At 37.2% G+C, this 102,319-nt stretch overlaps 5 protein-coding genes across 12 annotated transcripts in view; 3 read left to right on the forward strand and 2 right to left on the reverse strand.

The window, feature by feature from the left end:
* Positions 1–1,763: 1,763 nt before the first annotated feature.
* On the forward strand, positions 1,764–13,839 carry vstm2l (V-set and transmembrane domain containing 2 like). 2 transcript variants are annotated; one of them, XM_047813165.1, is made up of 4 exons: positions 1,764–2,141; positions 10,345–10,545; positions 11,150–11,194; positions 12,924–13,839. In XM_047813165.1, the coding sequence occupies exons 1-4, from the start codon at positions 2,121–2,123 to the stop codon at positions 13,503–13,505; spliced, it is 849 nt and encodes a 282-aa protein (XP_047669121.1). In that variant the 5' UTR covers positions 1,764–2,120; the 3' UTR covers positions 13,506–13,839. The 2 variants fall into 2 exon arrangements, with proteins under 2 accessions (XP_047669121.1, XP_027002211.2); XM_027146410.2 differs by having other exon boundaries at positions 10,345–10,514.
* A 5,949-nt stretch (positions 13,840–19,788) lies between these two features.
* tgm2b (transglutaminase 2b) lies at positions 19,789–33,104 on the reverse strand. 2 transcript variants are annotated; one of them, XM_027147108.2, is made up of 13 exons: positions 32,950–33,104; positions 28,927–29,106; positions 26,961–27,179; positions 26,616–26,734; positions 25,533–25,661; positions 25,240–25,420; positions 24,932–25,067; positions 24,102–24,205; positions 23,534–23,773; positions 22,903–23,178; positions 22,643–22,803; positions 21,556–21,692; positions 19,789–20,694 (listed from the first exon to the last, which is right to left on the reverse strand). In XM_027147108.2, the coding sequence occupies exons 1-13, from the start codon at positions 32,951–32,953 to the stop codon at positions 20,544–20,546; spliced, it is 2,037 nt and encodes a 678-aa protein (XP_027002909.2). In that variant the 5' UTR covers positions 32,954–33,104; the 3' UTR covers positions 19,789–20,543. The 2 variants fall into 2 exon arrangements, with proteins under 2 accessions (XP_027002909.2, XP_027002910.2); XM_027147109.2 differs by lacking the exons at positions 28,927–29,106; positions 32,950–33,104 and having other exon boundaries at positions 26,961–27,189.
* Positions 33,105–38,325: 5,221 nt separating this feature from the next.
* Positions 38,326–65,274, reverse strand: quo (quattro). 2 transcript variants are annotated; one of them, XM_027147067.2, is made up of 23 exons: positions 65,045–65,274; positions 55,116–55,313; positions 52,713–54,627; positions 51,112–51,288; positions 50,310–50,433; positions 48,746–48,839; positions 48,223–48,309; positions 47,824–47,940; positions 44,898–44,996; positions 44,645–44,793; positions 44,319–44,457; positions 44,094–44,216; positions 43,678–43,872; positions 42,543–43,549; positions 41,826–42,075; positions 41,587–41,676; positions 40,993–41,220; positions 40,339–40,509; positions 40,003–40,180; positions 39,719–39,835; positions 39,254–39,511; positions 38,914–39,122; positions 38,326–38,811 (listed from the first exon to the last, which is right to left on the reverse strand). In XM_027147067.2, the coding sequence occupies exons 1-23, from the start codon at positions 65,063–65,065 to the stop codon at positions 38,770–38,772; spliced, it is 5,988 nt and encodes a 1,995-aa protein (XP_027002868.2). In that variant the 5' UTR covers positions 65,066–65,274; the 3' UTR covers positions 38,326–38,769. The 2 variants fall into 2 exon arrangements, with proteins under 2 accessions (XP_027002868.2, XP_027002867.2); XM_027147066.2 differs by having other exon boundaries at positions 40,993–41,223.
* Positions 65,275–69,063: 3,789 nt separating this feature from the next.
* LOC113642761 lies at positions 69,064–70,997 on the forward strand. Its single transcript, XM_027146397.2, has 3 exons — positions 69,064–69,205; positions 69,388–69,528; positions 69,615–70,997. Exons 1-3 carry the CDS (start codon positions 69,064–69,066, stop codon positions 70,532–70,534), a joined length of 1,203 nt encoding a protein of 400 aa, XP_027002198.2. The 3' UTR covers positions 70,535–70,997.
* Positions 70,998–89,623: 18,626 nt separating this feature from the next.
* Positions 89,624–102,319, forward strand: part of dlgap4b (discs, large (Drosophila) homolog-associated protein 4b) — a 90,656-nt gene continuing 77,960 nt past the window's right edge. For 2 of the 5 annotated variants that reach the window (XM_047813651.1, XM_027146705.2), the window contains exon 1: positions 89,625–90,012. The gene's annotated coding sequence lies outside the window, so the exon portion shown is untranslated. Of the gene's footprint in view, positions 90,013–102,319 lie in introns of all 5 variants that reach the window. The other 3 variants (XM_047813652.1, XM_047813653.1, XM_027146707.2) reach the window with 3 other exon arrangements.

Genomic DNA, 102,319 nt, shown 5'->3' on the forward strand with positions numbered 1-102,319 from the left:
GTGAGTGAGTGAGTGAGTGAGTGAGTGAGTGAGTGAGTGAGTGAGTGAGTGAGTGAGTGAGTGAGTGAGTGAGTGAGTGAGTGAGCGAGCGAGCGAGCAGTAGACTGGCTGCTGGAGTTGTGGAATGACCACAGACATTTTTTTTTAGCCCAAAAGATGATGAATGATGAGTGCTCTGGGCTTGAGGTCAGTGATATGTGTAAAGAAGGCTTGAGTCAAGTCAGAGTACATTTGAGGAACTAAAGAGTGAAACATGTTCTAAGGTCTTTATGTGGTTATGCAGAGTGTAAAACCTGTGACTCCAATAATAGGTCCTTGATGTTTTCATGTATTGGCCTTATGCTGTTGTGGCCCGAGTGCTTCCCAGAGTGTCTTATACCTGCCAAGGGACATAATTGGCTGTCTGGATTTCAATGGGCTTGTAGTCTTATTGATGAGTGCACTGTGTCCAATAATCTAAACACTAGGGAAGACCGTTACAGGAGAAATGCCATGTTAGGTCAGAGATTCCAGTGCTTTAGGGCTACAGGTGTATATGGCTGGCTATGTGCATTTGTCATGAAGAGACAATGAAATTATCCTCATGCACAAGTGTGAAACCCACATTTACTACTGTCACTCAGTTGCTTCACAGCACTAAGCATATAAATGCAGAATTTCACACTGAGGAAATCATAGCTAATGAGACTACTGATTTGCACCCCCTCCTCTCTCTTTTCAGGGAATAGCAGTTAGGATGTTGTTAAATTTCCATTTTAGGTAGCTACAGTAAATAAGGCAAAGGAATGATAAATGTTTCTGGATATCAGCTTTTATTTAGAAGCTTAAAGCTGTTAGGTACTGAAATTAGCACTGATGTGACATTTCTCTGAAACCACAGCTAACAATCTCAATATAGGGCTTTGTACTGTGACATACATTATGCAGACAGTATGTGCACATTTTGGTGGGTGCTCCTTGCTTTCACAAATTGTCAGCATCAGTACTTGACCAGACAATTTGCTTCCAACGTTCTTGCCCAGACAATTTGCTTCCAGCATTGCTTCAGTGCTTTAACAAACAAAATATTGTTTGACCTTTGGCACGTTGTTTATTTGACCTCTGCTATTGTTGTGGATGATGGTGATGGTGGTCCAGCAAAGGAGAAATTTCAGTAGGGTCCATATGTTTCATAATACTCATTGATATACTTTCATTTTTGGATAAATGTTGTGGGCCACTTGAAACAACTTTCCAGAATGTTTTCCTCCCTATTTCATCTCTCTCTCTCTCTCTCTATCTCTTATTAACAAACAACTGGTGAAACTGCTAGCCCAACGAAGACTCTTTCATCTTTCCACACAAATAATTATTTTAGTAAGCATTGTTTTTTAAATGGCATTTGCATTTCCAGCAGTTAGCAGACTCTGTACTTAGACAACCGAGGGATAGAGGCCTTGCTAAGGGGCCCCAGCAGTGGCAGCCTGGCTGACATGGGATTCGAACCCACAACCTTTCGACTGGTAATTCAGCACCTTAAACCCTAGGCTACCACATCCCAGCTGACTACTTAATTTGTTGCACCTCCACGGTAAAATGTTTCCAGTACACGTTCCATCATATTTTTATATTATTAAATGCCACTCCGTTCCGCATGTGACTTTTAAGTTTGTATCTCTTTGCGTCATACATATTTAACGAATTAATTAGCACCTCGTATCACTCCGCCTAACTGATTTACCAGCAAAGTCCTGCCCCCCACCCCACACACACACACACCTCCCTCCTCCTGTTGATGTTCCTGCGCCACACACTCTTGCCGCTCGGTGTATAGTTCGTGCGTGTTGGAGAGAGCTGGAACAAGCTGAGTTTCTCAGAAGAAAAAGGTGCGCGTTAATCTGTTCAGACTTTCCTCTCTCAGGAACTTTGGCCTGTCATTCTTTCTGAAGAGGATATAGTGCCTTTGGAAGGAGTGTAAATCTGACACTTGATTAAATCCACCACGGAAAGTGTTTTGTGTTTAGAACAAACACAACTCTGGATGAAAATCCAGCTCAAAGAAATGGGTCCGTTCGCAGCGCTGCTGTGGATTTCACATTACGCGGGACTTTTTCTCCAGATGAACGTGAGCGGGGACGTGGATGTGCATGTCTCTGGTAACGGTAAGCAATGTGTTCTGTTCAGTTTAAACACACAAAGAGCACGGTGTGGAGGGGTGAATTGCCTTCTATTAAATCATATGAATCGGACACATGACTTGCGATTTCAGCGCCATTCTCTCTCGTGTGCAGGAGAGTTGCTGATGCTGCTGCTAGACATAAATATATGACCATTTCAGTAGGGAAGGAAATACTTTACCCTTTGTTTTACTAATTCATTCTATACAAGTTGAATATTTGGTAATATTCCTACAGTTCACAATCTACTAGATCTGCTGCTTAAATGCTCTCTGTATTGGATGCATCCGAGGTACAAAAGAACAAAGAAAGAAGCCCAACCTATTCACTATCAGCCCTGATAACTGCTAATCATGCACATAGTCACATTGATAATGTTGCACAGTGGTTGGATACTAGACTGAAATACATAAAGATAACTAGAAAACCTTCACTTTGATTGGTTGATATTATAACTTATTTATTGGTGCAGGTGTTTCATGCCTTTCTTTTAAAGTGCAAAATGTTTGGTTCATATCCTATTTCAGATCAACCTAACATGTTCAGATATGTTCCTATTTCTACCATTCAGGCTTTAGAACTGTCTTGAATGAACTTAACTGCATCAGTTAAGTTAGGGCATTAGATTCACATTCTTTACTGGATCAGTCATGGTTTATCTAATGTAACATAAATATTAAATCAGCGCATTTTTCATTGAACCTTGATTAATACAGTAATAATAAAAGGAGAAAATTCGGTGGAAAAGACTCAAAAAAAATCCAGAAAGGTTTCTAGGGTTCAATCATGGTCTTTGTTACAGCATTTGTATGACTTAATATTATTGTTGTTGTTGTTGTTGTTGTTGTTGTATATAACTGGAGAGTACGGTTTGCAAAACGTGCTATGACTATGACCTGACATATCATTTGGCTGATATTTAATTTTCACAGATTTATTAGCATAGGAAATTAAACAGATAAAGCATTGAGAGTCTACTGATAAAGCATATATTTTGAGTCCAGTATTGTCTTTTGTACATAAATGTTTAAATGTTATAGTAAAAATGAAATTACATTATTATTGCTATGACTAAGAGAGCGTCATCATCTTTACTACAATAAGTTGAGAAGAAAAGTTCCACTGCGAGTCCCAGAGCTGCCAAAATGAGTCATCAATCTAAAGGAAAAGAGTTGAAAAAAATGCCATCTTCCACACCTCTGCAGCACACTTGACAGATATATAAATAGTTATTATATATATAGTTTTAATAATCATTCACTTAGAAATCTTAAGACAAATGCAGTTGAGTGCTGATTGCTTCATCATTCTTAAGTTTCGAGCAATATTGGACATACTAATATACATAAATATTTGGTCTATTAGCAAAATGTTAAGGTGTGATAATTTATAGGGTATGTGCAGTATGATAGCTTATATGTAATAATACCCCATCATATTAATAATATCTGACAACCTCAAGCAGAAAATGTCATAAACCTTAGCAGAAAACTCATTGAACATTTCTGCATTCAAATGTGTATCTATGTGTCCATCTGGACCCAAACTCAAGGAGGCAGTGTGATGCTCTGGGCCTTGGCATTCATGCAGATGTTACTTTGACACATTACACTTAACAAAACATTGTTGCAGACCAAGTTAATCCCTTTATGGCAATTTCCATAGCCTCTTTCAACAGGATAATTTGTCCTGCGACATTATAAAAATTGTTCAGGACTGATTTGAGGAACAAGACAAAGGTACTGAATTAGTTTACAAATTCCCAATCTTAATCTACAGTAATCAAGCCCAATCCATGGATGCCCCAAGCATTTGTTGCTATTATCTTTATGCCAGCACACCTTCAGAAGTCTTGTGGATGTTCTAACAGGTCAGAACTGTTTGGGTGGCACAATATTAGGCAGGTGGTTTTAATGTTATGACTGATCAGTGTATAATAAAGTAGTCATAATAAAAAATTAAAAGATAATATAACTAGGAAAGAATATTTGTTTTCTTCTTCACCCTTAAGGTGTTTTAATCTTTCCATCTCCTTTACTCTCTTATTCTTTGTCTCTTTCTCAGGCCAGAAATATCTGCTCTGATAAATTGCTTTAGCAGGCGTAGGTGATTTCCTCATTTAGAACAGTATATCTGTGAGGTCTAGCACAATTTGTTTTCCCTCATCTAACACATTTGATTCAACTATTAATAGTTAATTGGAAGTAGCTGCTTATAACTAGTGTCATTATTAGTGTTTAAAATATTCACACACCAAACCTAATAGCCTTCTGGCTGCTCCCTTCTATTGCACCCTTACATTTCCAAGCACAGACAGACATCTCCTGCTGTGCCTAACCTCTCAGAGTGCTTTCTGACCTTATTTCATCAGTATACAGTATAGATGTTACTCCAACTGTGATTGGTCATTCACCACTTTCTGATGCACCTTACCTTTTATCCTCCAAAAGTATATGACTCTGTCAAAGATATGCAAAGGGACTGTGAATTCTGTTTGTGTTTTTTGTTCCTCTTCTATAATTACAGACACATAAACACACAAACCACACAACTGCATGATTTAATGTCAGTAAAGTAGAGGCAGGTTATGATTTACTGTCAAAATGAGCAGAGATTCATGTCAAATGATCTGTGTACACCAGAGCTCTTGTCAGAATGTGTGACCCTTTGTCTTTGCTGTACATCTCTATTCCCCAGGAGCATCTAACAGGACATGTGTAGTGAATTTTAAAAAAATACTAACAAAAAAAAAAGAAGGTGTTATTCCTTTTACTTTATAAAATGTTTCTAGTGTTTATATTTTTCTTTGTAGACTTGTTACACTAGCATGTTGCTGTTTTATAATCCCACCTGTTTCACCCACAGTGGTTGTTTTTATTTATTTGAAAGGTATGACAACGATAATACAGTTATCATATAGATTATATTCTTGTCATTACATGCTTTATTTATGCTGATCAGACATAACATGAAACCACTGACAGGTAAAAGTGGGTAACATTGCTCATCTCGTTACAGTGGCACCTGACAAGGGGTGGGATATATTAGGCAGCATGTAAACAGTTTTCAAAGTTGATGTATTGGAAGCAGGAAGAATGGGCGAGCGTGAGATCTATTTCCAGGGCCCTATTGTGATGGCTAGACAACTGGGTTTTGGCTTGTGTAGTGTTCCTGATATGCAGGCATTATCACCCACCAAGTTGTCCAAGGAAGGACAACTGGGGAAACATTGACAGGGTCATGTGAACCCAAGGCTGACATGCATTTGTGGCATATAGGATAACCTGCAGGTCCAAACCCACAGAAGAGTTACTGTAGCACATATTGCTGAGAAAGTTCAAGCGGACTCTCATAGAAAGGTGTCGGGGCATACAGTGTAGCTTGCTGTGTACAGGGCTGTATAGCCACAGACAGGTCATTGTGCCCATTCTGACCCTTGATCACTGCTGAAAGCACTTACATTGTCCATGTGAGCATCAGAGCTGGACTATGGAGCAGTGGAAGTAGGTGGCTTAGTATGATGGGTAATGTTTTCTTTTATATCTTGTGGATGGCCAGGGGTGTGTGCCTCATTTACATAGGGAAGAAATGGCACCTGGATGCACTATGGGAAGGAGGCAAGACCAAGCTTTGGGTCCAGGCATTCATAAGGATGTTACTTTGACTTGTACCAACTTCCTAAACATTATTGCAGACCCAGTACAACCCTTTATGGCAAAATCATTCCTTAATGGCTGTGGCATGTTTCAGCAAGATAGTGTTCCCTGCCACACTGCAGGATTTCTTCAGCAATGGGTTGAGGAACATGACAGGAGTTCATTGTGTTGATTTGGCCTCTAAATTCCCCAGATCTCAATCACACAAACAAGTTTAATCCACCGAGGCTCCACTTCACAGCTTACAGGACTCAAAGGATCTACTGGTAATGTCTTGGTGCCAGACTCCACAACATACATTCAGTGGTCATGTTAATGACATACTGAGAATGCATATTGTATTAAAGAAATATGACAATACTGTAATGTTGTATTTTCAGGTAACATTTATGGATGATACAATAAATATTTTATACTTTATACTGTACTTATACAGTGGTTTATAAAACATGAATCTTAGTTTTTAATATCGAAACTAATATTTAATATTCTAATGTAGAGAACTCTAATATATTAAAATACATTATTGTTACTTGTTTTTTGTGTGTGTGTTTTTCTTCCACGTGTATACTGTCCATTGAAGTTAATTAACATGCTCTTCTCCTGGTGTTAGTGCTGATAATTTTTTAGAAGTTTAATATTAGTATGTGTGGAATTAAATAGTTGGAATGGTTAGTATGCCCGTGTGTTTACAGCGCATTAGGCAGTAGAGACAATTGCAATGCTGCGTCAGTGGCACTGCCTAATTACTGTAATGTCTGTAGGGTCGAGAAAGGCTGCGCATATTAAGAAGAAGGAGCCACAGGAGAGACGTTTTTTTGTCTTTCTTTCTCTTTGTTTCCCTAATTAGGATGTGCATCCATGACTGTAGCCTCTGTGTGCAGAGAAAGAGAGAAAGCTGGAAGATGTTGATTTGTTTTTACCGTATTGGGACTCATGATTGCTTTGCTATCTTGAAAGTAATTCTCACCCAAACGTAATCACTATAAATTAAAGTCGGCCAAATACATGGTGGAATAAAGAAAATAACAGGCAGCTGATATAATTCCACTAGGTTTATGGATCTGCATGTCCTTTATGAGGATGCCTTCTGGTGTGGCATACAGCCTTAACTAATTCACTGTGAGTCACTATGGTAATTTTACTTTCTGAGAATTATTATACACTTACATAGTGTTGCCCAGCCACCAACCGCCCTCCGCCACCACCCCACCCCACCACCACCACTCCACATCTCTCTCTCTCTCTCTCTCTCTCTCTCTCTCTCTCTCTCTCTCTCTCTCTCTCTCTTCTCTCTGGGCTTATAAGCAATTCACTCCTGAAGGAGGTGGGGATGCTTTGCCTGAGCTGAGGTCTTATTGCATTAGTCTCTCTGCAGCTTTCATTTCAACCTGATTTCACATCGTATGCATCCTTTGCTTATTTCCCAGAGTACATAATATCACACACACACACACACACACACACACACACACACACACACACACACACACACACACACACACTCACACAGAGACAACAAAGACAGGTACCTAAACAAATACGCATACACAAACACACAGAGACAGGTACCTAAACAAATACTAAGACTAAACAGTAAATAACAACATACACTCATAGTAATGTTAAAACATGAATTATGTTTTGTTTTGTTTTTTAACTACTGATCCAAATGTAATCTCATGGCTTTGAAATATATTTTACTGGCAAATGGCCTCATATTCAGATGTCATTTCTATTTTAAATTGTAAGTGAGTGGGTTTCAGTATTTCATTTTTAAGAAATGAAATTTTATACATTTTTAAGCCTTCCCTGTTTCACTATATATTTGTCTGTTTGATGCATCGAGAAAGCATTGCATTAATGTGCAATAATCATGCAGTCTATAATGTATTTTATTTGATGCTGTCATTTTGATGCATTTGTCTAAGGCACATCTCAGTGAAAGAGATTGATGAACTAATACAATACAAACTGAGAAAGTAATGAATAAATAGCTGGTATTTTTGTTTTGGCAAAAAAAAAAACAATTACACACAATACAGACAGTACCAACTATAGTGTACAATCATACTCTTAGGTAGCAGTAACCATACAATTTAGCATTTTAGGAGTGAATAAGATCAAGATCTTATTCTTAGTTGAGGTGGTATTCTATGGTTCTGTGACGGTATATGATTCCAAATATTTTTGTTTTGCTTATAAAATATGCAACTGTGAATAACATCTATGCAAAAATGTGTAGTTAAATTTCTATATTTTGTGCTCTTGTACACTTTTGTTTCCCTGTTTCATTCATCTGTCGTGCAGCTTATTGAAGCTGGCATTGCATGATACTCAGTGTTTGAAGAACTTGTCATTTTGTTTATGAGAATAAATCAGACTATGAACAGAGACATTGTCATGAATCATGCATGCACCTTTGGAGGAGTTCTGAGGAAAATTAATTCATGCTTGGGGAGGAGAAATGATACATCTCTGCATAAAATGGTTTTGGCTGGAATGAGAGATGACAGAATTTACACCTGACTCCCCCCTCATCCATAGAGAATAGTTCAGTCCTCCCAAGCAACTCCTTTGGGAAATGGTAGACTCCCTTTAGGCTATGAACACCAGCCATAATCTCTCTCTCTCTCTCTCTCTCTCTCTCTCTCTCTCTCTCTCTCTCTCTCTCTCTCTCTCTCTCTCTCTCTCTCTCTCTCTCTCTGTGTGTGTGTGTGTCTGTGTGTGTGTACTGTTTTGCTTCATTTATTGGGAGCCCATGCTGAAAGAAATGCATTTTTCCTGTTGTATTAAATTACAGGAACTTAATGTTCTTAAAGGTGTAGGTTTAAGTGTAGAAAGATTTGTGTGGACTGTTAATATAGTTATACTAGCTACAGAAATCTCACTTGAACCCAATTAAAACAGTACTTCCTTTTTTCCTGTTATTCCAAGAAAATGTTTTAATATCACCACAGTCCTCACCTCACCTCTTATTTGCCTAGTCTACACTTTGAACCAGCGAATGAAGTTTTTTCTGTATCTAGATATAGTATTTTAACATATTTTAATTGAATTTCAATGAAACTTCTAATTACAGCTTCCACATTTTACAAGCCATGAAAGATAATGATTGGAAGGTTTCATTTACCGCTCAATTAAAACATGCAAGATTTAAATTATTGAACAAATTTTTTAAAAATGGTGTATTATCATTTTTTTTGATTAGTGCCATCCAATATAGACTGCTGATGTCTAATGACCTATTTTCATTAGGAGAAAGCTAGATATTCTGAGGTATTCCTCCCACTTTAATGTGTCTTCAAATTTGCCTTCATTGTGCACATTGTGTTTGTCTTGACTAATAAGAATTACTCACATTGTCAACGTTCATTAATGGTACAAAATCTTGTTAAACACACACAACCTTGTACTAATAACTCATTTTGTCATCAGGTGTGTTTGTAGACTTATTTTTAATTCTGTTTGCAGTTCTCGTATTTACTTTACAGCTCAATTTTAAAGTGTTTTTCTATTGCAATTGGAATGGAGATAGCAATATGTCAGGGTCAATGTATCTGATCAGGAATTAGGTAAAGCAATTGTATCAATGCTGTTGTCTATTACAGTTAAGTTTTCTAAATTGACTTAGATATCACATTGAAAATGCATCTCAGCTCATTTTAAAGCAAATATTTGTGAAGGTAAATATTTCTGCCAAAGGCAATGGAGCATTTTTGGACACTATGAGAGCAAAAGCTGATGTAGCTATTACCAGTTTCCAGTGTCCTAAAATAAAACACAAGCAGGTGCAGCAGACTTTATCTCTCTGTACAATGGAAACATGGTGTTCATGGTACACTTGTGACTACAGTTATTACTGACTCACCTAAAATCAATAGTAGGAATAAAAGCTTTAAGGAGAATATAAGGGGGTGATGGATCCGTAGAATTTTCACATCTTTTGTTCTCAGACTCAACAAGTGTCATTGTACAGTCCATTAATAATCATGGCCTTCCGTTGGCTTCTAGAACAAGATGTAGCATGTGCACTTGAATCTAGGAATTTGACCCTGTGAGTGTTTGCTTTGACAGGCATGTTGGATCAGTTTCCAGGAATTAAGGTGAGTTTGATCAGCTTTGGTCCCTAGACTGTCCAACGTGTTGCACTATTGGCTTATATAGATGGGAAATGATACGAATAAAGAACTTCACATGTCAGAATGTTGCACATAAGCTCTGGCAATTACTAATAATATGATAATAATGAAAGAAAATATGTTCAGTAGGAAAGAATTGTTCAAAATTCCTGACTGAGCACTATTGATGGTTTTGCATAAGCTTGAGTGCCATGTTTTATGCTGGGGCAGAACTATGACCATAGCAGGGTTGCCTCTATAAATATACATAAATAAATGACAGCAATACAGTAGTGTGTAGTAGTAGTTTCAGTTAACGCTAATCTCAAGACAAAGGTATTTGATAGAATCAACAAGTCTCTCTCTCTCTCTCTCTCTCTCTCTCTCTCTCTCTCTCTCTCTCTCTCTCAGCTCTTTTCACAGAGGTTCCTCATGACATCATCAGTCAGACTGGTCAGGATGTGGAGATGGCATGCTCCTTCAGGGGTGCAGGCTCTTCTTCAGTCTCGTTGGAGATCCAGTGGTGGTATTTGCAGTACCATAGAGAATGGTCTGAGAAACCTTCCTGGACAAATAATCAGGCCAGGCATTTTCTGCAGAATCCACACTTGTGTACTTGTTTTAATATATTTGTATCATTTATCAAGCAGATATGACTTATGATATGATAAGATTTAAAAGTGATTTCTTTTGGAATTGAACAGTGAATTTCCGTATGTATACTGTTCAGTAAATCTATAATACTGTATGTTTATTTTCTATATTCAACATTTACCGATAATAAGAGATTGAAGATGTGTCTCGTACCTTATGATGCATAAAATCACTGAAGTCTTGACTGTACTGATACTTGGTAAAAGATTAATAATAGGTACAATGCTCCTTTACTTGCTCTGTGAGTGTACTCCTGACATAGAGAGTAATAACCCATGTAGCCTAGCAGGAGCCACTCCATTCCCCAATTACTGATTATTGCCCAGAATATGGGCTCATAGCATGTTGTCTGATTCCCCCTACATGTATGAACAGCAGTCGGCCGGTGTCCTGTTGAACTAAAACAATGTAATTAGTACAGTCACCAAAGAGGAAACAGCTTTAGAATACCCCCTCAGACACAAGTAGTTATCATACACTGTTTTTCTATCATGCTGCCTTTTGGTACACTAATAATCTTATTCCCTTTTATTTTTCATTAATTTATTTTTTCTCATTACAGGTTGTTCCCATTGAAGAACTGACGAAGGATGCTACTAAAATAAGTGTGAGTGATGAATGTGAATATCACCATTTCTGTCTGTTAAAAGAGTTGTTTGAGTAATCGTCTGACTTTAATATTATGTGGAAAAACAGTTTTATTTAAACACAATTTTTTTATGTGTTTGAAGGTTTTCTGCAAAACTCTAATAAAATGATAAAATTATAAATATATCCTTCACATAATTATGTTAGTGCACACACAGTTAATCCAACGCTGAGGAGTATAACAGCACTGAGCCCCTTAATGTAATGTCTACTAAAGTTTTAACAAGGCTTCAGACTCTTGTAAAGAGATCTCAGTCGACTCTTTAAATTGAAATAAGCTCATCGTTGCAAGCTCATTTTAATTGAGTATATGCATGTGAACTCTACCATTCAGACCACAGGTTGTCAGTTTGGGGATTGAGGATATTGGCAAACACTGTTGAGTTTTTTTTATTGTGTTCTATTTCGGTGCTGACTGATTTGTGTTCATGGTTATAATTCTTTTCTATCTGCTGCCAAATTTTAGCCTCCAGGCACAGAAGCCAGGTTTGGACAAAGATATCCTTGGACAAAGATATCCTTCTATTTACAGAATTTCTGATACACTGAATCATTATATGAGTAGCTGGACCACTTTCCATAAAACATTTCAAATGCATGAGTAATGTATTGCCGTATTTGACTTTGGGTTTCCTGGAAGATTTCCATCTATAGAGCCTCGATTTCATCTTTTGCAGCAGGTCAAATTTTAGCATTTTTTATTTGTCCAACTCATTCAAAACAATTAATTGTTGTGGAGGTTGTCTGTATGTATCACTATTGTAATTAAATTAAGTAAACCGGGTAAACAAGGGTGAGGCAGACACGTGACACGGAACATAAACACAAGCACATGGCCAAAAGTACGGGCTGAACCGTAACAGGAGGTTTATGAAATATAAAGGTTTTAAAATAAGATCAACAGTCTATAGGATGCCTGTATCCTAATTACATTACAAGACCAAAGTTTTATGGTCATCTGACCATAACACTCATATTTGGGCCCAGTCTTTTATATAATTTTTTTTTTTTTTTACTGTTTCTCTTAACTGGAACTAAGGTTCACAAAAAAAAAAAAGGTCCAGCATGACAAAGACCCTGTGCACAAACAAGTTTCTTGAAGGCAGGGTTTGCTATGATGGAGTGGAAGAACTCGAGTAGCATGCACTGAATATCTTTGGGATGAAATGGAACACTGACTGCACCCCAGGCCTCCTCACCTGGCATGAGTGCCTGACCTCACTAATGCTCTTGTGGCTGAATGAACACAAATACCCACAGCCACACTCCATCTAATGGAAAGCGTCCCAGAACATTAGAGGGTTCTGTGCTAAATGTGATATGGGATATTCCTTAAGCACATGTGCAGTGGGTGTGATCATCAGGTGTCCACAGATATTTGCCATATAGTGAAAACACCACATATACATTTGATAAAATATAATTTTGTGAGAGGAAAGGTAAATATACTCTTGAACTGTCAGAACGGAAAATGTAAGTAATATACAAATACTTTTTCCCAGTCCGGGTGTCAGTGACTATGCTTTATCTTAGCAGTGACAGCTGACTAAAGCTAACGTGGAAAAAATTCAAAGAATTTATCTGTTCCTTGCTTATGGGCTTTAAAACACCTTGTTTTGTCTTTACCTCAGGTTTTTAAAAAAAATATGTCCCTTTCAATGTTTTAATTCTTTTATATTTCTGAAAAGGTTGTGAAAGTGGCTGGCAGCAACATCTCTCACCGGCTTCGCCTGTCAAACGTCAAACCTTCAGACGAAGGCATGTATGAGTGTAGAGTGATTGACTTCAGCAACAACCATATTCAGCACCATAGAGTGCAAGCTTTCTTGCAGGTAAGGCCACCAGGCCCTGAATCACAACTTCATCAAGAGGAAAACCTGCATACTGAAGAGAATAATATTCACCATGGGAAACATCATTTGCACAAAGAGGGCAGTCAAGTCAGAGTGACAGACAAGCATGATAACAGAGACCTAGAGCTGCATCATGGAGACTATAAGGTTCAACCGAATGATCATCATGAAAGTCATCATGGGCTCCAGGAAAAAGAAGGAGGGAACAAGGACTTTCCTTCAGCTCTACATCACGGAGATCATAACGTAAGGGAGCATCAGCATCTCCATGATGGGAAAACCCATCTGGTGAATAAACACATACAGGCAAGCAAAATGAAAGAAACAAAAAGTCCCTCCTCAGATGTAAACAGTCATAATGAACATTCTACAGTGTTACATTCCAATGACTGTTTAAGCAATGACTGTGTGCTCTAGAGCATTACAGAGAAAAACAAGCATTCAACAAGAAAAAACATGAAATAAAGACTTCTAAGTGTTGCGAAAAGACAGAAAATAAAGGAAGAAGAGAATGAAGGGAAAGTCAGTGAAAGGATTGCATGTAAAAGCTTCATCATAAGAATGTTCATTTATTTCAAAGAAAAATGTTGCCATTTGCTTTGTACCAAAAGTGTTAATTTATCTACAATTACAGTAGTTGATCTACAAGAGAAACAATAACGATCACAATCTGAAAAAAATGCTGCAAATACAAACAATAAGAAGAACGCTTACTAAAATAAGAAGGATTAAAGTTGCTTTTTCAACTTCACATTTTTCACTGGTGGGTCTTATAAGAAGGAAACTATTATAGTATCTGTTGGTTAACTAGAATTTAGCCGAGTGATCTGGTAAAATATTTAAGAAGTGCTCATTAAAAATTGAAATCGGTTGCATTTGCAGTAGCCCAATAGAAATAACGCATGTAAAAACATACTAGCTAAAATGCAATAAGTCAAGTCAAGATGCTTTTATTGTCATTTCAACCATATACAGCTGGTACAGTATAGTACACAGTTAATTGAAACAACTTTCCTCCAGGGCCATGGTGTTACATAAAACACAAAACAATAGGAGGCAACACATAACTAAGTTCTTTCTTTTTGTTTCTTTGTTTAAAACACATTTTTATTATTTTGTTAATATGTGAAGCATCCACCGTACAATTCTTGGTGTATGTGCCGTTACTATGGAAACAACACCATATTAAAATAAGCAAATACAAAATATTTTTTTTGTATAGCACTTTTAACAATTTTCATTGTCTCAAAGCAGCTTTACAGAAGTATGCAAACAGAAGAGAAAGAAAAAAGAAATAAATATATATGAAGAGGAAGTAGAAGAAATAAATGTAAAAATAAATAAACGAATATATACAATTAAAGTTTAAAGATTAATTTAAAAATATTAACTTAAAATTTAAAATGCTATATATCTATACCTATTACTATATGGATATATACTATATAGATATATAAAATACTATATATCTGTTAAGCACATTAATACAACCCCATTTATGTTAGAGGTGGAGCTACTGTTCCAGTTATACATATAATTAACCTTCTATAATACTTTCTGACCAATCAGATTAGCCAGTTCAAGCATGCTGTGGTACCATTTTCTATCATTTCTCTGAAAGTGTCATTCACTTATGCATTAGAAATTAAATTAAATTGTTAGGAAGTTTTTCTAGTATAAGAGGAATAAATCACATAGGACATACAGGACATACTTATATTAATTCGTGTCCAGCCGCTAAACATGACCACAGCCACAGGATCAGTTTAGCTGCCTAATTTTTAATTGCTATCCAACTGGATAGTGTGATGACACCCCAATTACCGTGTATATGTGCATCTCCAAACAAGGCAGTGGCTAAATAGAAAAAAACTTTGTTATATTTGCACTGTTAACAATTTTATACAAAAATGTACACTAACCTTATCTAACTTTGGTGCTTTGTTTTATGGTGACTAGGTATCTTTGGAACCAAAACATTACCAAAACAAGTTGTTATTGCAACATTTGATTGGAGCAAATTATTTGATTTCTATTTAGTTGTTTTATTTTTATATACACGTGATTGGGCCTCATTTAATCAGTTCAAATCAATGAATGATGTATAGCCAGAAGTCAGTGAACATTAGTGTCTGTTTTTCTGCTTATTATTTGTTTTTGCCACATTTGAAGGTAAATGAATAAATCTCATAGTTTTGTTTAATACTCTTGGCACATGATCCAACAGAACCAGACATCAATATGTACTATAAATTACTACACAATATCGTAGATTATTTATATTGCCAAGGTTTTACTTCACAGTGCATTTCCTTTATAGATGCCTGCTTTTGTCATGTTGGCCTAGATGATTTGTACAAGGGCTAGATTCTGCTGGTAGCCTTTTTTTCTGTACCTCTTTGCTCTGCTTCCTGTTCAGAATGCTCTTGGTGAGTGTGTGTACAGGTATGTACTGTATGTACACGCTACATACAGTACAGTTTCAGATAATGACTGTTTTGCCTTGAAATTCAACCAAATTTCTAGACTAGTTTTTGTGTAAAGGTTGATCAAAAGTATCTGCAGCATTAGCAGTGTGTCACTGTTTATTGCTTTCATGTTACAGAAAAGAAAAACAATTCTTTGCAGTGTTGAATTTGTTCTGCCTTGATGTTTTGTATTATATGAACATACAAACTTAGCACATTTCAAAATACATTTATGTGTTGATGTAGAAGGACAAAAAACTATGTATAATATTAAACAAGTCATTTAAAAAAATCCATGCTGTAATGCTGTAATACCCTTGCAAAACTCTGTGTGTGTGTGTGTGTGTGTGTGTGTGTGTGTGTGTGTGTGTGTGTGTGTGTGTGTGTGTGTGTGTGTGTGTGTGTGTGCGTGCGTGCGTGCGTGCGTGCGTGCGTGCGTGCGTGCGCATGTCTTCAAAAGCTTGAGCTTCAGTGCCTCCTTCAGTTCATCTTGAAAAATGTTTTAGACTTTCATGAAGCAAATTCAGCTTGTGGGATTCAGTTAGTATTGTACTGTTATGTAACACCCCTTACTATATTTTAAGCAGATATATTCTCCATTAATTACAAAAAGGATTTTCCTAATTTGCATATGCTCTTTGGCTTGATTTAAGGGTCTTGTTCAAGGTCTGCAAAGTGAAAGCTTGTCAGTCCTGGTATTTAAACTCACAAAACTTACTGATTAAAAGTTTAAATAATTATCAAATATACACATTTTACAACATACTATTTTAAGCATATTTTTAGAGAAGTTTTTTTGCAGAATAGATGAATAGCTCTGCTGTGTTCGTGTTATCCAATACTGTTTGTCATTTCATTGTGTCCTTGTGTCTCTGCCATAGTGCTTATGTCATATACTGGAGGAGGATTTAAAGACCTTGAATACATGTGTTTCCCTTAAACATCCTGTAGAGGTCGCACGTGACCTTTTCCTGTTTCATTCAATTCCAAAGGCTATAAAAGTGTTCTTCATAATCAAATGCTGAGCATATTCAAATTTAATTCACAGAAATAATACATGAGAAAAGAGTAATGATTGCATGGTGGTGTATTGACCTGACAGAATATATAGTCACGGTGGCTCAGACATTGTGGATTTAGTCTTTAAACTAACAGTACATTTAAAATGATTACAACATCACTGCCTGTAGCTATTTAAGCACCTTAATTGTTCAGCAATCTTTGGTATATTAATTAGGATTTAGACAATACATAAAATTATTACAAAAATGTTGTAACCAAGATAACTGATTTGTTTAAAAGCCAAAGAAGTGATTATTTATCTATCCTTAGGGGGTTCTCTGCTTGCATGTGAGCATCTCCCTGCACACTAAAAGCTTGTACCTAGTCCCTAAATAAGACAGGATGTAAAAGGCAGTAGGGATGTTTTGTCTCTCACACCTACACATTCATATCAAGTTTAAAGTAGTCAGTTCATTCTCTGACATGTTTTTAGGAAGTTAGAGGAACACAGGGAGCACAGGCGAACTTGTGCAGACATGAGTAAATTCTCCCCATTTAAAATGTATTTGATCACCTGAATGTGTAAGAATTCTTAAGCAGTCACTTATGACTTAGAGCATTTAAATATGGAGTGATACTGAGTAAAAATTCCTCAAAATTCAGATTTGGAAATAAAACAAAGTAGACATTTAAGAAATTAGACATGAATTTGTGTTGAACTTCATAGGTTACATAATGGCTATGAAAATGTTATATGCATAAAAAATACTGATAGCCATGTCCACTGTATTTATTTATTTATTTATTTATTTATTTATTTATTTATTTGGTTAACAGGTGGCTGGTTATAAAGAAAGAACCTAACCTGTTTTTCCACAAAAGGTCCTTGGAAACATGACTTCTTTTCCCACTAACCCAAGAATCTGCAACTGGGTTGCAGCTGGACATCTAGCAGAACAATGATCCCAAGCAGTATGTTTAACGGTTGCCATGCATGTCCCCCTGTCCCCTTTCCTAAGCCCTAATTAAATCCTGAGCTTAAGACGAGTCTAAAGTCCCATGGAGCATCTGAGGTGTCAGATTTCTTTATCTGAATTCTCCTGTCATCAGGCATTTCATTAGGAAAATTACTATTATGTTGGAAAAGAAGGGAAGCACTTAATGCAGGGGATTAAATAATCTGACAAAAGCCATTTAACCATAAAACATTTTTACACAAGGGTGCCAATAATCCTACAACTGACAGTACATACTATTCATGAGGTAAACATAGCATGCTATATAAGTTCCAGAACTATACTGCCTCTGTTGTACCAATACCACTATACAGAGTATAATCAGATCTCAATTTGGCTATACTTTAGCTATTGTTTAATTTGAAATGAACCTTTGGATCCCTTGGTTTTCAGAAGAAGCAATTGAAATTCCAATCATCTTACAGTTTCCTCACCTCATGATATGACAGACAAAAGAGTTCAACAGGGTTAAAGCTAATAGGAGCTGAAAGAATGAAGACTTGACTAAACTTGCAAACTTGGTATTGCATTACTGAGGTTTAAATGCCTATTTTAGGGTTCCAACTTCACATCGTGTAGCTTATCCAAAAATCTCTTTGGACTGCAAGCCTCAATGCTATTGCTTTGCAATGGCTGAATGCAAAAGGAGGAGAATAATATTGAAATCTTAGAGAAATAATGGATGCATAGATTATCCTTTCATTTAACTAAATGTTACTAAAATGCTACTTTTTTCATGTGTTGATCCTTTCTTTCTCAAAGAGTTGTTTATGTTGCAACTAAAGTTCATCTAATAGAGTGGATAAAAATCTATAACTCAACAGTTTATTGGCTGAAGCACTTTTTTTTGTTAGACTTTTGCATTTCACTATCCCAGAATTTTGCACAGTATTGTCACCTCCAAATTAAATTAAAATGTACAATACACCTAGAATCTTTGCCAATACCCAAAAGGTGAAGACCTAACTGTTGGTCCATCCCAATTAAAGTCCAAATTATAAAAAAGTAATAATTATATAAAATAAAAAATAATTAAAAATAAATTGGAAAAAGCCAACTTTTCAAATGAATGTTAATATGAAATCCCTTTCAGTTCAATTGTAAAACTAATCCCTCTTGCTCTGTTGTCTGTTTTCTTGGACACAAAATCTACAACGAGACAACCATTGCATAGAATTTCTTCACAAAATGTCAGTTTTAAGACATTAGTATGGTATTAGATTTTAGGGACAATAAAAATGTTCAAGAGATAATGTTTTATTTTTAAAAATAAATGTTTTATTGTGTCATTATTACATTTACAATCATTTGAAAATAAGTAGATAATGATTCCATGATATGGTGTAGATAATAATTCCAGCATATGATGTGTAGATAATAATTCCACCATATAATGTGTAGATAATAATTACACCAAGAGACTACAGGCAAGGGTGAAGCAAGTATTGAGAAAAAGTATACTTAAACTAAAAATCTTAATTGATTATAAGTGGAAGTATGCAGCCAAAAAATGATTAAATTGAAATTAAACAATGTTAAAACAACAACTAGTGTTTAGATGATGACTGCTTTAAAACAACTAAACCATCATTGAATCTCTGCATGTTTGCAATATTTCTGTGAGGCAAAGGAGATTTCACACTGTATACAAGTTTTTCGTTACTTCAGAGTGCTGACACATTTGACAATCAATGCGTATATAGAGATGGATAAAGTTCTACACTACAGTCCAGTGGTTTATCCATCTCTAAATACGCATTGATTGTCAAAGCACTAACTATATTGTGAAGCATAAAAGGTCATCAACAACTGACATTGTTCTTGAGGTACGTTGTACACTGATGAACTGGAATTGGATGCTTGATGACAGTAAGAAACCTTTCAAAAGAGGTTCATTAATTCATTAAGCGTACGTTAAAGGTCTACATAAAAACGTATGGAGCAAAAAGTATGTTTTTTTTCCCCTCTTGGTAATGTAATTTGATAAGAGTAGTAACTTTTGAGAAATACTTGAATTAATGAAGAACATTTCATCCCTGTTGGCAAATACTTTTGACACAATCTGTTTTAGTTTAGTCTGAAAAACAGCTGATGAATGATAAATAGGGGACGTATGGTGGTGTCTTAATGGTGGAATGTTTGAAAAATAAATTTTAAAACAAGTTTTGTGTTCATGCTTAAGATGTAATTCAATAAACTGTGATTGAAAGCATATTTCTCAGTGATTTAAGTCTTTAATGGAGAAAAATACAAGCATTAAACTATACTATATAGTTGCAATTTAACTGAGATCGAAGCATCTTTATTCAAAAATATAGAATATTATCTTTTGTATAAACTGTCTGACTGTCACATTTTAGCACTTGGCTTTGTTATATAAACCTGCCCATTTTCACAGTCAGGAACAAAAAGAGAGCTTCAAAAGCAAAATGCTAGATTTAAAGCTGTAGACTAAGGCACCCAGTTATATGATAGCAACATGTTTATAGAATCATTGCAGAGCAGACATATAAAAATCTCCTATAAAAGATATATAGGCCATATAGTTACAGTACACTGACGTCACAATGAGACAGTGACTGAAACAGAGAATAAGCATTTAGTGTTCAACTGGCTTTATACTGCAAACTGTTTAGATTGTCCACTTGTTTAAGAACACATAAGAAACTAAAAGCCTTGGTTACATATTAACTATCTGTAGCAGTGATTTGCATAAAGTACAAATCATATAACAGTTTAAAAGACTGTCTCATGTAATTCAATACAAAACTAATTTATGATTTAAATGCTGGTTAAAATGGAAATGTTTCTTGGCTAGATACATCTAAGTATAATGTTTTTGGTGCAAATTCTTTTTCCAAACATAAAGCCCAGAAATGACACATTAGGATTGTAACCTTTTCAATCCTCAATGTGTGTCATTTTCATTTGGCTTTCACTGAAGCAAGCATTGGAGTGATCGAGAGACTTTATTTGCCGATAATAACATTCCTGAACCCTTTAACAGGACCAAGTTTGTCGCTGTTAAAATCCACCAGCAGTTTGCGCAAGCCATAATGGTTTGGAGTGAAGTAGAGTTTGACTTTAGCTTCTTGTCCAGGTTCAATATTGGTTGAAAGACTGAAAAACATATATAAAAAATGAGTTAGTTATCATGGCCATACCTGCAAAATAATATCTTATTTAGCTTTTATTTTCTCAAGCTAGAGGAAAGGAAGCCAGTAGATAATGGGTTGGAAAAAATGAATCTATATATATATGAAATTGATAGATATTAGTCATGGATTTTAATATGTGAGCAATATAGAACTGAAACAATAGTCTAGTGTTAATTTCCTTACATTATTATTATATTAATACATAATAAAAAATTTTATTCTTAGTTTCTTGATCCAATCAGTATATATTTATATTTCTAAACCTTACAGTATCCTTGCAGTATTTAGCTATTTTTTTTTTGTATTGTATTATGCACATCATTTTTTTTTATCACACTTCAGCTGCACTGTGTTTCAGTGCAAAGATTTGTCTTGTCTCTTTTTATTATCTGACGTTATCCATCTCCGAACAAGATTAGTAGATCGACTGTAAATCAAACATTTAAGAGATTACAGAATGCATTTTTGAAGGCCAGAGTTTTGTATTGGCAAACAAACCTTGCATGATTATGGTCTAAGAGATAAATTTGTAATGTTGGCTGTTTGGATCAGCAGCAGATTTAGTGGTAACACTGTGGCCAATTATTATAGCTTTATATCCAGCTTTATATTTAAAGTGTTTAAGTAAATTTGCATGTTTTTATATGCAGTGTAGTCTGAGTAATTATTTCTAGTCTGTTTATGGAAAAAATGCCAAGGTTAATAAATCATTGGATTATTGTGTTGCTTGTTTTAATACTTCAGACTGCAGCTCATGTGTGAAATGTTCCATCCACATATACAAAGTCATTAACATAGACAATGTCTGTTTAATGTAACACACCTCTCAGTGATAGTCTTGCCTCCAGTGAGGTTGGCTCCCTCAATACTGAAGCAGCATGCATTTAAAGGCTCTGGCAGTGTGTTCTGTACGGTGAGCTCTGCAGCCAGCTGACGATTCTCTTTGGGTTCTCCCAGGATCTAAGGCACAATGTCATACACATATTGAATAATAAATACGGTTCCTCTGAGTCATTGTACTTTACTATGGTGAATTCCTAAAGCTTATTATTGCCATTTAACCACAAGTTTAAAATAATAATGTGCTCTTTCTAATACATTTGCTATAGTAAGAGCTCATTTACATGGACATGGACCACTCAACATAATCCAACTCCAATAACAAACATTAAATCTTGTGTTGTTGAATATGCATGAATGCAAACTTTGTTGAGGCTTTTTGGAGAGGTTTATGAAACATTTATGGGAACGAATCTCTGGCATCAACTTTATGTAGAAGTCTGTAAGTTTTTCACCAGAGGAAAGTCTTCAGGACAATATACTTTCTGGTTTCTCTTTTTGCAAACAAAATACATTTTTAAAAATACTTAAAGATAAAGGAAAAGACAAAGAACTTAGTTATGGAACAACTGTTTACACCCCTATAACATAAGTGCTTACTGAAAATACCTTGTGTCACAAATGTTCCACAACATTAAATGTAACTATACATGGTTATAAGTATCATAAAATTCCTGTGGTGTTGTAACAAAAACAATAAAGTAGAACCTCACCACTTCACATGGTGTTAAGAAACATTGTCATTGATAATTTTTGTAACAACACACCAAGTGTTGTTTTAGTCCTTTTTTGTGGCTTCTATTTGTGTATGTTACATACTGTATAATCTTGCACTTCCTAAGGAGGTTTGTATTCTGATTTTTGCATTTTGGTAACTTTTAAGTAGTGTTTTATTTCTCTTATACCAAAGCGTTTTGCCAACAAATACAATTTATTACTGCATGACAAACATTGTATTTTATATTTAGATTTAATGTGGTAACATCATGTGTGTTACAACAGCTGTAAACAATTGTAACCAGCCTCTTGTTTTTCTTTCCTGAGAAGTTGTCATGGCAGCATGCCTGTACCTTTATCTTGATCTCTGGGTTATCAAGGACAATAGTGCGCATAGCCAGAATGCCTTCTTTGGTGCTGTAGTCAATCAGTAGAGCACCCAGGCGGATCAGGTTGTCCTGGGTAATGGCATTGCAGTATTTGTTGTAGTTCAGCCTCAGTGGGACCTTGCGCTCTAAAAAACACACAAACATGTACACACATATCAATTACATACAGTGCCAAACCACTACCACACCACACACGTATCATCTATCCACACAGACACACACACCTCCTCCGGGTTGTAACTCAACATTGAGCAGATCTTTAAAGCCACATTCCTCTCCTATAGCTCCATCATAAGACATGGCACGGGAAGCAAACACCAGACGACACTTCTTTAACGCAGATGTATGGTTGGAAACCAAGGCATAGACATCAAAGTCACAGCCCTTCCTCATCTCTGTGCTGACCTTGATGGTGACATGTAGGCCAGAATTGTCAGTCTGTTTCAGGAGTTTGTTTTGATGGTTGGCTTTTTTAAATGCCTCTCGTTCTTCAGCTGTGCCTGTGTCAGGAGAATATTAAAGCAGGTCAAATGACAGTAAAAATAACTCTAGAACCCTAAGGTTCACTTGGTTTGTCCCTCTGTGGAAACGCCTTTAAGTGTTCACAACAAAGTGTTTCTCTGTCAGAAAGTAACAGCTCAGCAAACTAAAAAGTTTCTAATTATCTACTGTATTTAAAAAACCCTTGACATATGTTTTCTTCTAACAGTATTGGAAATTTAATATTCTGCACTTTGTATCTTTCACACCCTAATAATACAAAGTTAAAACAATATCAGAGAAACTTCAGTAATTTAAGCTTTTTTTTTTTGGCTAACTGAATGCACATTGATCGATAAAGGTGATATACATTACCTTCTGGGTACTTGTAAAGGTGTGTAATGTCCTCTCGTTTGTCACTTCCAACACTCTTAGTGCTGATTTTCTGGCCAACCTCAGTAGAACTGATGATCTTTCTTGTGCTGCCGTCTTGGTATTTCAGGAAGGTCATCACATCTGCATTTACCTCCGTGAACACGAACGGAGCATCATACTTGCACATGATTTCTCCCTCTTTTATGGCTTTCAGTGGGACTGGCCCACAGCAGAATACCCCTAAAAGAGAAAGAAAGAAAGAAAGAAAGAGATTTTACTCAATTTTAACAAAGGAATACAATGTATAGTATCTTGTATTGATGATGGGATGGCTTTGTAAAGTCTTCTCCAGCACATGCCAAAGTAGATTTTCATTTGGGTTAAGGTTTGGATGGCCTCTGTGGTGGAAAAAAATCCATTAAAAAGAACATCATTCAGTATAATGTAAATAGATTGTCAGCTGACCTACTTGCGCATATAACGTCGGTGTGTGTGTGTGTGTGTGTGTGTGTGTGTGTGTGTGTGTGTGTGTGTGTGTGTGTGTGTGAACTGGAAATAGCGTCCATACCCTCGCTCTTCTCCTGGGGCGTGGGGTCACTAGCCTGCCAGCCATCAAAGCCTGCTTTCAGATCTGGACGAGCCATCCAGCTTTCCACCCAACAGTGGTAATTCCTGCAAGAAGAAACTCGGTTGTAGTCATTTAACGGAGACATTTTTCCAGACCAACTTATAATCCCAAAAAAATTACCTAATGTATGAAAACCTCTTATTATTGAGTGAACTAAACTGTTTTACAGTTACACTTTATTTACAGATTTACAGCTGAATGTTTTTCAAAAACATTTAAAATCCAAGAACAAATAGGTGAATCTCTTCATTAAATATACCTCCCTTTTCTGAAAATAGCTGCATAGTCACAGCTGCCCAAAAGTCAAGGCTTTCTCAATAGGTAGGCTTGTGCCTAAATATGAGGTGGGTGAGTAATTCAAAGGAAGAAGTTTATTCATATAAACAGGCTTAGTCATATAAAAAGAACTATTGACAAGCATACACATTTGCATTTATTTAGCCTGTAAATTGTCCTAAAGCCCAAACAAATAATGAATCATTGGCAATTTAAAATATATTTGAGAAAATGTTACTTTTACTGAGCACATGTTACACCCATACCCCAACAGTTACACTGGCTCCAGTTTCAAAGCAAATTAAGTCTAAACTTTAAGCTATTATGTGGCTATAGGGACACCAGCACTGTTAAGAACAAAACCAGCAACAATAATACAGTAAAAGAAAACCTCAAAAACATCAGGTTAACGCTGCATGTACAGTATGTAATTATTGCGATGCTGACATAAATTCTGTGGGGTTAAATATTAAAGAAGCAGAAATTATTATTACCAGATCATGTCTCTGCTGGTGTTCAACAGCTTGCCTTTTTCATCCACATAGCGCTCAATCACCAGGTTGCTGTTGGTGTCATGAGCTGAGAGGTAGTTAGTCACCACTCTGCAGGGGATACCCAATGCTCGAGACACTGAAGACAAATGGCCAAGACACTTGGCTTATTTATTCACGCAGACAAGTGAAATCCATGCTATTATTGACACATTTTTCATTATTTTCCCATAAAGCTATGCTGTAATGCACATTCCATTCTCAGGCTTGTCTAACCGCAAAAAATGTGGGGGTAACAGTCATTTTCTTACCAGTGCAGGCAACAGCAGCAAACACCCAGCACTGGCCATAGCGAACAGGCAGGCAAGAAGTGGAATTCCAAGTCTTAAGAATCTCCACGCTTCCTCTCCATGACATGGGACTGATTCCACCTTCAAATGTTTTTTTCCAGCAGCCTTCCAGGACCCCATTATCTCTGTCATTACTGTTCACCTGCAAGTGTTTATTCATGTGTGTGGCATATATGCATTGTATAATGACATCAAAAGTTATTCAAATGAGTATAGAACATAATGAGCAAAGTTTGTAGAAATGCAATACTCACCATAGCACTAAGCACTCGAGTGACATAAATAGGGTTTCTGCGGCCGGAACAATCTTTCCCAGGGTTTCTCTGGCATTTAGGGTTCACATCCAGAATTCTTAGACATGCATCCAGAACGCCTTCTTCAAACTAAGAATCAAAGCATAAACAATGCAGTATTATTACCCTACTTAGTAAGGTTTGTTACAGCAATAGCAATGTAAAAACAGTGCCAACATTTATCATCTGATCTGTTTGTGTAATTTTAGAAATCCCATGGGGTTTAAATCAAGCAAATATTTGTTTTTTTTTCTCCCCCACATTAACATTAATTGTATAATGCAAGCACTGACCCTATGTTAGGCCCTAGTAGTACACATCCAAAGAAATATAGAATTTGCACAGAGCTGGTGGCATGTGGTAGCAATACCATCCTAACATATCAGTGGTAGCCAACACCTTCCGGTTTGTCCTGTTTCTTCCTTTAATTTGTATGTATTATACGTAAATCTTCAAACAAATTCTAAAATAAAAAATATATATATGTTTGTGCTTTTGTATTACACTTTTCAGCAGTTCATTCATTACAAGCAGTAATTTAAAAATATTAGTAAAGTTACAGTAATAAACACACACACACACACACACACACACACACACACAAACACACACACACAAACACACACACACACACACACACACACACACACACACACACACACACACACACACACACACACACACACACACACACACTTCAAGTATTACTAATACTCTTATCAATGTTTGCTTCCCTAAAACATTTCTGTACCAACATGTGTTTTCTCTGCATTTTTTCAGCCTCTACATCATCTCACTTTTTAGGGTGTATGCCATCTACTTCAAAGAAGTGAGAGTTATGTTTGGCTTACATCCAACAGAAGGAGGTGATAGATAACTAGCTTGCATAAACTGTGTGTGTGTGTGTGTGTGTGTGTGTGTGTGTGTGTGTGTGTGTGTGTGTGTGTGTGTGTGTGTGTGTGTGTGTGTGTGTGTGTGTGTGTGTGTGTGTGTGTGTGTGTGTGAGATAGAGAGAGACAGAGAGACAGAGAGAGATTTCAGCACCTGGCCAAAGTACCAAGCTGAAGGGACAGGATATTTGGCATCACCCCTGTAGATGATCCCATCCTGAGCCAAAACATATTCTTCCAGATTCTCCTCACTTTCCATGTACACCATATCACCTGTTCAGTAAATAACCCAAACAAACCGACCATCAAAAGCCTGGTGGAAACATCAGCTAGTGTTAATAGACTCTGAACATCAATGTTAATATGTTATTATGTGTGCTTAGGGGTTTGTATGTGGTCTGTGTTTGGAGGATAAAAATAAATTGATGCAGCTATTGCTTGATGTTTATACAGAAGGCTAACAAATACTAGGCTTATGGTGTGCTAGATTTTCACTCACGTGGGCACCAGGGGTTGAATAGTAGTATCAATTCAAACTGAATCATGCCATCCAGAGTCACAGTGTAGGGGCCAATTGGTGCATCGGGGGCAGAACAGATGGACAAGGAGACAACCTCCCCAGGGGGACTGGTTACTGCAGCACTCCATTTTGCATCATCAATATTATCACTCAGACCAAAAACAGCCTTGGTACCATACTGCTCCACAGGATCAGGTCCTTTAGACATTCATATAAGGAAATGTATAAATATTGATATGAAGATCAACATCATGAACTCAAAAAACTTAAAAAAAAAAAAAAAAAAAGAAAAGAAAACAGCATATTTTGTAGCCATCAGAAGCATTTATAATTTTTTAAAGAATCTTTCACTAAAATAAGGGTAGATTTGAAAAAAATCCCAAAATTTCCCCATAATTCCAAAAACATATGCTAGAAACAGGAAATGTGTAACTGTCTAAATAAATGCATAGGAAAAAGATCCAGGGAGTATTTGGGAACTCAGGATGTGTGACCTTAGAAGAAAGTCTAATCAACACACAGTCAAGAAAAGTGGGAAACATTCCAGGAAATTGTTCCTTTTAACTGTTGAAGCAGAAGTGCATTTCTTCTTTTTTTGTATACTGTATGCACATGGGGAATTTTATGTAATGAGGCTGTTATAGCCTGTGAGGAATGAAGTATACAGTACATAGTTAATCATAAATTAGTGAAATACAGAATTTCAGGATAAGGAAAAAAGTTAAAGACGTAGTGATTAATTTTTTGTGGATACTCATTACACAAAAGACATAAGAAATCAAACATCAAATCAGGTGTGAGTAACAAAGCTAGAATTAGGCATAATAGTCAGTTCCACTGAATACATCCAAACTAACTGGTGGAAAAAGAGAACTATATTTTTGCATGGATCTAAATATGCCTTAACTGTACACATGGCTCTTTTCTGATAATGTGGTTATCACTGAGCATTTGTTTTCCATTTGTTTCCTGTCTTGCAACCGTTAAGTGTTTCCATTTCTTAACGGAGTTCACTGGAAGTTTCTGCCTGATTGTTGTAATGTTTCAGCCTTTCTGTATTCTTAAGTGTTCTACCAATTTACCATCCTTTTTTCCCCAAAGCAAAATCAGGCTATTATAATAAATTTATAACGATCACTCTTGGTCATTCGACTTTACAGAAACCATGTTTTACATGTATTTGGGGGTTTTTTTTACATTAGTAAAATGAAGGTATCTTTAATTATTATTTTAGACCACAGCTCTTGGAAAGATGAAAGGCTGGAATTCAGCATAGTTCATTGAGTTCCCTGTTACTGGAGATGCTAATTCATTGTGTAGTTGAACACAGAGCTGGATTTGGTAAACTCTGGTTACTATATTCAACACAAAGTAAAATGCTGTAAAAATAGGTTACATCAGGGCTATCATCATATCCACAATGAGCCAAAGTGGCAGCAGGTTTTCATTCCATCCCTGCAGGAGGCACACCTGATTTCACTTTTGTAGTTGTTTGAAGACTGAGACCAAATGAGTAAAGTTGGATCAAAGTGGGGTTCTGCTTGATTAGAATTAAACTTTCTAAGCACACTACATGGGTTAAATGTCTTTGTAAAAATCTCTTTGTAAAGGAATTAATGCATTATATATTACAGTTTATATCAGACTATAGTACAGTAGTAATTAAGTTGCACATAGATACAAACATGTGTTTTTCTTTCTACTTTCTATCTCCTGAACAACATTGAACTTATTTATCTGAAATGGAGCCTGTGCCAAAGGTAATGTCTGAACATTAGTTTTATACACTGCCCTTATTTAGTCTCTGTTTTGTATTTGATTTAAACAAGGTAACATGTCATAACTGTGTTTGGAGCAAACATTACATCTCCTTGCAGTAGTGTTAACAAACCACCCACATGACAAAATCCCACTCACTGGTCTAGCAGCATTTAGATAATATTACCCGTCTCTGCTATGATGTGGAGCTGATGGACTCCAGGTTCGTAGGAGCCAGAACGAAGGTTGAGGTTGATGGTGAATGGCTGTCCTCTCCTCACTACCAGTCGATCTGTGCCATTCAGTTCTGTGCGATGACTTGTGTTATTGAAGTCACATGCAAGGTCCCAAGTGCCAATATCAAGAGCTGAGGAGTTGGAGATGTACAAGGAAAAATTTATGACAAGTGAGGTGAAAAAAACAAGTCTGGGGGCCAGAAATATGAACTTACTAAACCACTGCACTATATCAAAAAATCATTGAGAATGTGTGCTGAAGCCACAGTATATGCAGAACACACATTATGCTCAACAAATATAAATGGCAGATTGTCAGACTGTTGTTCTGATAGTGTGCATGTCATTTGTAACACTTCAGTTTCTTCACCTGTGGTTGAATCCTATCTCACATGGTTTAACAGCATATGGAACGACAATGGAGATTGAGTGCAAAGAGAAATGATAATAGAAAGAGTACTGGGTGGTGTACTGTATTATTTATTTATTTTCCTCTCTCGAGGGAATACGGAAGTGAAAAGACAATTGACTTTCCTTTTCCTGTTTTCTAATTTCCATTCTTTGTTCCAATGACTCTAGTGAAAATATATTCACATAAATTCAGACATAAAAATGATGTCTGCAGTTGTTCTTTAATTGAATATATTTGCTCTTTATTCGAAAAAAAAATATCTAATAAAAAAATACAAAATATTTGTCTAAAGATTCATCAAATAATAGAAAACATCTGCTCCTTTCAAGCTCATTATTTGTGTTCTAAAGGAAGCAGTATGCACACAGACATTCCAAGAATAGTTAAACTCATTAATGTCTTGTGTACACATTGTCTTCCAGCTTTAGGCTATGAAGTAGTAAAACTGCCTTACTAGAATTCACATCTGGATGTCTTTAAGCCAATCAAGGATGAACGTAGGAAGACATAGTGTTGCTTGATGTATGCATATGAAAAGTTATATTCTTTTAATATTGTTAAACATTGTTAAATTGGTTGTAATAGAAATTTGTGTGTGTGTGTGTGTGTGTGTGTGTGTGTGTGTGTGTGTGTGTGTGTGTGTGTGTGTGTGTGTGTGTGTGTGTGTGTGTGTGTGAATATCAGCAGTAGTCAATCTTAATCTTGGTTTTCAGGAATAGACAGAGTCCAAACAGTAAGAGTCAATGCAAACAAACGTGAGGTGTGTGTGTGTGTGTGTGTGTGTGTGTGTGTGTGTGTGTGTGTGTGTGTGTGTGTGTGTGTGTGTGTGTGTGTGTGAATATCAGCAGTAGTCACTCATTATCTTGGTTTGCAGGAATAGACAGAGTGCAAACAGTAAGTCAATATAAACAAATGTGAGGTGAAGCAGGTGTATTATTGTCACCTAGCCAAAGGCAAGACTTTTCTTTGTGCAGACATTCATGCACACAAACACAAACACAAACACACACACACACACACACACACACACACACACACACACACACACACACACACAATCACTTAAGTGTTTCAGTGAGGATTGATACTTAATGGGATATTTGGATAATGATTTGTTTAATTCCTAGGATATAAACATAAGTCCTAGAAAAAGAACATCACATTTAAGGGCCATGATTTTCTGTTTTTGAAAAAGTTCTTAAAAACAGCACTGTTGTTTTCCATTTGGGTTTAGCTTGGTGCTAATTGCTGAGTATCAATACAGAAAGGGTCTCTGTATGGCCATACAATTTACTCCCACTGCCCACGTCATAAAAATGTCAAGCTTTTTTTATAGCATTGGCAACAACATAATCTCTAATTATGACACATTACAAAAGCAGTCAGCTGCAGAGCTTAATTTAGTCATGTGGTGGATTAGATTTAATATCAATTATCATACTGAAGCACTTTGCTGTGCAGTTTTTTTTTGTTTTTTTTTTGTTTTTTTTTTCACTGTAGCAGCACATCACTGACAAAAATCCTCTCAACTTTTATTATCTGCTGTTTAAAATTCCATGTTTAATTTAAGGTGAAATGCTCAACCCTCCCAAAATGCTTTTTTGCTCTCATCTGGTTTTCTCCAGTGATCAGTTTTTCATTGAAAAAATTTTCATTCGTCTTTTATATGAAAAAATTGTTCAATCACCCCCTTACTTCACTTCACAAACATCACTTGAAAGCACTTTCTCCTAGGTTACATGAATCTACACTAGAGATATATGGAATAAAAACACTGTCAATAATAATCGTATGTAATTCAAAGAATTTGTGTGTAAATTTTAATTTTGCGGAGTTGGATCCCAAAACCTACGGCCACGACAGTTTACAGATACGAGATTTTGTGTGTTTGTTCAAATACAACTCCAAAATGTACGACTATGACAGTTTACACACACAACGCTTGTTTTCACAACACCTCTTTTTCACACACGAAAACGGTCTGCGAAACAACTGTCAAAAATACGTCATCACTTTCTCAGGCATTACTATCCGAGGGAAGATGAATCGATTCCACGAAGTGCGCATGCGCCCCGCCCTCTTTTAAACCACTGGCGAAATGGCGGATCAGCAGCCAAGCGCTCACTCATCGTCAGTGTTGTATAAAGTATTAGAAAGCAATACTTGAGTAAAATTACAAGTATCATGCTAGAAAAAGACTTTGGTAGAAGTGAAAGTCACCTTTTAGAATACTACTCAAGTAAAAGTCTTAAAGTCTCTGATATTTACTGTACTTAAGTATCAAAAGTCATTTTCTGATATTCAATGTACTTAAGTATTTGAAGTAAAAGTAATATTTCAGTGATTTTCGGTAGGTATAAGATCAGGGACGGTTCTAGGGTTTCATCTTTAGGGGTTTTAGCCCTCAGTGAGAATTTAAAACAAAAAGAGTTTTATATTATATGACTACATAGTAAGCCAAAAGTTATGGTATTATTAAATGCCAAAAGTGGACACCAAAATTGTATGCATGATGTAAGGATGCCAGTCTTGAATTAAATCAGTTCATGTGTGTGTGTATTCTCTAGTGTGTCCAATGAATGCAGTCATTACTAAACAAATATTCACAAAGACCAAATCAATAAATGTTATTTTTATTTAGTATTGTATGGATTGTTTGCATTAATATTTTGTTTGTGCTACAACTCTGGTAATAGGAATAGCGAAATTTCACTGCTTTTGGTTGCTGTATTTGCAGCTTTCCGATTAACGTTATACATTAACGCCTCCAGCTCTGACTGCGCGTGCACGCTATGACAGTTTACATAACACCTATTTTTCACACACGAAAACTTTTTTTTTCCACACACGAAAACTTTTTTTTTTCCACACACGAAAACTTTTTTTTTCCACACACGAAAACTTTTTTTTTCCCACACACAAAAACGGTCTGCGAAACAACTGTCAACGTACGATTATTATTGACAGTGTTTTTATTCCATAGTGATGTTATTATTAGTGATATTAGTGATATTATTATTATTATTATTTATTATTTAGATTATCATATGTTTATTGCTAGAATGCAAGTCACAAATTTATTTCTGGTGTCAGCTTTTGGAAACTATTTTATATTTGGATCATTTTTAACAGCTTAATTTTGACAGACAGCCTATTACTTCCATCAAACTGTACCGTTTGGATAAGGCATGGTGTGCTCTACTCAGAGCATTATTTGCATGTTTCTATTAAAAGCATCATGCTCTCTGGGGAACTATCTGAAATGCCTTTGTAGCACAGACTAAGACTTGGGAGCCCAAATGTAGTGCAGGACCTGGATGTGAATCTCCCCAATACGCCCGACAGATAATTACCTGGTTAATTTGTGTCTTTAAGCAGGAAAAGCAGCTCTTTATCGACTAGCTTTAAAAATAAAGCTCATGAAATATGTTTTTATTTTAAGAAATGACTAATAAAATGGATTTAATTAATTGCAAACCAGCAAAGTCTAATTAGTTGCTTGTTGTGGTATAGTCTGTAAAAATTATTTTAAATCTTACTTCGGAAAAGTTTGTAAACTCACCCATGTTTGCGTGTCTCTGGTGTGAATGTGCGGCTGAACGCTGCGGTTCTCTGTCAGTGCTGCACTGTGCGCCGCTTTATGCGCGATTTACTGGGCGGCACCTTATTCCCTGCGTGCCCCCCACCCCGACACACACACACACACACACACACACACACACACACACACACACACACACACACACACACACACACACAGAGTAATTATGGTGACGTGTGTGTGTGTGTGTGTGTGTGTGTGTGTGTGTGTGTGTGTGTGTGTGTGTGTGTGTGTGTGTGTGTTGGGAAATGTGTGTGTGTGTTGGGAAATTCTTAGCCGCCAGCCGTATATTTAGGACAATGCGTCCCATAATAAAAAAAAATACTGAACAAATAGTTATGCCATTGATTAGAACTTTGTAATACTCATTATATTATATTATATTATATTATATTATATTATATTATATTATATTATATTATATTATATGTACTACATACATTCAAAGAGTAGAACCTTCATTACCTTCACAGCTTTAGTCCCCATGACATTCCCATACTTATTTGTGAAGTAATTCTGGGCCATTTGTCTGATAAAAATCCTTCCAGGAAATTGAAGTTTAGTTGTTAGATGTTTGTGGTATTTGATCCAGTTATTACAGATGAGTTTCTGTGTTCCACAGAACTCCTGAATGCCACATTAAAATAAATTGAAGCAATTAAATAAATGGAAACATGGTGTTCTATAAACCACTCACAGATTTGTTTAGCAGTGTGTGCATAGTGTTTAACAAGGGCCATCCTGATGGAACTGTGTTTGCATTGTCATGATTAGATAAAACCTTGTGCTCTGATGGCACACTTTGTCTTTCTACAACTGAAACAGCAAAAAGTGTGGCATGGTGGATAAGTGATTATGTTTACCTTGTGCCTCCATTGGGTTTTTATATAATATAATATAATATAATATAATATAATATAATATAATATAATATAATATAATAGCTTTGACTTGTTACAGTAGTTCATTATTGCTGATTGTATAATATTTATAGCATATTTAATTTTGAAACTCCATTAGTTAGAGTTAGAAAGATCTATTAGTTACCCATAACCCCACAACCACCCCCACTCCAAGTCCTGGCCCTTTCATCTGCCCCCCCTTTTTAGCATTGCTCAATGTCTGACATGTCAGGCATGTTGGTTCTGGCTTGGTTATCTTGCTCATTGACATTTAACCTCCTCTTCCATGGAAGGCAAATAGTTGCATTTGTTGGATTCCTTAGTCCTAAGTTTTAACCGTAAGTTATGCTTTTGAGAATAAAACCTGATGAAAGAACAGAGCAGTATATGTATGTATATATATATATATATATATATATATATATATATATATATATATATATATATATATATATATATATATATATATATATATATATATATATATATACTGCTCTGTTCTTTCATCAGGTTTTATGCATAAGTTACGGTTAAAACTTAGGACTAAGGAATCCAACAAATGCAACAAATGTATATATATATATATATATATATATATATATATATATATATATATATATATATATATATATATATATATATATATACACACTCACACCCTCACTCACTCACTCATTTTCTACCGCTTTATCCGAACTACCTCGGGTCATGAGGAGCCTGTGCCTATCTCAGGCGTCATCGGGCATCAAGGCAGGATACACGCTGGACGGAGTGCCAACCCATCACAGGGCGCACACACACACTATCATTCACTCACAGACTATGGACAATTTTCCAGAGATGCCAATCAACCTACCATGCATGTCTTTGGACCGGGGGAGGAAACCGGAGTACCCGGAGGAAACCCCCGAGGCACGGGGAGAACATGCAAACTCCGCACACACAAGGCAGAGGCGGGAATCGAACCCCGACCCTGGAGGTGTGAGGCGAACGTGCTACCCACTAAGCCACCGTGGCCCCCTACTCACACCCTGTTCCAAATTATTATGCACATTCACAAAGTGTCACAAAGATTAAATATTTTGTTTTTCAGTTTAACTCATGGATGGCATTGTGTCTCAGGGCTCTTTTGATCACTGAAAACAATCTCACACACCTGTGATAATTAGATTGCCAGGTGAGCCCAATTGAAGGAAAAATTACTAAAAGATTGTGTTCCACATTATTAAGCAGAGCACCATCTCCATGCAATATGGTGAAGAAAAAGGATCTCTCTGCTGCCAAAAAGAGTGGTGATCATTGAACTATTAATAAACCTGTACTTTAATCTACCTCTGCTGATCTTTGGTATGTTTCTGTTCAGCCTCTCACAGTTAAGTGTGACAACTGGTGGAAAATGAGGGCATAAACCAAGCACCAGTCACAATGCTTACCTCAACCACAATGGAGCAGATTATTAAGAATCTAATGAAAACCAGCCTCCAGCAGCAGGCAAGCCCAAAACCGAGCTAGTGGCCATGAGGGCCAAAACCCCTTATGAAGAAGAATAAAGCAAGGTCCGTGACATCGCCCGGTATTTCGCAACTGGGGCCCCACCCTCGAGCCAGGCCCGGTGATGGGACTCGTATGCAAGCGCCTGGTGGCCGGGTCGTACCCCATGGGGCCCGGCCGGGCTCAGCCCGAAGGAGCGACATGGGGCCGATCTTCTGTGGGCCCACCACATGCAGGAGGAACCGTAAGTGGCTGGTGCAATGTGGATTGGGTGGCAGTCAAAGGCGGGGGCCTTGGCGACCCAATCCCCGGACACGGAATCTGGCTCTAGGGGCATGGAATGCCACCTCGCTGGGGGAAAGGAGCCTGAACTTGTGCGGGAGGTTGAGAGATACCAACTAGAGATAGTTGGGCTCGCCTCCACGCACAGCTTGGGCTCTGGAACCCAACTCCTCGAGAGAGGCTGGACTCTCTACTACTATGGAGTTGCCCGCGGTGAGAGGCGGCAGGCTAGTGTGGGCTTGCTCATAGCCCCCCAGCTCAGCAGCCACATGTTAGAGTTCACCCCGGTGAACGAGAGGGTTGTTTCCCTGCGCCTTCGGGTCGGGGATAGGTCTCTCACTGTTATTTGTGCTTACGGGCCAAATGGCAGTGTAGAGTATCCGACCTTCCTGGCATCTCTCCGTCATTCTACTGGGGGACTTCAACGCTCACGTGGGCAGTGACAGAGACAACTGGAAAGGCGTGATTGGGAGGAACGGCCCTCCCGACCTGAACCCGAGTGGTGTTCTGTTATTGGACTTCTGCACTAGTCACAGTTTGTCCATAACAAACACCATGTTCAAACATAAGGGTGTCCATCAGTACACATGGCACCAGGACACCCTAGGTCGGAGGTCGACGATCGACTTTGTGGTCGTTTCATCTGACCTCCGGCCGTATGTCTTGGTCACTCGGGTAAAGAGAGGGGGGGAGCTGTCAACTGATCACCACCTGGTGGTGAGTTGGATCTGATGGCAGGGGAGGAAGTTGGACAGACTTGGCAAACCCAAACGTACTGTGAGGGCAGAGCTTCAACCAGGTCCGGAGGGAGGTTGGAGACATTGAGTCCGAGTGGACCATGTTCTCCACCTCCATTGTCGACGCGGCCGCTAGGAGCTGTGGTCGTAAGGTCTCTGGTGCCTGTCGTGGCGGCAATCCCCGAACCCGATGGTGGACCCCGGATGTAAGGGATGCCGTCAAGCTGAAGAAGGAGTCCTATCGAGCCTGGTTGGCTCCCGGAGGCAGCCAGTTTGGGGACCACGGGATTTCGTCTCTGCTTTTTACAGATGATGTTATCCTGTTGGCTTCCTCAAATCAGGACCTTTGGCATGCTCTGGGACAGTTTGCAGCAGTGTGTGAAGCGGCGGGGATGAGACTCAGCACCTCCATGTCCGCAGGGTAGCTGGGCACTCCCTTAGAGATAGGGTGAGGAGCTCAGTCACTTGGGAAGAGCTCAGAGTAGAGCCGCTGCTCCTCCATATCGAGAGAAGTCAGATGAGGTGGCTCGGGCATCTGTTCCGGATGCCTCCTGGACGCCTCCCTGGGTCCATGTCCTTGCCCCTTACATTTCAGGAGAAGCCCAGTTGGCCTCCCCTTCCTTGAGGCCAATGACTACAAGGTCCTAAAGCAGCCCAGGTAGTTTGGACATGTGCAGAGGAGACTGAGTGGTTATATTGCTAGAAGGATGGAGCTGCGAGGTAAGAGGTCAAGAGGAAGGCCAAAGAGGAGATATGTGGATGTTTTAAATGAGGATATGAAGGTAATTTGTGTGAGAGTAGAGGATACAGAGGATAGAGTTAGGTCAAAACAGATTATTCACCGTGGAGACCAATAACGGGAAAAGCCGAAAGTAGAAGAAGAATAAGAATTAGTTTGACTTAAAGGCACACTGCAAAATCTGAAATCGAAGGCAGTGCTGTATGAATTGCCAAATCACATTTCTCCCTTACACACTGAGTAATCAGTATCAGAACCCAACAAGCCCTAACCTGAGTGTAATCATCACACTACTGAAGCCATGTCATACATCAAAATGATCAGCAAGGAATTGCATTACGAGGGATGACAATACTCTTCAATCAATGTGCAGAATTGCTAACATAGATCATTTCTGTACATGTCTTTACTTAGATGGGGTATTGAATGAGGTAGTCTAGATCCTTTGTTAAGATTGGTTGGTATGGTCTTATGGCAGAACTGGTACTTCATAAAATCTGTTTTATATTATATTACTAATATGCTAGATACTAAATTGATAACATTATAAAGTTACAATTTTTTCAAATTAGGCGCTATTTATTTTGATGCTTTTTAATGCTTTGACATTTGTTTTTGGAACTTTCATGCCAATACAATCCCTTTGATTTAAATTACATTGGACAAAATTCTATTTACATTTACAGCATGTGTTAGACATCCTTATCCAGAGCGACATACAGTGATTTTACTATTAAGACATCATTTACCAATGTCTTATGTTAATTATTGAAACATTCTATACTTTTTATTTCTGAAACAATTATTAACATAAACCTTATAATGTGAACTCAGTGTAGTAGTTACATATTCTAATTTTGTGAGGCAGGGATTACTGATCGTATCTGCCAGAAAAATAGGTACAAGTGCATACTTAAACACATACAGTAAGGCCCTTTCTATACCAGAACGTTTGCTTTTCACTGTTTGTCTCTAAACATGTTAGAATGTAATTGCTTGGTTGGTGAACATGTTACATACAAACAGGAAGTCAGTTTGGGTTTGCTTGCATATTTTCACTAACATATGTGTGTGTGCACCTTTATCTGTTGTAATGATGTGAATAATGGAAACAAAATTTAGACTTTCTTACAGTTTCAGTAAAGTGTGTTCCTTTACCTATTGCAGTCACATATTTTTATGCAGGTAGCGAGTAATAACTTTTAATTTTGGTTTACATTCAGACATATACAGTACCTGTGCCAGTTACATCTACTGGAAAATATCAGTACTTCTTGCTACATTTTACAATACTGCATATACATATTTAATGGGAAACAGGAAATCTTCAGTCAGCATATACTGAAAAGGAAAAACAGTGCATACAGGAACCACAATAATTCTAACATTGGAAAACAATTTGGAATACAAATACAGTACAAAGCAGAAAGCAGAAACTAATAATAATAAAATAAAATAATAATAAATATTTTGTTGTACTTTGCAATCACACAGTAGAAAGATATGGTATCTGAGAACATACTTTTGTAATATTGAAAAAACAAGCACCAGTATGTACTTTTACAAAGTTTATAAGTTGATTTGGTAGTTCCACACGGTCAATAATGCTCCATGGTTGAAATAATATTATTCACACTTCAGTTGATTTTCCCATGTGATTACTCCCTTGAGCCTGCAATGTGAAGAAAAATACTGCATCATTTTCTATGTTCAATAAAAAAATAGAAAGTCTGTGCATAGTAAATAAACTCTGTCTACAATTAAATTTTTTCACCTTTGGTGGTTGGTCACTATTTTGAGTTTGAGGTTTAGAAAATGTGTCTTTGTGTTGCTGGTTGCCCTCCATTTTGTCGGGTTTCCCCAAGCCAGTGTCAGACAACTCTAGGGAGTGTACCTCATGTTCTCTTCCAATCACTGACCGAAAACTGTAGCCAGAACTGCTGAAGCCACTTATACTTTCCACTGAAGATTCTGAACTGTCAACTGGAACAAGACGAATATAAATAGCACTGAACTACCTGATAACTTCATTAGTTACAGTATACAGGCATTCTGACACAAGTGTCATGATAGAAGGTAGCCAGCAAGCATATTTTAGTTCATTAATGCCTTACCCAGCTGATTTTGCCTGACATTTTCTTGGTTTAAGTCATGTTCTCCTGGATTAGAGAATCTTCCATGGTCAGACACAGAAACAATTTTTGTACTAAGGCCAACGTGGTAACCAACAGGTGAGACAGATCCTCTACCGGATGAAGAGGATGAAGACGAGTGGCTACAAGATGACACACAGCTAGCTGAACCAGAAGAATTTGGTCTCTGGACAGGGAATCCTCGTTCAGTGTCGGACAACCCAGAGAAAACCTTATAGTCTGAAAACATTAAATAAATTCAGAAAAATTTTAGATATTAATTACACTATATTATATTACTTTGATCTACTTAAATATTTCTATAATTATTCCATAGTTTTCTTTAGTTAGATGTGTTAGCATATTGTGTATTGTAAGGAATCCTTCAATTTGTCATATATTATGTTAATATCATAGTTAATAAATAAACAATATGTTTTTCTTCACCTCGTCCTGTTAAAGCACAGTTAATGGCACGGTCACAGATGGCAGCTTCACTGGGCTTAATGTCCATAAAAGGCTTGCATCCAATTCCCATGAAGACCCTCTCTTGCATACGAATCTCTATGTGAAGTATCCAATAAAAAAGGCAATTAATTAGCTAAACAGTAAAAGCCCTATTATTATTATTATTGCTCTAACTGGTTATATCCTAATTCAAACAAAATGCTGCTAATTAAGGAAATACAAGGACATTATTAGCCAAACTTAGAAAAGTCCTGTCAACTGACTCCTGTTGTGTATAGCCTGATCCCACAAAATCCTCTCCAGGTCTATGGTCCAGTCTTTCTTCACTTCGTAACTTCTAGACTGTAGTGTGTATGTGTCCTGTGATTTCCTCCTCCGAAACCATATTTCAAAGCACAGCCCACTATCACCACAGTTATGTGTCATCCCAATGTCAGAGGTCTGTACAGGGAGTGGATACAGAAGAACAAAAAATAGAGAAAATTAGTTGTGTATTTGTATTGGACAGATTTTTGGTTTTGGCTTCAGGGTGTGACAACAGTTGAGTGATAAAACCAAACTTCAATATTGGAATGCACTACTGTATATAGGGTGATTACCTTAAAGGACTGTTTGTAGATATATATGTCATTCCCAACATCTGTCTTCTTGGTCTTGCTAAAAAGAATAAGATCTTGGAAAAGGAAAATATGTCTGTAATATTTCTTCTTTCTAAAGGACACCAAAAACTCATCTTGGCGAATCAGCTGCCCTTGTTCCTTCAAATTCACCTGCACAGTAAGTACAGAACTCAATCAATTATTTTTTAGTAGTGATAAAGTCCATAAAGTAGCAAAAGGTCCATCACAGTATAGCAAACAGAACACAACTGCATATACCAGATGTATTAATAATATACAAAGTGGGTGAAAGAGGGTGTGCTTTCAGAAGACTTATTTATTCAGTCCACAACATTCTTACTCACAAGGAATCAGAAATGATATGCTGTGCTACAACATGACTATTACTTACTATATTAGAAATCTATCAACTGGGTACTTATCAATCCCAAAATATAATTATTTTCAAATTCCAAATGTTGAATGTCCATGTTAAGTAAATATTAATCTCAAGATTTTGTTATTTTCATGTTGCCACCTTATAAATGAAAAGAGGAACTTTCTTTAAAAAGTATATATTTGTAATGCATTGGCAACTTTTAATCCTTTTGATCGCCTAAAGATGTACTATACTTTCTGCTCCATCATACTCACGTCGCATTCCTGGATGTCATCCATCGCAAGGAGGTTGTTGCCATGACGAAGCTGGAACTGGATGACCTCTAATGCAGCCTGCAACTCGGCTCGCTCAGGAGCTTTGTGTGATGTTGTGTCACACTCCTGTAGCATGTCCTGTAGAAGCAGACTGTATTTACTGATGCGCTGCACTGGCTTCAGCAGGTATGATGACAGGTCCATTTTGTCTCCCAGCAGCTGCTGTTTCTGCTGCAGAATTAAAAAATAAATGGATGTAGCACAGTGGATGTACAAGGAGCTTTCAGAAATAAAAAAAGGCTTTCTTCTCACATTATGTTGATTACCCTTTCTTAGATTATCAAGCACATCAAGATGCTTACGATCACATTTTATGCTATTCCAAATTTATTAAAGACTTGATCCAAATCCACATACTAATGGTGACAAGTTAAATGGAAAAACATTATATCATGTTAGGGTATAGTAAGTTGCCAGAAGACAAGTGGATATCAAGAACAATAGAACAGCGAAATGCTCCTTCAGTATGTGAATAATGTGACATTGATCAGTATGTGTACGATTTCCTTGTTACAGCACTTTGTTGCCTATTACCTTAAAGAACTCTTTGCCATGGTTGATCAACAGGTAGTCTGAGCGAGGTTTATTTTTGCTGTAGAGAGCATAGAGACCAAAACTCTCTTTCTGGATTTGAGAAAGATGTGGGTAAGTCTCACAGTACAGAGTCACAGACATATAACATAATTCTGGTTTAAGAGGGCAACACTGTGATTGCTGAAAGTAATTTTAAGGCTCTGTGTTTTATTTGGATCATATGCAAAGAACTTACTTACATGTCGCAGAAAACATAGTCCTACACGAAATGGGTGTTTTAGGCAAAGTTCAAGGTCTTTGAGAAACTGGTGTTGATGGAACTCTTTGAGTTTTTCCAGGTTTCCAAAGATGCTACCCCTTTGTCCCCTCAGATCTTGTGGTACATCTTGGCGCTCAAGTTCGGGGAAGTAGTGCTCCATAACATAGCCAAGTGCTTTCACATATTCTCTTTCTGTCTGTAACAACTCTTCCATGATGTGCTGCAATTTACTGCCCATGCAACACAGCAACATGAAGAGTCAAAATTTATCATACTTTAAAGCCACTTTTTGTTTATTCATGAAATGATGAAATAATTCATTATTTTGGAGTGGTCAGAATTAAGTTAAAAATAATAGTTTAAAAGGGACCAGTACTCTGTAATAGTATAACTCTAATCATGGAGTATCTGCCATGTGGTGATATTATGATGTCTCAAATACCCAAACGTAAAGATCCAAACCCTGATTCCCATTAAGTCTGGCCAATTTTAACAAGCTCTACTTTTAATCATTAGCATATGTTTCTTAATAAACAATATAAAGATGCATACCAGTACCTGATGTCATCACTTACAATAATTGAGAACAGAGCACACTCACCAACTGAATATTAAAAACAAATGGCCGACTGCTTCGAGTGTATGCAGATGTTACTTTTGTAAGTTGAGAGGGATTTCTTCTCTCTTGATTACTCACAGTAAATTACTGCTGTTCTCCAGTTCTGAGGCAAAGTTGCAGTCTGATGTATCCATTAATCTGTCTGGAGTTATAAGGTCTCTAGTCGGGTAGCCTGAATTTTTATCATCCATATAGATCCTGCTGCTTTTCTCCTCCTTCATCCAACCCTGTCTCGGGCTGGACACACTAGAACAGAAGCTCTCTTGCCGAGAAATTTGAGAATCATGGTCATCCAAAGTGACTCTGGGCCGATCTCTAATATCCGTTTGTATCCATTCTAGATTTATATTGGAAAAGTCTGGACAGAAGCTGTCTTGATGGTCTGAAACAAATTCTCTATCAGCTAGCAACACATTTGGTTTGCTGGTAGATATTTTTTGGAATATAGGTAATAGAGGCCCAGTTAACACAGAACTAAAATTTCTCATGCAGGATCCCTCACTGTGGGATCGTCCTAATGCTTGATTACTCTCATTCCCACCAAAAAGGTCAACGTTCCTCAGATCAGCCTCACTATGATGTTCACGGGGAAACTTTATTAATTTATCCGGTAAGAAGTTTACCAATGTTGATTCTTTCTGTTTATTTACAGATTCATCCCTAGCTTGTTTGTCTTGACTCTGTGTCTGTCTATGAGCTTCACACTGCTGAGCTTGTACTTTAATATTATCCAGGGAGAAGGTAGACTTAGAAAAAGATTGCAAGGAGACTTCATCATTCTTCAGAATCATTTCATCCCTCTGTGGAAATCTCTGAAGCATTTGCTTTTCATCCAACTCTAGTAGCTTCTCCTCCAATCTCTGCTTTACCTCTTGAGTCAACGAACAAGCCTCACTCCACACACAGACCACTCTCTGAGGTTTCTTAGTCATAGCATTACTCTTCTCCTCCTCAAAACGCTCATGTGAAAAGGCTTTAAACCTCTCCTGAAAGGATTTCAGTTTGTCTAGGTTTGCCATCTCTGGGTGCCAGCCCCTCTCCAAACGTTCCAGATAATGACTGCATTCTTTGGTAAGAGTAAAAGCCTGACAAATAAAGATGAATTGAATTTATCTCATAAGCTTTAGTTTCTACTTGGCATTTTACTCAACAAAGGGTAAATGAGTACATCACAAGTATTAAATAATCATAGTACAACAGGTTTATTTCTAACCTGCTCACAGAAATGAAATAGGTGGATGAATGCCTCCAGGTCAGATTTACGTTGCTCAGCTTGCAAAATGAAATCTGCCAAGTTGGTTTCAAACTTTGTCATGTGAATATGGAAAATTTCAGTCTCAGGATAACATGTTTCATGGATATTTCTCTCCACATATTTCTTCAATGACATTGCTTTCTCTTTTTTCTCCTTTAAAAAAAAAAGAAAGATATAGTTTCCATTAGATTGAAATATATATATATCAAATATTTCAAAACACATAAATTACCACTAAATCTAATACCGTAAGTGATTTACCGTAAATTGAACTGACAGATATTTCTTCTTAGAGTAAATTAATTCAAAGCCATAATTCACATTATGTGACATGTATAATTAAATAAAATTAAAGTTAGATCTACTTAGTCTACCTTTGCCTCAGTGAGAACAGCATGAATGTTTGTAAGTCTTTGCTCTAGTATCTCCCTGGTTTCTTCTGCTGGTTTGAGGTCCTTCTGCCATCTCCCAGCCTCCTCTTCACACCACTCTCTGATCTATGAATTATATCATTTCTATTTGAGAAAGTTGATTATCCCTTTGTCCTTTATTTAGGGGTTATTAGTATCTAATAATCATGCTCAAGGTAGGTGTCTCACTTTGTTAAGTTGCTCCTCTGTTTCCCTCAGCAGGAGCAAATGATCTAGATGCTGCAGTGATTGGTTGGACCTCATGACCAGAGTGTGGACTCCTTCTTCCACCTGGTTATACAGACACATCACAGCCTCCATGGAATCCCTGTAAAAAAAGAAGAGAGTGTGTGTGTGTGTGTGTGTGTGTGTGTGAGAGAGAGAGAGAGAGAGAGAGAGAGAACTTTTATTTGAAAGAAAACAATGATATGTAGTCTAAATATAGTAATTTGTCACACGAGCATGATCCATAAATTCTTTTGTAAAAGTACTACAAAAAGACGACAAAGGCAAACCTGTAGTCTTCAGACTGAGCAAATCTACATTCTTCCTTCCTCATTCTGGCTAGTATCGCACCACCATCTCTCTGAAGCTTGACCATATGTGTATCTTCAAGTACCTGCTTCATGGCACTCTTCTGTTCTTGGCTACACCTCTTTACATCCTGTGGTATTGGATTGGTTAGACACATATTATTGTAGACTAATTTAGACCTAGGATATATGTTATAGATTTATCCTAGGAACCTAACCCAGAATCCATCGGTACCTCTGCTGTGTCAGTTTTCTTGTTACTGTCCAATTTTCTTATAGCGCTCTGTAATAACAAGGCTGCTCCCTGAAGGTCCATCTGAAAGAGGAACAGTTTCTGGGGAAAACACACACACACACACACACACACACACACACACACACACACACACACACACACACACACACACACACACACACACAAGTGACTCCTGAACTGGTGCCTTGAATGAACAGCTAAATAAAAGCAACAGTACTGATTGGATCAGTTACAATATTTCAGTATATAGTATTACAGTCAATGTAACTGAGCTTCAATGACACGGTGCTCATTTATGAAAGTCATGCATATCATATATTCCCACACATGTTTCACAGCTGTACTGAAGTCCTGAATATGAACTTCAGAGACATACAGCCCTAAGATTTGGCAGGGCCTTAATGCATTTTACTGGATAGAGTCCATCTTTCTCAAAATTCAGCATTAATTATTTATGGAATATATTGCCCAAGATATTGGAAACATTCCTTTCATGATCAGGCAATTCATGTAGACCTTTTGAGGTACACATTCATGCTGTGAATTTCCTATTCTACCACATCACAAAGGTGTTCTTTTGAATTCAAATATGGTGACTGGAAGGCCATTGAAAAATACTGAAATCATTGTCATGTTCATGACAGTTGCTTTGTGACTTTGTGCATTATCAGGTTGCAAGTAACCATTAGAAGAAGGGAAAATGGCAGCCACAAAAGAGATGCACATGGATAGTATACTCAAATAGCCTGTGGCATTCTAGTGATTGGTATTCATGGGCCTGCAATATGCTAAGCAAACATGTATCACACCATTACACCACATCCACAGGCCTGGACTGTTAACAGAAGGCTAGATGGGTCCACAGATTCATCCTGTTGGCACCAAATTCTGACCCTATACCATCTGTGTGAAATGGAGATTATTCAACCAGGCTTTTTCCATTTTTCAACTGTCAAGTTTTGGCGAGCTTGTGATCACTGTTATTGGATGACAGAAGTAGAACTCGGCGAGGTCTACTGCTGTTGTAGCCCATTCACATCAACAGTCGAAGAATTGTGCATCCCTTGATGATTTTCTTCTGACCACAATTACAGAATGGATATTGTAGAATTTCTTACAGCTCAAACCAGCCTGGCTATTCTCTAAAGTCCACTCTCATGAACAAGCCATGTTTGTTTGCAAAGATGATGCTCTCTGAATGATTCCTTTCTTTATTGCATTACTCTGATCTATAGGGACAGTTTTGAAAAATACCAAGAGATCAGCAGTTACAGAAATACTCAAACCAAATACCATCTGAAACCATTAATCATGGAACAGTCAAAATCACTGAGATCATTTTTATTCACATTCTCATGGTTGATTACCCAAATCTACATGATTTTATTCATAACACTGCTGTCAAATGATTGACTGATTAGGTAACTGCATAGTTTGTAGGCGCAAAAAGGTTTCTAATAAAATGCTCTGTTTGTGTGTGTGTGTTTGTGTGTGTGTGTGTGTGTGTGTGTGTGTGTGTGTGTGTGTGTGTGTGATTAATTGCTCTACATACATGTGTGACAGAAAAATGATCTACCCTGAAATACTCTTAAGATTATCAAAGCGTGTGCTAACAGATATAAACTTCAGCTTCAATTTCCAGTAATTCCAAGAAAGATGTTTTCTTTACACAATTGTACCGGACATGTACTGTATAATCACTTTTTCTTAGGTAAATCTATGACATCTTTGGTTACCTACTGTAAATGCACCTTCCTTTCCAGTTACGGTATTGCTCAACTTGGCTTGCTTATACAGTACCTTTCACAAACATCCATTTCTTACTGACAGATTCTCATTCACACATGAAATACTTTCTCCTGAAAAGTAAGGAACAGTAAAAGTATATTTACAATTGTGGATTCCCTAAAAACATAATAGAAATTGTGAAGGCCCATATTTTGCACTATGAATGGATGAACTGTTAAATACTCCCACTAATAAAACAGTGATAGATGTTACAGGACACTTCAACATTGATAAACATAGCATTAATTATATCTCTGTGTGCATTGCCAATTGTTGATATGAGAGCAATGAACTGGAAAAAAAGGAGCTCAGGTAAACTCTGGGGCTCCAAAGAATGAATATTATGTTCCAAAAAAAGTTAATATGAGACCTTGGTATTGGAACGGCAAGACCAATACTTTTGATTTTGTTTCATACGGAAGGTATTTGTAAAGCAGTATTTCAGCTTTTATTCCCTGATCATCTAGTTACATCTAGTATTAAACAACTTACAACATGGCAACTTTTGTTTGAACTCACCCATTTTTCAAGAAATCACATAATGTTACTGTTTGCCTTGCTAGAATAATTCATACAGGACTATTAATTGAATAAATTAATCTAGCAAGGCAAAGAGTAACATTATGACCAACAAGAATGTGGGTGGTCTGCCACCAAAGGTGGCATGTTTTGAATTACTTAACATATCTAGAAGTAAATGTCAGGAAATGAAAGTTGAAATTCTGATCTATCATTTCAAAACAAAGGTCTTCAATAGACTTGGGCTTGTCATTTCAATACTTGTGGCAGAAAGTTGTGCTACTAATTTGAACTATGCCATACACTTCTTCATTTCAAAAGGTCTAAGAACTACAGATAGTTTAGTGTATATTTACTGTGGAACAGCTGGAATGAATGAGTACACCCACTGTTACATGAAAGATAAAACATTCATATTTCAGACAACAGTCACACTCATATTTCAGTGATATGCCTTGAACAAACATCTTATTATAATAAGCTCAAACAAAAGCCTAAAATGATTCAGCTGCATTTCCCTGAAAAGAAAGTCATATTAAGTAGAGTCAAATAGTATAAGTTCATAACAGTCTATTGTACAAACTGTGTACTTCCTTACTTGGTAGAATTGTAGCCAGTCAGTGTGATTATAAGGGAAAGATCCTCCTAGTTCACTGGTCAGTTGCTGTCCATCAACACATTTATGCAGAGCTTTTAGTGAAGTAATAATATCCATCTAAAGTTTGTCAACACAGAAAGGGAGAAAATGTTTATTTAAAATAAACCACAAGTTCAGTATAACTGTGACACAGAGCACAGCGTGTGCATCTGTTTGCTGTGTAATACACTTCATTGGCCTACTGGCTATAAAATTATACGGTTTATATAAACTTATACGTTTACGTCTGAACTGAATATTTTGATTTGGGAAAATATTCCATTCCCAATTATCTTTCTCCAATTTTTTATAAGGAAATTATAGTTAAAAAGTGTACAATACTATTCAAAATATTCTTACCTGTAATCCTGATGGTCTGTCAGCTCGAGGACTTTGGTCTTTTTCCACCAACAGCAAAATACTGTGCACAGCACGAGGGACCTGCTCCTAAAAGTCAACAGGTATTTTAATGCACATGTATACATGTGATTGCACATTTCTGTTTAATTCCGTTTCATTTTCATTCATACTTAATGCTATACAAATATTTAATTTTGTAAAGCAGCTTTACAAAAATATAGATGCTGTAATTAGAAAGTGTTAGGAAAAACTAAAGGAAAGGAAATCACTGTTAAAAATAAAGTCTATTATCTTCTAGGTGACACCCGATTGTTAGGGTTATAAAATACCAAGTTTGTTGAAAGGATGTTCACTATGAGCATCATAGTTTTTACTAGTACAGCAGCAGCTCTTGCATACAGGCATATAGTATAAACTGATATTGCATAACTGGAAATTACAGTTAATTATAAATACATAACTTTGATTCATTATACATGTATACATTACATCATTATAAGTAGGATAAAGATACTAAACTCACCTGGACCATAAGCAAAGCCTTATAGAGCACTGAGGGAATCGGGGTATTTCTGCTGTTAATTATGACTGTTAATCCCAGATCTCGAACTTGTCTCCTACAATGAGAACACAGACATTTAGTATCCACAGAGGAGTCACTTTGTACTTAATTATAAATAATTTGCTCGTTCAGTTGCAGCTATGCTTGAGGATCCTTTTGCTTTATGAATCTGCAGTTGTAAAGAAAAAGTGAAATTTCTGCATGACCAGATTAGGCTGAAAATGTTTGCTAGAAATGTGGGCTTCCATTTCTCCCTAGTCAGACAGTTAACAAATAGAATAGAAGAAATTCAGCTCAAGTACAGTGAACTTTTATTTGATATTATTTAGTTGGATTATTACAGATAATTATCATCACTGAGAAAGAGCTAAAAACAACAATAAAATCAATTGTACTAACAATTCTCTATAAACTGTGCTAACATTTTAAAGTGCATGTGCTTGAGGGCTCTGTGACACTGTAATGATTAGACACAGGCGAGTGAGGATCCAAATGCAGTTCCACTTTTATTGATCCAAGACAAAAAACAAGCACACAGATAAGCAGGCAAAACAGGGCAGAAAACTGAGCAAAACAGGGACCAGGAACAGAGACATTAACACACAACATACCAACAACGACTAACACCAGGGAAGTGAACAAACAGCATAGATATAGTGAACAAGAACCAGACAATCAAAGACTAAGACAACTGATGACTGAAGGTTGGTGTTCAGCATTCTGAATGTAGTGTACTATGTAGTGTACTTTACTGCCTCTCTTGTCTTACACCATGTTGTTTTTGCACACATGCATTCATGTAGAACTATGATAATGTACTTAATTCTTAGTTTTGTGTTGCTAGCATTCTGTGTAACACCATGGTCCTGGAGGAACATTGTTTCATTTCACTGTGTACTGCACCAGCTACATATGGTTGAAATTACAATAAAAGCCTTTTGACCTCTTAATATAGGGTGAAAAATAAATAATAAGTGTAAACTGGACAGTTAATTTAGACCAACCCCTCCCCTAAAAAAAGCCAGCTACTAATAAAGAAAATATCAAACAAAGCTAGCTATGTTGAAGCCAAGCTACAAAGCTAAATCTAATCTAATATTGGATATGCACGACAGACCAGTTATCGGACTATATATATATAATGTGTATGTATGTATTTCTTGACGATATCATCGGTTCTGATTAAGGAGACATGTTAAACCACAATATACTTAATGGTGTAGGTTGCAGTAATTATTTATTTACAGTTGCCTCATTCTGCCATCTAGTGGCCAAGATATGATGTTACATTTGTATGCACAGCTTGTTTTCTACAAGACCATTTCAGTTGGCATCCAAGTATCTACCAAAACAACGAAACCAATCAAATATTTGCATGTTTCTTCCCTTCTTATTATAAATCGTGAAATCTAGCTGACTTTTTGCGTGTTTAAAATAATAATAATAAGCAAAATAAACACATTCATATTTACTTCTTAAACCTAACATGCCTATGATTGTGCTTTTCTTTTGACATATAGGATACCTCGGAATGGAGTAAAGATAAAGGACCAGTTTGCAGAGTACAACAGGAGAGAGCAGAGGGAATGTCCAGCCATTCTTTCCTCCATGAACTTCGAGTACAGCTCTGCCAGCTCTATCACGACTGCCTGTGAGAGGCACAGAAAAAGCAATATTACACAGAGAAACAGTAATATTATGCGTGTGTGCAATTTTTGGGAACAAACTTAGAAACTTATTTTTTTAAATAATTGTGTAAAGCTTTTAGATTGTATCTGCAACTTAATAAAATTAATGGTATTAACTGATAATTAATAAAATTAACTGATCCAGTGCCTCCTACCTGAGTTGAGTTTTAGTCTGAATTTGTGTGTTGCACTTTGTAGGTTAGGATTAGGTTTTGTGGATTAGGATTAGGTCTACCCCGTGGTCTACTGTTTTTTTAACAAGGAATTTACTTTTTTCACATTTTATCAGTGTAATCCGTTTCGGTATATAAATATAAATAACTTAGCACATGAAAGCACATCATAACCTATTAGTGGAGGGATAAGTGGTAAAGAATAATTGTAAACTTTTTAATTATTTGTATTTATTTTATCTATTATTTTATTTTTTGCTGTGGTTGTTTTTTAAACTTGGGATTTACAGTATATCAACTGTTCCTTCATTTCACTCAGCTTACAAATACAGTGACTGGATTTGCAAAGCAGTCGAAATTCAAAAACAATATTTTGCCATTGACTTTGTATAGCTGTGGATAAATAATTGTTTAAAATAAATTACTATCTTATTTGAATGAAATATAAATACTCAGAACAGGTCACCTGGCAGACAGATGACGCCTATCTGGAGAACATTCTTGATGATGGGGTCAAGTGAAAGAGCAGTAATCTGACTTCCATGTTCAGGAGAGAGGTTTTGTAGCTGGGTTGAGGAGCTCTGGAGTACCGACCCATTCTGAAGTGCAGGGAACTGTTCAACTGACCCAGTAGTGGGCAAGTCTTAAAGTACAAAATAAAATAAAAAAATTACTTTTTTATTGGCCAAGATTAAAATGCAGAAAATAAAATACAGATGAGTTCATACAGTCTACATACATGTGACCCATGTAGCCCAGTGGTTAAATCTGTTTGTGTACAAAGTTTTGCCGACAACCTGAGATCAAACCCGGTGGGTGTCTCTGCAAGAAGCTAATATTGTCATGAAAGTGATAGCTGAGTGGTTAAGGTGATGGACTACTGATCGAAAGGTTGCAAGTTTGAACCGCAGGTCCACTAAACTGGCACTTCTAGGCCCATGTGCAAGGCCCTTAACCCTCAATTGCTCAGCTGTATAACTGAGATAAATGTAAGTCGCTCTGTATAAGGCGTCCACCAAATCATTTAAATGTTATGATCATAAGCGCAGCCCTATAAGTGGATGATCATAAGTGCAGCCCTGGCATTATAATAATGGTAAAAGCAATCAGAAGTTCATGCACACAGGATGAAACTCCCATCTCTGTGATTTACATAGAGATTGTTTATGCTGCACAAATCAGTCATAATTACTACAAATGTCTTCCAACAACATTATATAACATATTTCTGGAAATCCCATCTGAATAATACTTCAGTTGTTATTTTCCAAACTGCTGTTTTGAGCATTCAGCTCCATTATGTGGAGCAATTGGGCTCTCTGTTTTACTAACACACAATATTAACTCTTACAATGTAGTGTTTCTTGTCTTCAGTTAAAAAAGACATCAAACAGTCTTCCCCTGCAGAGGAGAGTGAGGGAGCAGTTATTTCTGGCTCTTCATACTGGAATTTTGTCCAGCATAAATGGCTTCATTCTGCTGAAGTGGGGGATGAGATGAAGGCGAGGAGAATTCTGTACTGGAATGCTGTACAAACTATGACCTCTGACACTTGGCCCCATGTTATTATGTACTCTTTTTGGAAGACCTTTTGTCAGGACAGACTGTCAGGACAGCACATTCCACTCTTTGTGAAGGAGATGAGTCAATGTCATCTGTTAATCAGTCCACTTGTAGGAGACCAGTTTTGTTATAAGCATGTAACATGACATTGAGCTGACCCTCTTGTCGGATGTAGACCAGACATGCACACAGCTAGAGTAAAGTCTACAAAACAGATGTGTTTTCTCTTCAAACAATCACTCATATCAATCATGCTTACATATGTTTATGTATAATGTGAGCTCTAAAATATGCATATTAGACAGAGAGGGAATCTACAATCAGATCAGATGCCATTTGAAAACAAGTGTAAGGTTTCGATAAAACGTTAAGCATTTGCTTCAAATTAATATAGTAGAATGGTAGGTGACAGATATTTCTAATCATAAACATCATTTGGTGAGGAAACCCATCAGATCCAATAACAACTTTATAGTATGTAATAAATTCTTTGTTGCTTCATACCATTTTTTGCTGCTTTTCTTCTGTCTAGTTTTGGGGACACAAGTCCAAAGGTAGTGCATTTTTTGTTTCGTTGGTCCCGAACTCCAGGAACCATGGGAATGATCTCTGGACAGACATCAGTGCGACTCCTGCTTGATGGCCTATCCTCCTGTGAACACTCCCTTGCCGACTCTGATACTGAGGAAGTAGAGCGAGCTTTAGGCTTTCTTTTTGCCAAAACTTTTAATGCCAGTACAGGGTTTTCACCACATTGCTTGTTTTCACACGTAGGTCTTTGTTCGACTTGAGTGTTTTGTTCTTCAAGCATGTTCAGACTTTTCTGTGGGTGAGAAATTAGAGAATGTCTCTGACCTGTAGGTTGTTGAAGCGATTTATAAGGAGGTGCAAGGCCATACACAAACTGTTCTATTTGCCTTTCCTTGCCTGCACCTTGACATTTGTAGGCACTGGTCTCTTGTTTGTGACTTCTGTGGTCTGGCAAAGCCCTTAGTCCCATTTTGGGCAAATGTTTATGCACATTGGTCCACATTTGATGGGGTTCCTGCTCATTCAGGAAGTGTTGCCTGTTGACATTAACTGCTCCGTTATCTTCTGGTACAGTTTTCTGAAGACACTCTAAAGGTTTTTCAGTAAGAAAGTGCCTTGAGTGCTCAGATGTGCTAATACTCGACAGTGCTGTGTTCATGGACTGATGTACTGTGTTCCTATGAATTTGAACTAAGCTCTGGTCTTGCTCAACTGAATCTGGAAAGGACTGCATTGGGTTTTGCTTAAGCTGGGATAAACCTTGTACTGATGAATTGCTCAAAGAGTCAGTCCCAAGGTCAACTTCTTGTGCCTCATAGCCTGGTTCAGCTTCTCCTAAGCCTGGCCATGCTTCTTCTAGGGGCACTATTGTGTTTGCCTTCTCAAAACTTACTGGGTTTTTTATAGCTGCTAAGTAAGACTGACGATGTCTACCCTTGGATTCAGAACCCTTCTGTGGATCTTCAGAAAAATGATTACTTCTTGAACATGGAACACAGTGCTCATCGATCAATGCTGCGGTTTCCACACATGGGGTGCTGGCCTCTTTTGAAAGTGGAAAATAAATGTGCCTTTTAAAAGACACTGGATGTGAAGGAATAACCGATATTTTAAAGCCTAAAGCATCCTTCTCTTTGGAAAAATCCAAAAGATCTACATAGTCCCCCTCCAGCTCTTGACTGGACCTGCTTTCGCACGTATTTGGGGAAACCCAACCAATAGGTTTGCCTACAGGATTGCTTACAGGTTTCATTTGCTCCCTCTTAACAAATTTGTTGCTACTTTTCACTAATTGTTTTGAACCTGCAACACCATTTTTAGCTGGAAGGATCATGGTTTCTGGTTCAGGAGTTTTGGAAAAAGACATGTTTACAGGAAGCTGCGAGTTGGGCTCGTCCTCAGAACAATCTAGCTTTATCAAAACTGCAGTTGCGCATGATGTTTTAGATACAATATTAGCTTTTGGCCTGTCCAGAAATTCAGGATTGATCACTTCTCCCCAGGGCACCTTCACAATCCCCTGATCAGAAGAAAGCACACACTGATGTAGTTGATTACCATGGCGACCCTCATTGATTTCCCTCAACCAAGCTTCAGTGAAAATGCAAGGGTAGGATGTCTCTGGGATAGGAGTCTCCTCCACAGCAGGGCCTTCTTGTGCCCTAAAGCCTGCTAGTAAGACTAGATCCTCCTGTGCCAAGATATCCTCCTGCACAAGGAGGCTCTTGAGTACTATACGTGCTGACTGTTCCCCAAAAGGTTCCACCTGCAAGTAGAAGTCTCCAGGACGTAAAAGTAAGGGGTTAATTGGGGCTAGCTGGATTACCACACGGTCTCTCAAACAGAGAGGCCAACCTTCACATTGGAACAAAACATCAGAGTACTCAGCCTAGAAAGAAAAAAAGACAGATGAAATGAAAATTATGGTTTTTGAACATACTATTAACTTTTAGTATGAAATTTAAATTTAAACCAACAAGGTTTCAGCATGGTCTTACTTTTTTTTACTATGTATTCTATATAAATATTATTGAGTCTGGTCAGACTTTGTTTGTTTCTTATTATTTCTTATTCTAAAGAACCTCATTATTAGAAACTGCCTTTGAGAGCATTTACTTTACTTTTTGAAAATGAATGGATGTGGAAACTTCTTGGATCTAAGCCAGAAAACTCCACAAGGAATAAAGCCAGTATAATGGCTTCAGAATTTTCTAGTGATCCTAAAAGTAACCCTCTGATTACTTTAATTATATTACAGAAAAGACAGGAAATATAAATGCAGCCTTAAGGCATGTGTAGTGCTGAATAATCTGTTGAATGCTGAGATGATGATGATGTAGTACTCCATTATTTGTGTGTCTAATTTGTTGTACTCACACAGGCAGCCTGTTGCACACTCTCAAGGATGTGTTTGGCTGGAATGAGATAATCCAAAAAGCACTGCAGTGCGTCTCCCTGGTAACGTGCATCGATGGTACGAAAAAGCTGGCTCAGCACCGTAGGAGCAGTGGCCTCAAATGGGGGGTAAAGAGATGACAATGCACTCTGAATGGACCAGTCCAGAGAAGAGGAAGTCTGAGAGAAAAGTCACAGAGAGAGATTGGGACAGAAACACTGTTTTAACATTATGTCTGGGAAACCACACTTTTACATTTATTTTTACTTTGTCAAAGACAACAAGAAGGAATTGATTTGCTAGAATTGAATTGACTTCTGTTTAAGCAAGGAGTGCATTTTTTAATATTGTGCCATTTTCAGTCATATCTCATTTAAAATGCTTAACCTTCCACAGAAGCAAACCAGATTAGACTAGATAATGAAACCACAATAAAACATGGTCTGAATCACATGCAAATCATATTGTTTATTGTTTTAGGTAACATTAACAAGTAATTAACTACAAAAGTAACACATTGTAAGTAATGACAACAAAGTAGTTAGTAAATTAATGTGAATAATTGTCACATAAATAATAGACATATGTAAATGAATCCTTATTCCATTCTTAATGACCAGTAACTAGGGTATAAGCATGTAAAAACTGAAGTTTAGCATTCTTTTAGCATACTGTAAGTAACAATAAAGTAATGTGTAGGTTTGCCTTTCATTTAAAAATGGCAGATGATATTGTAGGTTACTTTGTAACATCCACTGTACATCCACTGACATTAAAGGCTGACTTAGTAATGAAGCTCTGCATCAATCAATGTTTAGTTATTTGTGATTAAAACAAATCAACATATGTTAAAATGTCTATCTTTTTGGGCAGTGAATGTTTATTAGACATTTTATTGGACATTATTGGACAAACTTCAGTCGCATTTAATGAATAAGCCATCAAGAATCAAATCCTGGACAGAAAAGCATCAGTTACTGTATAACAATGATTATATGGCATTATTTATTTTTGGTTCATATTCCAGGTTTATGAGTTATTCTGCCAGTGCAAAGTGGAAAAACTGAACACGTTCTAGTGAAAGCAACACAGTACATGCATGTGTAGTCTACCATGTGAATTCTACAGGCTTAAAACCAATATTCAGTATTCAATCACAACCTTAAACGAAACATGCTGAAGTTCTGTTTTGTCATTTGGATTTGGTTTTAAATCATTTAAAATCATTCATACTGACAGCTGCAGCCAGATGCTGTTGATTTCTTTGGTTGAAAAATATCCCAGACAGGAAGTATTTAATCTGCCTGGAACAGAGCAACAAACAACTAAGCCTGAAGAAAGAAACACCCACAAGATTGCTCTTTGAGAGCAGATATCTGCAAGTCATTTTCATAATGTTACAATTCAATTTAGCCTCAGTTATTTCATTAAAACTTCAAATGCAAACACTGTACACACATGCACACTCCCACACACACATTAGCCAAACCTACTTCACATTACAACTAGAATATATGATGTATTAAATCTAAAATACTGTTATTTATAATGTTCCTGCTGGCTACACAATTGTATACAGATCCCCAGAGAATTGCATGAAAATTGTAACAAAACTATTGCAAACAATTAAGCAGTATTACATTAAATCAGTATAACAAGCTGACATTTTGTGAGTTGCCACAATTGAGAAAAAATAAAAATGGTTAGGTTTCTCCCTACAAAAGCTCAATCCACAGCCAAGACATGAGCGTGTATAGAGTGTATTACCATTCTATTAGTCATACAGTAATACAGACTGTGAGGTCATGCCCTCACCTCAGAGGAATGCTTGCTCTGGATTTTTCAAAGCTTTTCTAACCATAATGAATTTATTTGATAGCGAGTCGTTGAGCTATGTAGCCCATGAGATGTGATCTTCTGTTTGCCTTTTCATCAAGATCTGGGATTATAGAACTTCAATCCAACAGTAACTTGTTATTATAAACATGTTCTTATAATCAAATAGTCCAGGTATGATTATTTGAGAGACAGAAGCAAGTTGTTATTATGTTTGACTTAAGAACTTTTAATCTGATGAGAGGCATATACACCAAAAAGAGAACTGAAATCTCTGTACAGTAGATAGTAATTTGAATTACTAAGTCATTTGATGCAATGTTAGTATTTAGACAATTTTTTGCATGAATAATAACAATTTCCAGTTGATTTCTCTGGCTCAACATGTCTAGTTCAGGGTGGTCTTTTCTTTGTTCTATGCAGGCTCCAGAATCCTTTGGCTGACCTCCCTTTCTTTCTTTCTCTCTCTCTCTCTCTCTCTTTCACTCACTCTCTCCTTTTTCCTCCCTTACTGAACATTCTGTTTCTGTCCTGCCATCTTGCCTCTCTTTAGGCATTATATATTTTTTCATTTGTTTATTTGCATACAAGTGAGAGCATTTTTTACATGTGGTTACAATTATACTTGAAAAGTATAGCTGCAAGCAGCGATGGCGGGCCCTCGCGCGCTTTTTTAATCGCTATACGATGCCTCCCAGAAAACAATGCACGGTGGGCAAGTGCATGAAGTGGGTAAATATCAGTGGACTATTTTACGTTGTTACTGACCCATTTGGGGACTGTAGGTAAATGAAACCCCACATTTTAGACAAATGGGGGCGCTAGTGAGCCACTTAAGAGACATGCCTTTGTCTGACCTTTTTGTCCACACTTAACAGCCGACAAATGTGATGTATGTGTCAAATTTAATAGTTAATTTAAGCACGCCAAAAGCCTTAAATATGCCTGAAATAAGAGTAAACTTTGACACAATGCCATGGCAACATTGTTTGAGATATCAAAAATCCTTTCGCAATTTCATATTAGATTCAATCGCATGAATCCTCTAGGAGGAGTATTTAAAAGTTCATTGCATGCAACTGTGAAAAAATCCACCTTTGTGACTGACACACTTCCTGGGGCCTGTTGGTGACGCTATACCCGGGACTCACAATAAGCACATTGATGCAATCAGAATCCTTGCCCGAACATACCCACCATCACAATAAGACATTTTTTGGCTTAGATAGAAGACACTTCCTGTTTCTCTGAATTCGCCATAACTTAGTCGCCTCGCCATGGCAGCACCGTTCAAGATATCAAAAATCCCTTCTCAATTTAGCAAGTGCAATGTCTTGGCATCATGTTGACCACTTTTGGTGTCAATCACATGAATTCCCTAGGAGGAGTATTTAAAAGTTCACCACATGCAACTGTTGTGACTGACACATTTCCTGGCGCCTGTTGGTGGCGCTATGTCCGAGATTCACAATAGGCACATTGATGTGATTGGAATCCTTGGCCGAACATACACACCGCGTGTCATCCCAATAAGACATTTTTTGCTTTAGATATTAGACACTTCCTGTTTCTCTGAATTCGCCATAAATTAGTCGCCTCGCCATGGCAGCACCGTTCAAGATATCAAAAATCCCTTCGGAATTTAGCAAGTGCAACGTCTCGGCATCATGTTCACCACGTTTGATGTCAACTGCTCAAAGTTTAAAGCGAGAAAGTCTCATACATGTGCGTACATAATTGCCCGATCTGTGCACAAATGTTTGTTTTTTCATTACAGGGGGCGCTACAGAGCCCCCCTGCCACGCCCGTATTCCAGCCTTTGCCCGAGCCTAGCGTCGTACGACTCTGACGTGTGTGCCAAATTTCAAGAGTTTTCGAGCATGTTAAGGGACCACAAGTGGCCAATGTGCAAAAAATAAATAAATAAATAATAAACCCGAGCAAAAACAATAGGGCTTCGTACCATTTGGTGCTCGGGCCCTAATAATGGGACAATGATACTCCAAAATGAATGGAGAAGAAGCAGTGGATGTGATAAGGCTGAGAGTCAGTACTTAGCTGGGTTCTACATCACTGATATGCAATTTGGCTTTTTCCACAACACATTAAAAATTAGCACAGATGTCAAACAAACAACATAAAATACAATCTATAACAAACCCCTACTGCATGCACTGTTTATCTACTATGGCACTTGAGATAACTAACCAACTAACTATCATTAACTGAAACACTATACAGTAACTCAAAATAAACAAAATATAGCTATGTGCAAACATCCATTAAGGTAGCTGCAGACTTACACACTTCTGTGGCAAATTGTGCAAATTGTGCCAGTCACCTTAATCAATCAGCATTTGGCTGATTGATTCATAAGTTGGATAGATAGATAGATAGATAGATAGATAGATAGATAGATAGATAGATAGATAGATAGATAGATAGATAGATAGATAGATAGATAGTTAGATAGATAGATAGATAGATAGATAGATAGATAGATAGATAGATAGATAGATAGATAGATAGATGGTTTTATGGACGGACGGACGGACGGACGGACGGACAGACAGAGAGATACACGGACGGACAGACAGATAGATAGATAGATAGAAATTGTAGTTGTTCGGGTCAAAGCTGGTTTATAGTTCCGATGTGAAGCACGTTTATTTATTTGCATCAGTGGTTTATGGAAACGAGTAGCTTACCTTAGCCTGCCATCGAGCATCTACTCACTATGCTTACCCATAAACTTTAGGGCTCTGTGCAAGACTCTCAAGTACTTCAAAATCAACCTTGACAAACCTTGACTTCACAGACTTTGCTTTGTGCACAGGAGCACTATCATGCTGGAACATGAAGGGAAGGGACATCTTAATACTACAGAGACATTTTAAACTATTGTGTGCTTTTAATTTTGTGACAACAGAAAAAACACACATATTCATGTGATTTGTCAAGTGTCCACATACTTTTGGTCACATAGTCTATACTGTGATGTTTACACAAGAGCTACATATTTCTTGGTTTATTCAAACCTATTATGTATCATTATATTATTTTAAAAAATGCATTAATATATTTTTATATCCGTGCATTATCAACTAAATATTGAGAAATTTGACTAATAGCTAATCCATTTACTTGGCATCTTACTACTGTACTGCAAGAGAATAGGATTTAGCAAGCCAAAAATATCCACATGCTCCATATTTCAAAAGATCTTTATCCAACATGTGTTCAATCTTCAAAAGGCAAAATCTTGTACTTTCAGCTGTCAAATTTCAAAAGACCCCCTCCTTCTCTTCTCTCAGCAAGTATCTCGCTCCTCTCCTTTCTTCCTGTCCCTCCCTGCTTTCTTAAAGGGGACAGTGTTGTCTTTGTCTTGGTGCCACTCTTATTTAATTCCTTACAGAGGGACCAGTGGCATAATGTTCCCTATTCACACAGTCCTTTTATTATCTTTGGAACCCAACAAAAATTGTGTACCAATCTAACATCAGATCATAAGCTGTCTGCTTACCAATCCACAAATTTGTTTAAGCATCATCCCTGCAGACCAACTGAAAAATTTCCAAATTAATTTCCATGCCATAGTCTAATCTTCTTTCAGATATTTGACATACAATTCTTTCTGCTGTATCTGATAGCTGTGATTAAAATATACCAACCTAATACATTAGCTATAATATATACAAGGACTATTGAGAAGACTTTATTGATATTAAGATGTTATTAATACAATCACCCTTAACTGTAAATGTAAGCTTTCAGTACAGAGGAACGTCTAGGACACCACAGGTGCAGAGAATCTAGGACACCTGAGAATTTAACTTTTCATCAAAGTTGGACACGAGGAACAGAAAGTGTAGAAGGATCAACAATCACATTCAGCTATACTGTTTGCCCCACAGCCAATTTGAAATGAAAATGCAAAACTCAGCACCTGCTGTGGTGTTTGCAGGGTTGGAGAAACAGACAGAATTTGCAAGACTTTACCACTGCTTTAACAAGCAAACCCAATAACCTCAATCATGGCTCCACCTTCATGCAGTCTATATTCTGTATCAAACAATGAGAAAGTAAATAAAATATATGAAAATTCTTGTGAAGTGTACTATGGAGCCAAAGTACCAAAAGTGCAACTGATGTAGAAATAACAGAGCATGGTCTTCTGCCAGATGTCAGTGGCTGAACATCTGGCTTGAGGTACAACTCATCAGCCTGCTCTCTCTGTGTGACTCTGTCAGGCTTTCCCAGGGTCAAAACACAGAATTTTATTTGGAACACATGCTCCATATTGTCACTCTCCACTTGTGGCACAGAAAAATAATAAATCCTGACTAGGCCACAAGATGGGTCAGTAAACAACATTCTGCAAGTTAAAAGTGATCTAAGACAAGAATTGTCAATGACAGAAGTCACTTCTCCACTAGTGGGATGAATGGTTCTGCCTACAGAAATCAGAACTCATAAATCAAAACTTTTTTAATGTGCATCGACATAGATGATGCATATTGGCAATAAACCTGGGATGACAATTACTTGAAATGAAAAGACTTAATCTCAAGACATTACAGCAGATGCTGATTAATAAACATCCTCAAGACGAAATAATCCTTACAACAAAGTCTCTTTTTCCGAGAACTTCTGATCATTAAAATTACACGTTAATCATAGACATAAAGCAAACAGTAATAATAATCAAACTATGACAGACACAAATTAATTTAATGAATGAAAATACAGATGAAGTATTAGGATACATACAGGATCTTTTGCTGACCCACAACATCACTTTAGTTTATCTTCCTGTCCTAACTTTGGTGACAGAAAACAGAAAATAGATTTTTTTTTAATCTATTTTATTTTGTCAACATCCCTGTTACCTGTTCTTTAGATACTGCTCCTAAGCTGGTACCGCACCAGTCCTATTATCATAACAAAACAAACCCTGGCCCAGTCTGTCATTAGTGAAGGAAAGAATAAGAACGTTACTTTTGCTTTGTTTGCAGACATGCTATCAAAGTGGATGCTAGTAGCCAGTAGGTCAGCTAATTTAAATACCAATTTATCATCCTTCGATCATACCAGTAAGTGTTTGCCTTTGAATGTTTTACTTCAGAGGATTTAAGGACACTGGATTGCTTAATGCATTTGATTCCTTGCTTGTCTATCAGCTTTCTCTTGATGAGTCGATAGTTAGCAAGGTGAGTAAAATATAGGTTTGTGTAAGCTTACGTGAATTTTTATGGAATGAATCCATTGGGGCCACACAAATACACTGTGAGTTGTTTGTGTGTATGAGAGGAGGGGTTGACTAGAAGCTGTTACTTTCCATTGACTATTACAGCCAAATAAGCATGCTGGCTTCTGCAGGCAAAAACAAGTGTGCAGAGGTCTGCCGCTCAGCAGCTGGGAAGAAGACGCATAAGACTTCAGTTTGTGGGAATCACAAACCATAAAACTCAAAATATTTTAAATATTTGGCTGTTAGGTTTGTGTTTAGTGGTAAACACAGCTGTCAAATCAATTTACGAGAGAAATAATTTTATAGAAGTAAAATATATATATATATATATATATATATATATATATATATATATATATATATATATATATAAACAAGCATTATATAAATGTAACAAAAAATATAATACAATATAAATGTAGATACAGTATATATTCATGCAGTATTCATTCAGATCAGCCAATCACATGGTAGTAGCATAATGTATGTAATCAGGTCAAGATGTTCAGTTAATATTTACAACAAACATTAGGATTTTTGTTTGTTTGTTTTTATCAGCATTTTGTGTAAACATTAGATACTTTGTTTGAATATCCCAGGAGATCAGCAGTTTATGAAATAATTAAACCTTTCTGGCACCAAAAACCATAACACATAATCGCACATTCATGTTTTGTCGGCACTTTTTCTAACGATCTAAAGCTAAGCTGGGTGGTTTGGGACAGCTGAATGTTTCACCTAAGGATATTTTTCAACTATTGACAAGTTTTTTTCACAATAGAGGCATTAAGGAGATAGAGATTGATCTGAATCAAGTTAAAGGTTAATCTAGAAACATCTCAGTGATGATCGGTGGAACGAATGGAATCAATATTAGCTACATTTCAAGTGTATTAACAAGGTTCTATTGATACATTGACACTGTTAAATCCCAGATAATGCCTAGAAATTTTCATGACATGTTATTGCTTAAAAAGTTACTTACTTATTTCTGTCAGTGTGTGAGTGTGTTGGCAAGCACAGAAAACATGTATTGTTCTCATACTTTTGATATTTCAGAAAAGCAAAATTATATATTCATTGTACAGAAAAAAGTATAACAAAAAAATGGTTGAAAAAAATTAAAATAAAAAAGGTGCATGTTAATAAGAACAGGTTAAATACAAAATTTTACATTAAATAAATTTGATGCATAAAACAAAGTTGGAAATTGGGCTTGGTGGGACTGAATTTTAATAGGTAAAAGCTGTTCACAAAATAGAGCTCCTCAATTATTGAGCGATAAATTAATCACTAATAGTGAGATAGATTTAGATTTGAAAGTTATGTTTCCAGTTCGTGTTACACTTGCAAGATCTTGGCTGGCAACTAAATTGATTTGTTACACATTTTCTTTGGGTATGTAGCATATATATGTGAGGATGTCTAGGAATAATAAACAGCTACCTCACATATTCTCACCCACATATTATGAGTAAGACATTAAATCATTATGAAATCTAAATGGCGGCTCACTGCGTTCTGAGAGAAGCCAGTCCCACTTTGGTTCTGTAATTACATTGGTGGAAAGGAAATGCATGCTTCAATTGAATTACTGTAGAAAAAGTTTAGCAATAGAAAAGTGAGATGATAGCTAGATGAAAACTGGTGAAAAGACAGACCAGAATCATTTGCTGGCCAGAATCGGTCTGCTTCAGGATAGGCCCTTCGTTTAATATGTGCTGCTGAATATTTGTTGAAAAAAGTGTAAAGCTGCACAATATTGGTCAGTTTTGTAGAACACTGTAAATATACTGTTAAAGGGTTAAGCACTAGAACAGGGAGAGTCTGTTTAAAACTTAATTTGTATAAGAAAAGCTATAAATAAATGTATTCATAAAGGTAATAGTGCTTCCGTCTAGCCTCCACAAGCACCTACAAACATGGAGGCATATTTCTGTATGCATCTAAAAATTTACTTGGAAGCCAAAATACATACCGTATTTGGAATAAGCAAGTAATATGTTCTAAACATATACATGTTTATATAATAGAAAAGAATAATAGCTGCACTTTTTATTTTGTGTTTGATTTTTTTAATAATGTGCAGGGTTTGGATTAGAGGTGTGCACGAGAATTCAGAAATTAAATAATTTGTCCTCATTAACTGCCTGCTCATGAATGTGGTGCTTTAAAATAGGCTCCTAAATTATGGACAGTATGGACATCTCACAGTCTTATTTTTTTATTTTATTTTTTTAGATATTTAACATACAAACATAATTACTGTAATGTGCTATTTAATATTCCTATAGTGCCCTTTATTATTTAATTACAACTAAAACATGACTAGTCACTGTGGAATAAATAATAAATATTAATTTAATAATATTCCCCCATGCACAGTACAGTATTCAGAAAACAAAAGGTACACACATGTGTGGGAACACATGCATGCAAATACTCAAAGTTAAATATTTGTGTAATGTTTATAGTAAATTCTAGTCAATACTAGAAAATCTTTCAGTACATATACCAAAACGAAAAACTAAACTGTGTGGCTCAATAATCTGTAATACTTCCCATATCTGCTTTCAGTCTGCAGAGTAGATACAGTGTAAGTTAAGGTCATTAAATAAAGAACACTACTAACATTGAATCCAACACAATGCACTTAAGGCAAAAAGTAGAGCGAAAAGCAGTACTTTACCTTATCTTATAACGGTCTACTTCCTGCTCAAAAGTTAATCAGCAAGCGTGTTAATCACAAGTAATGTAGAGAAGCACTATGGATTAGAACCGCAAAACATAGACAAAATATAACAGCAGGACCATCAGTCATACCATTTTGGTGATACTATCCATGTTATCCAGCTGTCATCTTTGTTTATCCATGCAGAAACTGGTTTCTTTTTGCAGACAAACTTATACCCAAAGACAACATATCTGTATTGCTGTCCAGTTTGAAGATGCTTCAGTGTTTTGGCTGAAGTAGCTCACTGCCATTCTACTGCACAGCAACAAAAGTTGCTCTGTGCCAGAAAGCTTGTTGCTTGATTTGGTACTCTTGCTTCCTGACTACTTTTTCAGGGAGGGAGGGAAGGAGGAGAGAGAGAAAGAGGTAGAGGGAGGGGAAAAAGAGGGGGGAGGAGAAAAGTTTTCTCTAACAGAGGAAATCCCCCTTAAGGCTTTTCATATTTTTCCTTACTTGCAGTTCTGGACTTCATATCTATCCCCCCAGCCCAGTCCACCTCATAGGCTATGAGGAACACACACTTAGGTATAAAATACGCGCACACACACACACACACACACACACACACACACACACACACACACACACACACACAGTTCATTCACAAACAAAAAGACCACTAAAGACCCACTGAACCTTTTTCATTTCCTCTGTTCAGCTTCAGTTCTCACTCTAAGCCCCTTCCCTCTCTCTCTCTCTCTCTCTCTCTCTCTCTCTCTCTCTCTCTCTCTCACACACACACACACACACACACACACACACACACACACACACACACACACACATAAACCCAGTTGGAGAGAAAGAAAGTGAGAGAGGGAGGGAGAGAAGGAGAGAGTGACAGACAGTGAAAGAGAGTGCAAAAAGGAGTGCAGACAGACCCCTTGGAATGTATGGTTACACCCTTTTTGAACAGAAACACAAAGACAGACACGATGGCTTGTGTGAGTGGATAATATTTATGGTCTGCAGTTTTAAGTGTAGAATAATACTGCCTAATTTTTAAACAAAGCACTCTAAGGAATGCCCATGGCCTATGTAGCAGCAAAATGGTAAACTGAACTCTCTCTGTCATCTTTTGTTCTGCTTGCCTTTAAGACTGTGCTTTGGGACCTTGTCTATCTGTCTCATAACAGCAGCTTATAACAGTTGTGAATATTCCATGTGCATCAACCTAGCTCTCTGCTTCTTGTGCCTAGAAATTATTTTTTCTACAGTTTCATGATACTATTTGCAGAAACACGCTGAGAAAAGAATAGATTTCTAAAAGAAATAGAATACAGAAAGAGAATACATTCCTAAGAAAAAAAGACGACACAAGCAAATGTATGGAGCTGTTTTTATTTTTATCTCATGCCCAGAAATGAAAAAGGCTGGTCTGTTGATGCCAGATCAAAGAAGCATGATGCACCAGACATGTATTCTAAAGCCCAATCTTATTAAAACCAGATGTGGACAGAGAGAGAAGATAAAAAAACTATGCAAGATCATGCAGAGAAAAAGGATAGAGAGAGCAACAAAGACATAGCAAGATAGAAAATGGATAAAGAGATAATAAACACGTAAGAAGGCTCTGTCTTAAACATGCAAGAGAGGATAAGAGAGCAGACAGGTCTGTAAAAAAATAATAGTTTGATTGTTAGATCTTGTTAAAGTGTCCAGAGAGAAGGAGAGAGAGAGAGAGAGAGAGAGAGAGAGAGAGAGAGAGAGAGAGAGAGAGAGAGAGAGAGAGAGAGAAGGGTAAAATAGGTGTGTGAACAATGCTGTAGGTTGTGAGTACAGCTGGGGTTTTGCCTTCGAGACAAACACGAGAATCTTCACAAAAGCCCTCAGGTCATCCTCAACTACTGAGCAGACTGTGAGTGTCCCCTGCACTCCTCTATATCATGTGAAATATGGGCCAGAATGTTTTGCACAACTAACAAACATGCACATACTGTTTTTTTTTTTTTCTTCATTGTAGATGAAATTCTATCATGGAGAAACTATGGCAAGTGGTGAAAGAATATCTGGACGGGAAGAACTTTGCAGGTGAGGGTAAGCAGCAACTATAAACAAAAGCATGGCAGATCTGTCAGAGCATGTACAAAAATGGTTGTGTCTTTGATAACAAAATGAGTCAGTGAAAGAAAGAAACAATATCAGTAAGAAATGCTAGCTGCTCTGCTGTAAGTAAAGTAGTTTTTAATTGTATTCACCCATGTAAACTTTTAGGGATTAACCTTACACTGTGGTGGCAGATACAAACAACCCACAGATAACTGATGCATAATTCACATACAGTATCACCGACAAACACACACACATACATATTTGGTATTTCCCTTTAAGAATGCAGCACATGCAGCAATCCTGTCTCTGTGTATCTTTGGTAGCTTACAAAGCTACATTGGTGACCCCGACGCAGAACAAATAACTTATTTGTGATGCCGATGAATGCTGTATCTCTGAAGCTGCCGGAGTTTTGGGAGGAACAAGCGGCCGTATGGTTCTCGCAAGCCGAAGCTCAGTTCACCTTATGGGACACAAAATACTATTATGTCGTCGCAGCCCTCAGCAGCTCCACGGCCGCATGAGCGATCAGCATTATGGAAAATCCCCCGGATTGGGATAAATATTCCACACTAAAGGCATATCTATTAAAGACTTTCTGTTTATCAGAGACTGAAAGAGCATGCCGCTTGCTTTCTCTGCCTGGACTCGGAGATTCATGGCTGACCGAGAAAATGGACCACATGCTAGCGCTACTGGGTGAGCATGAGCCATGCTTTCTGTTTAAAGAGTTATTCTTGCAACAATTACCAAAGAATGTCCGTACCTCCCTCGCAAATAGTACGGAAGCTGATTACAGAGAACTAGCACAAATGGCGGATGTATATCAGGCAGCACCACACAAGTGTACAGCAACTGACTCAGTAGTAGCTACATCCTTGTACCCTGTTTTGGGAACTGCAGCACGTGGTTTGGGTGAACGGCTAGCTCCCCCTGCACAGCAGACTGCTGAACGGGGACTGTGTTTCTTTCACGCTCGTTTTGGGGCAAAAGCCAAAAAGCTAATGGCACTGCTTACCTACTGTTCATCACAGACTCATTATCCGGCCGACATTTCCTGTGTGATACGGGGGCACAGGTTAGCGTCCTGCCTGCGTCAACAATGGACAGACATTTAGGCAAGGTTGGCTCACCACTCGAGGCAGCCAATCAAAGCAAAATACGCACATATAGGAAGCAGCTAGTACCACTGTGCTTTAATGGACAACGTTTTACATGGGAGTTTGTGTTGGCAGTTGTAAGCAGGCCCCTCCTGGGTGCAGACTTCGATGTAAAAAACTGCTGTTTGTTCACCGCGGAAGGTTTCAATGTCTTACCTTGTTCAAGGAGCACCTTCTCCACGACCACTCTGTCCAGCACATTGACGGATGACTGTGAGTTCACCCTGTTCTCCACTTTCTCCTCAGCAGTGGCCAGCCATGGAGTCGTACATCATATCTCTACATCCGGGACACCAGTCTATGCCCGGGCACCTCGATTAGTTCCAGTGAAACTTACAGTGGCCAAGGCTGAGTTTGCTAGCATGGAAAAACTGGGTATAGTGCGACGCTCTGACAGTCCCTGGGCCTCACCGCCCATGTGGAGATTATGACCGGCTCAATGATGTCACCACACCTGACCGATACCCAGTTCCACACATTCAGGATTTTTCAGCCCGACTGGCGGGGAAAACAATTTTTTCGAAGGTGGACCTTATTCAAGGATACCATCAGGTGCCAGTCGCCAGTGCATCCAAGGAAGAGCACCTGACACATCTAAAATTGCTGTCTGCTTGCCTCGGCCAACATGACTTCATAATTAACCCCGCCAAGTGTCAGTTTGGCCTGGCCGCTATTGACTTTCTAGGCCACCGGATCACAAGCGAGAGGGCAGTTCCAGACAAAGTCAACACTATTACAGAGTTCCCTGGTCCACACACAACCAAATCACTGCAAGAGTTATTGGGGATGGTTAATTTCTATCATCATTTCATTCCTCGGCAGCCCAGCTCATGCATCCTTTGTACAGGGCCCTCAAAGGGCACAGCAAGAATGCACAGATTATCTGGTCAGAGGTGATGACAAAGTCGTTTGTGGACGCTAAACTCGCTTTAGCCCAGGCAACCATGCTGTCTCATCCGGTTCCAGATGCCCCCATTGCTATCACTACTGATGCATCAGACTGTGCAGTGGGTGCTGTACACGAACAGCTGGTAGATGGTGTTTGGCAATCCCTTGCATTTTTAAGTCGCCAGCTCCGCCCAAATGAGCAGAAGTACAGCACTTTTGACAGACAGTTGCTCGCGCTATTCCTGGAAGTGAGACACTTCGTTTCTTTTTGGAAGGACGGGTTTTCATACCGTTTGTGGATCACAAACCCTTGGTTTATGCTATGTCTATAGTCTCTGAACCCTGGTCAGCAAGGCAACAACGCCACCTGGCCTTCATATCTGAGTTCACAACAGATATCAAACACATAGACGGAAAAAGCAATGTTGTAGCAGATTGCCTTTCCAGGGCCACTGTGCAAGCAGTACACTGGGGTATAGACTTTGTCCAGTTAACTACTAATCAGCAATCAGACACAGAGACACTATGGTGGATCGCACCACTAGGTGGCCATAAGCAGCACCATTGACCTCAACGACAACGGCGGATGTTGCACGGGCATTCATCGACACTTGGGTGGCGCGTTTCAGCACACCGTCAGACATATCTTTAGACCACAGCCCTCAATTCACATCTGAGTTGTGGACAGAGGTGGCTCGAATCTTAGGTGTGCAGCTGCACCATACTACGGCTTTCCACCTGCAGCCCAATGGCCTTTGCGAACGCTTTCATCGCTCTCTCAAAACTGCACTGAGGGCCAGTCTGACAGATGACAGATGGATTGAGCGGCTACCATGGGTCCTGCTGGGCCTGCGAACGGCTCCCAAAGAGGATCTACAAACTTCCTCTGCAGAGTTGGTGTACGGTCAGACTCTGCGGGTCCCCAGAGATTTCATTCCAGATTGCACAAAGCCATGGAGTCTACCTTCTGAACACTCCGCCCTCTTAGACAGAATCAATGCTTTCAAACCTGTTCCTACCTCTCAGCATGGACTGACAGTAGCTTGGATGCCCAAAGACCTCTCTGCAGCTGAGTTCATCTTCATCCATCATGACGCTCATCGAAACTCTTTGCAGCCCCCATACGACGGAGCGTTTCGTGTTCTGGAGGCTGGAGCCAAAACCTTCCTGGTAGACGTCGGGGGCCGTACAGAGCGAGTCACTGTCGACCGACTTAAACCAGCTCATGGAGAGCTGGGCCAGCCGATGGTTCCAGCGCTGGCTCCTAGGAGGGGTCGACCAACCACCAACAATAGTGGAGACCCCAAAGAGAAATCTCAGGCTGTTCAAGAGGTGCTACCTGCTACAGGCTCATATCATTGCACCCGTTCAGGGAGACATGTTCGTGTTCCAATCAAGCTGATGTTGCCGCTGTTGGTCAATTCTGGGGGGGCCAGTGTGGGGGCAGATACAAACAACCCACAGATCACTGATGCATAATTCACATATCACCGACAAACACACACACATACATATTTGGCATTTCCCCTTTAAGAAGTGGGAGAGTTAGTGAGTTGGTTGATGCGTTGTTCCGGCGCAGGAAGTTTAATAATAAAATACGACCGTTCTGGTCACATGCAGCAATCCTGTCTCTGTGTATCTTTGATAGCTTACAAATCTACAACACCATTATTAATTTTATTACTTTGGGAAATATTTGCTCTGTTTTGGGTCCTCAGTCCTAATCATTAAAATCTAGAAATATAAAATATTTATGTTATAGAGGGTCATTCATATTTATACTGTACGTATATTGTAATTTTCTATAAACCCACTGTATGTGCAAACTCTGCATTATTAGTATTGTTTATGTGTTTGATTTAATTTTCTGTTGTTTCCACTCTAGTTATTTTTGTTTCTCCAGCTTAATTGTATATGCAAGCCACATGCACATCAGAAAAATACAGCCCTGGGCTCTGTGTACCACTTAAGACTGCTCTGTACACACTTACCCTGGCACACACACAGTATCCACATACCGTCCTTTTGACATAAATGTAAGTCACACTACACAGATACTATAACAAAGTGTTTACAACCTAAATCTAATTCCAATAATCCAAGTAATTTAAAATACTGACCATAGTTATCATGTTGGAAAAAGCATAGAGAGATTACACTTCATTAAATTTGTTGATTACTGTGCAGAAGTATGTGGGAGAGAAATATGATTCCTCATCGTGTATGAATTGGCATCCACTACAAAGCACATTTTACTGCTACTATGACAAGTATTCAATACAAGTAATACTTGCTTTAAAAAAAACAGTACATAAGTACAGTAAAAAATTGCAATTAACAAAGTATTTCCTATTCCTGATAATTATTACAGAAATGCCAGACACACAAGACCAGTGTGTGACTAACTCCTATTAAAATTTTAAAAGCGCAATAAAATACACTGCATACAGTATACTGCTATACTAACAGATCTTTAGTTATCAAACTAAATTATAAGATGCCTGTTGTGCATGAGTTCCATGAGTTGGAACTGATGTTTACTAGCTGGAAGAGTAATTTATAGGAATGGGTGATATAGGTCATCACAATATTTAACCATTACCTTAATTATCCTTTATAGTAATTCGAATCCTCTTTAAAACATAATATGTATAACAGTTTGTCATTGCATATCATGATGTGTGTATCACAATATACGCTCACCATACACTTTTTCTATCATCTGTTCACCTCTTTATTCCAGTTATCTCATCAGCCAATCATGTGGAACTGGGGCAATGCATACAATTATGCAGATAAAGGTAAAAAGCTTTAGTTAATGTTAACAACGAACATCAGTATAATGGAAAATGTGATCTCGGCTTCTTTGAACCATGGCACGGTTATTGATGCCAGATGGACTGGTTTGAGTATTACAGAAACTGCTGCTCTTCTGAAATTTTCACACACAACACAGAGCTATGAAAAACATCAAGCATTCAGAAACAACTGAATGTTGTATGTCTTGGACAAGCAAATGATTAACAAGTGTACAGTATGTCTTCACTGAAGTCTTTACCCTGAAGTCTTTACCCTGATCGAATTTTTAGGACCTTACCTATTTAAATTTATTTGGATTATTTAGATTTTCATAACAATGAGCCGAGAAGAGACACTACAGGTTCAAATATGTAAAACATTTAAATAAAAAGAAATATAATAAATTAAGTAATTTCACTAAATAATTGTAGTATTTTTAGTGTCAAATCAACAGCATGTTGGCACCGCCCAAGTAGCAGCATGTTGCAGCAGCTTCCCTTAAGTTTTGTTTTATTTATTTTATAGTGTTTTTTTTTTCTTCTTTGTATGTATACATTGTGTTGTGTATATACTGTATATTCTGTGTATACTGTATATCTTATGTCATCTTATGTCTTGGGACAAAGCTATTTGTTTTTGTCTCCTTTGTTATCAGTGTCTGCCCATCTCTGGCACAGCAGTGCATCTACTTCCTACTGCCATGTCCCACTGGGCTCTCTCTCTCTCTCTCTCTCTCTCTCTCTCTCTCTCTCTCTCTCTCTCCCCCCTCTCTCAAACCCCCTCTTCCAACAAAATTAAATGTTCCAATATATATAAGTGAGAGTCATATATCCCTTAATTGAGACTTAAAATAATGAATGAAAAACAGCTTTATCCCTTGAAAAATATAAAAACAGAAAAGGTTTGACTCAGTTATGCATTATCTATCAATCCTTACTTTAGGAGCGCATCTGAACTGTAGAAAGGATACGAAAACTTGTGGTCCTCTGGGTGTGTGTGTGCGAATGTGTGTGATTCTTGTTACTAATCACTGCCTCAGTAATTTAGTAAAATAAAATAATATACCTCAACCAAAATACAAATCAATCAACCAAATATACAGAATTTTCTGTAACTTCTATAGAAAATCATACTGTAAATCTTTTGTTTGTTTTGTTATGGCCACAAGCTGCGTTGCAGATGCATTCCCAGGCTGAAAATTACTCACACTCATCTGTTTCTCTTTAACTCATCTCCTCTCCATGAGTGAACAACATTAGGCTTAATTTTAGGTTGGAGGCTTTTGATTTTAATAATGAGATAAATCTGTGAGGGTGATTATAAAATAAACAACGTTTGGATTTTTGTTTCACTTCAATACCTTTTGTCTCACAGAAAGAGTCACACTTTCTTGGATGCCATTAAAAATAAAAAAGATACAATCATTTCTGTTATGCATCTCATACAAAGGGGTCTAATGTAAAAGATCCAATGGAAGTTTCTGTTATTTAAGTTCTATCAAAGACATTTCTCAATTTGTTTCAATTCTTCTTGTCCAGTCTTTGCACTCTCTAGCAGGATGTGGCTGATCTGGAATCTCAGAAGCAGACATTATGTCGCTCAGGTTGAGTGCAAGTGTGTTTCCGAGCTAATGCAAAATGGTTTAAATTAACCACATGAGAACATAACAACAGTGCAGTAGGTTAATCTACTAATAAAGTCAGGTAGTTCAGGCAAATGACCTCAGGTGCCAACGAATGATTGTATGAGCAATGTAAATGGGTCTGAAGTAGATAGAAAGCTAGATAGAAACAGGGGCTGGGTTATGGATTGTATAGAGGCCATTTCTAATTACATTTTGCTGTGTATTGATATACTATGTTTACTTTATGGCTGCAATATCTAATAGACAAAAGTGATAAAAATGAAAAATAAGCGCCAATAAATTTTAGCCAGTTGGTCTATGTTATGGTCTTGGCTGCACATGTTACATCAGTTGATTTGGACTTTTTGGACAGAAAATCCTGTACTGTCACCAGTGTGTATTGTTTTTTTTTAATATGACTGGTCTACATTGTTCAATTCATTTCACCGTGGGTTCCTCTTCCAGTGACCTGATCATTGATCTCTTGGTAACATTGATATATAATTACATGAAAAGTGTATAGAACAAATAAAAAAGCATAGAATCCAGCAAACTTACTGTACATTAGTTTGGTTGCAAAATAAGCACTTTTTAAGTGATAAAAACAATAAAAAAAAACTATCAAATGACAGTGTAAAGTGCAGTTATGTGTGCAGGTGGCTTATTTTCCAGTATGTAAGCTTGCAGTGGATATGTTTAATGTGAGCTGTGTAGTATCATATTCATATTATATTATTATATTTATTTTGTGTGTGTGTGTGTGTGTGTGTGTGTGTGTGTGTGTGTGTGTGTGTGTGTGTGTGTGTGTGTGTGTGTGTGTGTGTGTGTGTGTGTGTGTCTGTGTGTGTGTGTCAATGTGTGCGTGAGTGTGTGTGAGTGTCTGTGTGTGTGAATGTGTGTCTGTGTGTGAATGTGTGTGTGTGTGTGTGTGTGTGTGTGTGTGTGTGTGTGTGTGTGTGTGTGTGTGTGTGTGTGTGTGTGTGTGGAGGTCAGTTCCTGTAGGTAGTGTGTGGAATGAACACCAAAAAATTATCCAGTTAAAGTAAAATACTACAGCTGTTTTAGGTGACATCATCTCTTTGATTTATGTGCAATTCTTTCTCTCACATTTTGATACAGTCACATTCCTTTGTATTTATACATTTAGTATACATTTCTCTCTCTCTTTCACTTGTCACAGTTGTTCATGAAAGGATTCATGGTTTCGATTTGTAGAAAATCCCAATGAAACAATACTGTTTGTGTTATGCTATCCATTTTCTTCAGCTTATTCCCGGTCTGAGTCTCTGGCTCATCTAGTCCTTGGTCTGCTCTGGGCTTTTCAACTCATTGAACATGGCCAAAATACCTCCCCGGGATACATCCAGGATACATCCTAAAGATCCTAAACAAATGCCTGAACTGGTTCGTTTTGCTGCAACTTTTGCTGCACTTTTCTCCCTTAATGTCCCAGGGAGCTGTGTACTGAGCCCAGCCTTAGGAATTGGTATGTGTGTACTTGACACACCCACTATAAACACAAGACAACACCTCAAGCACATCAAGTACACCAAAATACACTGCTCATTTAACTTTCATCTGATGAGCACTAGAACTGGAACAAAGACCTGTACAGTCAAAATGGCATTAAGAAACCCACATATAATGTGGTTTATATACATTTATTGTCAGCATGGTCTTTACAAGATGGTCCTCTAAGTTTGCCAGTGCTCCTGTTAAGTCATTCTGCCTTTGTTCCTGTTCTTGCTCTGCCTGGTTTGACACTGCCTGTTCCACCATTCCTGACCCTACCTGCTCCTCTCCTGCCTGCCCGGTCCTTTCCCTGCCTGCCATGCATTGCCCTGTCTGCCTGTGTTTTCGAATTATTGGACTGTTTACAAGCATGATTTCTGTCTGCCCCATATTGCTCTGTCTGCAGGTGTTCGGATTATTGGACAATTTATGACTCTGAACTTTGCCTGCTCTGCCTTGCCCTGTTTGCCTTTTATTTGGATAAGTGGACTGGTTTTGACATTGATTGCTACCTGACCTGTACTGACCTGTGTACCTGTGCCTTGGATCCTAGGACTGTTGGTCAGACTGAGCTCAGCCTCATTAAGTCATTAAAGACTCAATTAACAGGAGCACTGGCAAACTGAGAAGACCATCTTGCAAAGACTGTGCTGACAATAAATTTATATAAACCATATTGTATGTGGGTTTCTTAATGCCATGTTGACTGTACAGGTCTTTGTTCCATTTCGAGTGCTCATCAGATGAAACTGCAAAATGTCATCTTATATAATGGGTTTACATTCAACAAACACAATTTTAATATGTATAAACATGTTATAACCTGTTAAAAGAATCTGTGCATTTTTAGAAACACAACAATATTGCACATCTGGTTGTTGTGTAAATCATATACTGTATAAGGATTAATTTCCCTTTTTCACATTTTAATTTATTGCAGATGCAATTCATGCATGTCAGCTGTTCAGACAGAAAATGTTCTATGTGTGTGTGAGAGGTAAAACTGGATAGCTATAAGTAATTTACTGCAGGCATACCTAGGCAGGAATGGGAAGTGTTGTACAGATGTTCATTTTAATTTAAAAAAAAAGGTAGTTCTTTTGTAGCTAGAAGGAGCTCTATAACAGCTAGAGTTCAGACTTTAAGGTTTGAGCTGTAATATGATTTGTGTATTTTAGGTGCAGCAACTCATAAAATTTCTCTGCAACAATCAGTAATAAAACTTACTTTGTAACAGGTTTGTAATGCAATTTCCTGCCTTACAGGATTCACACTGACTCATTGGTTAAAATATCAGTAAGTAATGCAACCTGCTGTTATAAATAATCTGGAGCAATCTGTGACTCTGAGTCCTTAATATCCCGAACAATACTCTGCACACACATCCTGCCACCTCTGATTCCAAACTCATACACCATATATACACACACGTTTATTTTATTATCCTTATGAAGACCTTCCATTGACATAATTATTAATAAAGATTAATAATGCTTTTATAATAATGATGATAAATTAATGTTAACCGTAATCTTAACCTCAATAAACAAATGAAAACATTTTGGCTCTTTTCATTTTTGTAAAACACGATTTTTAAACCTTTCCACTTGACAAGCATAATTATATTTGTGTAATGTTCTTTTTGATGATCATAGAAGCTGGTATGTCTACATTTGTCTGGGTTATGCTGTATATGCTAAGAAATTTAGAGAAGCTATAGCACTCTGTTCATGTATGTGTTCTGGGAGTTTCAGAAATCAAACAGCACCCTCTAGTGGTAAGTAAAAAGTATTAGTCGACCAAATCTTTAGGTAAATCTTTTTACCTTGCTTCTTTACAGAACTTGTGTCCAGCTAACAGGAGAAAACTTAATTTCAATCAGCTACTAACTACGACTGGGAGCTGCGTGACTCACTGTACTGTCGTTCTACAATATCAATTTATTCATTTTAGCCACTCCTGAAGCAAGACATGATTCATCCTAATTTTATTAAAACCATTTTACTGCAGTTAAAAGTGAGAGTGAGACAGAGAGTGAGTAAGTGTGTGAAAGAGAGAGAAAATGAGAAACAGAGAGTTTGTGGTTCCTGTGGCAGACATTAGGCACACCTGTCTCCTTGATCATTTAATGTTGACTCTGTATTTAGGACAAGAGCATGCGAGAGAGAGAGAGAGAGAGAGAGAGAGAGAGAGAGAGAGAGAGAGAGAGAGAGAGAGTGTGTCTGCATGTCTAGACACAGTCATTCTATGCACCTGTGCTTCTCTGTTTGTACAGAGCACATTGTGTCAAGACAAGAGCAAGGGTGCGTGCATGTGTGTGTGGTTTTTTTTAATAATATGAATTTGTAAATATACCCTCTAAATATAGAAAGAACATTCATACATTAGTTGCTGCTTCCGGATTCATAGACTTGGATAGCTTGGATAGACCAATTCCTTCTCAATACTTTAAAATGATCTACACCCTTGACACCATTGTCATACAAGGCATACCCTAATATAAAAAAACAGCTCTCAGGCTCTTCCTGTAATATTCCTGAAAGATTGGAAAAAGTGAAAAATATACCATTCGGTTTAGGTATAGAATGGACTTAAGAGAAAAGGAGAAACTGGGAAATCTGCACATATACATATAAAACCGATACTCGGCACCTTTTCTTATCTATCCTCATTACGTGTTACAAATAGACATCATATAAATAGACTGAGATGTTTCCCGGACAACACTGATTTGCTACAAAACCATATCTGTGTTGATTTTTATGTCTACATTTCACCTCATCCAGCTGCAAGCTTCATTTAAGCGGAAGATTAATCTACGATCAAGTCAACCTCCTAGCAAAGGCAGCATAGTTTTTCTTTTCCTTTTTCTTAGTTGACGATGATGCAAGGCTCAGCAGTGTGTCTAGATAGCATGGGCTCCCATTCATGTTACCATGTATTTATTAAATAAAAATATACCTGATAAGAGCCTGATTATCAAATGTCAATCTGACTCAGTAGTCTATCCAGCATAGAGATTAAACGAAGCCCTGCTGACCTCTACTGCCTTTACATGACCATAACACATGCAGTCTGCAGGGGACATGTTAGCATTGTAAACACCTGGCTTTCTCATTATGCCACACAAATTTAATTTCTTAAGGCAATAATTTGATATTGAAGATATCACTGAATGTGAATTCAAGTTAGTAGCCTCAGGTTGAAATTTGACCAACCTTGTAAAAGCTGGGAAGCCCTGAAGTTAATTCATAAATGATAACGATGTAAAGAAGAACCAGAATATTTACCAATCAAAGCTATGCTCTTAAGGTATGCGTAAATATATTAATAATATTTATACACCAGGTGAAAATCCTCATTTTTAATAATAAATCATAAATTATAAGTAATACCTGATTACTGATGGCAAAACTTTGCTTAATTAATGTTTTTCTATTACTTTGTTAAAGGACCAACCAGGTCATTAAATATTTCAAAAACAGGATTTTGTCATGATATCATCCATAACTACAGGTGGTGAGACAACAATAATTAGTCTAGCAGGCCAAACCACAGTGATTGTCCACTTTTAGGGCAACTAGATAATTCTGCCAAAACAAGCACAAGGTAGACATGACAGTACTGTACACAAGTCTGAGATAAAGAGAGATAATAATGTATTTGTGTCTGGGAGATGAGTAATACACACATTACACAACACTTCAGATTTACAGATTAAACCTGAAATCACCATACTGTAACTGCTTTACAGCTTGTTGGTTTAACGCATATTTCTTTATTATACTAATGTAGAAATTGGTTGTATTTGCATTATAACGAAGGGACAGAGCTTTGTGCAGCTTTAGTGTGTGTTCTTTCCCTGACATATTAGTGATATTTCAAGAGAAGTTAATGTTGGAGAATAAATATTTTTTATGTTATGAGTATGTTGAATAAAGAGAAAGTCTTCCTGGACTGTTTCTCGTTTCTATAGTCATTAGACAAACCCTCCATCTGTTTCTACATGAATATAAAAGCTGAACTTTAAGTAAACACTGTGCCAGTGATATCTTTCAGTAGACACGACCTCAGGCAATGGCTTTCTTATGTGTAAACGTCTGTTATTTGTTTTACAGACGAAGACAAAAGCAGTTTTCCCAACAGAACTGAAAGTGACTGTCAGGGATAAACAAGATACCTGAAACTATTTTCAAATCATTTCACTGCTTTCGTTCAATGATATTAGGAACTAAATGTTTACTTCTGTTTAACGACATTCATTTGTTTACAGTGTTGATAGTTATAAAAGAAAGAATTGACAGAAATATACGGACCTGCTAACTGTTTTCCTGAAACGGAGAATCTCCCTGCGTTTAAATCCAAACCGTCACCTACTGTACATCCTGTGTTACGTTAAACTCTGTGGAATTGAACGGCACGCACGCGGACTTCAATGAGCTCGAGCGACAAACGTTGCCAACAGGTGCGTGACGCTCCAGCGCCCCAAAGTCTCGAGCCGTAATAAACTGCGCTGTGATTGGACGAGGACTTTAAGAGCGGGTAATTAATGACGGCACTTATGGCTAATAGCAGGGGCGATTCTAGAATTTTCATTTTAGGGGGGCTCAGCCCCCAGGGTAGGGTTGTATACTACTAACCTTATTGCAATCCACTTGCAATTCACTGTAAAAAAAAAAAAAAAAAAAAAATGAACAATTTAGATGTGACCAGTCACTATTTTTACAATGAAGACTTCCTGAATCATTACTGTACAAACACACGTACACACGTTTCCAGTACAAACACAACATTTTACTGTTTGCATTTCTATGCGCACATAAAAACCTCAGATAAGGAACTTTTTTGACAAAATAAAATAAACTTTTAACCAACTTTTATCCAGAAAATAACATAAAAGCCATAAACTTTGACTATGCATATCAGCAATATAAACAACACATGTATGAGGCTGGACAATGGACTGTGGTTAACTATCAGAAGGAATGAAAAACAAGAGAAAATGAAGCAGCTTGTGAGAAGCAGGGACAGATTTGGTCGTTTTCAAAAGTATGTTTTCATGGGTGTTAATTGCTTCATTTTTGTTGGAAGAAAAAACAACTATCACACTGTGATAAGGGCTGAAGTTGAACGCAGCGAAGACGCATTGGATGAGAAACCGAACTGTGTGTATTGGTCCAGTAAAATATCCATCAATAAAAGCACACACACCTTGTACTCTCTGACATTCGCTCTGCTCGGCGTCCCTGCGAATTGAAAAACGCGCTGAATGCACGCAGACTCAGTTCAGGGGAGGAGCCGAAACATGACGCAGCTTGTCGCCGCTTCAAATGCGTTTTTAAAGGGGACTGAAGCGATCAAAAAATAATTAATCAAATAATGTTTTAGGGAGGCTGGGCAGAAGTTTAGAGACGCCCCTGTTATAACATCCTAGTGTTTGTATTAATGACTCATTAGCATAGCAAAGACATAAACCCAAGGAATTATTATTATTATTATTATTATTATTATTATTATTATTATTATTATTATTATTATCATCATCATTATTATTATTGTTGTTGTTGTTGTTGTTGTTGTTGTTATTATTAAGCTTTTAAAAGATATTTGCTAAGTTCCAAGAGACCTGAGTCTCAATAACTGGCAAGTACTATTCACTTGTACATAGGATATACTAATATAGTATTAACTAATGGTATATTTACATGTATGGGTTATGGGCTAGAGATGTTAGGCCAAAGCCCTATCTCATGAAAATAACCTTCTTAATCACCCTGCATTTGAACAAATCATCAAACCATGTGCCAAAATGTGTTTTTTGTATAATTCTAAAATATAAGATTGTTTAAAAGAAAAAAGCACCTGATCACAATAACCACTGTGATGAAGAACGGTGATGGAAACATCATGCCATGGAGCTTCTTCTAATCGTGACAGAAGGAATCAGATATTACTCCAGTTACCAAATTCGATGGAATGGGGGTCAAATTAGGATAGGAGATGGGAATGGAATTACAAGATGAAGTGTGCTATGTTGGCAGACTCTTACACCAAAGGCTGAATGCTGTATTAAGACTGATTGCTGTATAAGTAAACGGTGTTTTAACATCATATTAGCCGATGGGTGCGCACACTTATGCCATCAGGTTTTTGTACGTTTTTTATTTTTCCCCTCAAAATACTTCCATTTTTTTCTTTCAATTGAATTATGTCGCTTTTGAATTGCGGGGCATGGAAGCCTTAATTATCACCACATACACATTACAGCACAGTGGAATTCTTTTCTTTGCATATCCCACCTGAGGAGGTTGGGGTTGTAGCACAGGGGCAGCTATGATAGAGCGCCCATGGAGCAGGGAGCTTTAAGGGCCTTGCTCAAGGGCCCAACAGTGGCAGCTTGGCTGTGCTGGGGCTTGAACCCTGATCCTCTGATCAACAACCAAAAGCATAAGAATCATAATATGTTTTAGATTACATATGTTAGTAATATATGGTGAGGCATTAATGTTTATGCCTGTAGTAATTTTCATACACTGTCTAGATTGCCTAGCTGTTTTGACATTGGGTAACTTTCCTGTTCCTCCACAGGAGGGAGCCAATGGCTGTGTGATAATTCTGCCTGATACGCTTTTAACTAATTCTATACCAGATTTGGTTACGGTATGTGGAAAAATATACTTCATACTGTCACTTGACTTAAATGCAGCATTATTCTGAGTCTAATGTCCTGTGCATTAGTAAACTGAGAGAAACTTAAACTGAGAACATGTGAGTAGGCTGAAAATCGAGTATGCGTATGTGCGATTGCACTATGACTCGGCCTAAATCACAGCTCCCACTGGGTTTCCCAGGTTTGCACAGAACTGGCTCAGCTGATCTGAAGAACAAAATGTAGTGTCCTCTTTAGAATAAATATAGCTGGTTAAGATCACATGTGGAACACTGTGGCACAGTTCTTTAGAGGCAGAGTGTGCCAGACCTCCACCTGTCTGTCAGATGAAGAGAGGACTTGTATTTGGGTCAAAGAGCTGTGGGAGAGCACACACATACACACATACACACACATACACACACATGAACTGTGTGTGTTTTAAGAAGTGCACTGCAGTGTGTGCAGCTTTCTGTTTGTGACCACTGCGAAAGGATGAAGATGAAACAAAAGGATGACACCAGTGTTAAAGGGCAAAATGTGTGTGAGGATGACAATTAAGATGATGACAAAGATGACTATGAAAATGTACAGAGAAACTGCCAGATATTCACAACATTCAGAAGCACCTTTTTATAAGCCATTATCAGCAAACTGTGTCACACTGTGATTTGTTTCTGAGTTCCAGATGTGCCACTGTACAACTAACTTTGGTGGTTTTGGCCTAAAACCTATGCATAAGTAGGTCAGCATGTGCACCTGACCTAGCTCAGATTTGTGTTATAAAGGGACTTTTCTCATATTTTGTTGTCCTACAAAAAGATAGTACAAGTTTGCATCTCTCATCCACTCCTTTTAGGCCAGAGGGTAGGGCCCTATGTCATTTACTTGATATTTCATCATATAATTTCCATTCAGAAGTCAGCAGTGCGTGCTAGGATAGAATAGTGAATAGGAGACAAAATTCATTTTACAGCACTATCAGAGTCAACGTATGACTTAACAAGATCAAGAATGACTTAAGGATGAGGATTTCTAATTTTAAGTTATTTACCTTGAGGACAGTTAGTTAGTTTAGATTTTTCTAACCCATTTAGTGCAACACAATAAAAAATTCACAAAAATTTCATTGCTATAATATTAATGATTGTTACATGTTTTCTTATTACACTCAAATCCACTCACCCATGGTGTACTTCAGCCTGTTCACTGTTACTTAATTTATACTGTACTTAAATAAATTTTCCAGGGAGTGTCAATGCTGAAATCCATACTTGGCTTGTTTGGGTCTCTACAATTTGAGATCAAGAAGTATGTATCCTGGGTATTATTACATAATAAGACATAGTTGTGGCCAAAAGGTTAGAGAGTCTGACTCTTAACCCTAAGGTTGTGGGTTCAAGTCTTGGGCCGGCCACGACTGAGGTGCCCTTGAGCAAGGCACCGAACCCCCCCAACTGCTCCCTGGGCGCCGCAGCATAAAATGGCTGCCCACTGCTCCGGGTGTGTGTTCATGGTGTGTGTGTGTTTACTGCTGTGTGTGCACTTTGGATGGGTTAAACACAGAGAACAAATTCTGAGTATGGGTCACCATACTTAGCTGTATGGTATATCATAATCCTGTTTTTGCTTTTCCTTAGCAACCTCATAAACAAACAAAGGCTTTTATTTGTTACATTCATATACGTAAATGTGCTAATCTTGCAATGTGTACAATGCTACTTTCGTGGGTTAACTGTGTGGGACTGAATGTGAGTATTTGTGAGTATTTTCTTATTTAATATCACCTCCTATCTATCCCTCCATTCTGTTTCCCTCCTGCTGTTTCTTTTGTGGTGTGTCCAAGCTTATCCCAATAAGCAAGCTATTGGCAGTGAATAATATTCACAGTAGTCACACTTGCATGGAACTACTTTGGATATACTCCTTGTTGTGACCTACTGTATATTCATTGGTATTTTTGGTGACTTTTGGGGCCTGAAAATACAGCCCCACTACACAAACAATTCACTCCATCTCCCCACCTCAGTCCAAGGCAACCCACTATATTGCTACCAGGATTCACCATACATCATTCCTGCCAATAAATGTTTCTAACATCACCTCACTTTATTCTACGCATAATAAACTGTGAAAAATGTAACTGTACGTTATGTTGTTTTTGCTGCTTTGGCAGACAGACTTTTACTGTCTGCACTGACTTGCTCATGTGGGTCATTTTCATCTTATTATAGCACTAGCAAGGTTGGTACTTTGCTGAGTGGTGGAAGAGCTAGAGCTGAATGATGAATATTACTTAGTGACTAGCTGTGAGAGTCAGGGAAGGTGAATGTTCCCTAGAGATGTTTCAGTGATGTCACACAGGGGGGGAACCTGGGATATGAGCTGTGACACTATACAGTCATGAGACATTTTTATTTCGATATATATTCTTTCACTCTTAAAAGTGACATTTAATTTGTATTTTGTTTCTGGCTGCATTGTTTTCTTAACAATTTTCTTTTTCCTTATTCTTTTCACTTCTGAGAGGAACATATGTACAGTGTACTTCTGTGTATGAAATATGTGAGTGGTATTAGTTTTTAGATTAGTACTAGACTTTTAATTTAGAAATAATGTAAACAAAAACCCAAATCATCAAAAAACTATAAAAAGAAATGTTTCATTTTAGGTTAGCTTTAGTTTCTTTTTAGAACCCTGAATAATGAAAGTTATGTCTAAAATGTAAGTATTATGAGAGCTCTTTGTAAAAGCTGTATTATGGCTAAGTTCAACCACATTTACTTTTTACTTATTTTACACATGTTCTTTGTGTTTCTGAGAGAAACCTCTAAAAACTAGAATTATTATAGTGCTTTATAGAATCCGTGTTTTGTTCTTGTATTTTTTTTTATTTTTTTATCAGTGTTATTTGCTGCACAAGTGCATATAAGCTGTGTTAGTGTTCTACTTAGTATCCATATAGACATACTGGCTCCAGGCTAAATCTGCCTTCAAATTTAGACTCACCATTTTTCTCTCCAGCACCATGTGTCTGTGAATATGCAAGGTGGGTTGAAACAATTAGTTAATGGAACATAGAAAGGACAGAATGGGTCACCATCTAATCGCCTTTTAAAACTGCACCAGTTAATCCTATGCTGCCCTGGTAGTCAACCCCAGCCAACTCACAGTCATCAAATGAAATATGAAACATTTGCCATTTTTGGATTTGTCATAATCTAAAGGTATCCTGCTAAACTAAGTTCTGAGTGATTACTGTGAATTGTCCAGATGTCATAAAATGGACCATCATTTATTGTTATGCATATAGGACACTGCATTCTGCATCACACAGCTTTTATTCTTTTTTTTTTATTAACAAAATGTATTCACATTTTACATTCTGCTTTCCAGAATGTGACACTTTTATCTTTATTTTTCACATGCCTGTGAACTGCATTGAAAATATTTTTGTGGCTGTTTGCTTCTGCCATTTAATTAATTAATTTTTTAATAGGTGTGTGTGTGTGTGTGTGTGTGTGTGTGTGTGTGTGTGTGTGTGTGTGTGTGTGTGTGTGTGTGTGTGTGTGTGTGTGTGTGTGTGTGAGAGAGAGAGAGAGAGAGAGAGAGAGAGAGAGAGAGAGAGAGAGAGAGAGAGAGAGAGAGAGAGAGAGAGAGATACTGACCATGGGCTTTGCAAATGCACATTCAAGAGCTGACATTGGATTAAAAAAGCAGCATCAGCAAATTAAACCCAAGCAAAACAAAGTCAATGTCATGTAATAATATATTTGTCTCAGATATATGTGGGAAGACAAAATCTTAGGTAACATGAATAGTTAGTAACATTTATTTTGTCATTACAGCTTATGATTAGAAACTAATGGTAAAATAAGCAGAGTATATACAGATTATTAATATTGCTTCAGAAGTAACAAGGTTAAGGGACACTCACTGCAAATGATAATAGGCATTACACTATCATTATGATTTGCATACTATATGTGTAAAGGTGTGTATGTGAGTGTATACAGTGAGATAGAGAAAGATAGGCATCCTCAGAGATACTCAGCTGGGAATAACACATTTTTCTGACATCTGCTTCTGCTGACATTTCCAGTTGGATTGAGAGAAGCAGAGAGAGCGTGATGGAAGAAGTGGCGATGCGTTCCAACCTCTTCTCAAACGGCACAGCTATAATTAGAGCCAGCACTTACACACACAAACGTGTTAAAAATGTTTGTGTCATACATACATTCATGATTACTTGACAAATTTAAATGGCTAAAATTTATAGTTATCTCTAGATCGATAGCAATCTAAAATTATTATAACTTCTCAAAGATGGCAAAAACATTCGGCAATTACAGTTTAATTTTGTTATATAAAGATTTTTTTGCATTCTCTCTCACTGTCTGTCTCTCTGAAGTGTGTGGATCTCACGCTGAGAATAGACGTGTTTGACGAAGTAAAAGTGCAGCTCTGGAGGTGATAATTAATCAGATTTACACTGAGAAATTTATGATCTTTTCTAATCTTCTTGGAAAGGTGTTGTCAATGCAATTTAAAGCTGCCTTTACACATGGGACAAGATAGAGTTTTTGCACATAGCAATGATGTTGAATAGGTTCTATTACATTTTTTTGAGCATACAAATCATACAAAATTGATGCCTTTATGCACAGGATTATAGGAAAGAGAGTATGAAAGAGAGAATAAGAGCAAATAAAAGCAGAGGAAGGAGGTGCTCCCGTAATAGACATTCTTATTCACATATCTATATTTAATACTGTTTGGTATCTTTTGCAGAGGCCCTTTACATCCATGAGGTTAAGTATATTTATGGGATTCGGTTACATCTGAAATATTAAACAATATCCTGTATCACTGATTGGGCTTCTTCCATAATATTTCTTCCATTTGTTTTTCTTTCCCTATTTCCTTGGCTGAAATTTCAGATGAGCAAAGAGAAATATATATATATATATATATATATATATATATATATATATATATATATATATATATATATACCAGAAAGAAGAATGAATCAGTAAGGAGAATGACTATGAACTTTGGTTAGAAGTCTGGATATATATATATTTTAAAAAAAAAGGAGGGGACAATAATTACTTGATTTTTCCAGGAGGGAGAGGAGGCTAATTAATTTAACTTTTTGGATTTTAAATTTAGGATTTTAGATGGTATGGTTTAGATGGTAAAAGATGGTATTTCTGTCATTATTTTTTTCTATTCATTGTCAAGCATGACTTTGTTTATACTCTTGTGACTGCAATTAAAGAATTTTTTTTTTTTTTTTTTTTTTTTTTTACAAATACACTTATGACTCACAACCACTTCGGTATCTGTCAAGCCCTCATCACTACACACTTGGTTCTATGTAATGTCACTCTTCTTGCCCATGGTCAAAAGCCTCAAGGCTTTGAGGTCAGAGGGTGACGCAATCTGCCAGAAACTGCTTCTCCAAGAGCCATTCTGCTCTCCTTTTCTGTAGACTATGATTAAAATTTGGCCCAGCACAGCTGTTCCTCAAATGGCCTCAGAGTCTGTAGCACTGGCAGCCATGTGTCTCTATGCCATCTGCTGATCAGATGGCACATCACATTGTAGAAAGCCCTTCATCTGGTTTTGACGTCCCTATTAATTTCTCTTTAATAGAGCTTGAGTATTTGTGTAAATGAGAGTGAATGAAGAGTTATATGGACAGCATTCTGCTTGACTTTAATAAATCCCTGTATTTTTTATATTTGTTTGTATGTCTCATAATTATGAATTTTAACATGATTTTTTACATTATACTGTTAATGTATGGTGACTTTTGGAAAACCTTGATTGCTTGACTTAGAAATCTACAAAATTAATCTGCCAAATAGTTAGTCAGCATTTACAGAAAAGCAGTTTGGTTAAAAATGTTCTGCATATGTTATGTGAATGTTAATCATTTTGATTATTATCCATGTGTTTATTGACTGATTTCTAGTGATATGGAGCACTAGAGATTTGTTTTTCAGTATGGATGGTAAATTTGGTTATTCCAAAATATGGCATGCAAAAGGTTGAGATGTTTAACACATTAATAATGACTGCAAGGCAGGTCTCATGAAGTGCTCTACTTTGACTCACCCCACATTCTGTGTGTGACAAATGTAATAATTCCGTGAATGAAGGACTACACAAAGCAAAGTAGGAGAAGCAGTGCATAACTTTGTAGCTTAAAGCCGGCAGTTTGACTGTGCATCTTGAGCATGCAGAAAGTAATTTCATTACTGAACGTTGAGTGGCTTTCAAATATGTCTGCAAATTTCTTGAATCAATTGTCTGGATCACATCCTACTCCCTTTATCGTGCACTATTTTGGGAGTGTGCCATTTTTAGTCTTCTTGAAAGATGATAATATCTAGTTTGCATGTGATGTCCCACAGTACACTATTTAAAATACAAATGATATTCCCTGAGAAGGTATTGTGTAATCATGGTGGTCTGGATGAGAAATCACAAACTTGGCTACCTATATTTTGATCTAAACCCAGATTTTTTTAGGAATTGATGTATTGATTCTCCATACCCAATGACTACTAGCCACATGTCTCCTATGTGAAATGAATACCTAATTAATTGCTTTAAAACAAAATCAATTGTTGCTGAAAATGTTAGGTAATTGACAGTGCTGTGGTAAGGGTAGTTTAATGGATCACCTTCTCCTCCACTTACTGTTGTCATATGACCACTGTTGAAATGATGATGATGAAACATGACAACCACAGAAGCAACAATGGGCAGCAAATATGGTTTTAAATAATTGAATTTAAACAGATCTTTTCATTTTAGAGCATTGATGTATGACACAGTACAAGTTATTTGGCATGTGTTGGAATGCAAGTTATTTGGCACTTTGTGGTGAATTGTTCAAAATATGATCCAAAATGATCAACAGTTTGTAACAGGAACTTCTCAAGTGGTATGTGTGCCATAACTGCTGCTGCTGCTTTATCTTGCCAGAGAAAATGTTTCCCCCAACATATTAAATATTTTCCCATCCCACACATATACTCATCATAATCTCTCCCCAGCTGAAGCAGCTAACATTTGAGTTTTTTCTATATTGAACTCAAAATTCTTTGTGTTTTCAGTAACCCTTTGGCCATTTCTTGCTGAATTCATAATCTTAGTATCAATTTTACACCTTTCTTTGTTACTATAATTTAGCCATTGTGGCTGTATGTTAACATCATGTTAATAAAAGCTCAAATATCAGAAATGTAGTCCAATAAATGCAAATATATTTATATGTAGTCAACCACCTGATCCTTCAATAGCTAGAACATAAAATATCTGGTCACCTGACTGTCTAAATTGACAGATGATGTTTTAATGTTTAAACACTGACATTGAAATTTTCAGTTTTCTGTAGAGTATAGCTATCATTCTCAGAAAGAATATTTACATACTTATTTTAATTAAATCTTAAGCTTCAGCTTTTGGCAAAGTGTGTGATATTTAAACAAACTTTGAAAACTTTTCTTATAAGAAAATTCCCATCAGCATTTTTGGCATCACAAGATTTGATGAGCTTTTAGCATTTCAGGCTAGAATAACATCAGGCATTGTAAAAAAAAAAAAAAAAAAAAAAAAAAAAAAAAAAAACTGTTCAGGTGGGGGGATTTTTAAATGCGCTGCTCAAACTGCTTTCTAGCTAGTCGACCCTGTCCATGGTGCTGACCTAATCTCATTTGCAAAGCCCATGGTCAGTATCTCTCTCTCTCTCTCTCTCTCTCTCTCTCTCTCTCTCTCTCTCTCTCTCTCTCTCTCTCTCTTTCGATATCTCCCACTCTCCCATACTCTCTCTCATTTCTATGTCCCCTTTCACTCTCTCGCCCTCCCCCATGCTTGCTCTCTGATTCTCCACCTTTTCCTTTCCCGTCGCTCTCTCTCTCTCTCTCTCTCTCTCTCTCTCTCTCTCTCTCTCTCTCTCTCTCTCTCTCTATCGCCCCTCACTCTCTTTTCCCCTCGGGCCCTGTGTTAGGAGCTTTGCAGCATCAGTGCCTGTTTTCAAGCTCCGTCTCCTCGCTGCAAACGTGAATGAACTGAGTACTGATGAAAATCACTGTTTTAGCCGCTTCCGTTCGCTGGAGACAAACCGACTCAGAAGCGAAACGAGTTCACCCTAGTAGTCTAGCACTCGCTTTTTAACCATCTCCTATTCACGAGGCATTTCGGAACCGGAACAACCTACAAGTGACTTGATCAATGACTGAAATGCAACGCCGACTGTTACCGGTTTGAGAAGAAGGACTGCAAGCTTAAGTTTCCAGGATAATTAGTTGCTCTCCTGCACGTGTGACACAAACACTTGATGATCGCAGCTAAAAGGTACGTCTGTATTTATCGTATGTAAGTTCATTTTTGTATCGTTTTACGTGTGCGATTGAATTGGTTTTAGGATGGCAGTGCTATATTTTCCGAAACAAGACCACAAAGTGTATGTGAATAATGATACCATGAGAAGTGTGTCACACTGTTGTTTGTTCATCATATAGGCATGATACACCGATGTCGTTAATGTTGCTGATGATTATGTTTATGCACTTGCTTTTGCCTGCTGTGTGTCAGTGAAGTGAGAAATGCGAGTGATTGAAAGTAGTCAATTATAACCAGTACTCGTGTGACACGCGGTCGTTACCCCTAAACTCGACCTATCACACTGTATAGTAATCATTACGGTTAGCGAATCAAAATGTTTAACAAATATGACACAGCCAATCAGTGATCATTTCCGCTAATTTCTTCTTCTGACTTTGTGGCAATGGTGTTGGTAATTAGGATTATGTGTTGTAATGCAGATTTCAGCTGACACTTAAATACTGTACTTTGTCCTTGTCTGCAAACATGTACTTAAAACCTCAGTTTCTGTTCAGACCTTTACATTTCTGTGCCGTTGGCTTGTGGTCCAGGAAATCCAACTGCTACATGGACTATTTTCATCTCAGTTCTTCCCTTTGACTTAATTATAGCCAATCACACAGAACTACTGGAGCCCAATATCCACCCTGTTGTCATAAAATCAATACTAATGTTTCTACTAGGTGATGACAATTACTTTCCCAACCTATTAATCGTCTCCCATATTGGTTAGTAAGGACTAGAATTTATTCAGTAACTTCTGTAAAACAAATAGGAAATGTATGTAGTTAAAATGAATAAAAGTTATTACTGTACTAAATATCTAAGTATACACATTTTCTTATTGTCTATTACCCTAAAACAAACTCTGTAAACATGTAATAACTTGCAGTTCACACACAAAAAAAAAGAAAACAAAACAAACCCAACAACAATTCACTCCTTCTATAGGTTAACTAGTAACTTGGTTATATAATATCCATAGCATAATCCTATTAATACTGGGCACAAGGGTAGGAATATGCTCTTAATGCTGTTTATAATGTCTACCACAGTGTAGCATTTGTTTTTGTACTTGTAAATGTCTTTTCTCTGGGTCAAGGATAAAGAATCAGGTGTCATAAAAGGTCATGAAGGTCAATTCAGATCAGTAGTTTTTGTCCATACATAAAGTCAGCTGAAGCTGACCACACTTTTGGCTTGTCTGGAAGTGTTCATGTGTCTCGAGATCAAGTCACACTGCACGTTAATGTCAGATTATTTATAGTAACTTTGGTTTCTGTCTCAAGCATTTTTGTTGCAAGTAGAAACAGCTGCTTTATTGGCACCTTTTATTGAGTTCAAAAGCCTGATCATTAATATCATTTTCAGTACAATGCATTTCAGAAAAGAATGTCTCCCACTGCTATTCTGCCCATTTCACTCTCTTTCACACATCTGCTCTCCTATACACATTAGTCTAATAGTCCAAAGAAGTCTGTCAAATCAATTTTAGGTTTAATATGACCTGTCCGACTACAGTGCTATTTTTTCTGAAAGGAGTCCAGAAGGGCAGACCATTATTACCTCTACTTTGTTGGTAAAAAAAAAAATCTATTCACCCACGAAATCCCTTTTTGTAATGTACAAATGTCAATATTGCCAACAAAAGAAATCAATGATGCTCAGGTATGGCCAGTGCTAGTTAGAGTTCAACCTTAAGAAAATCGAGGTTAATTGTAAAGAGAAAGGGAGTTAAAGAAACATTTTCTGCTTTTAAGATGGTTTGATTATTTTTGAGTCTTTGTGAGGAAAAATGCTTTTTAGTGAAACGATACCATACTTAAAGGCAAGAAACAGCCGCAAAACATTTAACGTTTTTCGCCTGTAGAGAAACACTAAGTCTGGGATACAGAGAAGCAAATTGTGGTGTAATTATTGACTGATCAAGACTGCTGAGAGATGAAATACAGATAGGAAACAGAGCTCTCTCTCTCTATCTCTCTCTCTCTCGTACACACACACACACACACACACACACACACACACACACACACACACACACACACACACACACACACACACACACACACACACAAACAGCACACATTGTTCTATATTTGAATGACCTTAGTTCAGGTAAGAGGCTATTTTGCTGAGAAAATTTGGAAGATGATATCACAGGGCCTGGCAATATGAATATTGTTGTCTTTCCACAATGCATAACCTCTTTTAATAGAAGGATAATTTTAATGTAAGGTCGTTCAGCATTTTATGTTTACTGCAGTGCATTTGTAAATGAAAATGGATGCCTTCAGAGATAGAGGGGATGAATGAGATAGATAGAGAGAGAGAGAGAGAGAGAGAGAGAGAGAGAGAGAGAGAGAGAGAGAGAGAGAGAGAGAGAGAGAGAGAGAGAGAGAGAGAGAGAGAGAGAATAATGCATGCACTATTCATTTAGATTTCATTAGTCTTTTAGGCTGTCTGTCTTGTTGTCAGAATGTGAATAATTGAAGCAATGAAAATGCCAAGCAAATCTTCCTTGTGTTTGGAATTGTGTGTTTATCAAATCAGTGTTAGACATAGAATCACGCATTGTATATATTCAGGAATACATATTTAAATTTTACTAGATGGAAAGAGAGAAGGAAGTAAAAGAAAAAAGGGTTAGAAGTAAGGAAGTGGTGTAAAAACAGTGGAATGGTAGAAGACAGAAGAAATAAAATGGAGAATGAAAGAGGAAGAAAGGAAGGAAGGACTAAATAGAGAAAGGTCACTATTTAGAGTGTGCTTTTGAAAACTCTAATTAATGGACACTTCATTTATCAACCCTGTGTCTTTTAGCCTGTAAATTATCCAAGTCTGCCATATTTAAGATGTTTAAAATCGAGGGTATATTGGTGCTTCCTACATTGCAGTCCTTGTAGAATGCCACGGGCAAAAATATCAACATTATAGCAATGTTATACATGGTATAATCATGTTTAATTAAGCTTAATTAAGTGTCACATCAGTGAGCAAGGAAAATACTGTTCTTGTTTCCTTCCCTTGCTTCTTTGAAGGGAGGAGCTAAGAAGTGAGGAAGGAAAACAAGACAAGGAAACATAGAGGCACAATTTAACGAAGACGAAGCAAGCAACATTACTATACATTTATCACTTCACACCATGACAGTGATCGTTAGTGGGTAGGCTAGGTTGTGAATAAGCTGAAGAAGTACACTAGAAGGCCCAATTAAAATGTCCAACACACACACACACACACACACACACACACACACACACACACACACACACACACACACACACACACACATCAATGTCAGAATAAAGGTATGGTGGGATGTGTGTTATCTGACTAGCCTTTACAGATTGCCGACAGAAAGCATTTTAGGACAAAATGGCTTGTCATTAAGTCAATCTAATCACTACTGAAACAAACACACAATGCAGAAGCATTACATGAAACAGAAAGCATAGCACACAAACTGCCATGGAGTAAGTACAAACAGAAACACACACATACATACATACATACATACATACATACATACATACATACATACATACATACATACATACATACATACATACATACATACATACATACATACATACATACATACATACATACATAAATACATACATACATACATACATACATACATTTATACAGACATACACAGATTTAACTCTGGAATGCTCTGCCGTGTGATGTATTTTTATCACATCATCTTCATTTAACAGAGAAGATTGATAATTATAGCTCTTTATGCATCCTCCCAAGCCTTCTAGCAGTCATAAAGCCGTCTAGCAGTCATACATGCATATGAGTACCTAATCTCACTAGCCTCATGCTTCATTACGTCGTCATTTTAATGGCTAATGATTGTGACCAAAAACACAGAACGCTAGACGCTTTTTTTTTGTTGTGGTTGTTGTTGTTGTTGTTTGGGGGGGGGGGGAGTGTGCCTCTTAAGGTTTTGGTTTTCACGGACAGCAGTTTGAACCTGACACCTCTTCTATCTCCTCATTTAATTTACAACAGTAAAGTCTGCAATCTACTGCCCTTCTCAGGAAGTGCTGAACAGCACAGAGGTCAATAGGCTGTGAAATATGATAATGACTATAGACTGAGGTGGGATTTCAGATTGTGTTTCTGACCCTGGAAACTGTAAGGTATTATTGTGTGTATGGAGCTGGTGGTGGTAATTTGTACCTTAATGGGGTCCCATGAAGATAGGAATGCAAAACATAATGGTCTCTTGACAAAAAGGCAGCTTTTCTGTTGCTGAGGGTCAGGTTAGGGTTAAGTGAATGCATTTAGGTAGAAGAATACACAAGTCAGTTGATGTAATAAATGAAGCTTGGAGGGATGGGGAAAGATGACCCTTCCCCTGTTTGCTGCATCCCCACCACCCAACACATGACTCTGCTCATTCTATTTTATCACATTTTGTCCCTGCTTTGTCAGAACAAATGAAATCTATGCATTTCCTATGCCTGACAGTAGAAGGTGCAGTTTAGTAAGACTAGCTACCGATATACCAACAGAGATATTATGGATTCTCCCAAGTGAAACAAACAAGCATGCATGCACTTCATATTACAGTTTGATGACACTGACTCAAACTTTTAATCCAGTTCCAGAGTCTGTTGTTGTAATTTTCGAATGTTTACCAGCCAAGCCAGGCTACTGTAACACACAGACTTCTAAGTGGCACCACGGAGAAGCATTTAGACCACAGATCATCGAATCACAACAAATCAGGATATCACATCCATTTTACCCTCAAGTTTTGCACTCGGTGTAAAATTGCTTTGGTAAAATTCTGTCACACTGCCCTGTAACAGAGCATCAGCAATGGTTGGTTTCATGTGTCTGGAGGATGTGTTTGCCCCACCCTTCCTGGTCAGTAACTGTCGTATGCACACATGATCACACACAGTTACTCTTTCATCTTGTATGATATGTTGCATATATAAACTGCTGATTTTACACATTTGATTGATTGTCTGATTCAGAGATTAATTGTTTCTTTTGGTTCTTTTGCTACTTGGTTTGTTTTGTTTTCTCACTGAACATCATTAACCAAAATGCAAAAATAAATAAAATATCTTTAATTCAATGGTTAGAAATGTAATGACGGAAAATGATAAATAAATGGTTGAAAACATTTTATGTATGACCCACTATTTATTTTTTCTTTTTGTTTATTGGTCCAAATTTCCAAAAACATGACATTTTCTCAGCACTACAGCTCTGCAATTTTGTTGTTTGCATATCATGGCTCAGATCAGCAGTTGGAGTAATCTACAAAAAATGTCATAACATGTTTAGTTTACTTTGCTCAGATGTCTTGGTCAACATCCAAGTGCTGTGTTCTCACCTGCCTAAGCAAATTGCAGCAAAGGGCAAATATTAATGAAAGAATGAATGTATGAATGAAGAGTTTTTGAAGCTATAGCCTTGCTTACATCCACAGGTACAGTGCTGATTCGTAATAAAAAAAAAATACTCTGAAATGAAAAACATGTACAGTAATACTTCCAACGGTAGAACTATTTTATTTAAGGCAGAATTGGTCATAACATTTGACTTCCAATTATAAATGGATTAGACCCAAGCAGACAAAAATAATCAGGCAGAATTAAGAAATGGCAATTTATCTAATGTTCATAATTGCGGAACAAAAAAGATCGAGTTGACAGCTGTTTCTAAAGCAGTGTGATTCATAGTGTTATTATTGTTTATCTTTGCTTAATTTAAAGGTCATCAAAGTAACCTCTATTTCATTTTTCTTTAATCTAGAACCAAAAACCATACCAGTGGTAGGAGCTCTTAGGCCTCCACTGCTGAATTCTAAAACATCCTTTGTGCATAAACAAGGAAAGATGGATGCAGATGTATTTTTTAGTATTTTTACCATGACCTTTATATATATAAAAGTGTCAGGGATCAGCCTGGACTTCTGGCCATGTAGTTTTGTTGTTGTCAAGTGTCTGCCCCGCCTTCGTCTGCTCCTCCCTATCTCCACACCTGTTCCTCATTGTGTCTCATTATCTTTTGTATAAATGTCAGCCGCGTTGCCAATGGCAGAGCGGAATCATTAGTTACCTTTAGTTACCCTAGTCATTGTTAAGTGTCGTCATTTTTATTGCTTTAGTTCTCATCATTTATTGTATTTGTCTTTGTCATTTATTAAACACCATTCATTTGAAGCTATCCTGCGTACGTTTCTGTCTCCTTCCTTCCCTGGTTGTGAAAGAAAGGTCTGAGCAAAGGAAAACAAACTGGCCACTCTGACTTCAAGAAGATGGGGAACATGTGTTTTTAACTTCTTCTGTCATTGCAGGCCTTTGTGATTGAGTTCTTGAAGAAACATCTCTCACCTGTCCACACATACGTGATGTGATCTTTAAAAATGGCAGGTTTCCAGAAATGTTTTTTTTATTTAGGCTATTTACTTATATTTATTTTATTTTGATTAAACATGGCATCTCTATGCACAAACCTGACAATATGAAGGACAAATATTCCATCCCATTTAAAGACATTGCAGGAAGAGCCTCAGTGTTACTCTGTACAGGGGACTTCACTAAGGCTGATAATATTTGTGAATTATTTTACCAATATTGTAAAAAAAAGAAAAAAAAGAAAAAGTATTTATTTGAATTTTTAATGGCATTTAAAAGACATTCCTAGGGCATCTAAAGTGTGGGTTGAATTTGTCTCAGTCTGTTTTCCTCAGAAAGACTGCTGCAGACTTTTTCAATGTCTCTGTCATAAATATCAGCCCTAATTATTAGGCTTCACTTTTTTATTTTGCCTGTTGTTTTTCATAGGTTATGTTAAAATTAATGGGAGAAAATTATTGTTGTGTTAGAGCAATGTGGTGAAAATATGTTTGCTTGAAACTGTACATTAACAGGACCAATAAATTAACACATAGAGTCTAATATAAAGTTAATTTTAATGCAAGTGACTTTGTATTTGCACTTTATCAGTAATGAAAACACACACACACACACACACACACACACACACACACACACACACACACACACACACACACACACACACACAAGCTGATTCTGTGCCTTAATTTAGCCTCAGATTTCAAGTAGTGTTATCACCTGAATTCACAGTCAGACATCCTTTAAATAGTGATGATGTTTCTCTTCCCTTCCGGTTTTGTGTGCAATCTGTTAATCTGTCCTAGAAATACGGCAAAAGATGAAAACAAACTTAAAAACAAGCCCGGAAAATAACTTCATGATGGTTTTGTAACTGTGCTTTTTAATGAAATAACTGTACTGAAATGCAGGAACAAATCAGCTTATATTCATACATACAGTGTCATACACCACTTGTAAATCTGAAGGAAACTTTCATGCATTGCATGGTTTTAACAGGTGTAGTGAATGAGTTTTGTGGCAGGAAGATGGAAAATCTATTGGCTAGCTACTATGTTATATGTGTGTCCACATCAAAACTTTGTACCATGATTAAACTTTATCGGTAAAAGCTTCCAACAAATCTTCTCTAAAGCTTCTTTTGCGTTTCCCTCCTCTTTTTCTGACCATGTGGGTGTCTGAAAACCATGGCAGACTCAAAAGAGACCTTCTCAATCCTTTGGGACAGTATTAAACCAGAACATTATAGTTTGATGACTTTCACTCATTAATCTCTCAGCACTGGCCCAGCAAATCAGGCCAATTAGCCTGAGACTGGGGACACACATCTAAATGAGTATTTTTTTTTTTCAGCAAAATGTCCTGGTACATTATCGTTGTATTGTATCTCTATAAAGTGGACAAAGAGCTCAGTCTGTGGTTCATTGTTATGATTCTAAATGATAGTCTTTATTTTATTTCTCTTTTATGCTATGTGGCCACTTTGCTGGCATGTTCTGGGTTCACTTGTCCCCCATAATTCAATCAAATTCAGAGCTTTTAATATTGGGCCTTGGCATAAAGCACCTTTATGGAAATATATAAATTCAGGAAGTAATTTTTTATTTAATCATGTATATTTATAATTAAACCAGAGGTGACAAGTGCATGGAAATCTTACTGAGTCAATATGAGGAAGAAACCTTGAGAAGAACCAGACCTGGTCTGGTCTGAATCCAAATGAACATATGGGTGATTTTGGACTGATGTGTTAGTGCTCTTCTTCACCATAATCATAACAGCATTCGAGACAATATCTTTAGGATGAATGGTTTTCGTCTTTCCAGTACACCTCTATAACCATGTGGAATGCAAACCAAGGCATGTTGAGATTGTTGTGGCCCAACACTTTACAAAGACACTTCTGCTTTTTCCCTTTAATTTGTTGACTTTTCCCCCAACAAATTCTTCTTCCTTCCTTTTTCTTTTTGTAGATGACAACATTTTTCAACACAGTATATCAAACCAAATAAACAGGTTGCTCAAGAGTAACCGAAAATGGAATCAGGTTAAAGACTATATTTGTGATTGCTTCTTAGTCCAGGAGATGGTAATCAATAGTAGATTAGCTACATGTTCGTCCTTCCTCTATCTGATATCATTACTTTGTTATTCGTTCATAGGCCTTTGAAATCAACTCTTTGAACTCAGTCTTGATTCAACCTTCTTAGATATGGTGGTGTTCCTATGACTGATGGAAGCAGCCAGCAGCACAGGCTTTGCTGTAGTTCACTCATCAGTAATACATGCTTGGTGCACCTGTGAATTGGCTACTGTTGAACCCACTTTTGATCACTCTCTCCACTCTAGCAGAAAGTATCTGCCATCAAAAAATGAAAATCAGAGCTTATGCTGAAAGGCATAGGAGAAGGAATTCTTTTCAAGGTTGTTTAGTGAGCTGTTTAGGCTCACTGGCAGTTAACTTTATAGAACACAACAAAGAAGAAGTGCCCAAGGGAGGAATTTCATTAGCATATCTGCTGTAATGCAAATAAGCCAACATTGCAGCATTTCATTACTGAGTTAATCGACCTGGAAAAATATCACTGCCTCGTCCCTCTTGTTGTAAGTGCACTAATCAATGAATTAAAGCATTTTGTGTTGTCCTAAATATCTTTTGCAAGATCTGTAATCGGTTACAAAAATTCATAATGACCTTAAAAAAGTTAAACTTTTAAATGGTAAGTATATGACTGCTAACACTGCATTTTTAGATTATTCCTAAAAAAACAACTTTGTTCACAGTTTGTAAAAAAAAAAAACCTGCCTTCTGTTAGCACGTAGACATATGGCAATGTGAGAAATGGAAATGTATCTGCCTCTCTTTTTCATTCACACAGTGACAATGTGTACAGGTTTACTAGGACTAAGGTTGGTAACAAGTCTAAAATCTGTAATCAGTCTGCTTCTCCATCCCAGATGGCCTTATTGTGTTGTGGCTGTGCAGCTTAATCCGGTTTCAGTCTGTGTTATAGGTAGCACACCAAAAATACACAGCAGCTCAGCTGCTCCTGAGATTTGTCATTTTGCTACAACCAGGATTGGATCTCTGTGCTCTGTGATATATAGAGGGGGGAATTGAGGACAACTGTGAAAAGTGCAACCTCTGAATTGAGGAAATGGAAGAAGGTGTCTTGTAGTTTATGTAGTGAATAGCTTTGAGACATTTAGCAATACGGTATGTTCCAAACTACATTTTATGCTCATTTATTAATTCATTGCTTGAGTTAGCTTGAGTTACAGGATACATTTTCTCTTGTTATTATAGATATTTTTTGTGTTTGTAATTTAATAATGTATCATTAATAATAGAAGAGCACTATCTACAGAAAATCAATTGAAGACAACATTTACAAATTAAAGAGCATCTACATTTAAATGTTACTTTCTCTTACGACTTTCCATACTGAGGCTTCATGTTTTTAAACAGAAGGTGAATAGTGATTGGCCAGTATGTTTCATTCATCCTGTGTTAATAGTGAATGATGATTGACTGGCAGATGGAATCTTATAAAATGCAAGTTTACTTGTGATTCTGGAGACAGGATTATAAAGTATCCCCTAGTGATGAAGTATATGAGCTTAACTAATTTTCAACTAAAATGCCAGAATCTTATAATACTGAGTGAGAACTATGCTAGCCTCACCACAACAGGTGGTATACAGTTAGAACAAGGATGCAAGCTTGGTTTTAACTTTGGTATGACCATTAGTACTAAATAGCTAAGCCCCATTTCTCGAAGACATACACAGTATATTATTACGATACAGACATACGTGTACAAAAGTGTATATTATTACTAGACATCTATATTTTTACAGTGACTGTACTTATTATAAGCCTATTAAATGTGCATGATTATATGCATGTACACTGACTCAACCAGCTGGTTTGCTTGATTACTTATTCACTGTAATATCTTATGATTAAAAACGCCGATTTTTAAAATGACTCATAAACCTGAAACCTTCTGTTGTGTCTATATTTCTACTTGCATGTTTTTATACAAATGTAATTTATCTAGTCATTTTTTAAGCAGTCATTATCAGCACTTTAAACTTTTTATTGCAATATGCACAGGATGTACAATGAAGTAATTTATCAATTTTGTAAACCCAAATCAACTCAACCTATTTAGTTACTTAATATTTTATAATCATATAATTCCAGTTAGCAACACTACAGACAATACCAGGGCTACCCTCTGAACCCTATTATATTATAATATCTTATCTTATCTTATCTTATCTTATCTTATCTTATCTTATCTTATCTTATATTATATTATATTATATTATATTATATTATATTATATTATATTATATTATCTAAAAGCATATTTCATTTTGTGCAATGGGTAAGACCCCATTCCTTGTATTCCCAAAATACGAACAGTAGAGAAAAAGTAGTATGTGGTGTGTGCTTTTCAGCCAGTGTAGACCACTGTGGTTCATTCTCTATCCATATGCAGCCTGCTGTTTTAAAGCAAAAAAACACCTACTAGCTGTAATAGTAATATCCAAGGTCAGAACTGTGTTTAAAACTATAACATAATATAATAGTCTGTATTTAAACCCAATCCATTCACTGAACGTAAGGTGTGTGTGTGTGTGTGTGTGTGTGTGTGTGTGTGTGTGTGTGTGTGTGTGTGTGTGTGTGTGTGTGTGTGTGTGTGTGTGTGTGAGAGAGAGAGAGAGAGAGAGAGAGAGAGAGAGAGAGAGAGAGAGAGAGAGAGAGAGAGGAGAGAGACTTGCAGGGCTGAAGCGCAGTGGTGGCTGCATTGATTCATTCATTCTGAGAGCAAAAGCATGAGTCCAAAGAAGAAGAGGGCCATTTTCTCACCATAACAAGTGGGGATTGATGCTCCTCTTGGCCTGCAAAGATACTAACATGCATCACACATGAGAGATGCCCTTATTGATTTTTTCTCAGCACGATGTTACTCTTAAACCTCTGTGTGATTGTGTGTGTGCCTGAGGCAGTGCACTTTCAGAAAACTTATTCAAAGTGGAGAATAATTCATATCATTCACTATTAGGCAAGTTGAGCTCAGGGTCAGAATGTGAGTGGAAAATTAATGAGGCTGTGATTTTTATAGAAGGATATCACAAGATCATAGCAGGATAATAATACATGCAGCATAAACAGAGAATTAAATGACATTCTTTAGGTGCATTTTTATCTGAATTAATTTAATACAAGCGCCTGTCCATTTGGCTGTTATCATGTAACAGCACTATACATAACATCATGTAGATGTAGGTCAGGAGCTTCAGTTAATGTTCACATCCAACATCAGAATGGGAAAAAGTATGATCTCTGTGACTTTTTTGTGGCATTGTTGCTGATGCCAGATGGGCTAGATTAAGTATTTCTGAAACACCTGAGATGCTCACAAATAATGGTTTCAAAAACATAGTATATCACATAATCATATAATCACTTTTTTACAATTATGGTGAGGGGAAAAAAATCTCAGCATGCACAAAACTCTGAATCTTGAGGTGTATTAGCTATAACAGCAGTCAACCACATCAGGTTCCATTCCTGTCAGCCATGAACAGGAATAATTTATTTAACTCTCATGTTTGGTTAAGACTCTCTGTACTGAGTAAACTATAGCACACAATATGGCACAGATCCTTATTTCCTGAAATTTTAGCAGACTATGCAGTTCTATTACAGAACAACACGAGTAATAGATTTAGAATATGTTCAGTTTCATTATTAGCATTACTTGTGGATATAGTACTGTATATAATCCCACCCTGATTGGCTAACATTAACCAGTCCGTCATTAACTCAGACTTATGTCTCAGATTAACGATCAAACTATCATCAC

This window comes from Tachysurus fulvidraco, chromosome 5 (genome assembly GCF_022655615.1).
Source record: "Tachysurus fulvidraco isolate hzauxx_2018 chromosome 5, HZAU_PFXX_2.0, whole genome shotgun sequence".
In the NCBI taxonomy this organism is placed as follows: Eukaryota; Metazoa; Chordata; class Actinopteri; order Siluriformes; family Bagridae; genus Tachysurus; species Tachysurus fulvidraco.

What these genes read in the sequence shown, in the direction of transcription:
- LOC113642761 (XM_027146397.2), top strand. Translation starts at nt 69,064, where the DNA reads ATGACAAAGTCGTTTGTGGACGCTAAACTCGCTTTAGCCCAGGCAACC. An exon ending in ACACGAACAGCTGGTAGATG is followed by an intron (nt 69,206 to 69,387) that starts GTGTTTGGCAAT and finishes CTATGTCTATAG; the next exon opens with TCTCTGAACCCTGGTCAGCA. An exon ending in TGTGCAAGCAGTACACTGGG is followed by an intron (nt 69,529 to 69,614) that starts GTATAGACTTTG and finishes GGCCATAAGCAG; the next exon opens with CACCATTGACCTCAACGACA.
- tgm2b (XM_027147108.2), bottom strand. An exon ending in ATTCAACCCCTGGTGCCCAC is followed by an intron (nt 26,735 to 26,960) that starts GTGAGTGAAAAT and finishes TTTACTGAACAG; the next exon opens with GTGATATGGTGTACATGGAA. An exon ending in GCCCCAGGAGAAGAGCGAGG is followed by an intron (nt 23,774 to 24,101) that starts GTATGGACGCTA and finishes TTTCTCTTTTAG; the next exon opens with GGGTATTCTGCTGTGGGCCA.
- vstm2l (XM_027146410.2), top strand. Translation starts at nt 2,021, where the DNA reads ATGAAAATCCAGCTCAAAGAAATGGGTCCGTTCGCAGCGCTGCTGTGG. An exon ending in TGTGCATGTCTCTGGTAACG is followed by an intron (nt 2,142 to 10,344) that starts GTAAGCAATGTG and finishes TCTCTCTCTCAG; the next exon opens with CTCTTTTCACAGAGGTTCCT. An exon ending in CTTCCTGGACAAATAATCAG is followed by an intron (nt 10,515 to 11,149) that starts GCCAGGCATTTT and finishes TTCTCATTACAG; the next exon opens with GTTGTTCCCATTGAAGAACT.
- quo (XM_027147066.2), bottom strand. Translation starts at nt 65,065, where the DNA reads ATGGATAGTATCACCAAAATG. An exon ending in AGGCTTTGCTTATGGTCCAG is followed by an intron (nt 48,310 to 48,745) that starts GTGAGTTTAGTA and finishes GTTGACTTTTAG; the next exon opens with GAGCAGGTCCCTCGTGCTGT. An exon ending in TGTCAGGCAAAATCAGCTGG is followed by an intron (nt 39,123 to 39,253) that starts GTAAGGCATTAA and finishes GTCTTGTTCCAG; the next exon opens with TTGACAGTTCAGAATCTTCA.